Source organism: Bufo bufo, chromosome 7 (genome assembly GCF_905171765.1).
Source record: "Bufo bufo chromosome 7, aBufBuf1.1, whole genome shotgun sequence".
Classification (NCBI taxonomy): Eukaryota; Metazoa; Chordata; class Amphibia; order Anura; family Bufonidae; genus Bufo; species Bufo bufo.
This window is the reverse complement of record NC_053395.1, coordinates 84,525,556-84,669,734: the sequence shown is the minus strand read 5'-3', so window position 1 is coordinate 84,669,734 and position 144,179 is coordinate 84,525,556. Positions and strand designations below refer to the sequence as shown.

At 44.9% G+C, this 144,179-nt stretch overlaps 1 protein-coding gene across 2 annotated transcripts; it reads right to left on the bottom strand.

The window, feature by feature from the left end:
• Positions 1-77,380: 77,380 nt before the first annotated feature.
• Positions 77,381-140,544, bottom strand: FOXK1 (forkhead box K1). Of its 2 annotated transcripts, none has more exons than XM_040439259.1 (10): positions 140,110-140,544; positions 112,496-112,684; positions 111,351-111,504; positions 100,472-100,618; positions 97,855-98,048; positions 88,778-88,923; positions 84,708-84,974; positions 83,309-83,527; positions 80,829-80,966; positions 77,381-78,356 (listed from the first exon to the last, which is right to left on the bottom strand). In XM_040439259.1, the coding sequence occupies exons 1-10, from the start codon at positions 140,484-140,486 to the stop codon at positions 78,325-78,327; spliced, it is 1,863 nt and encodes a 620-aa protein (XP_040295193.1). In that variant the 5' UTR covers positions 140,487-140,544; the 3' UTR covers positions 77,381-78,324. The 2 variants fall into 2 exon arrangements, with proteins under 2 accessions (XP_040295193.1, XP_040295192.1); XM_040439258.1 differs by having other exon boundaries at positions 80,745-80,966; positions 140,110-140,543.
• Between the last annotated feature and the right edge of the window lie 3,635 nt (positions 140,545-144,179).

The window sequence follows — 144,179 nt, the reverse complement described above, 5'->3', positions numbered from 1 at the left end:
TTGTGTCTGTGTATCCTGAGTTGCTGCATATCTGTCCTGTGTCGCAGTCTTCCTTCTGGTCCACTAGGGGCGTGTCCACCAGATGGGGACCTGCATAAATACAGGCGGGTAGCCCTCAATAAAGGTGTTCCTGTTTTATACCTTCATGAAGTCTTGGCTCATGTTTGGGGGATGGAATAACTACACTCTTGGGGATTGCTATATCACAATACTCCCCTGAGTATAAGCTCTTGTAAGAGCTTGCTCCTGGTTCCTGTCTCTGGATTTAGGAGAGGGTCACCCACTGGAGCCTGGAGCCTTGTCGTAGGTCCAGGGTGGGTAGGAGACGGCGAAATATTTTTTACCCTGATTCTGCGGTTTACAGAAACACCCCACATGCAGTGGTGTATCTTGGTTTTGTGCTGCCCTAGGCGAGACTAAACTCGGACAACCCCCTAATATAAATTTGACCCACCCCTTCCTGTCAAGGCCAAACCCCTTCCTCTGTAAACCCCAGCCATTTTATTTAATACATTTGTGCTAATTTCTGTGTTGGTTGAAGGGGGGTTAGGGGCAGTATTACACAATCTGTATATGTATAAAAAAATATATAAAGATTGTGTAATACTTCCCCCCCCCCCTCCAACAGCACAGAAATTAGCACAAATACATTAAATAAAATGGCTGTATCATTATTCTAAAAATTAAAAAAGCACAACTTCTAACACAAATGTATTTTACACATTACTTTTTTTTTTTTTTAAACAATGTGCAGCTAGAGATAGTACAGTATTAACCTCTCCCTAATTCTCCCCCCTCTAACCACCCAACGTGTCCCAACCCCCTTACCCCATAAAACAACTAAGTAATAGATTTTTTGTGAATTACTGTAGTTTAAGTACTTACAGTTTTTGAAGACAGCAGGCTCAGGGATCAGTGCATTGGTGGCCGGGGCCTGGCCTCAGTGTTCACGGTGACTGTGTGCAGGATCCGTTCTGCACTTGGAGGAGATAAGGCTCACCCTAGCGTTGCCGGCCCGTGACCCCCACCTCCGTGTGACGTCACTACGGCAACGCGCAGACGCAAAAGGCAGGGGAGGTCGGGAGGAAGTCAGGAGGAGGAAGTAAGTCTTTCAACTCCTTCACTATGCGGCGCCAGCCATAGTGAAGGATCGGATCGGACAAGGGGCAAAAAAAATATTCAGCATATTGTGTAACTATCACTAAGCATACAAGGCATTTTGCCGCCCCATTGGCTAGGCAAATGCCTTGTTTGCCTCATGATAGATACACCCCTGCCCACATGTGGACGTAAACTGATGCAAGGGCACACGGCAGGGCGCAGAAGAAAAGTGTCGTATGATGTTTGGAAGGCAGATTTAGCTGAAATGGTTTTTAGATGCCATGTCCCATTTGAAGCCCCCCTGATGCACCCTTACAGTAGAAACTCCCAAAAAGTTACCCCATTTTGGAAACTAGGGGATAAGGTGCCAGTTTTATTGGTACTATTTTTGGGTACATATGATTTTTAATTGCTCTATATAACGTTTTTTGTGAGGCAAGGTAACCAAAAAATGTTTGTTTTGGCACTGTTTATTTTTTATAACATTCATCTGACAGGGTAAATAATGTGCTATTTTTATAGAACAGGTTGTTACGGACGCAATGATATTAAATATGTCTACTTTCTTTGTTTGTTTCAGTTTCACATAATAAAGCATTTTTGAAAAAAAAAATTGTGTCTACATTTTCTGAACACCATATTTTTTTTTATATTTCTGCCGATTGTCTTGTGCAGTGGTTCGTTTTTTGCAGGAAGAGTTGACTTTTTATTGGTACCATTTTTGGATACATATGATTTTTTGATCATTCATTTTTATTTATTTATTTTTACAGCGTTCACCTGAGGGGTTAGGTCATGTGAAATTTTTATAGAGCAGATCGTTACAGACGTGGCGATACTTAATATGTATATTTTTTCTTATTTATTTAAGTTTTACACAATAATAGCATTTTTGAAACCAAAAAAATTACGGTATGTTTTAGTGTCTCGATAGTCTGAGAGCCATAGTTTTATTATTTTTTGACCGATTGTCTTAGTTAGGGTCTAATTTTTTGCAGTATGAGATGACGGTTTGATTGGTACTATATTGGGGGGCATATGCCTTTTTGATCGCTTGGTGTTGCACTTTATGTGATGTTAGGTGACAAAAAAAAATTGGCACCTGCTCTGGGAAGCGCGATGACGTCAGCGCAGGTCCTTTTGCAGGTCCTGCAAGAAGAAGAAAGAAGGCGATAACGGCTGCGTGATCAAGTGGATGAGGTAAGTAATTTTTTTATTATTTTTTAACCCTTAATGGACATTTTACTTAGCATTCTGTATTAAAGAATGCTATTATTTTCAATTATAACCATGTTATAATGGAAAGTAATAAAGTAAATGGACTTTAATGGGGTCCCGGGGATCATCTCCTTAGCAACCATCCGTGAAAATCGCATTGCATCCGCACTTGCTTGCGGATGCAATGCGATTTTCATGCAGCCCATTCACTTCTATGGGGCCTGCGTTGCGTGAAAAACGCAGACTATAGAACATGCTGTGATTTTCAAGCAACGCACAAGTGATGCGTGAAAAACATCGCTCATGTACACACCCCCATTGAAATGAATGGGTCAGGATTCAGTGCGGGTGCAATGCATTCACGTCACGCATTGCACCCGCACGGAATACTCGCCGGTGTGAAAGGGGCCTTAGGCTTCATTCACACGTCAGTGTTTAGTCAATGATTTCCATCAGTGATTTGTGAGCTAAAACCAGAAGTGAAGCCTACACATAGATAAGGTATAATGGAGAGATCTGGATCTGTTTTGACCCGCACTGGTTTGGCAAATTACTGATGGAAATCACTGACCAAACACTAAAGTGTGAACAAGGCCTTAACCCTTTCACTACCGGAGGTTTTATCGTTTTTGCGTTTAATTTTTCTTCCCTATCTTCCTTGAGCCATAACTTTTTTATATTTCCATTAACATAACTGTATGAGGCTTATTTTTTGCGGGACAAGTTGTACTTTTTAATACTTTTTAATTAATTATGGCATAAAATGTAGTGGGAAGCAGTAAAAAAATTCCAAATGGGGTGGAATTTAAAAAAAAAAAAAAATTGCTCCACCATTTTACGGGTTTTGTTCCCACGGCGTTTCGGTTGCAGCAAAACTGACCCATGCCCTTCATTCTCTGGGTCAGTACGATTACAACGTTTCCCCATATGTATAGATTTTTTTATGTCTAAATAGTGTAAAAATTAATTTAAACTTTGATTAAAAATCATCATATTCTGACCCCCATAACTTTTTTATACTTATGTCTACTAAGCTGTTTAGGGGCTCATTTTTTGCAGGACAATCCGTAGTTTTTATTGATATAATTTTGGAGTGTGCGTGACTTTTTGATCACATTTTCTAAAAAAAATTAGGGTAAGGCTGGGTTCACACGAGCGGATGCCGTGCGTGGCATCCGCTCCGTGAAAGAGTGCCAAGACCCGATGCAGACTGCAGAGGCACGGAGCATTAACATGACTGATAATGCTCCGTGCCTCTCTGTGACCTCTTTACTACGAAATCACGGTGACAACTGTGATTTCGTAGTAAAGAGGTCACAGAGAGGCACGGAGCATTATCAGTCATGTTAATGCTCCGTGCCTCTGCAGTCTGCATCGGGTCTTGGCACTCTTTCACGGAGCGGATGCCACGCACGGCATCCGCTCGTGTGAACCCAGCCTAAGAGAAGCAATGAAAAAATGGCAAATCGGGCATTTTAACCCTTATTTCCATTACGCCATTCACCGTATTAGAATTTTTTTTTATATATTAATAGTATGGGCGTTTTCGGTCATGGTGATACCCATGATGTTTATATTTATTGTTATTTAGGTATTTATTTTTTAATTATACGGAAAGGGGGGTGATTTAAACTTTTACTTTTTTTATTTTTTAATATATTTTATAACTTTTGAAAAAGAAAATGGTGATGATTTTGAAGCTCATATATGAGCCTATAAATTATGTTTTTTAATTTTTTATTTTGTACTACAGTGATACCTCGGTTCACGAACGCTTCTGTTCATGAACAACTCGGTTCACGAACAGAAAAGTTCATAAAAATATGCTCCGGTTCACGAACTCCGCCTCGGTTCACGAACAGGAGCCGCGGCCATTTTAATGCTATTTCCAGGCTGTCACATGATCGTGACTTCCTGTAGGAAGACCATGGAGAGAAGAAGAGACACAGAAAGAAGTACTGTGAGTACTCTGCAAACATTGGTGTGCTTTTTAGCACATACAGTACTGTACAGTTCACTGGACACCCAATATGGCTCCCAAGAAGCATAGTGGAAAGAAGAAAGTGCGGAGCAGCAATGAAGGTGACAAGAACAGCAATGCAGGTGACAATGTGCAAAGTGGAAATGCAAGTGACAATGTGCAAAGTGGAAATGCAAGTGACAATGTGCAAAGTGGAAATGCAGGTGACAAGAATGTGCAGGGCAAGCATGGTGGCAAAAAGAAAGTGCAGAGCAGTAGTAAAGTTGACAGCAAGGTTGTGAAGAAAATAACCATTGAGCTGAAGAAGGAAATTATAGAAAAGCATGACCGTGGTATTCGTGTGACTGATCTGGCCTCGGAGTACAAGATGGCAAAGTCAACAATCTCGACTATTCTGAAAAACAAAGCCACCATCAAAGGAGCTTGCAGCGTACTCAAGTTAGGGTTAATAGTGTTCCTGGGTGTTGTAGTGCAATAGACACTAACCTGAGACGGCTGACTCTCTGCAAGGGCAGGTGATGATGAGAAATGTTCGTGACGCCAGTGCCAATTAAACGGTGGCACGCCGTTTGCTGATAGCAGGAATCACTGAGGAACCACGTGATGTTAAAGCAGAACTCAAACTTTAGTAGTCATCATATAGGGACATTGACGGAAACGCAGTTCCTTTGCAGACAGTTGATTTTCAATACAGTTGATGCAGGCAATATATGTATAGCAAGGTGACTTCAGAGTGTTAAACACAGGACTTGCAGTACAGGCAGCTTGCACTCTATTCCTGACTGATCCTGGAACATAGAAAATCTTCTCCAAGGCCCAATACCCTAGCTCTGGCGTATATCCTTGGTTTTATCTTTATCAAGTACCTCCTCTGTTGTCTTGAGTACCTCTTGCTTTTCTGAGCTTTGCCTCTGTCTCTCTCTCAGCTTCCTCAGGCTCTTTAACTGTGGTATTCCTGTTACTGCATATGGGAACTCAGGAGGGGAACCTTCTCCTTGAATCTGGAACCCGGTTACAGGGACTGCAATACCCTCTCCTGGTCTGCAGGCTTCCGGCCTGGACTTGACTCTGACATTGTCTAATCTCTGGTTAGACTAGACCATGAACCTCAGGCTCCTTAGACTGACCTTCGCTTCCCTGACTAGGCCTTATATAAACTAGGGCTCCCTAGCTCCCTCTAGTGACTAAGAGCTGGAATGACACCCCTAGCAGGCCTGTACATGCAAATTTCACAGTAACAGGGAAATACATAGCATTACAGTTTATAAAGATGACTTATACCAACTTCCCCATAAATAAGGGGACACGACAGCACAACAAGTGACCCTTTTGTAGTGACGGGCATTACAGTCCCCGTACACTACATACCCCACTGCTTTAAGCTGAGTACGACCTCGTACTCCATCAGGGCTCGCCCAACTGGAATCTCTCCCTGAAACAGAAAATACACATGCAGGCATACATATATGTAATTCATCTGCATTTACATTCATATCAGGTCCAATTGGCAAAAGTGAAGTGTGGTGACAAGGGGCGTCGTTCTCTTCTTCTCAGGATAGTGAATGGAACTGGGGCGCTGACCTGGCACAGCGTAACATTATAACCAGGATAGTCCATGACAATGAATAAGTCCATAATAGAACAGCAAAATAGATAAAACAGTATAAAAGTTCTTGGAGGCTCAAAGAACAAACATGAGTCCGTACCCAGGTTATTTTCCTATTAAATCACAGAGGCTCTCGTGCGGTGGAGTCCATCTCTGGGCACATTTCCTTTAAAAAGAGTAAGAATCTCAGAGGCTCAGGTTCTTTTGAGTCTGTCTCCGGGCACGGTTCCTTAGTATCAAGTTGCACAAAATAAAACAAGTGCTGTAATACCCCTGATCAACCTGAAAAGGGGGTTAAGGGTAAAAGGTGCAACTAAGGAACAGGCACAACTTGGCGTGGGGTAGCAAAAGCAGGCAGGAGATCCTGGAAACAAACTTGGCTTTGTTGACCTTGTGATTTCAGTGGTTAACACCTACCACTGAGCCGTGGATGAACTGGCAGCAGCAACAAAGGACCAGAAAACATAGGACTCCTGTCCTCATCCTTCTTAGGCGGCGTCCGGATCCTGGCGGTGGCAATCTGGCGCAGCTCCCGCAACTTTTCCTCCAGCCGGACGATCTGGTCACCAATGCTCTCTGTGTCGGAATCGCTGTCCTCTGCTGGCGCCGCCGGCGCAGGTACAGTCAACGATGCGTCGGACGCGGCCGCGTCAGGCTCCGGTGGCGCATCGGGTCTCCTACCCTTCCGGATATTCTCCAAAGTAACCCGAAGTCCTTTTAAGTTCTCCATGTCCTGTACGGTCTTCTCCCGACGAGGCAGCTCGGGGGAAGGATAAGGGCTCACCCATTTTTCCAACACGGTTGGCTGCCAGAAGACATTAGGCCCAATGAAGGAGCCCCGCTCTTGGAAGGCGTGATGGGCCGGCTCTGGAGAGCGTTCAGGTTCTCGCTCGCAGCCAGAGTAGTCTTCTTCTGCCTCCCAGTCCTCAGGTTCTCGCTTGGGACGGGTCACAGCAGTTGCATAAGGGCCTCTCAGGCTCTCGGCAGGGGTGAACTCCACTTCCTCTCCCTCGCGGAGGCTGTGCTGATAGGAAGGGAGGTAGTCTCTCTTGACAGATCTTCTGTTAACATATAAGTCTCTGCCAGTTAGATAATCTTGGATGAACCCGTAGCCACGGGTTTTGTCAAAGGACACCACCAACCCCTTTCTCCTTTCCAGGCGGGGTTGGGTGTTGGTGTGTCGTTCATGGATAGTCTTGGTCAATTCCTCATAATAGATTTTAGTCTTTGTATTCCGCTTTATAGCGGCCTCCCGGATCTCTGCCATTAGTGAAGACCACTTGAAAGAGGGCTGAAAGAAGTCTCTCCAGGAGCCATAGCAGGGCTCTGGTTCTTTCTCCCGTGGCGGGCAGGCGGGTTTCTCCGGTCCCGGAGAGTAGGCCGGTGGAGCCTCCTCTGGCTCTACACCAATATCAGTCATCTTTGGTATTTCAGGCGCGGACGTTGCAGCAAAGCGGTGCTCACTCTCCAACATGCTCGATCCTTCTCTGGAGAGCGATAGGGTGGCGCCAATAAGATCAGCCAGCTCCTCCCATTGCACTGGGAGGCCGCCCCCCAGGTATTCCAGTATATGGAAGGCGGAGTCCATGCTAGCCGACATGCAAATGTCCAGATAAGCAGTGGCGCCTGACCTTGAACTCCTTCCCGCTATTTCCTCAAAAAGGCGCCAATTTTTCCCGCCTTTTCGGGATGAAGATGACGCAGCAGCTATTTCAGTAGCCTCAGCGGCCATCTTTGGTAGAAGCGCTGTCTATTCACTGACAGCAAGCAGGATGATGAAAAGTCCACAAAACCACACTCCGATGTGGCGATTTTCTTCCTCTTGATAGCGCAACACTGCACAGCGCTTTTTGGAGGTTTTAGGCACACTTTGGGTATGTTTTTCAGTCCACAAAGTCCACTTTAATAAAACAGCCAATTTGTCACTTTGGTCACAGGGCAACTGTATAAGGCACAAAGTTCACGCTTCTTGCACTAGAAAGCGTGCGGATCCTGTTCGTGACGCCAAAAGAGAGGTGCAGCGTACTCAAGTTAGGGTTAATAGTGTTCCTGGGTGTTGTAGTGCAATAGACACTAACCTGAGACGGCTGACTCTCTGCAAGGGCAGGTGATGATGAGAAATGTTCGTGACGCCGGTGCCAATTAAACGGTGGCACGCCGTTTGCTGATAGCAGGAATCACTGAGGAACCACGTGATGTTAAAGCAGAACTCAAACTTTAGTAGTCATCATATAGGGACATTGACGGAAACGCAGTTCCTTTGCAGACAGTTGATTTTCAATACAGTTGATGCAGGCAATATATGTATAGCAAGGTGACTTCAGAGTGTTAAACACAGGACTTGCAGTACAGGCAGCTTGCACTCTATTCCTGACTGATCCTGGAACATAGAAAATCTTCTCCAAGGCCCAATACCCTAGCTCTGGCGTATATCCTTGGTTTTATCTTTATCAAGTACCTCCTCTGTTGTCTTGAGTACCTCTTGCTTTTCTGAGCTTTGCCTCTGTCTCTCTCTCAGCTTCCTCAGGCTCTTTAACTGCGGTATTCCTGTTACTGCATATGGGAACTCAGGAGGGGAACCTTCTCCTTGAATCTGGAACCCGGTTACAGGGACTGCAATACCCTCTCCTGGTCTGCAGGCTTCCGGCCTGGACTTGACTCTGACATTGTCTAATCTCTGGTTAGACTAGACCATGAACCTCAGGCTCCTTAGACTGACCTTCGCTTCCCTGACTGGGCCTTATATAAACTAGGGCTCCCCCGCTCCCTCTAGTGACTAAGAGCTGGAATGACACCCCTAGCAGGCCTGTACATGCAAGTTTCACAGTAACAGGGAAATACATAGCATTACAGTTTATAAAGATGACTTATACCAACTTCCCCATAAATAAGGGGACACGACAGCACAACAAGTGACCCTTTTGTAGTGACGGGCATTACAGTCCCCGTACACTACAAGCTGATGTTGCAAAAGGAGTAACAATGTTAACCAAGCAGAGGACGCAAGTGCTGGAAGAGGTGGAAAAACTTTTGTTGGTGTGGTTGAATGAGAAACAGCTGGCAGGTGATAGCGTTAGTGAAGCTATGATCTGTGAGAAAGCCAGGAAATTGCACAGTGATTTACTGCAAAGAAGCCCCTCTACAAGTGCAGCAAGTGACGAATTTAAAGCCAGTAGGGGGTGGTTTGAAAAATTCTGCAGGAGAAGTGGCATCCACAGTGTGATTAGACATGGTGAGGCTTCCAGTTCTGACAAGGCCGCAGCAGAAGCCTACAAGTTAGACTTTGCGGAATTCATGAAGACAGAAGGATACGTCCCTCAACAAGAGTTCAACTGTGATGAAACAGGGCTCTTCTGGAAAAAAATGACGAACAGAACCTATATCACGCAGGAGGAAAAGGCATTACCAGGGCACAAGCCCATGAAGGACAGATTGACCCTTTTGCTGTGTGCCAACGCAAGCGCCGATCTGAAAATTAAACCACTACTGGTGTACCATTCTCAGACCCCTCGTGCATTTAGGCAACAAAATGTGAACAAGGCCAGACTGCCCGTCATGTGGAGAGCCAATGCCAAAGCTTGGGTCACAAGGCAATTGTTTATGGAATGGCTGCACGAGGTGTTTGCACCCATCGTCAGAAAATAGCTTTCTGATAACCAGCTGCCTGAAAGGTGCCTTCTTCTGATGGACAATGCCCCGGCACCCCCTCCAGCCTTGGTGGATGATATGGATGCTGAGTATGACTTCATCAAGGTAAAGTTCCTCCCCCCTAACACAACACCACTTTTGCAGCCCATGGACCAGCAAGTCATCTGCAACTTCAAGAAGCTGTACACAAAGGCGCTCTTCACTTGGTGTTTTAATGTCACTGAAGAGACGTCCTTGACTTTGAAAGACTTCTGGAAGAAACATTTCAATGTTGTCCACTGCATTAACCTCATTGACAAAGCCTGGGAAGAGGTCACTCCCCGAACCCTAAATTCGGCCTGGAGGAAACTGTGGCCAGAATGTGTCGCTGAACGTGAACATGACTTTGAAGGGTCTGATGCAGAGGTAGTGGAGGAAATTGTGTCCATGGGCAAGAGTATGGGTCTGGACGTTGATGGTGCTGATGTGGAAGAGCTTGTTGAGGAACATAGGGAGGAGCTGACCACGGAAGAACTTTCTGAACTCCACAGTGAGCAGCCGAAGGCACTTCTTGAGGAGCATTCCACTGAGGAAGAGGAAGAAAGGGAGGAGGTTAGCAGTGACGCCATAAAATCCATTATGCAAAAATGGAATGAGTGCCATGATTTTTTTGAAAAGCACCACCCCAACATAACTGTCGTGAACAGAGTGCTAAATCTCATGAATGATAATGTGGTCTCTCATTTCCGGAGGGTTATGCAGCGCAGGAAGAGACAAGTGACATTGGACAGATTTTTCAGAAAAACTGAGCCTGCATCTAGGAGACAAAGGAGAGAGGAAACCCCTGAAGGAGATCCCCCTGATGTCCTTATGGAGGGGGACTCTCCCTCCAAACAATAACTGCCTCCCACCTGCCTTCCTCCATGCCAGAAGTCATCTCAAGCAAGGTTAGTGTCCTCTCTTTATACTTTACTATACTGTACTAATGTGTATTGTAATTTGTTTCATATTTTTGTGCTTCAAAAACCCCCAAAAAAAGGTCAGCACGGATTAACCGGATTTACATTGAACCCTATGGGAAAATGTGCCTCGGTTCGCGACCAATTCGGTTCGCGACCAGAGTCAGTTCACGAATTAAGTTCGTGAACCGAGGTATCACTGTATTAGGGATTTTTGAAATGGGGTTTGGACAAAAAATTGCTCATTTTTTATCCTGGCCTACCATCTATGCATTCTGTATTCAGAATGCTATTATTTTCCCTTATAACCATGTTATAAGGAAAAATAATAATGATCGGGTCTCCATCCCGATCGTCTCCTAGCAACCGTGCGTGAAAATCGCACCGCATCCGCACTTGCTTGCGGATGCTTGCGATTTTCACGCAACCCCATTCATTTCTATGGGGCCTGCGTTACGTGAAAAACGCACAAAGAGGAGCATGCTGCGATTTTCACGCAACGCAAAAGTGATGCGTGAAAATCACCGCTCGTGTGCACAGCCCCATAGAAATGAATGGGTCGGTATTAAGTGCGGGTGCAATGCGTTCACCTCCCGCATCGCATCCGCGCGGAATACTTGCTCGTGTGAAAGGGGCCTAACTCTCCTGGCTTGTCTATGGCCTCTTTCAAGTAAAATAGGGCTGGAGGGGTTAAAAAAAAAGAAAAAATATTTACCTCACCTTAATCCACTTGTTCGTGCAGCCGGCATCTCTTCTGTCTTCATCTGTGAGGAAAAGGACCTTTGATGACGTCACTGCGTTCATCACATGGTCCATCACATGATCCAACCGTGCGTGAAAACCGCACCACATCCGCACTTGCTTATGCTTGCGATTTTCACGCAGCCCCATTCACTTCTATGGGGCCTGCGTTGCGTGAAAAACACCACTCATGTGCACAGCCCCATAGAAATGAATAGGTCGAGATTCAGTGCGAGTGCAACGCGTTCACCTCACACATTGCACCCGCGCGGAAATCTCGCCCGCGTGAAAGGGGCCTATCAGTAAATACATGCATTATACATGAAAAAGCAATTATGGAGCATTCTGAAGTGTAGTCCCATCTTCTGTTTCCTCCTAAAAAATTCTGAATTGTCTTAACAGTTTCTCTTGTCAAAGAGGTGTATCCTTATATAGTGTGACAGCACTGATTGGACACATTCCAACAATAAATTTCCTCTTTGATACTATGTAGTATAGTTTACATACTATAACTGTAGTTACTGCATTAGTAACCAGCAGTACAGAAATGATCCTTCTTGGGCTTGTTTTATTTTGTCCAAGTATTATAGAAACACGTGGAAAAAAGCTGTGAGAAATGAAGTTGTTGGGTGGGAACAAATATTCATGAAGTCAGATACTTGTTTGGTTAGAAGGGGGCTTCATTAAAGAGGTTTTCTGGCTAGGTCATCAATATCTGATCTTTGAGAGCCTGACACACAGGACCCCCATCAAATAGCTGTTTGAGAACGCAGTGGTGCTTGCCGTAGCGCTGTGGCCTACTCTATTCTCACCATGCACAGCGCTTTACCTTGTATACAACCTGTGCTTAGTAAGCAGCTCAGCCCCACTCACTTCTATGGGGTTGAGCTGCGCCTAGGCCATGTGACCGATGAACGTGATATCTTTAGCCTAGGCAAAGTTGCGAGAAGGCCACAGCGCTACTGTCAGCACAGATGCGTTCACAAATGGCTTATCAGCAGGGGTCGCTATCTAGAGGATAGGTCATCAATGAAAAAAATCTCTGAAAGGCCTCATGCACACAACCGTAGTTATGGTCCGCATCCGAGCCGCAGTTTTTGCAGCTCGGATGCAGACCCATTCACTTCAATGGGGCCGCAAAAGATGCGGACAGCACTCCGTGTGCTGGCCGCATCCGTTGCTCCAATCCGAAGCCCTGCAAAAAAAATATAGCATGTCCTATTCTTGTCCGTTTTGCAGACAGGAATAGGCATGTCTACAATGGGCCGCCCATTCCGTTCCGCAAATTGCGGTCTGAGGTTTGCGGACCGCAAAAAACGGCACGGTCGTGTGCAGGAGGCCAAAATCATGGCATTAGGAGCTGTAGTATAGAGATATTGATGCAAGGGGGAATAATATCTTCATAAGGCCTCATGCACACGACTATATTTTTTTCTGCATCCGATCAGCATTTTTTTCAGATCGGATGCAGAACCATTAATTTCAATGGGGTTGTCCACATCCGCATGTCCATTCCTCAGCCTCACCAAAAAAAAAAAGATTAAATGTGTCCCATTCTTGTCCATTTTGCAAACAAGGAAAATACATTTCTATTAAAATGGTGGCATGCACACAGTGGGGTTCCGTGTTTTCTGGATCCACAGTTTGCGGACCACATGACAAACACAGTCATGTGGCCTTAAAGCGGTTCTTTGCTTTAATTATATTGTTGACCTATCTTTAAGATAGGTCATCAATATCAGACCAGGCACCTCCGCCGATCAGAGTGGCCTTCTCTTCATTGTTTACCTGCTCACAGTGGCAAGCAGGTGTAATTAGAAGTAAGCCATCCCATTCACTTTTAACCCCTTCCCGACACATGACGCACTGTTACATCATAGGAGCCACTGCGTTCCCGGAATTTGACGTAATAGTACGTCATGGTGATAGGGCAGGCACCGGAGCGGTGCACGTGCGATCACTGCAGGGGCCCAGCAGTCCCTGGTAGCCGGGACCCTGCTGTTTACAGCAATGCCGGCGGATTAACCCTTTCTATACCACGGTCCGCGCTGACCAACATAGAAGAGGTTTGTGTCGGGTGAGGGAGCGCATCGAGTCCCCGCTCTGCTGTGGCGGGGACTCGATGTGTCAGAAGGCAGCCTGATGCATCGGGACCTGCCTTCTACGGGTGCCGAGGAGATCCAGCCTCATGCTGGGTGTCCTAGGCAACCTATTAGTGTACTACTCACTGTAGTACACGAACAGGCAATGCATTACAATACAGATGTATTGTAATACATTGTAGAGGGGATCAGACCCCCAAAAGTGAACATCAGAAATAAAGTAAAGAAAAAAAAAAGTTAAGAAAAAGTGTTTTTAATAAAATTAATAAAGTAATAAAATTAATAAAGTAAAAAAAGAAAAAAAACGCCCCTTTCCCCATATTTTATAATAAAAAACAGAAAGAAAATAAAACACACATATTAGGTATCGCCGCGTCCGTAATGACCGGCTATATAAATATATCACATGATCCACTGTCCGATAAACACCATAAAAAAATCAATTTTTGTCACCTTACAACACAAAAAGTGCAACACCAAGCGATGCAAAAGGCGTATGTCCCTCAAAATGGTATTAATAAAACCGTCACCTCATCCTGCAAAAAATGAGCCCCTACCTAAGACAATCACCTAAAAAATAAAAAAAACTATAGCTCTCAGAACATGGAGACGCTAAAACATACTTTTTTTGTTTCAAAACTGCTATTATTGTGCTAAAGTGAAATACATTGAAAAATATACATATTAGGTATCGCCACGTCTGTAACAACATGCTCTATAAAAATATCACATGACCTAACCCCTCAGGTGAACACGGTAAAAAAATAAAATAAAAAAATGTAAAAAAAAAAGCCATTTTTGTTACCTTACATCACAAAAATTGCAACACCAAGCAATCAAAAAGGCATATACCCCCCAAAATAGTAGCAATCAAACCGTCACCTCATCCGGCAAAAAATTTGTTCTTACCTAAGACAATTGGTCAAAAAATAAAAAAGCAAAGGCTCTCAGACTATGGATAAACTAAAATATCATTATTTCTGTTTCAAAAATGCTATTATTGTGTAAAACTTAAATAAAGTGTAATAATGAGTGATCAAAAAATCATATGTCCCCAAAAATGGTACCAATAAAACTAGCCCCTGCACAAGATGATCGGAAGAAAAATAAAAAAATAGGGCGTTCGGAAAATGGAGATACAAAAAACAAATTTTTGTTTTAAAAAATGCTTTAGGCCTCCTGCACACGACCGTTGTGTGCATCCATGGCCGTTGTGCCGTTTTCCGTTTTTTTTTTCGCGGACCCATTGACTTTCAATGGGTCCGTGGAAAAATCGGAAAATGCACCGTTTTGCAGCCGAGACCGTGATCCGTGTATCCTATTTTTTTGACGGACAACGGTTCACGGACCCATTCAAGTCAATGGGTCCGTGAAAGAACACGGATGCACACAAGATTGGCATCCGTGTCCGTGATCCGTGGCCGTAGGTTAGTTTTTATACAGACGGATCCGAAGATCCGTCTGCATAAAAGCTTTTTCATAGCTGAGCTTTCACTTCGTGAAAACTCAGAACCGACAGTATATTCTAACACAGAGGCGTTCCCATGGTGATGGGGACGCTTCAGGTTAGAATATACTAAAATAACTGTGTACATGACTGCCCCCTGCTGCCTGGCAGGTGCTGCCAGGCAGCAGGGGGCAGCCCCCCCCCCTGTAGTTAACACATTGGTGGCCAGTGCGGCCGCCCCCCCCCCCCTCCCTCCCCTGTAGTTAACTCATTGGTGGCCAGTGGGCCCCCCTCCCTCCCCTGTAGTTAACTCATTGGTGGCCAGTGGGCCCCCCTCCCTCCCCTGTAGTTAACTCGTTGGTGGCCAGTGGGCCCCCCCCTCCCTCCCCTGTAGTTAACTCGTTGGTGGCCAGTGGGCCTTCTCCCCTCCCTCCCCCTCCTAATTAAAATCTCCCCCCTATCATTGGTGGCAGCGGAGTGTACCGATCGGAGTCCCAGTTTAATCGCTGGGGCTCCGATCGGTAACCATGGCAACCAGGACGCTACTGCAGTCCCTGTTGCCATGGTTACTTAGCAATTTGTAGAACCATTATACTTACTTGCGAGCTGTGATGTCTGCGATGTCTGCGTCCGGCCGGGAGCTCCTCCTACTGGTAAGTGACAGGTCAAGGGAAATTCTGAAATTTCATCTCCATTTTCCATTAATTCTTGTGAAACACCTAAACGGTTAACAAAGTTTGTAAAATCAGTTTTGAATACCTTGAGGGGTGGAATTTCTAAAACGGGGTCATTTTTGGGTGGATTTTATTATGTAAGCCTCAAAAAGTGGGTTTTGGAAATGTTCCAAAAAATGTCAAGTAAGGCCAGACTGGAGGCAAAGCCTTTGGGGTAGGCCGGCATGACGGGGGGTGGTTAAGGGAAGCATGCCGGATAGTGAGTGGTGGATTTAAATGGGGAGGTGGGGCAGGCTGAAGGGGGGTGGGTGTTAGGGTTAAAAAGTGAGGCAAGGGGAGAGTGAGGTGCCATTTTGGGTAATGAAAGGGACAATCCACACCTGCCCTGTAACACTTGCCCATCCCATTACCTTTTATCCATGGCTGACTTGGAAGCTTTGTTTCAGCAGCTGCGGTCAGCAGCTGAATCCCGGGGTCCTGAGTGGCTTCTGAGGCAGATGGAGAGTGTGCTGGGGGCTGCTGTGGTGGAAGCCTCCCCACAGCAGGTACCGAGACGGCCGCATAGGGCACGGCCTCCGGAGCGCCTGAGCCCTGATGTGACCCCAAGGGTCCGGCACCAGATTAGGAGCCCCTCCGGGGACCCTCCGCTCCGGGCGGCTAGGGGCCAACCTTCTTCTAGGCCTCCCCAGGGTGGGAGGAATCCTTTTGTGCGGCGGGACCCAGGGAGGGGGGTGGCTTCCCCTTCCCCCTCCAGAGCAGCAGGCATCGATGGTGCAGGAGCTGGAGCGGCAGGTTTTCCACCCTCTGTGGGGCCTGCCCGGCGTGGGAGTGACATTGGCACCACTCCTGCAAGGATCCAAGCAGGAGGTGGTGAGGAGGCTTCTGGCCAAGCAGTCGGGACTGGGCAGCACGGGGTTAGCCTGGCTCAGCCTGCACTGATAGACGTGCATTCCTTTGGTAACAGCGCCACCTGCTGTTCAGAAGCAGGAGGGCAGCCTTCTCAAATTCATCTTCATGGAGCCCATTCCTTCAGCGTAGGACATTCATCCCCAGAGACGACTTTGCAATGTCAAGTCCACGGAAGTTCAAGATCATCTGACGACCGTTCCGCTGTGGGTGCAGAAGTCGGCGGCCCGTCGCGTCCGGATTCTGGAGTTGCGGCTGCAGGGTTCACAGCGCCCCGGCAGCTTGGTGAGTACTCAATGTGTCAATTTTCGCAGTTGGCGGCCGGTCCGGGAGGTAGTGGGACGGGAATGCTATCTAGGGAATTAAGGAGAGGGATAGCTCAGTTGTTGGGGGGTTTATTGGGTTTGTTAACAGGGGCTGGGGTTGCTCAGCCATCGCCCAGTCAGGCATGGCTGAGCTGGAGGGTCTGGCAGGACCGGATTGGCGGCTGGGGGTACTGGAGTGTCCGTGGGGTCAGCTTTGCGGGATGCTGTGGCAACTACAGTGAGTGAGGCTATGTCTGTGCAGACGCAAGTGGGGGGTACCGCGGATGAGAGTCCGCGCTTGGATGATGCGGCAAGGGGTGAAAGTCTATGTCTGTTTCGAGGGGCCGTTAGGGGCGCACGTGAAACAAGAAGTGAGGGAGCGGGTTTGGAAAGGGGGCTATGTGGCTATATTTTCCCTGCTCCCGCTGGAACGGTTTAATTTGGATAGGGTAAAGAAGGATGAGAGCAAGAGGGATGAGGAGAAGAGGCAATATTGTTTGATTCCTCACACCTTCTCGAACTGGCTTCAGGCGTTCGCTATTTTTGCTAGCGTGGTCGGGGAGAAAGCGCCAGAAAATTGTTCGGCTCTGTTTTGTTATTTGGATTTATTGTACAAATAAAGCCTAAATAGTAACTTCATCCGGTGTGCTGTCTCCGCCATCTTTTGTGGAAAATTATATACAAGACTCCTTGGGTCGAAGGAATTGATTGGAGGCGTGCACCCACAAAAGCCTTATACACGAGTGCTGTGGTCACCCTTGATTGGAATTTTGTTATTTGGATGTTATCGGGGAGGCTTATATGGTTTATGGGGGGCACGCCTGGTTGCGTTATGATGAGCAATTCAGGCAGCGGAAGGCGGTGCGCCCAAGTATTAGGTGGGACCACAAGGATATTGCTTTGTGGCTGAAGGTGACCGCTTTGAGTTTTTTTTTTTTTTATTGTTTTTATGCTTTTACAATACCAAAAAAAGGACATACATATCTTAGCTGCATGTAAAATCAGTATTAAAAAATTGTATATCACCACATCACAATTTATAATTGTATAATTTTTCCACCCCCCCTCCCCATCCCCCCCAAAAAAAGAAAAAGGAAAACTCTCTCATCTCTCTCCATCCCCAACCCCTCCCCCACACCCCAGTCCAGCCTCCATCTTAATCAGTTTTTCAGCCATTCTGCGCACATACTCTCAAACCTCCACCTTTTAGGGTTTGTAACTATATGTAATCTCTCAAGCCAGCGAACATTTGACCAGACTGAGCCACATACTTATTGTTGGTGCGGTTTTTTCTATCCATTTTCTTACAATACATCTCCTAGCCTGAAATAACAATTTAGTTATTATTAAGAATTTCCCGGAATCCCCTATGTCCTCCACCAAACCCAGCACACATGCCCTAAAGGTTAGGGGGATATCCACCTTATGAAGTACCTTAATATAACCAAGCACTTCATTCCAAAAATTTTGGAGAGAATGGCACTCCCACAATAGATGCTCATCCTCAACTCCAATCTCCCCACATTTTAAACATCTAAATACCTTGTTCTTATAATATTTCATAAGTTTGGCAGGGGAGTAATATAAATGATGCACAACAAAGAATTGAATAAGCCTATGTGCTGGGTTCTGGGAGGTCTTGTTTATTACTTGAAATATTTTGCTCCACCCTTCGGAATTTATCTGTTCCACTCTCCCATTCCATTTTCCCATATTAATCTTCACACCTTGTTTTTCCCTCATTTTTTTTTTTGACAAGATATTATACATATTTGATATTCTCCGCCTACCAGTAATCATTTTTTAAATTACCTTGACTGGTGAAGGGCCTGAGGTAGCGAGTCTTTTCCCCAGCAATGCTTGTTTAAGAGCCGCTCTGAGTTGAAAATAATGGAGCTAATCTTTATCTACGAGACTATTTGTACGTTTAAGATCTTCAAAACCCAATATTTCTCCATTTCCCTATATCTGGCCAAGAGTACTGATTCCATGTGTCTGCCAGAACCTCTCATCAATACCTAATAGTTCGGAGAGTTTACATCTGTTGGGGTGTTACTGGGAGGGGGGGTATTTTGTGGACCGGTGCCTTCCTATGGGGTGTTCATTGTCCTGCGCGTACTTGGAAATGTTTAGCACGTTCCTAGAATGGGTAGTGTCCGATGTTTCGGGTTGTTCATCCATTATCCATTACTTGGATGATTTTTTGTGTTTGGGCCCTCCGGATTCTGGGGTGTGTTCCTTATTGTTGCATTCGTTGGAGTCGGTGTTTAAAAGTTTTGGTGTTCCATTGGCGCGGGAAAAAACGGTTGGCTCTACCACTGAGCTCAGTTTTTTGGGGATTGTTATCAACACAGAAAGAATGGAGTGTCGTTTACCGGAGGACAAATTGTGTGGGTTGCGGCAAGAAGTGGTAGGGGCAGTTCTGAGGAGGAAGATTCGGTTACGGGAGTTACAGTCTCTTCTGGGTAAGCTAAATTTCTCCTGTCGTATTATGCCGGTGGGGAGAATTTTCTGCAGGATATTGGCGGCTACTGCTGGGGTAGCTTCCCCCCCATCATTTTATTCGGTTAGGTACGGAGTTGAGAGAGGATTTGCGGGTTTGGGCTTCATTTTTGGAGACTTTTAATGGGCGGGCGTTGGTCATGGCTGGAGTTGTGGATGCATTTGATTTTGAGTTGTATTCAGATGCAGCTGGTGGGGTGCGGTTTGGAGTGTTTTGTCAGGGTCAATGGTGTGCGGACCGCTGGCCCGACCAGTGGGTCTCAAGAGGTTGGATGTGTAATTTGGCGTTGCTTGAGCTGTTCAAGATTGGCGTGGCGGTTGTTCTTTGGGGTGAACTTTTTCGGGATCGGAAGGTCCATTACCACAGTGACAATTTGGGTGTTGTTCAGGCAATTAACCAGTTATCTGCCTCATCTCCACTGGTGGTAAGATTGTTACAGCATTTAGTTTTGTCTTGTTTATCTATCAATGCGTGGGTGGTTGCGGTGCATGTATCGGGAGTTCAAAATTGCATTGCTGACGCGCTTTCTCGTTTGCAGTGGGAGCGGTTCAGGCAGTTGGCACCAGAGGCGGACGACGTGGGTTTGGTATGTCCGAATTATCTGTGGGATCTGCTGGAAGAACTGTAGCCACTCTTATTAGATCGTTCTTAGCGCCGGGCACGTGGGCTGCGTATTCATTGGCTTGGAGGTATTGGGAAGGTTGGTGTGATGCATTGGATGTGTCTGGGGGAGATTTAGAGATTCCTTTGCTGCTGTTTTCGGGCCATTGCAGGGACCAAGGGTGGTCGGTTTCAAAATTGAACAGGTGTATGGCGGGTTTGGTGTTTGAATTTCAGTTACGGCGGTTCCCGGACATCACAAAATAGTTTTTGGAGTCATAGGCTATGAAAGGGTGGAGGCGTTTGCGTTCAGGAGAAGATCATCGCAGGCTGGTTTCTTTTCAGCTGTTGATTGATCTGGGGGTTAGGTTGGGAGAGGTTTGTTTTTCAGATTTTGAGAGTTAGTTGTTCCGTTTGGCGTTTGTGCTGGCTTTTTTTGGGGCCCTTAGATTGGGAGAGTTAGTTAGTGATAGGGTGAATCGTCTGGAGGTTTGTTTGGGGAGGATGTGGATTTGTACGGGTGGAGCTTCAGATTCGGAAGTCGAAGACCGATAAAATGTTTAATGGACTATTGGGCAGTGGAGCGTAGGGATACTCTTCCCTTATTGGTTCACATGGATGGGACATGTTTATCCCGTTTCCAGTTTATTGCTGTCTTCCGGCAGTGTTTGCGGTTGCTGGGGATCGATCCGAAGTATTACACACAGTGGTGTATCTTGGTTTTGTGCTGCCCTAGGCGGGACTAAACTCGGACACCCCCCTAATATAAATTTGGCCCACCCCTTCCTGTCAAGGCCAAACCCCTTCCTCTGTAAACCCCAGCCCTTTTATTTAATACATTTGTGCTAATTTCTGTGTTGGTTGGAGAGGGGTGAGGGGCAGTATTACACAATCTGTGTATGTATAAAAAAATATATGAAGATTGTGTAATACTGCACCTCACCCCCCCCCCCCCCCCCACAGCACAGAAATTAGCACAAATACATTAAATAAAATGGCTGTATCATTATTCTAAAAATTTTAAAAGCACAACTTCTAACACAAATGTATTTTACAAATTACTTTTTATTTTTTTTAAAAAGCAATGTGCAGCTAGAGATAGTACAGTATTAACCTCTCCCTAATTCTCCCCCCTCTAACCACCCAACGTGTCCCAACTCCCTTACCCCATAAAACAACTAAGTAATTGATTTTTTGTGAATTACTGTAATTTAAGTACTTACAGTTTTTGAAGACAGCAGGCTCAAGGATCAGTGCATTGGTGGCCGGAGCCTGGCCTCAGTGTTCACAGTGCCCGTGTGCAGGATCCGTTCTGCACTTGGAGGAGATAAGGCTCACCCTAGCGGCGCCGGCCCGTGACCCCACCTCCATGTGACGTCACAACGACAACGCGCGGACGCAAAAGGCATGGGAGGTCGGGAGGAAGTCAGGAGAAGGAAGTAAGTCTTTCAACTCCTTCACTATGCGGCGCCGGATGCCGCTCGCATAGTGAAGGATCGGATCGGACAAGGGGCAAAAAAAATTTCAGCATATTGTGTAACTATCACTAAGCAAACAAGGCATTTTGCCTCCCCATTGGCAAGTGCCGCCCTAGCCAATTGCCTTGTTTGCCTTGTGACAGATACACCCCTGCTTCTACCTCACAGGTTTTTTTTTGCCTTCCACTGGATCAACTTGCAGGATGACAGGCCAAACTGGATGGACAGATGTCCTTTTTCAGCCTCATAAACTGTTACTATGATCTCCTGCTGCTCCTGTTCTTACACTTCCCGGATCCCTCGCCAGTCTCTACTTTCTAGCACCTGTCAATATGGACATGTGACGGCAGCAGTAACCCGCTGGATCCAGCATATACCAAACGCTGCCAGTGCCCAAAGGATCTCATTCACAATAATGTGGTCCGCCAGGTTTCAGGCAAGGGCAAACTACAGCTGCATGCTCGTATTTACGCTTACAGAGAGGGGGCTAGTGCAAGGTGGCTGGAATCTAATGGTCCAATCCTTTTAGGTGGCTGGAATCGAATGGTCCAATCCTTTTAGGTGGCTGGGGCACTGATCGGCACCACCCACTGAACAGTAATGTAGCAGAGCTGAGGTTGTTGTCTGAGGTAACGCTGAGACATATGCCGTGTGCTGTGGACATATATACACCAGGTACACTGTGCAATCACTGCACAGTATAATAACGGCTGGCACCTGAATAGAGTAAACAGGTGTCTGCCAAGTCAAGGACAAGTGAGGTGTCAAAAACATAAACTTATTATAAAACTATTTACCTCTCCAGTCGCCATAGTATTAGATGTCAGGTGAAGTGAACGCTCCCTTCCCCAGACTGCCGGGCAACACAGAGCTAAAAGCTAGCGTCTCCTCCCTGCTGTGCGCTCCACGCCTTGGTCTGACACTTCCCTGAGTTCCATGCCGCCCAGCCCACAGTACAGTGATTTCCCTATTCACAAAAGTGACATTAGATGACTGAGCGAGAGGACATTCTGCAGCTGCGCTATAACAGTAAGTCTTTCAACTCCTTCACTAAGCTATAGTGAAGTATCGGACAAGGGGCAAAAAAATATTTAGCATATTGTGTAACTATCAGTAAGCAAACAAGGCATTTTGCTGCTCCCATTGGCAAGTGCCGCCCTAGGCAAATGCCTTGTTTGCCTCGTGATAGATACATCTCTGATTACACGGGGCACTCATTTACGATAGGGGCAGCTACCGAAGCTGCACGCCTGGGCCTTGGGGAGGATGTGATTCGGAGAATAGGGCGTTGGGAGTCAGTAAGGTTCCGGTCCTATGTTCAAAATGCTTGTTTAAGAGCCGCTCTGAGTTGAAAATAATGGAGCTAATCTTTATCTACGAGACTATTTGTACGTTTAAGATCTTCAAAACCCAATATTTCTCCATTTCCCTATATCTGGCCAAGAGTACTGATTCCATGTGTCTGCCAGAACCTCTCATCAATACCTAATAGTTCGGAGAGTTTACATCTGTTGGGGTGTTACTGGGAGGGGGGGTATTTTGTGGACCGGTGCCTTCCTATGGGGTGTTCATTGTCCTGCGCGTACTTGGAAATGTTTAGCACGTTTCTAGAATGGGTAGTGTCCGATGTTTCGGGTTGTTCATCCATTATCCATTACTTGGATGATTTTTTGTGTTTGGGCCCTCCGGATTCTGGGGTGTGTTCCTTATTGTTGCATTCGTTGGAGTCGGTGTTTAAAAGTTTTGGTGTTCCATTGGCGCGGGAAAAAACGGTTGGCTCTACCACTGAGCTCAGTTTTTTGGGGATTGTTATCAACACAGAAAGAATGGAGTGTCGTTTACCGGAGGACAAATTGTGTGGGTTGCGGCAAGAAGTGGTAGGGGCAGTTCTGAGGAGGAAGATTCGGTTACGGGAGTTACAGTCTCTTCTGGGTAAGCTAAATTTCTCCTGTCGTATTATGCCGGTGGGGAGAATTTTCTGCAGGATATTGGCGGCTACTGCTGGGGTAGCTTCCCCCCCATCATTTTATTCGGTTAGGTACGGAGTTGAGAGAGGATTTGCGGGTTTGGGCTTCATTTTTGGAGACTTTTAATGGGCGGGCGTTGGTCATGGCTGGAGTTGTGGATGCATTTGATTTTGAGTTGTATTCAGATGCAGCTGGTGGGGTGCGGTTTGGAGTGTTTTGTCAGGGTCAATGGTGTGCGGACCGCTGGCCCGACCAGTGGGTCTCAAGAGGTTGGATGTGTAATTTGGCGTTGCTTGAGCTGTTCAAGATTGGCGTGGCGGTTGTTCTTTGGGGTGAACTTTTTCGGGATCGGAAGGTCCATTACCACAGTGACAATTTGGGTGTTGTTCAGGCAATTAACCAGTTATCTGCCTCATCTCCACTGGTGGTAAGATTGTTACAGCATTTAGTTTTGTCTTGTTTATCTATCAATGCGTGGGTGGTTGCGGTGCATGTATCGGGAGTTCAAAATTGCATTGCTGACGCGCTTTCTCGTTTGCAGTGGGAGCGGTTCAGGCAGTTGGCACCAGAGGCGGACGACGTGGGTTTGGTATGTCCGAATTATCTGTGGGATCTGCTGGAAGAACTGTAGCCACTCTTATTAGATCGTTCTTAGCGCCGGGCACGTGGGCTGCGTATTCATTGGCTTGGAGGTATTGGGAAGGTTGGTGTGATGCATTGGATGTGTCTGGGGGAGATTTAGAGATTCCTTTGCTGCTGTTTTCGGGCCATTGCAGGGACCAAGGGTGGTCGGTTTCAAAATTGAACAGGTGTATGGCGGGTTTGGTGTTTGAATTTCAGTTACGGCGGTTCCCGGACATCACAAAATAGTTTTTGGAGTCATAGGCTATGAAAGGGTGGAGGCGTTTGCGTTCAGGAGAAGATCATCGCAGGCTGGTTTCTTTTCAGCTGTTGATTGATCTGGGGGTTAGGTTGGGAGAGGTTTGTTTTTCAGATTTTGAGAGTTAGTTGTTCCGTTTGGCGTTTGTGCTGGCTTTTTTTGGGGCCCTTAGATTGGGAGAGTTAGTTAGTGATAGGGTGAATCGTCTGGGAGGTTTGTTTGGGGAGGATGTGGATTTGTACGGGTGGAGCTTCAGATTCGGAAGTCGAAGACCGATAAAATGTTTAATGGACTATTGGGCAGTGGAGCGTAGGGATACTCTTCCCTTATTGGTTCACATGGATGGGACATGTTTATCCCGTTTCCAGTTTATTGCTGTCTTCCGGCAGTGTTTGCGGTTGCTGGGGATCGATCCGAAGTATTACACACAGTGGTGTATCTTGGTTTTGTGCTGCCCTAGGCGGGACTAAACTCGGACACCCCCCTAATATAAATTTGGCCCACCCCTTCCTGTCAAGGCCAAACCCCTTCCTCTGTAAACCCCAGCCATTTTATTTAATACATTTGTGCTAATTTCTGTGTTGGTTGGAGAGGGGTGAGGGGCAGTATTACACAATCTGTGTATGTATAAAAAAATATATGAAGATTGTGTAATACTGCACCTCACCCCCCCCCCCCCTCCAACAGCACAGAAATTAGCACAAATACATTAAATAAAATGGCTGTATCATTATTCTAAAAATTTTAAAAGCACAACTTCTAACACAAATGTATTTTACAAATTACTTTTTATTTTTTTTAAAAAGCAATGTGCAGCTAGAGATAGTACAGTATTAACCTCTCCCTAATTCTCCCCCCTCTAACCACCCAACGTGTCCCAACTCCCTTACCCCATAAAACAACTAAGTAATTGATTTTTTGTGAATTACTGTAATTTAAGTACTTACAGTTTTTGAAGACAGCAGGCTCAAGGATCAGTGCATTGGTGGCCGGAGCCTGGCCTCAGTGTTCACAGTGCCCGTGTGCAGGATCCGTTCTGCACTTGGAGGAGATAAGGCTCACCCTAGCGGCGCCGGCCCGTGACCCCACCTCCATGTGACGTCACAACGACAACGCGCGGACGCAAAAGGCATGGGAGGTCGGGAGGAAGTCAGGAGAAGGAAGTAAGTCTTTCAACTCCTTCACTATGCGGCGCCGGATGCCGCTCGCATAGTGAAGGATCGGATCGGACAAGGGGCAAAAAAAATTTCAGCATATTGTGTAACTATCACTAAGCAAACAAGGCATTTTGCCTCCCCATTGGCAAGTGCCGCCCTAGCCAATTGCCTTGTTTGCCTTGTGACAGATACACCCCTGCTTCTACCTCACAGGTTTTTTTTTGCCTTCCACTGGATCAACTTGCAGGATGACAGGCCAAACTGGATGGACAGATGTCCTTTTTCAGCCTCATAAACTGTTACTATGATCTCCTGCTGCTCCTGTTCTTACACTTCCCGGATCCCTCGCCAGTCTCTACTTTCTAGCACCTGTCAATATGGACATGTGACGGCAGCAGTAACCCGCTGGATCCAGCATATACCAAACGCTGCCAGTGCCCAAAGGATCTCATTCACAATAATGTGGTCCGCCAGGTTTCAGGCAAGGGCAAACTACAGCTGCATGCTCGTATTTACGCTTACAGAGAGGGGGCTAGTGCAAGGTGGCTGGAATCTAATGGTCCAATCCTTTTAGGTGGCTGGAATCGAATGGTCCAATCCTTTTAGGTGGCTGGGGCACTGATCGGCACCACCCACTGAACAGTAATGTAGCAGAGCTGAGGTTGTTGTCTGAGGTAACGCTGAGACATATGCCGTGTGCTGTGGACATATATACACCAGGTACACTGTGCAATCACTGCACAGTATAATAACGGCTGGCACCTGAATAGAGTAAACAGGTGTCTGCCAAGTCAAAAGTGAGGTGTCAAAAACATAAACTTATTATAAAACTATTTACCTCTCCAGTCGCCATAGTATTAGATGTCAGGTGAAGTGAACGCTCCCTTCCCCAGACTGCCGGGCAACACAGAGCTAAAAGCTAGCGTCTCCTCCCTGCTGTGCGCTCCACGCCTTGGTCTGACACTTCCCTGAGTTCCATGCCGCCCAGCCCACAGTACAGTGATTTCCCTATTCACAAAAGTGACATTAGATGACTGAGCGAGAGGACATTCTGCAGCTGCGCTATAACAGTAAGTCTTTCAACTCCTTCACTAAGCTATAGTGAAGTATCGGACAAGGGGCAAAAAAATATTTAGCATATTGTGTAACTATCAGTAAGCAAATAAGGCATTTTGCCGCTCCCATTGGCAAGTGCCGCCCTAGGCAAATGCCTTGTTTGCCTCGTGATAGATACATCTCTGATTACACGGGGCACTCATTTACGATAGGGGCAGCTACCGAAGCTGCACGCCTGGGCCTTGGGGAGGATGTGATTCGGAGAATAGGGCGTTGGGAGTCAGTAAGGTTCCGGTCCTATGTTCGACTGGGCAGGTCGCAGAATGTGGGTGCAGTTTAGGATGCTTGTTGGCAGTGCGTTTTCAGTGGTTAGTGTGTTTTATTTTCTTGTTTGCTTTCTCTTTTCAGGTTTTTCTCCGGCCCTTGTATGGATTTTAGGTCATTCTTTCGTGTTCTGGGAAGCTTAGAGGGCAAAATTGCGACCAGAGGGACGTCAGTTGGGGTTTTCCAGGGAGGAAGCGAGGCTGCATTGGTTGTGTCGGAGAGGTATGTTATGGAGTGCAGTTTTGCCAGAGGTGCATAGATTTGTTAGGCTGGATCGCCCCCCAGACATATTGGTGCTGCATGTTGGGGAGAATGACATGGGATCGAGGCCGTGTCGTGAATTGATCAGGGACGTGAAGTTCGACTTGTTGCATTTGTGGTCACTGTTTCCGGGGATGGTGACGGTATGGTCCAACATAGTGCCTCGGAAGGTATGGAGGGACGCTAGGTCAGTGGAGAGCATAAATAAAGCCAGAATTAAAGTAAATCAAGCGGTGGGCCGTTTTTTGGCTAGGAATAGCGCTGTGGCAGTGCGGCATCGTGAGTTGGAGCAAGGGGTCGGTGAGTTTTGGAGGCGGGATTGGGTTCATCTGAATGCGGTAGGGACGGATTTATGGAGCTTGGGGTTGCAAGGTGGAATTGAGACAGCGTTGTCTATGTGGAGGGACACTCAGGCTTAAAGGGATTCTGTCACCAGGTTTCACCCCTGTCAGCTAAACATATGCTGATGTTCAGGGCCTCATCAGGATTCCTAATGTGGGCTTCTAAATGTGATCCGTAGCCTTATTTTGTAAAAAAACAGGTTTTACTAACCTGTCACTCAAAGAAATAAGGTGCCCAAGGGGATGTCAGGGGATGTCAAGGGATGCAAGGTGCCCGCCGCACCCACCGCCGTTCGTGCCCAGCGCCGCCTTTCCAGACTTCTGCACCGCCTCCTAATCCTCTGTGCCGCCTCTCGCTCTCCCTCCCTCCCCCCTCCTCCTGCTGTAAGATATCGCGCGTGCGCACAGGGCTCTGAGAGGCTGGCGCCAGAGTGCAGGTCATACCTGGGTTGAGCGAAGTGCCGGCGCATGCGCACTTCGCTTCAAAAAAGAGAAGTCCGCACGGGCGCATCAGGCAGAGCCCTGTGCACACGCGCGAGATCTTACAGCAGGAGGAGGGAGGAGGGGGGATGGAGGGAGAGCGAGAGGCGGCACAGAGGATTAGGAGGCGGTGCAGAAGTCTGGAAAGGCGGCGCTGGGCACGAACGGCGGTGGGTGCGGCGGGCACCTTGCATCCCTTGACATCCCCTGACATCCCCTTGGGCACCTTATTTCTTTGAGTGACAGGTTAGTAAAACCTGTTTTTTAGCAAAATAAGGCTAAGGAGCACATTTAGAAGCCCACGTTAGGAATCCTGATGAGGCCCTGAACATCAGCATATGTTTAGCTGACAGGGGAGAAACAGAATCCCTTTAAGGTGTCAAGCCTGTGTGTTGGTGGCGGTGGGAGGTCCTCGGAGTTGCCTGGTTGCTGAGTAGGGGAGGGCTCCACTGTTGGGGCTGGACTCCCTTGGTTGGTGGTTGGTGGCAGATTTGTGGAGGCCATCAGTTGGTGTCTCAGAGCTGGTGATCAACGGCTGGAGGCAAGGTGGAGTTCCCCGCATGGGAATTTAAGTTAATTAATTATGTAGGCTCCGAGGACCTTACTTCGTCGGTTGTGTTATTTATATTTTTGTAAGTTTGAATAAAACGGCTGCTGTGTCCGATAAAATCCACTATAGTGTCAGAGTTTTATTTAAGAGTGGGTAGTGGAAGGTAACAATTGGTGTGGTAAGACGACGGACCAGTAACCATTACCAACGTCAAGATTTGCTTCCAAACTTCTAAGCCTTCTAACGTCCCCAAAAAATAAAATGTCATTTTCAAAATGATCCAAACATGAAGTAGACATATGGCAAATGTGAAGTAATAACTATTATATGAGATATCACTATCTATTATAAAAGTAGAGAAACCGCTCTGGTTGCAATGGTGAGCAGGTAAACAATGAAGAGGCAGCACAAACAGCTGATTGGCGGGGGTGCTTGGAGTCAGATCCCTGCTGATCTTATATTGATAACCTATCCTGAGCATAGGTCATCAATATAAATAAGGGCTCTTTCACACAAGCGGATGCCGTGCGGGTAATCCGCTGCGTGAAAGAGAGCCAAGCCCTGTTCCGAACACCAGAGACACAGAGCATTAACATGATTAATAATGCTCCGTGCCTCTCTGTGATCTTTTTACTACAAAATCACAGTGACAACTTTACCTCACTGTGATTTTGTAGTAAAAAGGTCACAGAGAGGCATGGAGCATTATCAATCATGTTAATGCTCCGTGTCTCTGCTGTCCGGAACGGGGCTTGGCTCTCTTTCACACAGTGCATTACCCGCACGGCATACGCTCGTGTAAAAAAGAGCCCTAAAGCAAATAATCCATTTAACCCCTTCAGGACCCTGCCATTTTTCACCTTAAGGACCAGGCCATTTTTTGGAAATTTGACATGTGTCACTTTATGTGGTAATAACTTTGGAACGCTTTTACTTATCCAAGCCATTCTGAGATTTTCTCGTGACACATTTTACTTCTTGATAGTGGTAAATTTCAGTCAATATTTTACATTTTTATTTTAAAAAATACAAAATTTACAAAAAAATTTGAATAATTTGCAACTTTCCAAATTTAATTTTTATTTTATTTTAAAACAGATAGTGATACCTCATATAATAGTTATTACTTTACATTTCCCATATGTCTTCTTTATGTTTGGATCCTTTTGTGAATGCCATTTTATTTTTTGGGGACATTAGAAGGCTTAGAAGTTTAGAAGCAAATCTTGAAATTTTTCAGAAAATTTCCAAAAACCACTGTTTAAGGACCAGTTCAGGTCTGAAGTCACTTTGTGAGGCTTACATAATAGAAACCACCCAAAAATGGCCCCATTTTAGAAACTACACCCCTCAAGGTGTTAAAAACTGATTTTACAAACTTTGTTAACTCTTTAGGTGTTCCACAAGAATTAAAGGAAAATGTAGATTAAATTTAAAAATGTCACTTTTTCAGCAGATTTTCCATTTTGATAAATTTTTTCCAGCAACAAAGCAAAACAATACTCAATATATATTGCCCTGATTTTGTAGTTTACAGAAACACCCCATCTGTGGTTGTAAACTGCTGTACGGGCACACGGCAGGGCGCAGAAGGAAAGGAACGTCATATGGTTTTTGGAGGGCAGATTTCACTGGGATAATTTTAAGTTGCCATGTCACATTAGAAGACCCCCTGATGCACCCCTAGAGTAGAAACTAAAAAAAAATGACTCCGTTTTGGAAACTACGGGATAAGGTGGCAGTTTTATTGGTACTATCTTAGGGTACATATGATTTTTAGTTGCTCTATATTACACTTTTTGTGAGGCAAGGTAACAAAAAATAGCTGTTTTGGCACAGTTTTTATTTTTTGTTATTTACAGTGTTCATCTGACAGGTTAGATCATGTGGTATTTTTATAGAGCAGGTTGTTACGGACACGACAATACCAAATATTACTTTTTTTGTTTGTTTCAGTTTTACATAATAAAGCATTTTTGAAAAAAAAAAATTTTGTGTCTCCATATTCTGAAATCCAAATTTTTTTTTTTTTTTGGGCGACTGCCTTATGTAGAGGCTCATTTTTTTCAGTATGAGATGACGGTTTGGCTTCTCCTCTGTGTGGTCCTGGTATCTTCTCTCTGCTTCAGACAATCGCTGGTTTGAGGACCGTATTTTTTGCCCTATAAGATGCACCGGCCCATAAGACGCACCTAGGTTTTAGAGGAGGATAATAAGAAAAAAATATTTTCCATTACACCTCAGGTCAGACAAGCAATCAGACCCCTAATGTTAATCAGACCTCAGATCAGACCCCCAATGCCTCAGATCAGACCCCCATGTCAGCCATTATCCCCCCATGTCAGTCATTATCCCCCCATGTCAGCCATTATGCCTCATGTCACATTTCTCCCCCCATGTCAAATCACCCCCCTTTGTCACATTTCTCCCCCTCAATATCAAAATTTTTCCCCCTCCAAAGCATGTCACATCACCCCCTTCGTGTCACATCATGATCACATCATTACCCCCTATTGTGTCACATTTCAGTCCCCCCCCCCCAATGGCACATCATCCGATTCCCCCCCGGGCGCGCCTGGCCCCGGCCCCATCCCCATGTCACAGACTACAGACATTGTCCCCCCTCCCATCATGTCACGGTCACCCCCCCACCCCCCTCCATTTATGACTGTTGTGTAATATTTTTTTTAAAACACATTTATGCCGTGCGCTCTGGCGCTAGTGCGCTTATCACCTACCCACCTGTCCTGCTGCTACTGCAATCTGGCTGTGTGTGAGTCAGACTCACAGACACACTGAGCTCCAGTCCCTGCTGCCGCCCGCCGCCACTGCGCTACTCGCCAGTCACACCCCCCTGGCCTGAACCCATGACCATGTTGCCGTGCTGCTGGGCCTGTGCCGCTCTGTGAGTGAGGGCCAGGGCCGCACGGCGCACGCAGGCTGGGGCGCCGACGCAACTCACAAGTAAGTGATTTAAAAAAAAAAAGAAGGTACATTTTTCTGGCCTCCCCCAGGGTGCGCCCTAAGGCAGCCGCTTGTTCTGCCTTATGGTAGAGCCGGCCTTGCGCACGTGACCCTGTTTCAAAAAATGGCCAAAGATATGTGTATACTTCACATATCATAACTTTTTTGGAAAACAAAGGCCTAACATCAATAATCTTGTCCTTACTGGATAGATAGACAAATAGGATAGTCACAGCTGCCCTAGTGTACCATGTGCTGTGTATTTGGCCCTTGTTTTATTGTTTATTTGCCATTTGTTTTGCTATTCATTTAGTTTTTTTGGTTTTAAAACATGTTTTATGGTATTGTGTGCAATGACTGTTCTTCTTGTTTGCTGCTTTCACAGTAAAAAAAATGAAGACCCCTTGGAATAGTTGCCGCGACCAATTCCGGCGGGAGTGCAACGAAAGGGGCTGGAGTGGTGAGGGCTCATCCCGAAAAAAATGCCATACCTATATTCCTCACAGCTTCTATTTCTGAGGCCGGTGATGGACTTGAGGCCGTAAGTTTTTATTTTAAACATTAAAACTTTAGGTAACTGTTATATATGTGATTGCTCACTGTCAGAATATATATATATATTTATTTATTTTTTACAGTTTTTGTGTGGATTTTTTTTTTCTTTTTTATGTTTCAATGGTATTTATTAGGTTTTCACAACAATAAAGTGTACAGAATAATGTACTTAATACAAAGGACTTGGAGTCCAATTATTTGGACATTCCAAACAAATAAAATAAAGAACAAAAAGACATACATAAAATAAGACTTAAATAAAAAAGAAAGCATCAGGAAATCAGGGGTAATAGACATATCGCTACAGGGTACATAGGTCTGGTGTCAGGAGGCGATCAGGAATAAGAGGGTTTATAACTGCACAACCACCCCTCAGTGCACAATACATCCATGATGATTATCAGAGCCCACGATAGAGGGAAAGATCAATAGAGTGCGAAGAGGACGACCAGGGCTCCCAGACTCTTTCAAACAAAGCAAATGTATCTGAGCGGATAGCCGACAGCCTTTCAGATTGGTAAATCTTGTTGACTCTATCAATCACTGCTTGATAGCTCAATGACAAGGATCGCCACTGAGAGGCAATGTGGATTCTAGCTGCAAGCAGGACAAATTGGGCCAATTTGAATTTGGCATTTGTTAATTTCGGCGGTTTGTCGCCAAGTAGCAAGACCGAGGGTGCGGGGAGGAGGACGCACCCCAGCAAAGATGAGAGCAAGTCACAGATGCGACCCCACAACCCGGAAGCCACAGGGCAAGTCCACCAGGTATGGAGCATCGTGCCCTCCTCATCACACCCTCGAAAGCAAGTAGAGGGGACCTCTGGATAAAAGTGATGTAATTTGGCCGGCACTAAATATGTCCGGTGGAGTATTTTAATACAGGTCTCTGCCAAAGTAGTTTGCCATGACCCTTTGGTTAATGTCTGGGAGCGCTGATGCCATCTAGATACGCTTGATTCTTCCGACAGATCCGCCTCCCACTCCAACATATAGCGGAGTTTAGTGTCCTCTGGAGGCGCAGTGAGGATAGAATATATCCGGGATAGTAGACCCTGTTTATATAGAGAGAAGGACATTAGTCTTTCAAAAGGTGTATATTCAATTTTGTGGAGGCTAGTCTTCAGGGAATGAAGGAGGAGAATACTCTCCGGACATTGAATTGTTCACAAGCTGGGGGGGTGAATTTCTCAATAAAGGCTGGCATAGTCAGTAATTTACCCCGTACGAGGAAATCCCGGAGGGAGCACAATTTTTTTTCAACCCACCATGAGAAGGCCCTAGATTGAAGCCCAGGAGGAAAGGTAGGATTGCCCCAAAGGCATTCCAAGGGGGATGGTTTGGATTGGAGAGCACGTTTGAATCTGATGGATCTCCATAGGAGCAAAGCATAGTATGAGAGCTGGGATTTGGAGCGGAGAGAAGAGGGTAGAGTGGATGCGGTCCAAATGAGGGCTCTCCAGGAGAACGGGCCAATCAGCGACTGTTCAAGGGTGACCCTTTTTTTTCTTTTTTAATATAGGTTATCTTTGTAAAAATGTTTGCCTCACATAAATTACACTTTGAAACCACTATTGCACCTTTTCACAGGGATTGAAATTCAATTTGGGTACAATGCGTGCAGGGTGAGCATTGCACCCGCATTGTATATGTACCTATTAAAAAAAATGACGCTGTGCAGCTATGCAGTGATTTTGACGCACCACTTGTTGGGTGTGTGAAAATGTCAGCCTGCTGTAATATAGTGCAATTTTATTGCTACACAGGCCCCATAGAAATGATTGCTTCTGTGTTAAATCAGAACGCATAACCAGGAAAGTGCATATATATTTTGTGTAAATGTAATGCATGGTTGCTAGGAGATGATAGTGATGAGCAACGTCGGACCCCATTAAAATAGGCAACAGCCCGTTGCAGATGAGCGTTTATCCCGCTGCGAGTCTACTACGGAGCTTCTGCGCTGACCTTCCAGCACTGCCGGGGTCACATTCATTTTTATACATTTATGATGCTCTGTTAACCCTTTAAACTTTTGTAATTTCTAGTAGAACCCTGGCATAATAATGCTGCCAGTCAAATCCCATACATTCAAGAACTGTTAAGGGTTACCTACCATCATAAATTAATAGAATGATATGTGACCATGGCAGTGCTGGTAGGTCATGGCAGAAGCTCAGTTGTGGATTTGCTGCGTCAGAAACACTCCTTTGCAAAGGAGATTATCTATTTTTTTTTATAAATATCCCTCTCAAAATGGTTAGCGTAGAAACTCTGAGCTTTTGAAATATTTAAATTTTTTAATGTAATGAGTATTGCAGTTTTATGTAACTATATATTTATAATCCAACACTTTCACTTGATTGCGTAGCCAGTCTATTCTTCCAGCTTTTTCTTGGAGAACTTTGCAATGGACATTTATTGACATAATTGTGCTCTCCACCTGGCGCACGCTGTGGAAATATTATGACCGGCCTCACAGCTTGACAAAGGGCACCGAACTGGACCCGAAACGTTGCTATAAGCAATAAATGTTATGAGATTATACCACTGGTAAAATAAAGATTGAATACAAAGCTACTTGCTGTCTTTGGTGTGCTGTCTCCGAACTACTAATACAAGCACCTGGTGAGTGGAACTATGTCAACAAAGATTTTTTGTCAGCTTTTTCGAAAAAAGAAGTATGATGACGATGTTGTCTGGCTCATCAAGTGGTTGTTTTTTTATGTATCCCCTCACTTCACATTGTTGTAAGCAGTCTTTTTTAAGAATTCAATTATTGAACCCTATAACCATGTTATAAGGTGAAAATAATGAAATAGAACCAACATAGAAACCAAACACCAACTCCATCAGTGAAGAAGTCGTTATTTTTGTGTCTGGCGCAAACATATAGTTTCTTAACAACGCAACACAATCGAAGTCCAAACAAACCTAAATTGCGTGGCCACTCACACGACTTACCATCACTGCACCCGGCAATCATCTGGCCCCAATCCACCAAACCAGTGTGAATCCCGCCAATCTTTAAATGACAGGTTAAAAAAAAAATCTAATTATGAAAATTAACTTTTGCCTTTTGTGAGATAGCACAGGGGTGCTCAACGTGCGTCCTTCCAGCTGTTGCAAACATGCAGCTCCCACCATGCACTTGTGTAGGCTGATAGATGTAGCTTGTCTGGGAATGATGTGAGTAGGACTTTAGCAACAGCTTGATTGGCGCAGGTTGAGCTGGCTAGATCTACATTGGACTTGAAATCAGAACTTGGTTAGCTCCACGATGTGTCAAGGCCCAGCAGGCTTTGTTTTTTTCCATTGGATATTTGCACAGTGTCCCAAACAACAGTCCTAAAATGGTTGATTCATGCTAGGTGTACTTACTGTTTAATAAAGGTGTAACTTTACGATTAGGCTCCCGTTTAATAGTAATGATGCCTCACCTTATATAATAGACGTACAGCACTATGTTTGCAGTAAGGATTTTGTGTGTTTGTTTAGTAAATTTGACCAATACATTAATATATTTTTTATTTAAATTCATCTATATACAGTACTGTGGACAGCCTGGCAGAACCAGAGGATGTTGGTGGAGACGAAACTCCACTTGTTTTTTCTCCGGAGTCAAGTCACGCACCTACGCCAGCTGAACAGCCCACTCAACCGGCCATGCCAAATACAGTGTTGACAGAAGGGAGTCCTCAGACATCCCCACAGCGTCGACCCAGGACAAGGAGGAGTGGCCGCCAGTCTTCCTCTGGGCTAGTAACTCGGGAAATGATTGATGCCCGGGTTATTGAGTTCCTAGCCCAGAGGAGGAGTTAGGGCCAGGAGTAAGCATTGCTGAGGGGTCTCACACACTTATTGCGGGGGGTCCCCAGAGCAAGACACAATTTATGTGTAGCCGGGGTGGCTATAGTGTTTGAACTATTTTCACAAGAAAACCCAGACGATGTTCTATCGCAATTAAATAATTTAAGGGTGCAAAACATGCCCCAACAATCCCACCATGCCACAGCTACCCCCCACAACCACCCCATGCCCAACCTACTTATGGCCATAATACTTTTCGCTGGTCCACGGTTCAAAATCCACTAGCAGGCCATTCATCTTCTGTTGGCCCTTTGCCATCAGAGGCCCAACGACCTCAGGCACAACAGGCCGTGTCATTTGCAAACCCCAGCCCGTTCAGTCGGGATTTGTTTGATTTGTAAAAAAAAGTGTAGTGTACTGCAATGAGTAATTATGTTCTTTATTAAGTTCAATTGTGGAATACAAGATTCTGGTGTGTTTTTTTTTTTTGGATGGGCTTTGTTTGCACTAGAATTTACGTTAACAAAAAACAGTTCGTCTGAGTTTATTTGTCAACTTTATGTATAGTGGGTCTACCAAAAAATGCATAACAATAAACAGCCCTCTACACACCAATCAACCTTTTTGGTTGAGAAGAATAAATAAAGGTTATATAGTAAACACCAATGGGGGCCAATACAAAGATGTGAAAAACCAACACTGTTTCCCTATACTTACTGCGTAAGCAATCCAGTATCACCTTTAGCGAAACCAATATTAAGATCATAGATCAATTTCAAAATAACAAATTATAACTCCATAGTCAGTTGTAATTCAAATAATACTCAATTTTATTAATACTCACAGAGTTATAACCATTTCTGGCCACACAGAAAATTTAAGAACATTTAAAAATCCTAATCAGACTGCGGGTATATGGCGATTACTGATACAATCATATAAAGTGCAAGTGCAACAATATACATGGGAAAATATAATCAGTGCATACAAGTACTGTTATTCTGTCCACATGATGTGGTCACAAAATCAGAGTTCCGATCCTGGATCCACGGGACATTAACATACATACTGCCATAATAGAATAACATCTATCTAGCAGATAATCTAGCATACTGACCCAAAAGATCTGCCACAACCCGTCAGACTGTGCCCCGACGTGCGTTTCGCCGTCAGCTTTTTCAAGGGGTGTGTTTGTACCTGGATCAATATAATCCAGTATAACTACTATAAATAACCGACTGGTCTTTACATTATCCATCAACTTTGTAAGGAATAATATGTTTGCAACAAACAATATGATGTTGTAAGGATCCATAAGGAAGCCAACATTTTCAATTTGTGATGTTCTTGCTTATGAGACACATTATAAATAAAAAAAATTAGTTTGACGTCATAAAGACACACACACCATAATTAAAGTAATAATTTATTTTTAAACATATCATAGTCGAAAAAATATTCTGTTCTTGAGGTATTAGAAGGATTTTGGAACCATATACCAAAAATAAAAAATATGTTTATCAAAGAGTACTTTCATAAACATATTTTTCCATTATATTTGCCTTTAATAATTTCTTGGTCCCGAAATCCTAAGCCCGCAAGCCCACGTCAAGGGTCCTCATTCTCTTGTGAGTCCCTACACTCAACTACAACATAAATTCAATTAGCTATCTGAAAAAAATAAAAAACAACTAGCGAGCACAGAAGAAATTAAACACTGCCACGAATAGCCATGGCAAGGACCCCTCTGGGCTGAAAAAGTAGTCTGCATAGAGTTCACAAACTGCAATGCCTGCAGTCCCTGGTCGTCTATGCAGGGTCCTATCCAATCCCAAAACTGTTGACGACGGAAATTCATCCATGTCAACAGAAGAGGAAGCCTCGTGAATCCTGGTGAAGTTATGTAGAACAACACAAGCTTGAATCACCAGGGTAGCATTCTCCGGATCCATCTGTATAAATGACAAAAACACCCTCCATTTGCTAGAGAGCATTCCGAAAGCGCACTCAACAAACCGATGTGCACGAGTCAACCGGTAGTTGAAAATACGCCTTCTGACATCCAAACCACGCTTTGGGAAGGGCCGCATAACATGGTTAGTCAATGCAAACCCTTCATCCGCCACAATGACAAATGGAGCCGGCAGACCAGCATATCCGGGCAGTCTTCTGGACTCGGGCAGGGCAAGCTGGTTGGCACGAAGCCGCTCACCCATTCTAGAAGCACTAAAGATGCGAGCATCATTAGTGCTTCCATAGGACCCGATATCAACCATTATAAACTGGTAGTTACTGTCAGCAACAGCCTTAAGTGCTACCAAAAAATATTGTTTATAATTGAGTAAACGGGTCCCTGAGTGTGGCGGCTTCTTCACACGGATGTGCTTGCCATCCATTGCCCCGATGCAGTTTGGAAACTGGGCCGAAATATTGAAGCCCTCAGCAATCCGGACCCAATCATCCACCTTGGGCTGTGGCATCACCGTCTCTCGGAGTTAATGCCAGATGACATGGCAAGCGTGACGCACAATCCGAGAAATTGTTGAGGTTCCCAAAAGAAACTCAAAATACAGGGATGCAAAAAAGTTCCCAGTTGCAAGGAATCTGTAGAGGAAAGAAAAAAATAAAACAGTAAACAGCTTAAAAAAGGGAACATACAATACATGTTTCCTCTAATGCTTTATAAGACACGTGTTTCAACAATGTGCATTCATAAATAACAACATTCACAATCGGATTTGTTGTGTTTGAAAAAAACACTAGTAGCAATTGGGGTGTGGGCACTACTTCCACAAGCTATGTTACCCCAACTGTGCTAACGCCATTTCCAAGCAGAATGTATGGCCAAATAAAGGAAGAATTAAACAGTCTGCATGATGATTTAGTTAAGCAAATCCAAAAGGAAAACCTGTTTTAAATACACGACTTACCTTTGATCTTGGCATCTTAGGTCTCTGGGATTTATCAAATTAAAAAATAAAAACATCACTGATACATACAAATTATGGACTAAGAAAGGTAACGTCCAAAAACATTAGCACATGTGTAAGACCAGGCTTTATTGCTAACATGGTCCTCATGCCAGAAGGAGTGCACATTACTGTTTGAACTATAAAAGTACTATACTGCTTACCTCAACGTAACGATGAGCCTTTCCTCCGGAGAAATGCTGCGCCTCATATTGGTGTCCATAAAGGTAAGGACAGTACGTAGAGACGACAGCAGGCTATCAAATGTAGACACTGACATCCAACAGAACGCAAAGAACTTCTCTGGATGCTGGCGAAGATCTTGGTAGAGGGAATGAAAGTGTCCTTTCCGGTAGCGTTGGGAAACAATGGGATGCACCCAAAATCGCCACCTTCTAATCGGTTCCTCGTCCAACAAAAGGGAGCACTGTCCCCATCGACGAGAAATAAGCCAGTGCAGTACGACCTCTTCCTCAGAGTCATCCGCCATGGTGAACCCAAGACGTAAACTGAGAAGCAAAGATCAGCAAAGCCAACAACACTTTGTACCCTGTGAAGACTACAGAAAATTGCCGCAAAGCACTCAGGTGAATAGCATTATATACCTATATCCTGGGTGGGGATATGAAAATGACATATTTTTTCCTTCCTTTTAAAAATGCGGATCGCAGTCAGCAGTCCGCAAAAAAAAACGGAAAACACACGGAAGCACAACGAAAAAAAAAACGGCAACGGACAATGGAACAACTGATTATCAATTTGCGGAACAGAAACAAACAACGGTCGTGTGCATGAGGCCTAAGTTTTACACAATAAAAGCATTTTTTAAACCAGAAAAATTCATGTTTTAGTGTCTCCATAGTCTGAGACCCATTTTTTTTGGGGGCAATTGTCTTAGGTATGGGCTCATTTTTTGCGGGATGAGGTGACGGTTAGATTAGTACTATTTTGGGGGGCATATGCCTTTTTGATTGCTTGGTGTTGCACTTTTAGTGATGTAAGGTGACAAAAAATGTTTTTTTAGCACAGTTTTTTTATTTATTTTTTGACGGTGTTCAACTGAGGGGTTGGATCATGTGATATTTTTGTAGAGCCGGTCATTACTGATGTGGCGATATCAAATATGTCTGTTTTTCTATATTTTTTTTACAATTTTATGTTTTATTTTGGGAAAAGGGGTGTTTTTTTGTTTTTTTTTCTACTTGAAACAAAAAATTATTATGAGGAAAACAGTTTTTTTACTTTTTATTTTTGTCCCACTTTGGGACTTCAACTTCTGGGGGTTTGATCCCCTTTACAATGCATTACAATACTTCTGTATTGTAATGCATTGGCTGTAAGTGTATGGCCTCATGCACACGGCCGTTGTTTTAGTCCACATCCGAGCCGCAGTTTTGGCGGCTCGGATGCGGACCCATTCACTTCAATGGGGCCGCAAAAGATGTGGACAGCACTCCGTGTGCTGTCCGCATCCGTTAATCCGTTCCGTGGTCCGCAAAAAATATATAACCTGTCCTATTCTTGTCTGCGTTTTGCGGACAAGAATAGGCAGTTATATTAAAGGCTGTCCGTGCCATTCCGCAAATTGCAGAATGCACACGGACGCCGTCCGTGTTTTGCGGATCCGCGATTTACGGATCGCAAAACACACAACGTTCGTGTGCATGTAGCCTATTACTCACTGTAATACACTTCAGCCTGCTTGCCTGTGAGATCCAGGGGGATGGATCTCACAGGCTGTCACGGAAGGCAGCCACGATGCCTAAGGAAGGCATCTGGCTGCCTTCCCTGCCATCGGGTCCCCGTGGCACGTGCGGTATCCTGCCGGGTGCGGTCAGCGCTGACTGCGGCAGTGCAAGGGTTAATGCGCCAGCATCTGTGTTTTCACCGATGCCGGCGCATACAGCATGGGTCAGCACCTGCACCTGCCCGATCAGCCCGCCGTACATGTACAGGGCTGGTCCTTAAGTCACGTCCACCAGCGCCGTACATGTACGGTGAGGGTCCTTAAGGGGTTAAACAGTTTTTCTTTGTTTTTTTTTTTATTAAATTCATATCTTGACAAAGCATTGTTACCATCGAGCAATCTTTGGCTGCTGCACACCCAGGATGGAAGGATTAACATTCCAGTTCCTTTATTAATATTTAACAGTAGATGTGAGCAGTAAAGCACTTGGCTTAAATGGTCATGCTGTATTGGCTTTGTAATAATGGCTTATTTTCAAGCTCTACTATTTGTTCAGGAGGAATAAAAAAAAATAGATTTTAAAGTCACCCTAATGAAAGGAATTTAGAATGAACATTCTACACTCATTGACAAAAAAAAAAAAAAAATGTCGGTTTGCTGCAAAACTCAGCACGTAGTTAGTTAAGTCTCAGCGTAAATTACTCTACGTGTGGTCTAGTTAGACACCGGATCTTGCCACAAGATAGCATAAAAGTGCTTCCCCGGTGAGAGATCTTTGATCCGTCAACAAACACATGCAATTCCCACAGTTTTGTGGTCCACCATTCCAGAGACAGGTGACACCTTCATTACACACCCCTGTCACTACCCAGACCATTTCCAGGCACATAGCTAAAGGAAATTTGGTGTCATGGTTCCCATTATTTACCTGCCATCGACAGCCAGCCACGTTCACCTTTGTTCACCAGTGATATTTTGAACGGGAAACCAGGACTGCTATGGAGTGGAACCGTATCGTCTTTAGGCCTCTTTCACACGGGCGTTGCGGGAAAATGTGCGAGTGCGTTGCGGGAACACCCGCGATTTTTCCGCGCGAGTGCAAAACATTGTAATGCGTTTTGCACTCGTGTGAGAAAAATCGTGCATGTTTGGTACCCAAACCCGAACTTCTTCACAGAAGTTCGGGCTTGGGTTAGGTGTTGTGTAGATTGTATTATTTCTCCTAGCAACCATGCGTGAAAATCGCACCGCATCCGCACTTGCTTGCAGGTGCTTGTGATTTTCACGCAACCCCATTCACTTCTATGGGGCCTGCGTTGCGTGAAAAACGCAGAATATAGAGCATGCTGCGATTTTCACGCAATGCACAAGTGATGCGTGAAAATCACCGCTCATGTGAACAGCCCCATAGAAATGAATGGGTCGGTATTCAGTGCGGGTGCAATGCGTTCAACTCACGCATGGCATCCGCGCTGAATACTCGCCCGTGTGAAAGGGGCCTTAGAGACAAATTGAGGTTCTGATTGGGGTCTGCCAACTGTCAGGTTAGCCTATGGAGGCCTGGTAATAAGCACTTCAATCCTGCCTTTGCTGTGGAGAGACACATTGCGCCAACTGCTGGTGTGATGATCTGGGAGCCATCACATAAGACTGTCGGTCATCCCTAGTACTGATATGAGGGACAAGGTCAGCGATATGTCTAGGACATCCTGCAGCCACATTTGTTGCCTCTCATGACAGGTCTTCCAAGTGAAATTTTAGCAGGATAATGCTTGCTCACACACAGCAAGGGTTTCCCAGGAATGTCTCTACCAGATTGCAACACTTCCTTGGTTGCACGGTCACAAGATTTATTGCCAATCAATCATTTATGGGACCAGCTGGGACAAAGAGCTTTGGCAACCTACCAGTGTGCAGGATCTACAGGCCCAGCTGCAACACGTGGGCAAATGTGCTGCAGTTTATCATATGGAATCTGTATGCCTCCATGCCCAACCATATCTCATTGTCACGTTCCAGACGCCAGGGCAGACCTCCGGAACGTCATGCAAACAAGAAACAGGCAAGATTCAGACCAGGGACCAACAGAGTACTTTATTACACATGTAATAAAAGAACATGACAGTAATGATATGCGGGTTAGGCAATAGTGGTAGAACTACCACAGAACCTAGTGCGCCAGCGAACCAGAGGAAAAACCCAGGAGGGCGAAGAGACAGGTTCTTCACAGAGCCCCTGGTGGTGTGGATGAACTGGGCCGAATGTGCACTGGTCGCACCTCCAGGAAAGTCCTGGTACACTTGGCTCCTACCTGCAAAGAACCACGCTGGTGCAAGCACCAGCGGAACAGACAACAGGGCTGGAACCCAAGCAACCACAGGACATGGAACCATGGGCGTAGGAAGCGGGGGGGCGGATCCCCCCCAGGCAATAATGCCCGGGGGAAATGTATGGTCAAATCCCCCCCAGCGGCAGCGGGGCAATGTGTGCGGCGGCAGCGGGGCAGGCACTGAGATGAGCGCTTCCATTGTGGAAGCGAAGCGCTCATCTCCATAGTGATCTATTTGTATCACCGTCCTCAGGACAGCAATACAAACAGAAGGCTGCAGAGGAGCAGGGCAGGGAGGCGTGTCCCTTTCCTGTTCCTCTGATAGGCTGCCGGCCTATCAGAGGCTGGCGTGGGCGGCGCGATGACGTTATCGCACCGCCTGAGCCGGGACACAGTGCTGGAGTCGGGACACAGTGACAGGCCGGAAGAGGCCTGCATCGCATCGCTCCAAAGAGGTAAGTATAAGTGTTAATTTTTTTTTTTTTTTTATATATACAATACTTTGTTCTACTGGCACATGATTGGGGGGGGCTATTACTGGCACTTGATTGGGGGGGCTATTACTGGCACTTGATTGGGGGGGCTATTACTGGCACTTGATTGGGGGGGCTATTACTGGCACTTGATGGGGGGGCTATTACTGGCACTTGATTGGGGGCTATTACTGGCACTTGATTGGGGGGCTATTACTGGCACTTGATTGGGGGGGCTATTACTGGCACTTGATTGGGGGGGCTATTACTGGCACTTGATTGGGGGGGCTATTACTGGCACTTGATTGCGGGGGGCTATTACTGGCACTTGATTGCGGGGGGCTATTACTAGCACTTGATTGGGGGGGCTATTACTGGCACTTGATTGGGGGGCTATTACTGCACTTGATTGGGGGGCTATTACTGGCACATGATTGGGGGGGCTGTTATTACTGGCTGATGAGAGGCACTGGGGGGCTGATGAGAGGCACTGGGGGGCTGATGAGAGGCTCTGGGGCTCTTATCTGAGGTCTGATTGGGGGTCATTCATATTGGGGTCTGAGCTGAGGTGTGATCTGAGGTCTTATTAACATTGGGGATCTTATTGGGGCTGTTAGCTGAGGTCTGATTAACATTGGGGGTCTGATTGGTGGTCTGACCTGAGGTGTAATGAAAAAAATTATTATTGTGCCCACTTCCAGCCCGGAGCCCAGCTGCCCAGAGCACTGATCGGGAGCATCTTGGAGAAAAAGGCCTCACAGTCTCCCACACTCCTTCTGCACGGCCAAGCCAGCCAGCACCCCTGAGGCCAAGCCAGCCAGCACCCCTGAGTCTTCAGAACTGTAAGTGTGGGGGGGGGGGGGGGTTCACACACACACACACACTTAAAATTTAACGATATAAACAACTCGCAGTTTTCTGAATAAGAATATACCCGGCGAGCAAAAATGCTGTCCCCCCCAGAATTTTTGGGGTTCCTACACCCATGCATGGAACAGACAACAAACGGCAACCAGCACACAAGCAGATGCCTGGACCTCATGCAAAACGGAAGCATGGCGGTTTCAGACAGAGCTGCACACAAACTAGAGATCCTCCCTCTGGAGAACCTAGGAACCCTCTCACGAAGGCAGGACATACACAGGACAGGAACAGAAGCAGTAAGGCACTGCAGGCAAGACATGGAACAGACTGGATCAGAAGCAGTTTAGCACTGCCAAGCTATCAGACGCAGTAAGAACACTGCTAGGCTACACATGGAACATAGTGGACCCAGACACAGAACATGTACAGAAGATCAGGCAAGGCATAGATAAGGATATCAACACCACAGAACAGGTACAGAAGATCAGACTAGGATATAATATCAACAACACCAATGCTGCTTTACCAGGCAACACCACATAGAGGGGTAGATGGCAAAATCCCCTGGATTAGCAGCAAGGGGCTACACCCAGCAAGACACAAGATGGACTGACCCCAAGTCCCACAGCTCACAGATAGAAATAGCTGCATAATGAGGGCACCTGATAAGCCAAACCAAGGAACAGACCAGGGGAATGTTAACCCCATCAGAACCAGGAGTACCAGAAGCAGAGAACACACAGTCACAAGTGTCAGTTCACACCAGACACAGAATGCTGCAGCCAGCACGCCCCAAACGACAACAAGCATACACAGGATAACTGTAGCCAGTACGAGGTAATAGGCAGCCAGTCTACACAACAACAAGGAGTGACAGAACTGCACTGTGATACAAACAGAAATGCATCCATACTCAGACCCTGTTCACACACAAGGTCGCAACCAGCACGCATCGCGAACCAGCATACATGGGAACACCCACAAAGTGCATGCAGCCAGCCTGCACGGCACCGGTGACAGGAGCCACAGAGATATGGACATGGGGAGACACAAACACAGACAACAGTTCAAACACAAAACCGCCAACAGCACGCAGCCCCAAGAAACCAGTATACACAGATAACCTGCAGCCAGTACACCAGAGGGCATGCAGCCAGCCTAAAAGGCCACAACTGTCACAGTGAACCGCACCGCAACACTCATCTTGTATCCAGGCGAGAGGTGGCCCAACAGAGTACTAGAGCTTCCTTTCAATTGTGCAGTTTTCCCCAATAAACACATTTTCACTCCAATATTGTAATCATTTTACATACACCATCATTGCATTCACACAAACTTTCATTTGATTTTAATTCTTCCTCCTTGTTTTTTTTTTTGTCAATAAGTGTATATATCAATGCTGTGTGTCCTTCTAATGATATCTGAATGATGCAACAGCAGTAAAGAAGATGGTAAAACAATAGGCTAATTACTATAGCCTTTCCAAAGGTTATCAACCAAAAGCATTCTAGAAACAAGGCTTACAAGGACATACTGTACGACTGAAACAGACATATAAAGGCCATATAAAAGACTGCCCTCTACAGGGGGTATTGTGTAATATGATCAGTTTTTTTTAAAGGGGACCTGTCACATGGTGTTTGAGCTGCAGGCATAATGTTATAGAGGAGAAAGAGCTGAGCAGATTCATATATATAGATGCATCTCAATAAATTTGAATATCATTAAAAAGTTAATTTATTATTCATTACACACAAAGTGATCTTTTTCAAGCATTTATTTATTTTAATGTTGATGATTATGGCTTACATGTAATGAAAACACAAAAGTCAGTATCTCATAAAATTATAATATTGTGAAAAACTTCAATATTGTAGATTCATAGGGGGAATTTATCATGAGGGGAAAATTTGAAGTTAGTTTTGCTTGAGTCTGCTTTGGAGTACTTTATGCCACATTTATCAATTATGTAACTTTATAAATTTGTCTTATCCTTAAACCTAACATTTTGTCTAGAGAAGCTACTCCTGCTTTCCTACTCTACCCTCCTCCTGGAGTGAGATTGCGACTTAAAAAAAAAATCTCAATGGTAAACCTGGAGAAAAACTCATTAACCACTTCACATCCCCCCATAGGATATAAACGTCCTATGGGTGGATGTTTATTTCTGAATGGGCGTTCTGGACGTCAGTGACAGCAGGGCAACCCAGAGAGAAGGCAGGGACAGTTCCCAGGTGTCCCTGCCTTCCAGGGGTGGCAGAAAATCGCAAAAAAAAAAAAAAAAAAAACTATAGCTCTCAGAACATGGAGACATTAACCACTTCAGCCCCCAGTGCTTAAACACCCTGAAAGACCAGGCCACTTTTTACACTTCTGACCTACACTACTTTCACCATTTATTGCTCGGTCATGCAACTTACCACCCAAATGAATTTTACCTCCTTTTCTTCTCACTAATAGAGCTTTCATTTGGTGGTATTTCTTTGCTGCTGACATTTTTACTTTTTTTGTTATTAATCGAAATTTAACGATTTTTTTGCAAAAAAATGACATTTTTCACTTTCAGTTGTCAAATTTTGCAAAAAAAACTACATCCATATATAAATTTTGCTCTAAATTTATTGTTCTACATGTCTTTGATAAAAAAAAAATGTTTGGGTAAAAAAAAAATGGTTTGGGTAAAAGTTATAGCGTTTACAAACTATGGTACAAAAATGTGAATTTCCGCTTTTTGAAGCAGCTCTGACTTTCTGAGCACCTGTCATGTTTCCTGAGGTTCTACAATGCCCAGACAGTACAAACACCCCACAAATGACCCCATTTCGGAAAGTACACACCCTAAGGTATTCGCTGATTGGCATAGTGAGTTCATAGAACTTTTTATTTTTTGTCACAAGTTAGCGGAAAATGATGATTTTTTTTTTTAATTTTTTTTTTCTTACAAAGTCTCATATTCCACTAACTTGTGACAAAAAATAAAAAGTTCTATGAACTCACTATGCCCATCAGCGAATACCTTGGGGTCTCTTCTTTCCAAAATGGGGTCACTTGTGGGGTAGTTATACTGCCCTGGCATTCTAGGGGCCCAAATGTGTGGTAAGGAGTTTGAAATCAAATTCTGTAAAAAATGACCTGTGAAATCCGAAAGGTGCTCTTTGGAATATGGGCCCCTTTGCCCACCTAGGCTGCAAAAAAGTGTCACACATCTGGTATCTCCGTACTCAGGAGAAGGTGGGGAATGTGTTTTGGGGTGTCTTTTTACATATACCCATGCTGGGTGAGATAATTATCTTAGTCAAATGCCAACTTTGTATAAAAAAATGGGAAAAGTTGTCTTTTCCAAGATATTTCTCTCACCCAGCATGGGTATATGTAAAATTACACCCCAAAACACATTCCCCACCTTCTCCTGAGTACGGCAATACCAGATGTGTGACACTTTTTTGCAGCCTAGGTGGGCAAAGGGGCCCATATTCCAAAGAGCACCTTTCGGATTTCACAGGTCATTTTTTACAGAATTTGATTTCAAACTCCTTACCACACATTTGGGCCCCTAGAATGCCAGGGCAGTATAACTACCCCACAAGTGACCCCATTTTGGAAAGAAGACACCCCAAGGTATTCCGTGAGGGGCATGGCAAGTTCCTAGAATTTTTTATTTTTTGTCACAAGTTAGTGGAAAATTATGATTTTTTTTTTTTTTTCATACAAAGTCTCATATTCCACTAACTTGTGACAAAAAATAAAAACTTCCATGAACTCACTATGCCCATCAGCGAATACCTTGGGGTCTCTTCTTTCCAAAATGGGGTCACTTGTGGGGTAGTTATACTTCCCTGGCATTCTAGGGGCCCAAATGTGTGGTAAGGAGTTTGAAATCAAATTCTGTAAAAAATGACCTGTGAAATCCGAAAGGTGCTCTTTGGAATATGGGCCCCTTTGCCCACCTAGGCTGCAAAAAAGTGTCACACATCTGGTATCTCCGTACTCAGGAGAAGGTGGGGAATGTGTTTTGGGGTGTCTTTTTACATATACCCATGCTGGGTGAGATAAATATCTTGGTCAAATGCCAACTTTGTATAAAAAAATGGGAAAAGTTGTCTTTTGCCAAGATATTTCTCTCACCCAGCAGGGGTATATGTAAAATGACACCCCAAAACACATTCCCCACCTTCTCCTGAGTACGGAGATACCAGATGTGTGACACTTTTTTGCAGCCTAGGTGGGCAAAGGGGCCCATATTCCAAAGAGCACCTTTCGGATTTCACAGGTCATTTTTTACAGAATTTGATTTCAAACTCCTTACCACACATTTGGGCCCCTAGAATGCCAGGGCAGTATAACTACCCCACAAGTGACCCCATTTTGGAAAGAAGAGACCCCAAGGTATTCGCTGATGGGCATAGTGAGTTCATGGAAGTTTTTATTTTTTGTCACAAGTTAGTGGAATATGAGACTTTGTATGAAAAAAATAAAAATAAATAAAATCAGCATTTTCCACTAACTTGTGACAAAAAATAAAAAATTCTAGGAACTCGCCATGCCCCTCACGGAATACCTTGGGGTGTCTTCTTTCCAAAATGGGGTCACTTGTGGGGTAGTTATACTGCCCTGGCATTTTCCAGGGGCCCTAATGTGTGGTAAGTAGGTAAATGACCTGTGAAATCCTAAAGGTGCTCTTTGGAATATGGGCCCCTTTGCCCACCTAGGCTGCAAAAAAGTGTCACACATGTGGTATCGCCGTATTCAGGAGAAGTTGGGGAATGTGTTTTGGGGTGTCATTTTACATATACCCTTGCTGGGTGAGAGAAATATCTTGGCAAAAGACAACTTTTCCCATTTTTTTATACAAAGTTGGCATTTGACCAAGATATTTATCTCACCCAGCATGGGTATATGTAAAATGACACCCCAAAACACATTCCCCAACTTCTCCTGAGTACGGCGATACCAGATGTGTGACACTTTTTTGCATCCTAGATGCGCAAAGGTGCCCAAATTCCTTTTAGGAGGGCATTTTTAGATATTTGGATACCAGACTTCTTCTCACGCTTTGGGGCCCCTAGAATGCCAGGGCAGTATAAATACCCCACATGTGACCCCATTTTGGAAAGAAGACACCCCAAGGTATTCAATGAGGGGCATGGCGAGTTCATAGAAATTTTTTTTTTTTGGCACAAGTTAGCGGAAATTGATATTTTTAATTTTTTTCTCACAAAGTCTCCCGTTCCGCTAACTTGGGACAAAAATTTCAATCTTTCATGGACTCAATATGCCCCTCACGGAATACCTGGGGGTGTCTTCTTTCCGAAATGGGGTCACATGTGGGGTATTTATACTACCCTGGCATTCTAGGGGCCCTAAAGCGTGAGAAGAAGTCTGGAATATAAATGTCTAAAAAATTTTACGCATTTGGTTTCCGTGAGGGGTATGGTGAGTTCATTTGAGATTTTATTTTTTGACACAAGTTAGTGGAATATGAGACTTTGTAAGAAAAAAAAATAATAATTCCGCTAACTTGGGCCAAAAAAATGTCTGAATGGAGCCTTACAGGGGGGTGATCAATGACAGGGGGGGTGATCAATGACAGGGGGGTGATCAATGACAGGGGGTTGATCAATGACAGGGGGGTGATCAGGGAGTCTATATGGGGTGATCACCACAGTCATTGATCACGCCCCTGTAAGGCTTCATTCAGACGTCCGGATGCGTTTTGCGGATCCGATCCATCTATCAGTGGATCCGTAAAAATCATGCGGACGTCTGAATGGAGCTTTACAGGGGGGTAATCAATGACAGGGGGGTAATCAATGACAGGGGGGTGATCAGGGAGTCTATATGGGGTGATCACCACAGTCATTGATCACGCCCCTGTAAGGCTTCATTCAGACGTCCGGATGCGTTTTGCGGATCCGATCCATCTATCAGTGCATCCGTAAAAATCATGCGGACATCTGAATGGAGCTTTACAGGGGGGTAATCAATGACAGGGGGGTGATCAGGGAGTCTATATGGGGTGATCACCACAGTCATTGATCATGCCCCTGTAAGGCTTCATTCAGACGTCCGGATGCGTTTTGCGGATCGGATCCATCTATCAGTGCATCCGTAAAAATCATGCGGACATCTGAATGGAGCTTTACAGGGGGGTGATCAGGGAGTCTATATGGGGTGATCACCACAGTCATTGATCATGCCCCTGTAAGGCTTCATTCAGACGTCCGGATGCGTTTTGCGGATCGGATCCATCTATCAGTGCATCCGTAAAAATCATGCGGACATCTGAATGGAGCTTTACAGGGGGGTAATCAATGACAGGGGGGGTGATCACCACAGTCATTGATCATGCCCCTGTAAGGCTTCATTCAGACGTCCGGATGCGTTTTGCGGATCGGATCCATCTATCAGTGCATCCGTAAAAATCATGCGGACATCTGAATGGAGCTTTACAGGGGGGTGATCAGGGAGTCTATATGGGGTGATCACCACAGTCATTGATCATGCCCCTGTAAGGCTTCATTCAGACGTCCGGATGCGTTTTGCGGATCGGATCCATCTATCAGTGCATCCGTAAAAATCATGCGGACATCTGAATGGAGCTTTACAGGGGGGTGATCAGGGAGTCTATATGGGGTGATCACCACAGTCATTGATCATGCCCCTGTAAGGCTTCATTCAGACGTCCGGATGCGTTTTGCGGATCGGATCCATCTATCAGTGCATCCGTAAAAATCATGCGGACATCTGAATGGAGCTTTACAGGGGGGTGATCAGGGAGTCTATATGGGGTGATCACCACAGTCATTGATCATGCCCCTGTAAGGCTTCATTCAGACGTCCGGATGCGTTTTGCGGATCCGATCCATCTATCAGTGGATCCGTAAAAATCATGCGGACATCTGAATGGAGCTTTACAGGGGGGTGATCAGGGAGTCTATATGGGGTGATCACCACAGTCATTGATCACGCCCCTGTAAGGCTTCATTCAGACGTCCGGATGCGTTTTGCGGATCCGATCCATCTATCAGTGGATCCGTAAAAATCATGCGGACGTCTGAATGGAGCTTTACAGGGGGTTGATCAATGACAGGGGTGTAATCAATGACAGGGGGGGTGATCAGGGAGTCTATATGGGGTGATAACCACAGTCATTGATCACGCCCCTGTAAGGCTTCATTCAGACGTCCGGATGCGTTTTGCGGATCCGATCCATCTATCAGTGGATCCGTAAAAATCATGCGGACATCTGAATGGAGCTTTACAGGGGGGTGATCAATGACAGGGGGGTAATCAATGACAGGGGGGTGATCAGGGAGTCTATATGGGGTGATCAGGGGTGATCAGGGGCTAATAAGGGGTTAATAAGTGACGGGGGGGGGGTGTAGTGTAGTGTAGTGGTGCTTGGTGGGACTTTACTGAGCTGCCTGTGTCCTCTGGTGGTCGATCCAAACAAATGGGACCACCAGAGGACCAGGTAGCAGGTATATTAGACGCTGTTATCAAAACAGCGTCTAATATACCTGTTAGGGGTTAAAAAAAACACATCTCCAGCCTGCCAGCGAACGATCGCCGCTGGCAGGCTGGAGATCAACTCTCTTACCTTCCGTTCCTGTGAGCGCGCGCGCCTGTGTGCGCGCGTTCACAGGAAATCTCGGCCATCGCGAGATGACGCATATATGCGTGACTCTGCGCAGGGCTGCCACCTCCGGAACGCGATCCTGCGTTAGGCGGTCCGGAGGTGGTTAAAACATATTTTTTTTGTTTCAAAATGGTATTATTGTGTTAAAGTGAAATAAATATACGTATCAGGTATCGCCATGTCCGTAACAACCAGATATATAAAAATATCACATGACCTAACCTCTCAGGTGAACACCGTAAAAAAAAAAAAAAAAGGGCCAAAAAAGCCATTTTTTGTCACCTTACATCACAAAAATTGCAACACCAAGCGATCAAAAAGGCGTATACCCCCAAAATAGTACCAATCAAACTGTCACCTCATCTGGCAAATGAGACCCAAACTAAAACAATAGGTCAAAAAATAAAAAAGCTAGGGCTCTCAGACTATGGAGACACTAAAGCATAATTTTTTTGGTTTCAAAAATGCAATTATAGTGTAAAACTTTAATAAATAAGAAAAAGTATACATATTAGGTATTGCCACGTCTGTAACGATCTGCTCTATAAAAATGTCACATGACCTAACCCCTCAGGTGAACGCTGTAAAAATAAATAAATAAAAACTGTGCTAAAACAACCAATTTTTTGGTCACCTTGCCCCATAAAGTGTAATAATGAATGATCAAAAAATCATATGTACCCAAAAATGGTACAAAATGGTACAAAAAAAAAGTCCTTAAAAAAATGAGCCCCTGCACAAGACAATCAGCAGTAAAATTTAAAAAAATATGGCGTTCAGAAAATGGAGGAAAAAAAGAGACAATGCAGCAGCACCCTGCAAATCAGATAAAGATTTAATGCCAAAAATTATAGTGCTAATGCTACGCTTATTTATAAAGTGAGATGCTTGGCCAATGCATTTTGTACAAAACCATCTGAGCCCGTCTGCTGTACGTCAAGGCGATCTCTGTTAGACGGGTCCTAACACTAAATACTACCTGTTATGCGCCATAATGGCCGCCATAAAGTTCAGGGAGTGTCGGATCCACATGTATGCTGGATCCACTCTGCTTTTCACCATTTTTGGTGCCATAATGGCCTCCATTACAAGGAATGCAGGTACCAACATGCATGCCGAGCCCACTCTATACCTTTCCTTGTTCCAGACAGCTTCCAATGAATGTAGTGAGAGCAGGCTACAGCCTATGGCCTGCTCTCACTACATTCATTGGAAGCTGTCTGGCACAAGGAAAGGTATAGAGTGGGCTCGGCATGCATGTTGGTACCTGCATCCCTTGTGAAGAATAATGCAAACGGATCTGTTCTAAACGGATACAAGCGTTTGCATTATCGGTGCGGATCCGTCTGTGCAGATACAAGACGGATCCGCACCAAACGTAGGTGTGAAAGTAGCTTTATACTGAATCTTTTCCCACAAAACTATGTATGAATCTGCTCAGCTCCTCCTGCTCTGTAACATGCTGCTTGAAGATTACACTGCATTTTCGCTCTCTTTATTATTTCCAGTGGAAGTGCCATGCCTTCCATAGCAGCCCCAAGTCCCCTGATTTGCTCCAGAGTTTGCAAATAAATCCCATGTCCCTTCAGACAAAGTATTGTACTGAAAACAAACCTATTATATATCGTTAACAAATCAGTCTGGAGAATGAGACCAGTAAAATCAGTAAGAGCAGGAGCTTCAGATACAAATGACATGACCTTGGGGAATTTGTGTCCATCTTGTACAATACTGGAATAATAATTCTTTAGTGCCTTGTATCTTTCCAATTATACATCTGGTGACTGTAACAAGTCCTCCATGAGCACCGAACAACAGTGTGTGAGATGTTTTATTGTTCTCTGGCCTTCATTATTTAAAGACGACCTCAATTTTAACCCTTTCTGACCACAGGCATTTTCACCTTTCTTACAGAGGCTATTTTTGCAAATCTGACATATGTCACCTTATGCGGTAATAACTTTGGAATGCTTTTACCTATCCAATTGATTCTGAGATTGTTTTTTTGTGAGATTTCATACTTCATGCTAATGGTAAATTTTTGTCAATGTTTTACATTTATAAAACAAACAAACAGCGGCATCTGAGGGGTTAAATGTCTGCAATCGGCATTACTGTCAATCACGGACATTAGCTGCGGGTGTCTGCTGAATGAAACAGGAGGCACTTGCTAGCTATGGCGCTTGCACCACTCCGGAGGGGGCACCTTTAAAGACCCGAAATCCACTGTTTATGTACAGTAGATGTTGGGAAGGGGTTAATATGGATAGTAACATTTCATAAAATATTTATTAACATTCACCACATGTCTGCTTTATGTTGGCATCATTTTGCAACTGTTATTTTATTTTTTCAGGATGTTTGAAGGCTTAGAATTTTGGAAACAATTTGTAAAATTTTCGAGAAAACTTCCAAAACCGACTTTATCCTCTTCAGGACACATGACATACCGGTACGTCATGTTGTCCTGGTACTTAAGGACACATGACGTACCGGTACGTCATGTATGGTTCCGATCACCGCCGCCCGGCGGGCGGTGATCAGAACCCGGTGCCTGCTCAAATCATTGAGCAGGCACCTTGGCTAGATGCGCCGGGGGGTCCTGTGACCCCCCCATGTTGGCGATCGCAGCAAACCGCAGGTCAATTCAGATTCAATCCAATCTCAGGATGGCCGAGCAGTTTGCAGAGTGTCAGCACATTGCTGACGCTCTGCTCGAAACGCATGACATCTGTGCTGGCACAGATGCCATGCGTTTAACCCCTTCCATGCCGCGGTCCGTAGGGACCGCTGTATGGAAAAGGTTAAGAGGGAGGGAGCTCCCTCCCTCTCCCATCGGGGGCTGCTGTGCCTTTTCAGCCCCCGATGGGAGAGGGAGGGGGCCCCCCTCCCTCCCCATCACCCACTGCTCTGCTGTGGCAGCGAGTGATGGGTACCATGGCAACTGATCAGAGGCTGTCCATGGTGCTGATTAGACTTCTGCTAAAGGCAGAAGTCTAATCAGACTTTGTAAAGTGAAAATAAAGTACAGTACACTATATAGTGTACTGTACTGTATTATACAGACATCAGACCCACTGGATCTTCAAGAGCCAAGTGGGTCTGGGTCAAAAAAAAGTAAAAAAAAGTGAAAAAAATGTAAAAATCAAAAAACACATTTATCACTGATTAAAAATGAAAAAATTTTAATTCCCTACACATGTTTGATATCACCGCGTCTGAAACGACCTGATCTATAAAACGGTCATGTTACTTTACCCGAACGGTGAACGCCATAAAAATAAAAAATAAAAAACTATGATTAAATTGAAATTTTTCCCACCTTACTTCACAAAAAGTTAATAAAAGTGATCAAAAAAGTCATATGTACGCCAAAATAGCACCAATCAAACCGTCACCTCATCCTGCAAAAAATGAGACCCTACCTAAGATAATCTCCCAAAAACTGAAAAAACTATGGCTCTCAGAATATGGAGACACTAAAACATGATTTTTTGTTTTTTGTTTCAAAAATGAAATCATTGTGTAAAACTTACATAAATAAAAGAATTGTATACATATTAGTTATCGCCGCGTCCGGACAACCTGCTCTATAAAAATATTACATGATCTAACCCCTCAGATGAATACCGTAAAAATAAACAAAAATAAACGGTGTAAAAAAAAGCCATTTTTTGTCACCTTACATCGCAAAAAGTGTAAAAGCAAGTGATCAAAAAGTCATACGCACCCCAAAATAGTGCCAATCAAACCGTCATCTCATCCCGCAAAAATCATACCATACCCAAGATATTTGCCCAAAAACTGAAAAAACTATGGCTCTCAGACTATGGAGACACTAAAACATGATTTGTTTTTGTTTAAAAAATGAAATCATTGTGTAAAACTTACATAAATAAAAAAAAGTATACATATTAGGTATCGCCGCATCCGTGACAACCTGGTCTATAAAAATATCACATGATCTAACCTGTCAGATGAATGTTGTAAATAACAAAAAATAAAAACGGTGCCAAAACAGCTATTTCTTGTTACCTTGCCTCACAAAAAGTGTAATATAGAGCAAACAAAAATCATATGTACCCTAAACTAGTACCAACAATACTGCCACCCTATCCCGTAGTTTCTAAAATGGGGTCACTTTTTTGGAGTTTCTACTCTAGGGGTGCATCAGGGGGGCTTCAAATGGGACATGGTGTCAAAAAAAACAGTCCAGCAAAATCTGCCTTCCAAAAACCATACGGTGCACCTTTCCCTCTACTCCCTACTGTATGCCCGTACAGTAGTTCATGGCCACATATGAGGTGTTTCTGCAAACTACAGAATCGGGGCAATAAATATAGCATTTTGTTTGGCTGTTAACCCTTGCTTTGTTACTGGAAAAAATTGATTAAAATGGAAAAAATGCCCAAAAATTGAAATTCTCAAATTTCATCTCCATTTGCCAATAACTCTTGTGCAACACCTAAAGGGTTAACAAAGTTTGTAAAATCAGTTTTGAATACCTTGAGGGTTGTAGTTTCTTAGATGGGGTCACTTTTATGGAGTTTCTACTCTAGGGGTGCATCAGGGGGGCTTCAAATGGGACATGGTGTAAAAAGAAAACAGTCCAGCAAAATCTGCCTTCCAAAAACCATACGGCGCACCTTTCACTCTATGCCCTACTGTGTGCCCGTACAGTAGTTTATGGCCACATATGAGGTGTTTCTGCAAACTACAGAATCGGGGCAATAAATATAGCATTTTGTTTGGCTGTTAACCCTTGCTTTGTTACTGGAAAAAATTGATTAAAATGGAAAATTTGCCCAAAAATCTAAATTCTGAAATTTTATCACCATTTGCCATTAACTCTTGTGGAACACCTAAAGGGTTAACAACGTTTGTAAAATCAGTTTTGAATACCTTGAGGGGTGTAGTTTCTAGAATGGGGTCATTTTTGGGTGGTTTCAATTATGTAAGCCTCACAAAGTGACTTCAGACCTGAACTGGTCCCTAAAAAGTGGGTTTTTGAAAATTTCAAGATTTGCTTCTAAACTTCTCAGCCTTGTAACATCCCCCAAAAATAAAATATCATTCCTAAATTGATCCAAACATGAAGTAGACATATGGGAATGTAAAGTAATAACTATTTTTGTAGGTATTACTATGTATTATAGAAGTAGAGAAATTGAAACTTGGAAATTTGCATTTTTTTTTACAAATGTTTGGTAAATTTTGTATTTTTTTATAAATAAAAATGAATTTTTTTACTTCATTTTACCAGTGTCATGAAGTACAATATGTGACGAAAAAACAATCTCAGAATAGCCTAGATAAGTCAAAGCGTTTTAAAGTTATCACCACTTAAAGTGACACTGGTCAGATTTGCAAAAAATGGCCTGGTCCTTAAGGTGAAATAAGGCTGTGTCCCTAAGGGGTTAAGGACCAATTCAGTTTTTGAATTCACTTTGAGTGTCTTCCATAATAGAAACCACCCATAAATAGAAAACACATCCTCAAATTACCGGTATTCAAAACTGATTTTGCAAGTGTTGTTAACCCTTGTGGTTAACCCTCTGTGGTGTTCCACAAGAATTAATGGAAAATGAAGGTAAAATTTAAAAATTCCACTTTTTCTTTAAAACAGCAAGGGTTAACACACTGGGCACACTGCAGGGCTCAGAAAGGAAATAGCACCATATAGTTTTTGGAGAGCAGATTTTGGTGGAATGGTTTTTGGGTGCCATGTAACATTTGAAGAGACCCGAAAGTACCCCTATAGTGGAAACGTCCAAGAAGTGACCACTTTTGGAAGCCACACCTCTCAAGGGTTTACTGAGCATTTAGTGAGTGCTTTGACCCCACAGGCATTTCCTATAATTTAGAAACACTTGGCTATGAAAATGAAACTTTTTTTTTTTTGCTTTAGCCCCAGACTTAGGGTCCATTCACACGTCCGTTGTTTCTTTCCTGATCTGTTCCGTTTTTTGCGGAACAGATCTGGACCCATTCATTTTCAATGGGTCCTGAAAAAAATCGGACAGCTCAATGTCTGATTTTTTTTCAGGACCCATTGAAAATGAATGGGTCCAGATCTGTGCCGCAAAAAACGGAACAGATCAGGAAAGAAACAACGGACGTGTGAATGGACCCTTACAGTTACAGTAAAAAAGTACACCACAATTTGTTACCCATTTTTGCCTGAAAATGGGAACATGCCATATGTGGTCAAAGACTGATGTTTGGGCACAATGCAGGGTTCAGAAAAGAAAGAGCACCATGTGCATTTGAGGTCTACTTTATTTATAGATTTATAGAGAACTGGCTGACAACTGCAGAGGCTCTGATGATTTACCAAGTGGTGTAGCAACCATTCTGACCCAACAGGTGTTTTGTAAAAATTAATTCCCAGCAGTGCAAATTGAAAATAGCAATTTTTACAGATATGCCATTACAGTGCCCATTGTGTGCCAGTGTGAAAAGTAAACTCTCTTATTATTATGCTGTGCTTCCTGGTTTAATAAACACCCTGAATGTGGCCCTAATCTTTTGCTTGGATTAACAGGTGAAACTCAAAAAATTAGAATATCATGCAAAGTTCATTTATTTCAGTAATGCAACTTAAAAGGTGAAACTAACATATGAGATAGACTCATTACATGCACAGCGAGATATTTCAAGCCTTTATTTGTTATAATTTGGATGATTATGGCTTACAGCTTCTGAAACCCCAAAGTCACAATTTTGAGGTACCCTTTGTTCAGGGGATATGGATTAGGCTACTTTCACACTAGCGTTCTGCTGTCCGCTCGTGAGCTCCGTTTGAAGGGGCTCACGAGCGGAGCAGAACGCTTCCGTCCAGCCCTGATGCAGTCTGAATGGATGCGGATCCGCTCAGACTGCATCAGTCTGGCGGCGTTCAGCCTCCGCTCCGCTCGCCTCCGCACGGCCAGGCGGACAGCTGAACGCTGCTTGCAGCGTTCGGGTGTCCGCCTGGCCGTGCGGAGGCGTGCGGATCCGTCCAGACTTAGAATGTAAGTCAATGGGAACGGATCCGCTTGAAGATGACACCATATGGCTCAATCTTCAAGCGGATCCGTCCCCCATTGACTTTACATTGAAAGTCTGAACGGATCCGCTCAGGCTACTTTCACACTTAGAAATTTTTCTAAGTTATTAATGCAGACGGATCCGTACTGAACGGAGCCTCCATCTGCATTAATATGATCGGATCCGTTCAGAACGGATCCGATCAAGCGCAAGTGTGAAAGTAGCCTTAATTAGCTGACTAGAGTGTGACACTTTGAGCCTAGAATATTGAACCTTTTCACAAAATTCTAATTTTAAGCTGCAGTAATGTAATTCCTTTCATTTGCATTACTGAAATAAATGGACTTTTGCACGATATTCGAATTTTTTGAGTTTCACCTGCACAACATGGCTCAGGAATAAAAGAGCACTATACACATTTGAGGCCCAATTTAGTGATTTATGCATCTTGTGCTGAGAACTGCAGAAGCTCTGAGATGAAAAAAATAAATAGTACCCCCGAAAAGTGACCCCCATTTTGCAAACTACACCCCTCAAGGTATTTATTAAGGGGTGGAGTGAGCACTTTGAAGCCACAGGTATTTTGAAAAGCTTAATGCGCAGTGGACCGTGCAAAGTGAAAATTGCAAGTTTTCCACAGTACGGTAGTTCAGTGCTGTGCCCAGATGGTGCTACAATACTTAATATGCCATTTTTTTTATTTATTTTTTGTTTTACACATTAAAAGCATTTTGGGGGGAAAAATGTTTGTGTGTCACCATTTTCTGACAGCCCAATTTTTTTATTTTTCTGCCAATTGTCTCATGTGGGGGCAAATTTTTTGTGGGATTTTCATTGGTACCATTTTGGGGTACATAGTACTTTTGATCACTCGATATGCTTTTTGTGAGACTAGATGAACAAAAAATGGCTATTCTGGCACTGTTTTTATTTTTTTGGTTTTCACCTAGATCATGTGATATTTTTATACAGCTGGTCATTATGGACATGGCGATACCTAATTAGGTATATCTATTTAAAAAATATATATATATATTCTTTAATTGTGAATGATTTTTTATTTTTATAAAACACTTTTTTCACTTTTATTTTTGTCCCAGTATGGGATGTCAACATTTCAAGGTTTGTTCCTTGTTTCATTGCATTACGATACATGCTGTATTGTAATGTATCGAACTGTCAGTATTACCACGACAGTTCACCTATCTGACGCAGACTGGGGGCTGGGCCCTATAGGCCACAGTAGCCGGGGGGCCCCAAGACCTGGAGTTGCCATAGCAGCCATCGGCCCCCCATAATGCAGGGCAGGGAGCCGATGGGGTCAGAGAGTATGGCCCCCTCCCTCTGCAAACCACATAGATGCAGTGGTCAATGCTGAGGGATTAATGAGGCATATGCATTTTCAGTGATGCCGGCGGATACAGCTAGGCGCCTGTATTGATCAGAAGCACATAGATTCTGTGTCTGCCTGATCAGAGCGCCGAATATGTATGGTTCTTTATGGGGAGTCACGTCCCACTGCGCCATACATTTATGTGGATGTCGGGAGGAGGTTATGCCTAGGACTTTGTCATCATGGAAGTCATAAAATGCTATAAAGTACAGGTGTATGTATAGAGGTATCTAGGCAATTTGAAGAATAAACATAGGTAACAATATGACTATGCACGCCTTCATCTTTGGTAACAAGAAGCACCCTAAATGTTCTATTATTGCTATAACATTTACGCTGATGTACAAAAAAAAAAAAGACTCCACAGGTTATCCCACTGAATACAAAAACCAGACCACCACTTTCCTCTTCATTGACAAAGCCAAATGAGAGGAATAGATGGAGAGGAAAGGGCTGACAGAGGAAGCCAGAAGCTAGGGCTTTCCCTTGGTGCACTTAACTGCTCATTTGTGTATGGATTAAAAATACTTTTTCTGTAAAATGAAGCAATGGGCTGAGCTAGCCCTACAAGGCATCGTGGTTTAACAGTTAATTTTCCGGCGATAGAATCCTTTTAAGCCAAGTGTATGAGCTACATGTGGTTTAAAAACAAAACAACAAAAAAATACATTTAACATAATATTCTTCTGTGACCACAAGTTTGTTTCAATAGGAAATAGTATTTACTTACTGTATATGTTCAAACTTTAGATCTTCACATTTATTAAATGGTTGTGGCTAGAGTTGAGCGGACACCTGGATGTTCGGGTTCGGCTGAACTTCACACAAAAAGTTTGAGTTCGGAACCCGAACTTGACCCCAAACCCCATTGAAGTCAATGGGGACCCAAACTTTTGAGCACTAAAATGGCTGTCAAAAAGTAATGGAAAGGGCTAGAGGGCTGCAAATGGCAGAAAAATGTGGTTAAGAGCATGGCAAGTGCTCTGCAAACAAATGTGGATAGGGAAATGACTTCAAATAACATAAAATACGTAAAAAAAATAATTAAAATAAATCTTGATCTAGGAGGACGAGGTCCATATGGAGTAGGAGGTTGAGGAGGCGGTGGATGTGGTGGTGTAGGTGGAAGAGGCGGTGGAGGAGGAGGAGGTAGCCTACACTGCTTTTTGGTTTTATTTTTTATTGTTTAAATTAGGGTACACCCCAAAACATTGGGAAATATAACTTGTTATAACCCCCTCCAGCCGTGCTAAACAAACGTTCAGACAATACACTGGCTACAGGGAAGGCCAGCACCTCCAAGGCGTAAAGGGCAAGCTCAGGCCATATGCCCAATTTGTAGACCCAGAAGTTGAAGGGGGCATACCCGCCATTCAGTACGTGTAGGCGTGTGCACACATACTGCTCCACCATGTTGCTGAAATTCTGCCTCCTGCTAAGACGTTCGATATCAGCTGGTGGTGCTGGTTGCTGTGGCGTGCTGACAAAGCTTTTCCACATTTCGGCCATGCTAACCCTGCCTTCTGAGGTGCTGGTGGTGCCCCAGCTGCGTTGGTGACCTCTTCCTCTGCCTTCACCTTGTGCTTCCACTGTGCCCCCGCTGTCAGATGGGAATGCCACCAGCAGCGCGTCTACCAGCGTGCGCTTGTATTCGCGCATCTACATGATCACGCTCCAGTGACGGAATTTAAGACGGTACGTTGTCCTTGTAACGGGAATCCAGCAATGTGGCCACCCAGTAATCAGCACAAGTTAGAATGTGGGCAACTCGGCGGTCATTGTGGAAACACTGCAGCATGTAATCGGTCATGTGTGCCAGGCTGTCCAGGGGCAACGACAAGCTGTCCTCGGTGGGAGGTGTATTGTCTGTGTCCTCTGTATCCCCCCAGCCACGCACCAGTGATGGCCATGAGCTGGTTTGGGTGCCACCCTGCTGTGAACACAGTTCCTCCTCCTCCATCTCCACCTCATCATCCTCCAGAACTGTGCCCTGGCTGGACAATTGTGTACCTGGCGTTTGTGGGTGCAGGAACCCACCCTCAGAGCCACTTGTGAATAACTGTCCGGAAACCCTATGAAATGATCCCTCTTCATCCTCCTCCTGTGCCACACCCTCTTCCATCATCGCCAGAAGTATTTTTTTTAAGGAGGCATAGAAGTGGGAAAGTAACGCTGAGAACGGCGTTATCGGCACTGGCCATGTTGGTGGAGTACTCGAAACAGCGCAACAAGGAACACAGGTCTCGCATGGAGGCCCAGTCATTGGTGGTGAAGTGGTGCTGTTCCGCAGAGCGACTCATCCGTGTGTGCTGCAGCTGAAACTCCACTATCGCCTGCTGCTGATCGCACAGTCTGGCCAGCATGTGCAAGGTGGAGTTCCACTTTGTGGGCACGTCGCGTATGAGGCAGTGAGCGGGAAGGCCAAAGTTACGCTGCAGCGCTGACAGGCGAGCAGCAGCAGGGTGAGAACACCAAAAGCGCGCACAGATGGCCCGCACTTTCTGTAGCACCTCTGACATATCGGAGTAATTTTTAAGGAACCTCTGAATAACCAAATTCAGCACATGCGCCAGGCAAGCTGCTACGAGATTTCGCCCATTATCACACACCACCAGGCCGGGCTTGAGGCTCACTGGCACCAACCACTCATCGGTCTGTTGTTCAAGGCCCGTCCACAGCTACTGCGCGGTGTGGGGTTTGTTCCCCAAACAGATAAGTTTTAAAACTGCCTGCTGTTGTTTACCCCTGGCTGTGCTAAAGTTGGTGGTGAAGGTGTTACGCTGACTGGATGAGGAGGCAGTAGAGGATGAGGAAGCGGAGTAGGAGGAGGACGCAACAGGAGGCAAACTGAAGCGCCCTGCAATCCTCGGTGGTGGAAGGACATGCGCCAAACTGCTATCCGTACCAGGCCCAGCCGCCACTGCATTTACCCAGTGTGCTGTTAGGGAGATATAATGTCCTTGACCGTGCTTACTCGTCCACGTATCCGTAGTTAGGTGGACCTTGCCACAAATGGCGTTGCGCAGTGCACACCTGGAAAAGTAGTGGCGGCTGGGCACGACGTACTGTGGGACAGCCACCGCCATAAGGCTTTTAAAACTCTCTGTCTCCACCAGACGGAATGACAGAATTTCAAAGGCCAGTAATTTTGAAATGCTGGGCCAGGGATCGCAGGTGGGTAGGGGGGTACTTCCTCTTCCACTCCAGTGTTTGGGAGATGGAGAGCTTCCGTGGGACAATGTGGAGATGCTTGGTGACCCAGCTGGTGGTGTTGCTGGCAGATCCTCCTTTTGCGGGGTGACAGGTGCCACTGTCACTCCAGAGGTGGATGAAGAGGCCGAGACTGCAGCAGAAGAGGAAGCAGGAGGAGCCAGAGACCTTTCTTGGTTTTTGAGGTGTCTACTCCACTGCAGCTCGTGCTTTGCACTTAGATGCCTGGTCATGCAGGTTGTGCTCAGGTTGAGAACGTTTATGCCTCGCTTCAGGCTCTGATTGCACAGTGTGCAAACCACTCGTGTCTTGAAGTCAGCACATTGTCTGAAGAACTGCCACGCCAGGTAACTCCTTGGAGCTGGCTTTAGTGTGCTCGGTCCCTTGCTGCATTGGGCAGTAACAGGCATACTGTCTAGCGGACGGCCTCTCCGCTTTTGCACCCTGCTCCCTCTTCTGCTGTATTGGTGGCTCTGTGTGACCACTGCCTCTTCCTCCAAACCACACAGGTTACTCGCATGACCTTGATTCCATTTGGGGTCGAGGACCTCATCGTCCTCCACATCATCTTCCACCCAGTCTTCACCCATGCCCTCCTTGTCGGTCTGCACACTGCAGAAAGCCACAGCAGTTGGCACCTGTGTTTCGTCATCATCCGAGACATGCTGCGGTGGTCCTCCCATGTACTCATCTTGAAACATAAGTGGTTGGCATCGGTGCACTCAATCTCGTCCACTTCTGGGGCAGGGCTATGTGGATGGCCCTGGGAAACCCTGCTAACAGAGTCATCAAAAAGCAGAAGAGTGTAATGACCGACGTCACGCACAGGGAGGAAAACAGGGAAAGCCCTGCCCAAGGGAGAGGGAAAGGTGGTGACCCCTAACTCACCTTGCGGCTGGCACCTGACTGCCCTGACGTCCCTAGACGGGTTCCTCACCTGTGCGGCGATCACGTGCCTAAACCCTGGCTTTCCCTAATATGAGCCCTGGATAGTGAACAGGCCGGTGGGATCGCTAGTCCACACCACTATCACTAAGAGGGAAACACCAGGGAGAGGACAGACAAAACATACAAACACATACACCCAGGTGGGCGACCACAATAAACCAAAAAGGTCCAACAGGGATCTGGAGGGTAGCGTACTGGACCAACTACCAGCGAACGCAGCAACACAGCTCCAGAAGGTCAGAATAGATGTCCAGGCAGGAAGCTCTATCTCTGGCAACCAGAGAAGTGTGAGAGAGAAATATAAGGAGGTCTGGGAGTGCTGGACAAGGAACAGCTGAGGAGAAGGAGCTACGGATCCCTGAGTGAGCCAAAAGGGTTTGCTAAGCAAACCCAGAAAGCTACCATAAGGAAAACAGCCCTATCTTAAATAGAGCGTGCAGCCAACCGCTGCGACTTCCTGACCCCGGGTATAACGGAGTCAGGCGTGGTCCTCGACACCCTCGTGACAAAGAGACTGCTGCATGACTTGGGGCTCAGACTGCTTGGCTGATTTGCAAGGGGGTGAGGTGAAAGACTGATGGACATCGGCTCAGGTGCTAACTCTGATCTTTCAGCAGGAGACTTGGTGGGAGACAATGTGAAGGAACTGGAGGCACTGTCAGCCACCCAATCTACTATCGCCTGTACTTGTTCAGGCCTCACCATTCGTAGAGCCGCATTAGGCCCGACCAAATAATGCTGAAGGTTCTGTCGCCTAATCGCACCTGAGGAAGGTGTTTCACTTGTGTGTGTAGCTGGCACAGATTGACCACATCCTCTCCCTGGAACAGGAGCTCCACCAGCAGCACCACGACCCTTATTCGACGCTCTCCTCATTCTCGAACAAATTTAGTATTTTTCCCAAAATGGGTGTTTTTTTTAATAACAGAAGATAGCAGCAGTATCTAAGGCATGTATTTCACACTGACAGATGCAGCAAACACTGCAAAATTAGGATTTTGCCATAAATGGGTGTTTTTTTAATGACAGAAATATGACAGCAGTATCTAACTCTTGTATTTCACACTGACAGATGCAGCAAGGGTTGTACAATTTAGTATTTTGCCCAAAAAGGGTATTTTTTAAAACCCAGAAAATTATTGCAGTATTTTAAGCTTAAATTGCACACTGACAAATGCTGCATAGGCCCCAGATGGAGGGTATTGCTAAAAATGGGTGCTTTTTTAAACCCAGAAAATCATTGCTGTATTTCAAGCTTGTGTTCAACAATGACAGATGCAGAAAACGCTGCAAAATTTGGATTTTGCCCTAAATGGGTCCTTTTTTTAAACCCAGAATATAATTGCAGTATTTCAAGCTTCTATTTGACTGTCACAAATGCACATATGCTGTGCCGCTGCCCACCTAACTGACGGATAAAAGTTATTTTTCTGTGTCACTGGGCTCATGGCAGGGTAAAAAGATTGTGCACTGCACCCACAAAACAAAATCTAGGTAGATCGCTGAATTAACAAGCACTTCAGATTAAAGATTCTGTCCTATTCTCTCTCTCACAGCAGCAGCATCCTATCCCTACACTAATCAGAGCAGAGTGACGGGCGGCGCTACGTGACTCCAGCTTATATAGAGGCTGGGTCACATGCTGCACTGGCCAATCACAGCCATGCTATTAGTAGGCATGGCTGTGATGGCTTCTAAGGGCACACAAGTTAAACGCTTGTCGATTGGCTGCTCTGCAGCCTTTCAAAAAGCGCCATTAAATCACCGAACACCGAACTTTTACTGAAAAGTTCGGGGTCCAAAAATCCTAAAGTTTGGTATGAACCCGAACTTTACAGTTCAGGTTCGCTCAACCCTAGTTGTGGCTGCATAGTTCTTCACCAACCAATTTTGTTGCACTTTTAACCCTTTCATGACCGGGTCTAAAAAAGGCCTGAATGTCTAGGCAATTGTTTGTGATTTTGTGCACTAGGTGATTTAGTGACCCTAACTTTTTTATTTGTTTGACTACCAAAATAATTTTTGCGATTTTTTTTTTTTACTTGCCACTTAGGACATATTATTAGCATTTTTACAGCATTTTCCCTCTATTTTTAGGTTTAATTTGGGGGAAAACTGCTAATTCTTATTAAAAAGTTTTTTTTTTTATTATAGCTTTTTATTTCTTAAATATTAAAACTGACACAAAAATTTATTATTGCAATGGTTTCCCTATTTTGTGATTATTGTTTTGATATACAGGTGAAACTCGAAATATTAGAATATTGTGCAAAAGTTCATTTATTTCAGTAATGCAACTTAAAAGGTGAAACTAATATATGAGATAGACTCATTACATGCAAAGTGAGATATTTCAAGTCTTTATTTGTTATAATTTGGATGATTATGGTTTACAGTTTATGAAAACCCCAAATTCACAATCTCAGAAAATTTTTATATTGTGAAAAGGTTCAATATTCTAGGCTCAAAGTGTCACACTCTAGTCAGCTTATTAATCCATAACACCTGCAAAGGGTTACTGAGTCTTTAAATTGTCTCTCAGTCTGGTTCAGTAGGAATCACAATCATGGGAAAGACTGCTGACCTGACAGTTGTGCAGAAAGCCATCATTGAGGGAAAGCCTCAAAAGGTAATTGCAAAAGAAGTTGGATGTTCTCAAAGTGCTGTATCAAAGCACATTAATAGAAAGTTACGTAGAAGGGACAAGTGTGGAAGAAAGAGGTGCACAAGCAGCAGGGATGACCACAGCCTGGAGAGGATTGTCAGGAAAAGGCCATTAAAAAGTGTTGGGGACATTCACAAGGAGTGGACAGAGGATGGAGTTAGTGCATCACGAGCCACCACACACAGACGGATTCTGGACATGGTCTTCAAATGTCGTATTCCTCTTGTCAAGCCTCTCCTGAACAACAAACGTCAGAAGCGTCTTACCTGGGCTAAAGAAAACAAAAAACTGGTCTGTTGCTCAGTGGTCCAAAGCAGGGCTGTTTATAATATTGATTGGACCCGGGGCAAGAGGGAGAACACAAGTGCCACTGCTGCATTCATGGGTCCATACTTTATTAACTAAGTAGCAGGACATGTAAGGCATACATGGGGGATGTCCATGCACTTACTATTATTTCTGGGGGCCGCTCCATTGCGCCGCTGTGGCCCCCGTTACATTCTCCCGCGCTGTATGCTAAGTAACAGCATCGGAACACCAGAGTGAAGACATCCGCTTTTCTCCCTGGGTGTTCCTTCTCCCAGGGAGAAGGCGAGTTGTTTTTTTTCTCCCTAGAAGGAACGACCAGGGAGAAAATCTGATGTCTCCTCCTTGGTGTTCCGATGCGGTTACTTAGCATACAGCACGGGAGAATGTAACGGGGGCCACAGCGGTGCAACGGAGCGGCACCCAGAAATAATAGTAAGTGCAGGGACATCCCCCCATGTATGCCCTACATGTCCTGCTACTGAGTTAATAAAGTATGGACCCATGGAAGGTCCACCAGTGGCCAGCGGGGCTCAAGAGGCAGTTGCCTTGGGCCCCCCAGGAGCAACTGGGCCCGGGACAGCTGCCCCTTTTACCCCGTGTTAAAGACGGCCCTGGTCCAAAGTCCTCTTTTCTGATGAGAGCAACTTTTGCATCTCATTTGGAAACCAAGATGCTTGAAGTCCAGTGTGAAGTTTCCACAGTCTGTGTTGATTTGGGGAGCCATGTCATCTGCTGGTGTTGGTCCACTGTGCTTCATTAAGTCCAGAGTCAACACAGCCATCTACCAGGAGATTTTGGAGCACTTCATGCTTCCTTCCGCAGACAAACTTTATGGGGATGGTGACTTCATTTTCCAGCAGGACTTGGCCCCTGCCCACACTGCCAAAAGTAGCAAAACCTGGTTCAATGACCATGGGATTACCGTGCTTGATTGGCCAGCAAACTCGCCTGACCTGAACCCCATAGAGAATCTATGGGGCATTGCCAAGAGAAAGATGAGAGACATGAGACCGAACAATGCAGAAGAGCTGAAGGCTGCTATTGAAGCATCCTGGTCGTCCATAACACCTCAGCAGTGCCATAGGCTGATAGCATCCATGCCACGCCGCAAATGGGCGTGATGTAAATGGGGCCCAAACCAAGTACTGAGTACATATGCATGATTATACTTTTCAGAGGCCCTACATTTTTCTATTCAACATCCATTTTTTATTGATTTCATGTAATATTCTAATTTTTCTGAGATTGCGAATTTGGGGTTTTCATAAGCTGTAAGCTATAATCATCCAAATTATAATAAATAAAGGCTTCAACTATCTCGCTTTGCATGTAATGAGTCTATCTCGTATATTAGTTTCACCTTTTAAGTTGCATTACTGAAATAAATGAACTTTTGCACAATATTCAAATTTTTCGAGTTTCACCTGTATAACATGTATACGTTTGAGTGAAAAAAAAAAGCTGTTGCTAACCGGAACCATCACCATAGTCGCCCCGACTATGGTGATGGTTTCAGTTAGCAACAGCTTTTTTTTTATTTTCATTTATTTTTGCCACATAATATGTCCCCCAGGAAGTCATTAAAAGACCTCTGGAGGACACTGTAACTGGGGCATTCACAGGAGCCCCAGTTATAGGGAAAACAGCTCCCTGTGTGGGCATTAGACACGGGCAGAGCTGATCAGGATCTTCTTAGACCCTGCATCTCCTCCTGCCCCGAGACCCGGGGGTCACATGACCGGTGGAACTAATAGAGGACGCTTCCCACTCTCCCTCCCTGCGCTCGTGCAGCACTCTCCTGCCCGCACAGGAGAAGGCAGAAGCAGTAATAAACTGCTCCTGTCTTCTCCTCAGGGTCCCCACTGTGTGTGACAGCTGGGACCCTACCTGCTCCTGCTAGAGCGCTGGGATTAAAGGGCTGCCTGACCGTTTATATACATGCTATCTGCATGGGGTATGCACAGATAGGACTTATATAGCACATGGGCAGTCAGGAAGCGGTTAATCAGGGTTTCAGAAGATAGCTTCCACAGAAAACTTCATACAATTGATAAAAACACCATGCAAAACTGCCAATCTGTGTCATGCCTAGGGCAGGGCCTGATAAGGTAGGTGTGTGTGTGTGTGTGTGTGTGTGGGGGGGGGGGGGGTCAAGACACAGAGATTGAAGGGACACCACAGAGAATCCCTCTCTTATTCACACGACTGTTTTGTCTTCCATGTGCTGTTTGTTTTAAAAACAAAACTAACAGTACATGAACTCATGCAAGTGAATGGGGAAAGTCACACAAACATAAGCCTCCACCTAGTAGTGTTGAAAACATAATAAAAAAAGAGGGCAAGGGAGAGCATCGGAGAAAGCTCTGAACCTGGACAACCCCTTTAATTGAGTTTGTTTACCTCTAATATATACAGTCATAGCACGTTTTGAGACTGACACCAATTTTGGTTTTCATCACGTTTGCTGCTTGGTGAACCAGTATAAAATTGCTGTTTAGCACCTGCAGATTCCCTTGTTAGGGACTCTATTGATTGAAAGATGCTGTCTGAATGTATTCAATATTTCACAAACCCTCGGCGCTTCATGTGGGTTCAGTACACTTGTGAAAAATAAAATCACCTTTCATGTCCTGCCTGCCTCCGCTAGTGCTGTACTTCTGAGTTTGCCCTTAGTTGTGTCTGCATTGTCCCATTCTGGACAGGGATAATGGACTAATTCTTCACTGGGGACCTGCTTGCCGATGCCTGACACCTATTATACATGCCCGGGCTCCACCTGTCAAAAAACCTCTGCATGGGCTACCAGTTGCTTACTTCAGTTATGCAGATGTTTTTGATAAGGAGGTTGAAATCTTGCCCCCTCATCGTTCACATGATTGTCCAGTTGATTTTCACTGAACTTGATCTACACGGTGGGTGTATTCTTATCTGGATCAGGGAGAAAGACATGGAAAACTGCTTTCAATACCCATGATGGCCCCTGAGTACTTGGTTATGCCATTTGGACTCCGTAATGCCCCAGCAGTATTTCAAGAATTTGTAAACAATATCTTCTGGAATCTCCTCTATTCCCGTATGGTGGTGTATTGGAGTACTGTATTCCAGTGCCTTCAAGAAAATAAACTATATGCAAAACTCAGAAAGTGTATGTTAGAGAAAACTTCCCTTCCCAGGTTATATAATCTCTGATCAAAGACGACAGATGGATCCAGAGAAGTTGTCACTTGTATTGAATTTGCCTTGTCCCACTGGCTTGCATGCAATACGATTCTTAGGCTTTGCCAACTACTATTGGCAGTTTATATCCCACTTCTACTATCTCTACCTTGACCCGCAAGGGGGCAAATGCCAAGGAATGGACACTGGAGGCAAACTCTGCTTTCCAGACCTTGAAACCAGCCTGCTCCTCTACACCTGCCCTTTATCACCCAGATGTTACAAAACAATTCTTCCTAGAGGTAGACACATCCTCTGCAGTTGCCAGTGGTGTACTACTGCATAAAGGGGATCCTGTGTTTTTTGTTAATAAGTCCTTTTACTCTGCCAAATAAAATTATTCCATTGAGGACCGCAAGCTACTAGCAATTAAGGCTACTTTCACACTGGTGTTTTGGCTTTCCGTTTGCGAGATCCGTTCAGGGCTCTCACAAGCGGTCCAAAACGGATCAGTTTTGCCCTAATGCATTCTGAATGGAAAAGGATCCGCTCAGAATGCATCAGTTTGCCTCTGTTCAGTCACCATTCCGCTTTGGAGGCAGATAACAAAAGCTGCTTGCAGCGTTTTGGTGTCTGACGAAACTGAGCCAAACTGATCCGTTCTGACACACAATGTATGTCAATGGGGACGTATCAGTTTTCTAGGACACAATAGAAAACGGATCCGTCCTCCATTGACTTTCAATGGTGTTCAAGACAAATCAGTCTTGGCTATGTAAAAGATAATACAAAGGGTTCTGAACGGATGCAGACGGTTGTATTAACTGAACGGATCCGTCTGTGCAGATCCATGACGGATCCGCACCAAAGGCGAGTGTGAAAGTAGCCTAAGTTGGCATTGGAGAAGTGGCAGCATCTGTTAGAGGAAGCTAATCACATGGCAGTTATCTACACACATCCCAAAATACTAGCTTACTTCCAATCCGCAAAGTGAGTTAACCTCCACCAGGCCTGATGTGGTGGCTATTTTTTAAATATTTTCATATTTTGTTGAGTTTCTGTCCAGCAGACAAAGAACATTAAAGGGGTTATCCAACCTCTATAAAGACCCCTCATATAGGTTATACGTACCCCTTTCCCCAGCTCTCATGGTGCTTCTGCTCCCCAAACGGCCGCAGCTGCAATCTCCCCGTCTCGCGGCTCAAAACATCCAGAGATGGGGTAGGGCTTGATGGGGCAGGCCGTGATAGTGACGAGCCTCCCTAGCATTGCGTGTGACGCTAGGGAGGGTCGTCCCCGTCGCGGACTGCTATTGTCTGACACCTCCCTGTTTTGGATCTGGCAAGAGACCAAGGCTTTCCAGACCTAGGCTTCTTCATCCATAAAATAGGTGTGTAGACAGGAAACAAAGTATTCCTCCACTATTTTCTCCTGGTGACAGGGTTTGGTTGTTCTCCAGGAATATCTGTCTGAAAGACTGGTGCTGAACCGCTGCTCCAATCCTTCAGTTTCTATTCTTGTCAGTACTGAGGATGAATCTGAGGTCAGCAGTATATGACATATGAAGAAATACAGAGGCAAAACTTTTTATCTTCTAAGTTGGAAAGGTTTTGTCCCATAGGAGAAATCTTAGGAACCCAAGGAAAATATCAATTCTTCGGTTCGCCTGAAAAAAATCCTGGTACAGTCCCCTACTACATTGGTGGCACAGGAACGAGCACAGCGTCTCTTACTTGGCCCTGCGTCCGGTGGTCCAGACCCACATGCTCTTTTCTGACACCTGTGCTCCATGTGGTTGCTTCTGTCCCTCTTCCTGATGCAGGCCCAGGTCTGCTCTCTGCTTCTAAAGCTGTCACTTAGGACCATCCATAAAAAGCCTTCTCTTGACCTGTCCTCTTTGTCTAGCTATCACCCCATATCACTTCTCCCACTTGCCTCAAAGCCACCTGAACATGTCCATCCACTTCTCTTCCTACTCTCTCCTCGAACTACAATCTGGCTTCCAACCTCACCACTCAACTGAAACTATCCTAACCAAAGTCACCAATGATCTGCTAAGTGCCAAATTACATTACTCTGTCTTCCTACTGGACCTGTCCTCTGCCTTTGACACAGTTGACAACTCCCTTTTGTTACAAATGTTTTCTCTTGACATCACAGACTATCTTCTGGATCACCTTATAGTCTGGACATTTACTGTCTCCCACTTACACACCACCTCCTTGTCTCTTCTCCCTCTGCTGGTGTACCTAAAGGATCTTTCCTCGGACCCTTGCTCTTCTTAGTCTCGACCTTCCATTTGGGACAGCTGATAGAGCCCCATCGCTTTCAGTATGACCTCTATGCCAACGACACAAATTTACCTCTCTGGTCCAGATGTCACCTTACTATCCAGAATTCCACAATGTCTATCTACAGGGTGGGCCATTTATATGGATACACCTTAATAAAATGGGAATGGTTGGTGATATTAACTTCCTGTTTGTGGCACATTAGTATATGTGAGGGGGGAAACTTTTCAAGATGGGTGGTGACCATGGCGGCCATTTTGAATCCAATTTCTGTTTTTTCAACAGGAAGAGGGTCATGTGACACATCAAACTTATTGGGAATTTCACATGAAAAACAATGGTGTGCTTGGTTTTAACGTAACTTTATTCTTTCATGAGTTATTTACAAGTTTCTCTTTGTTTACAGCCATTGACATGTCACCGAGGTTAACACGTGAGGAGCGGATAGAAATTGTGTTGATGTCTGGTGAATGCAGTAACCGGGTCATTGCAGCAGATTTCAATACAAGACACCCTATGAGACCACCCATCTCCCATGCTACAGTTAGCAAACTGCTTGCTAAGTTTCGTGAAACTGGTTCAGTGTTGGATTTGCCAAAATGTGGACGCATGAAATCTGTCTCTAATGAAGAAACATCAGTGGCTGTCCTAGCTTCATTCAGCAAGAGCCCACAGCATAGCACTCGCCGCATGTCACTGGAGAGTGGCATTAGTCGAACATCCCTTCGGCAGATATTAGCTACTCACAAATGGCACCCTTACAAACTCCAGCTACTGCAGCATCTCAACGAGGATGACCCAGATCAGCGCACTGAATTTGCAGAATGAGCAAAACAAAAATTGGAACAGGACCCTCAGTTTACGCAGAAGATTTTGTTCAGTGATGAGGCAAACTTTTATGTGAATGTTGAAGTTAACAAACAAAACCACCGCTATTGGTCTGACACTTACCCACATTGGATAGATCCCTCCAAGACTGTTGGAACAAAAAAATTTATGGTATGGTGTGGTATATGGGGTACAAAGATAGTGGGGCCATTCTTCATCAATGGAAACCTCAAGGCCACTGGATATGCGAAATTGCTACATGATGATGTGTTTCCCTCTTTATGCACTGAAGCTGGCACGTTCCCTCAGTTTTTCCAGCAAGATGGTGCACCACCACATTATGGGTGTCAGATCCAAACATTCCTAGATGAACAGTTTCCTGGAAAGTGGATTGGTCGTCGTGGGCCAGTTGAATGGCCCCCAAGGTCTCCCGATCTGACCCCTTAGACTTTTATCTTTGGGGTCATCTGAAGGCACTTGTCTATGCTGTGAAGATACGAGATGTGCAGCACCTGAAACTACGGATACTGGAAGCCTGTGCTAGCATTTCTCCTGCGGTGTTGCCATTAGTGTCTGAAGAGTGGGATAAGAGGGTTGCATTGACAATCCAACACAATGGGCAGCACATTGAACACATTTTATAAGTGGTCAGAAACTTGTAAATAACTCATGAAAGAATAAAGTTACGTTAAAACCAAGCACACCATTGTTTTTCTTGTGAAATTCCCAATAAGTTTGATGTGTCACATGACCCTCTTCCTATTGAAAAAACAAAAGTTGGATTCAAAATGACCACCATGGTCACCACCCATCTTGAAAAGTTTCCCCCCTCACATATACTAATGTGCCACAAACAGGAAGTTAATATCACCAACCATTCCCATTTTATTAAGGTGTAACCATATAAATGGCCCACCCTGTACTACATCCTCATTATAATCCTTTTGGTTTCTAAAACAACTCTATGGTGAAAAAAAATATTTATTATCTCTCCCCCATCACACTTAGCGCCCCCCCCCCCCCCCCACAGACCTATCACAGTCAATGGCTGCATGCTCTCTTTGGTCCCACAAGTCCACTGCCTTGGGTTAACCTGATTTTGCCATATTAGCAGCTTCTACCATCACCTAATGTACTCTTTCCCCATCTGTTGTAGATTTTTATATTCTAATACTGTACAGAGTGCTCGCTCCGTACAGTATTGAAACAAAGTTTTGTGTGAAACTACTTCAGATGTTTCATCCAAAGTCGATTCGCTCATCCCTAATGTACACCCATGTTCATATGTATGGTGCAATAATAATAATAAATAATCTGGCAAATTTCTTGCCCATGGTCACAACATTTCAATGTTTTAATCACCAAACCACTTTGTTATCACTTTTGTCTTGTGACGTGGTGCTCCAACATACTGAAAAAGGCATTGTTCATCACCAAGTTGCTGGAGGAGTTTTTGATATTTTTTATTCATGGCAGTGTTTTTAAGTAAAGTGCACAGCGGTGGGACCCACACCTATAAGACAATGGGGGCATATCCTAGCGATATGCCCCCATTGTCCATGATGAGACAACCCCTTTAAGATACTCCATTTTGTACAAACATTTTGGCACAAAAATTCTACCCAGCAAAAAGGTGGCATGAAGTTAGACAAAAGTGTCTTGCCACACACCAAATTTATCAAATGAGTCACTGTGATAAATCTTGCACATCTTTAGACAGTCTATGTTTACACAGTCTGTATTTAAAGGGGACTGACAGCTAATCTGGAGGACCCTCTTCCCTTTGCCTTGTTGGGCAGCAGCTCACATGAGCCAATCACCTGAATCTCCCAGAAAGCACTACACTGTTTAGTGAGAAATATAGCTATATACTTCTATGAATTTGGAAGTAGGGATAAATGACTGAAAGGTGTCTGGACCGCTTGACCTGCTTCACTCTGGGGGGAGTAGGGAAACTACTGAGCATTTCAGTCCACCACTAAATGCAGAAGGTGGACCAGAAGGATAAATGATTCGGGGGGGGGGGGGCTACCAGAGAGAAAATAATGTACATAAAAAAGTGAACATTTTTATCGCTGTATTAATATTACACCAGTCCTTATAAATCCCAATTAGAAAAATACTGCAGATAAGAAATGGCAAGTCCGACAAGCAACTGAAACATGAGAGATTTCTGAAAAAGCCATGTGTATTTTATATTCAGCTTTTCATTTTAAAAAAAACCCACAAACATAAAGCATCAGTAATGCATGTCAGTGGCAGGATCCCTAAAATGAGTCCTTTCATTTCTGGGAGCTAAATCTATAATGATGGAGCACCCAGTAATGTGAGTACAATCATTTTAACCTACTGAAAGAGAAATAAAAATAAACGGCATACTTTTTCCCATTAAAGAATCCTAACATTTAAATTAAATACATTTTCTTATACTTTATTATATTAAAAAGTAATCTAGAATCAAGACTGTATAGCTACATAAGGCACAAAGTGACCACATGTCCACTAGCAACTTGACCTAGTTCTGCCCCTCTGAGAACTTTTCTAAATGTGTACTTAGGCCTCGTGCTGACAGACTATGCAGTTTGGTGAACGTTTTCAGCAGAATCGTTTCTAGGAGTCTAGGATGATTTGAAGTAACCGAATACATGAAAGCTGCTCGTCAGACTACAACTTGGAGTGTGTTACATTATCCCAGACTTACGGACAATGACCTGACATATGCAAAAGTGGTCTAAAATATGAGTATTTTCGATGACAATAAAAAAATAAATAAAGATTATATGTATAATTATTGACTTTAATTTGCTTTAGAGTGCAGGATATTTATGGAAAAGTATTGATAAAGTGTTTTATCACATAAAAAATGCAGATAGAAATATACAGGTTGGGCCACAGAAAACAGACCCCCTACTCCCCTTGTGTTTTTTGTACAGGATAATGCTTACCGGGCCTCAATCATCATAGCTGTCTTACAGTAAAACTGGCGTTGATGCAGACATTGGTCCAGGCTTCATTTTGCCAAAGCATTTTAAGAAATGAATGCGGCCCATCATTTCCTTCCCTGCCAATCAAGTGGGGCTCTTTTTGGAGGACTGTAGTGTTGGGCGTGAGTGTGTTGTATTAAATAAAATAAAATAAAATTTGATAATGGAGGCCTATGCATTCACAAGCTCATTCAAAAGAACACACAGGAGTGTCTTGCTGGTCAATTTCTGGACATTTCTGTTCCACCAAAAAGCAGTAGAGAGGATTTGGTGCAGAGGTGGCATAACACATCTCCATGGCCAATTCCCATTAAAAATAAATAGACAGCCATGCGTTGGGACACCCATTATATGTTATTATAAAAAGCCTGAGGAAATCACACAAAAATTATCCCATCAAGCACATGTCAACGTGTGTTGAAATCACTTCAACGGAAGCCAGAATGTCAGGTCTGAGGAGATAAAAGGGAGGATAAGTAGACGTGTGTGGCGTATTGCAATTGAACGGACATTTGGGCCCATTGCAACACGTCCTGTCCGATGAAGCGTGGTTCCATCTACCTGGAAGTGTTAATTCACAGAACAACAGGTACTGGCACACCGAAAATTCAAATGAGCTGCACGAAAAGCCACTTCATGATCCAAAAATATGTTTGATGCACAGCTATGGGTAGGCAGACTATTTCTTGGTGAAAATATGAACACAGCCTTGTACATGGACATCTTCCTGGTGCAATTCGATAAGAGTGTTAAGTGATCACAGGTGTGAGTGCTGATTCTTTCAGCAAGACGGGCAACTTGCCTTACGTTGCATGTGTTCCTGTGCAAAGGTCATGCAGTACAACATACGGTGAGCAAAATATTGTGGTCTCCACTGTTACAAGGTCTAATAGTGTGCACCTTTTATCTGCGGGGTTACTTGAAGGTTAATCCTAGGAGAACCTTGCATAGCTGCTGGTGGAAACCACTTCCAGCTTCTCCTGGAACAGTTAAGTACTACATCCTTCCATTATCCTGTACAAACCACACAAGTTAAACAAAGTTCTGTTGTTCATGGCCCACCCGGTATATCTAACCTGGCATAACCAAATGTGTCCGTGGTGCCCGAGGACCAATGGGTCCACTGGCTGTCTAAATACACTATCAAGAAAAAAAACAGGTCCTTACAATGAGATCATTAAAGAACTGTGGTAAGGATTCATTGGCACATATTAAGTCCATAAAAGTGCTAATGTGATAGAGAATCCAAGAAAACATCAGTCCTACGACTACATTCATGAGCAGCTCCCATAGATAGGATCTTTCCCACCCATCTTACAAACACTGCAGTTTCCTGTCCATCTATTGAGATTAACAAATAATGCGTAAAATGAAAAGTGGCCAGCGAAGAGAGAAAAATCTGCAATATATTTTTGTATTTTAAAACAGGTATCCAAGATTAGCGGAACCATTCAAATTCTAAAAAAGTGCCCTAGAAACTATGGAAGAGAAACCTCCCCGAATGAGCGGCCATCAGTTATGATGCTGAGATGTGGAGGGACAGGCAGTGTTTCACAGCTGAAATGGTCTGTTAAGCTCACCTGAAATAACCCACTTCTCTCTGTACTCTCTTACAATCCTCTTTAAGTCCTGTTAGACTATGTAATTCTGCACAAAATTGCCTGCAATCTTGTACCCAGCACTCCAGGCCCACACATACCCTGTACACTTTTTATCCCAGGACTAACTTTACCCTATACACTACAATCGCAATCACATGATCTCACAAGCAGCGTCCTGAAGAACTCTGGATCCTGCACACTAATCTAGGTGCCAAATTATCTTGTACTGTGTTAAAAAGAGTCTTGAAAAAGCTGCACCATTTTGTATATAGCTTATTTGAATACATCCGGCTACAGATCATCTTTATGTTGTGGCGGGTGATGCATTTTCTACATATCCATCTGGGGAAAGGCACTTGATTACTGAGATTTCGCCTCCAGTGCACCAAGACCTGCAAGATGATATTGCAAAAATTAATGTGACACAAAGCGACACAAAATGAAAAAGTTCTGCTGCAAGCTATTGGATATTAGAAGCCCTATGGGAGTTGGAAAGGCAAAGGATGATAAACCTGACACAGAGCCAGTTACAATATGGAGATTTCTTTTTTTTTTTAAGGTCCTATTCACATGCTAGCACACTGAGGCCTGCGCTCTTTAAGTACCCACCAATCACAAGAACAGGGGTACAATGTTCCCCGTTTAAATGGAGCAGTGGTTATACAAGCTTACTTTGACGAAAATGGCAGCTCACATTCATGACTGCCACTGCATTCAAATGGGGACACAAGGCTCCCATTCTCGTCGCTGAAAATAAATAGAAGCCAGTTGTCTCTGACTTCTTTCGGTCAGCTCTTAGTTGTATAGGGCACTGAAAGACAAGTGTAGCATTACTTAAAGGGGTTATCCAAGACCTATAATGCACCCCCCCTCCCAAAGAGGTTGCACTTACCTTGCTCCCCGACACCCGCGTCGCTTCTGATGCTGGCACGGCCGCCGCTGCATCTCCCCGGTTGCCGGATGTTTTCACCTGCACGACTGGGAGATGCAGCAGTGGCAACGTGGGTGACGGAAGGCAAGGTAAGTACAACCTCTGTAAGGGGAACATGGGGGGGGGATGCATTATAGGTCTTGGATAACCCTTTTAAGGTGAATGTGTCATCAGAAAATCACCTATTGTTTAAATCATGTTAGGTTTAACATATTCTTAAATAATTTGTTGACGTTATGATATTTTTCATTTTCCACGTCAATATCTATATTTAAAGAAAAAACATAAAATTCTGCAGTTTTTATACTAAACACTAATCCAAATAATAGGCGCCACTTCTCTGTCTGTACATATCTCATTAATGCAGTTATCTGCTTATCTGTTGTTCTAATTCTGCCTGTAAAGATATCACCTCTGTGTATAGATAAGACAGGATCCACCATTCACAATAGGTGATCGTCAAAGCTCATCTATTCTTTCCTTGTACAATAACCTCTGCACAGGTCACAGAGCATGCCTAGAATCCCTTCCCTAGAAGTCAATGAGGTTCGCCCTGACCATTGTGTCTATGGATTATGGGACTGCTGTAAAACAATTTTCCTACAGCTTTCTAAATGCTGTAAAAAACAGCTCAGGCAAGATAATAATGTTCAGGAAATAGAATAAATAAATCTGCAATCAAAAAATAAAACCATTAGAAAAAACGACATGTCACTATCTGGTTTTACCTGACAGATAAAATTCATGGTGACACATTTCCTTTAAAGGGGCTGTCCTACGAAAAATATTCTACAGTTTTCAAACCAGCACCTGGATCTCAATACTTTTGCAATTGTATGTAATTAAAAATTTTGCATAGCCACCGAGTTATTCAATAAAATGTATCTGTATAGCGCCACCTGCTGTTTTTTTCTTCTGATTTCTTTGACCTGCTCACTGAGATGGTCGCACATGCTCAATTTCATCCTTCAACTGCCTCCTGACTTTTGATAGGGAGAGCTGAGACACACCCCCTTAGCTGCAGCAGAAAAGACACTCCCCTTGAGCTGTCAGCTTGATATAAATCTAGCAGAACAATGAATGGAGAGATCTCTGGATCCATGTGAGGTACAGGGCTGGTTCTAGCTTTGTAAGAAAGAGATTGTCATGTACTATATGATGTCTGATTTTCATTTTTACATTAGTCATGGGATAACTCCTTTAAGGCCATTTAAATAAATGTCCAACTAGGGATGGACATGCTGAATTTCCAGAGCAATAGCTGCTCTTCAGGGTAGTCCTCCATTATTGCTCATAGAAGGGGTATTGAGGAGGGAACTTCTTTATCATGTCTTAATAAGGTATACAGAGGTTGTCTTTATGGGACAACCCCATATAGCTAGAGAGTAGACAACCCCATATAGCTAGTATATGAGAGAGTAGTGGATGCATGGAATAGCCTTCCTGCAGAAGTGGTAGCTGCAAATACAGTGGAGGAGTTTAAGCATGCATGGGATAGGCATAAGGCCATCCTTCATATAAGATAGGGCCAAGGGCTATTCATAGTATTTAGTATATTGGGCAGACTAGATGGGCCAAATGGTTCTTATCTGCCGACACATTCTATGTTTCTATGTTTCTATGATAGGGGAGCTTATTATAAGTGACAGATCAACCTTAATTATAACAACGAACCTCAATCTAAAATATAGAGGGGAAACAACACACACCACATAGAAAGTACACAGCCCCAGATTGTGTAGTGCTGGTTGTGTGTGGCATATCTTTACACTGGGCTTTTAATGTCACAGATAAAATGTTTAGCAAAGATGATTTTTCATATTTATTGTGGAACTCTTGCTTGAATCACCTGAACATTCATCTTTACACATATCATTCTTGTCTCATTATCCGGTCCCTTCTACTTGTGTTGACACGGATGTGATCACTTCACCTTGGGGTACATAGCTCTCATCCAGGCGGACTCTCTTCGCCTCTGGTTCTTTTTGGGTCTCTCGATCAACAGCACTGGACACAGCCACAGGGAGCGAGGTGCTTGCCTGAGCCAGGAGCTGCAGCGGGTTGGTAAGAGCTGGCGGACAGCAGGATTAGGTACAGGATTATTGTGTTATTCAGCGGTAACAAGCTTTTCACTTAAGTCATACAGGACATTAGAATTTTTTGGGGTAATTCATAAATCAAGTGGCAAAGTTATCATAAAACATACTGTAAATGTACTCTAAAGGTAATCTAGACACACAATAAAAGCCGTCCAATCTGCTTGATAACAAATACAATCAGCCGCAACACAATGTCGAGATGCAGAACTCTATATTGTCACCTTTATTTGGCCATTTTAACCACTTCCCATCTGGGCCATTTGCCCCCTTCCTGACCAGGCCTAATTTTGCAAATCTGACATATCTCACTTTATGTGGTAATAACTTTGGACTTATCCAAGTCATTCAGAGATTGTTTTCTCGTGACACATTGTTCTTCATGATAGTCATAAATTTGAGTCAATATATTTCACCTTTATTTATGAAAAAATCCCAAATTTACCAAAGATTTTGAAAAATTTGCAATTTAGTAAATTTCAATTTCTCTGCTTTTAAAACAGAAAGTGATACCTCATAAAATATTTATTACTTAACATTCCCCATATGTCTACTTTATGTTGGCATCATTTTGGAAATGTAATTTTATTTTTTTTGGACGTTAGAAGGCTTAGAAGTTTAGAAGCAATTCTTCAAATTTTTAAGAAAATTGCCAAAACCCACTTTTTAAGGACCAGTTCAGGTCTGAAGTCACTTTGTGGGGCCTACATAGTGGATACCCCCATAAATGACCCCATTATAGAAACTACACCCCTCAAGTTACTTAAAACAGATTTTACAAACTTTGTTAACCCTTTAGGCGTTCCACAAGAATTAAAGGAAAATGGAGATCAAATTTTAAAATTTCACTTTTTTGGCAGATTTTCCATTTTAATCCAATTTTTTCTTTAACACATCGATGGTTAACAGCCAAACAAAACTCAATATTTATTACCCAGATTCTACGGTTTACAGAAACACCCCACATGTGGTCATAAACTGCTGTATGGGCACACGGCAGGGCGCAGAAGAAAAGGAACTCCACATGGTTTTTAGATGCCATGTCCCATTTGAAGCCCCCCTGATGCACCCTTACAGTAGAAACTCCCAAGAAGTGACCCTATTTTGGAAACTAGGGGATAAGGTGCCAATTTTATTGGTACTATTTTTGGGTACATATGATTTTTTGATCATTCATTATAACACTTTATGGGGCAAGGTGACCAAAAAATTGGTTGTTTTAGCACAGTTTTCTATTTATTTTAATTTCTTTATTTTTACAGTGGTCACCTGAGGGAATCGGTCAAGTGACATTTTTATAGAGCAGATAGTTACGGATGTGGTGATACCTAATATGTATACTTTTTCTTATTTATTTAAGTTTTACACATATAGCATTTTTGCTATTGCTATGCTATTTTACACAAAATAGCATTTTTGAAACAAAAAAAATTATGTTTTAATGTATCCATGTTCTGAGAGCTATAGTTTTATTTTTTGAGAGATTTTCTTATGTAGGGGCTAATTTTTTGCGGGATGAGGTGACGGTTTTATTGGTACCATTTTGTGGGACATACGCCTTTTTGATCACTTGGTGTTGCACTTTTTGTGATGTAAGGTGACAAAAATGGCTTTTTTTTTTGACAGTTATTATTATTATTTTTTTATGGTGTTTATCGGACTGGGTCAATTATGTGATATATTTATAGAGCCGACCGTCACGGACGCGGCAATACCAAATATGTCTATTTTTTTTGTATTCCTTACTTGGGGAATTTTTTTGTGAAACCTTTTTTTTTTTTTTTCAATTGTAACACTTTATTTTACACTTTTCGTCCCCCATAAGGTCATACAAGACCTCTCGGGGACATTTACTTCACTTTTTTTTCACTGTTGATTTCTCCTGTAACTGTGCTGACATAGTAGCCCCAGGTACAGGAGAAATACACCCCCCCAGAGAGGCTGTACAGCGCAATACAGCTCCTGCACTCTCCGGTCCCGGCGATCACATGACCGCCGGGCCGGAACAGGAAGTGCATAGCGCTTCCTGCTCTGCATACACAGCGCTCGGTGCTGCTGTGTATGCAGCGATCCAGAAGGCAGGGACACCTGGGAACTGTCCCTGCCTTCTCTCTGGGTTGCCCTGCTGTCACTGACAGCGGGCAACCCGATCAGCAGCTGCACGATTAGCGTGCAGCTGCAGTTTCTGAATGGACGTTCTGGAACGTCCATTCAGAAATAGAGAACCACCTCCCGGACGTTTTTAGTCTATGGGCGGACGTGAGGTGTTTAATGTTATATTTTACAGTCTTTAGTATTAAACAAGTAGTCTACATACCATAGATATTTCCAGGAAGACTGGCAGTTGTCACAACCTCTTTTGTCACCACTGGAGAGTGCTGGGCTATACTGACGGGGGCAGTTGGCTGTAGAAGGGTAACTTTCTGCCCCTGAACAGTCTGGGGCAATGCACTAGCTACAGTCTGAATAACTCTGCTGGCAGTTGGAAGAGTAGGAATCGTAGCGAAGGTGATAGTATTAACCTCATCCTTCATGCCTGCGAAATGACACAGAATATTTTCATACAGGAATCCATTACTGATTAACATCCTATGAAATAAACATACAAGAGGATACTGGACAATAAAGCAATAAATGCTTCAGCTCTATGCGGTTATCACAAAGTCTGCACATTTACGGCAGACGTTCTGTACCTCTAAAGCTGGATGACACTCATGAAATATTCTTTCTATCCACTGTAACCGTATGAGAGTGAATATAATCATATGCTACAACATACAGCAAATACTCAGTTATATACATGATGTTCATTTCTTGAGAATGTTCACAGTCATAAGCTGCCCTTGATGACTACATCTCTACTTTCATGAAATATCCAATTACATTGCAGAGGTATATCTGATCGGCAGACATAAGCAATTCTCACTGACTTCAGCAGGACTGCATTAAAAAGGATGTTCTGTGCACCACATTGTCTCATTACGCTGCCCATAAAGTGCATTCTATTGCAGCTTCAGTCATGCACCTAGGGGTATTCCTATATCAGAAGTTGGGGGGCATATCACTAGGATATGCCCCCAATGTCTGATAGGTGCAGGTCTTAGAATGGAGCCCGCAAAGTGCCGGAGGGTGCACCATGCATGCATGGCCGCCCTCCATTCCTATGGAAGCAATGAAAATAGGCTAGTGCTGGCTTGGCTATTTCAGTCAGCCACATAGAAGTGAATGGAGAAGTGGCCGCACTTGTGCAGTGCACTTCCCATTCATTTCAATGGGACCTCAAAAAACAGCTGAGCATGCCACTGAGCTATTTTCGGTGCTCCCATAGGAAAGAAAAGAGGGCGGTCGTGCATGCACGGTGTGCGGGCTCCGTTCTAACTATAGCGCTATGCCCCCAATGTCCGAGATGGGAATACCCCTTTAAATGTGTTTTCCACTTTTTGGATATTGATGACCTACCCAGAAGTCCAGGGGTGTACCAGTGTGTACCTAGCAATAGGTCTGTCTCAGACCTTCAGCTAAAGGAAGATATCCCTAAACTGAGAATACAGAAGGAGCGAGGAGGCTCAGGAGGACTTTCAAACCTTTCTCTGGCTGCTGCATTATCATAGTATATAGCCTAAACAGAAAAGGTACAGCTAAGACTAAAAGTCGATGGAAATTGTGTGTAGAACAAAACAAACCGTATCTTGTCAACAAGAGCAATATATTCTGACCTCTGGCATCCATAACTGTTCCTCGTATTTCATCTCTGGTACAAGGTGGCCTCTGGTTTGCAATTATGTATCCATTTGCTGAGTTGGTAGGTGTGGTCAGCACCTGCACCATGGTGACGGTAGGTGCTTGCTGCACCACATGGATGGCATGACTTGTTGGCTGTGAGGTCATGATGGAAGCAGGCATGTAGGCCAAAGGTTTGGCCACAAAATTTGGTTGGGGTACAGGCTTTGTCATGATAACTGGCTGAGAGCTCACCGGGGAACCTGTCACAGAATATAAATACTGGTTTATGAAGAATAAATACATACATTATCTAAATATACGTATAGATAAATAAGTCATACATATGCAAGAACAATTATGGAAAAAGCTATTCGAATTTTACTGATCAGCTCTAAAGCTTCCGTTCAGCAACCCTATTTATTCCTTAATACTGTTAGTGCAAGGGCAGGGACTCTCTAAATAATAAAGCTGCATTAAAACTGGAATTTATGCTGGAAAGCTGCCGGATTCCCAGTTGGATCCAATTATAGTCAGTGAGGATCTGGCAGTGTGGGGCAGTATCGGGTTTTGCCGGATACAGTAACTCTGGTTGTCTGTTCCTCTGACAGAGTTGGTTGCTGCATATGTGCACATTTGCCCCACCTAACTAATAGGCGACCTTGATTAAGGTGGTACATATAGGTGTGCGTGCTCCTCCTCTCATCGGTTGCTGGGTGCACACAGAGGTAACTAGGAGCAACACACTATATGCGCAGGGTCTGCTGTCCTGAATATAGATGCCCATATGGCATAGGTAGGTTTAGAGCAGGACCTGCCTGACCGAGACCACCGTGGCGCTGGGTAGGTGGGCACAGATGTGTTTTGATCAAAATATATTGGCTAAGAGTCTCAGATTTTATCATTAGAGTGAGGACTTAGTCCATATGTTATGTTTGAATCAATTGTTCTAGTGCAGGGGTGGACAACCTTACAAACACAAAGAACCAGGAAAAAAAACAAAAAAAATCGTATGACTGCCAGGAGCCACAAGCTTACACAGATATGCGTGCACACGACAGTATTACTGCAATTGAGTTTTCAAACATTTAAAAGTGTATTTAAACCACCTCTCCTACCTGTAATGTAGACAGCTTTAGTGAGACTTCTGGCAATCTTTGTTTTTCACAATGTGTTTCAAATCTGGCTTGTACTCAGTCCGCCTCATGCTTAGATGATCGCCCCATGCTCAGATGGCCGCCCCACGCACAGATGACCGCCCCACGCACAGATGGCACCCTCATGCTCGAATGACCCTCTCACCCCCATTCTGAGATCATGTGTGTGGGGGTGATTTGACATAGCGGAGATGTGAGCATGGGGTGTCTGATTTTAGGTGTCTTATGTGGGCACTGGGGGGGCTTATTTTGTGGGTCTGATGAGGATTTGGGGACCTTATCTGAGCTGGCAACCCCAATCCCCCCCCCCCCCCCCCCCCACCCCACCAATACTTTAAAAAAAAAATTGTACCCCCTCACAGTAGTATTGCCCTTATTGTACAACCTTCAGAGTAGTTTTGTGCAGATATGTGCCCCCTCACAGTAATTATGCCCACATTGTGCCCTCTCACAGTAGTTATGCCCTCTGTGCCCCTTTCACAGTTGTAATGCCCTCTTTGTGCCCCCTTCACAGTAATAATGCCCATTATGCCCCCTTCACAGCAATGCCCATTGTGCCCCCTTAATAGTTGTAATGCACACTGTGCTAGTAAGGCCCTCTGTGCCCCCTCCATAGTAGAAATCCCCATTGTGCCCCCTTCACAGTAATAATGCCCTCTGTGCCCCCTTCACAGCAATAATGCCCTTCATTGTACTAATGCCCTCTGTGCCCCCTCTATAGTAATAAAGCCCCCTGTGCCCCCTCCATAGTAATAAAGCCCCCTGTGCCCCTTCCATAGTAATAAAGCCCCCTGTGCCCCCTCCATAGTAATAAAGCCCCCTGTGCCCCCTCCATAGTAATAAAGCCCCCTGTGCCCCCTCCATAGTAATAAAGCCCCCTGTGCCCCCTCCATAGTAATAAAGCCCCCTGTGCCCCCTCCATAGTAATAAAGCCCCCTGTGCCCCCTCCAAAGTAATAAAGCCCCCTGTGCCCCCTCCATAGTAATAAAGCCCCCTGTGCCCCCTCCATAGTAATAAAGCCCCCTGTGCCCCCTCCATAGTAATAAAGCCCCCTGTGCCCCCTCCATAGTAATAAAGCCCCCTGTGCCCCCTCCATACCGAAGTAATAAAGTAATAAAGTCCTCTGTGCCCCCTCCATAGTAATAAAGTCCCCTGTGCCCCCTCCATAGTAATAAAGCCCCCTGTGCCCCCTCCATAGTAATAAAGCCCCCTGTGCCCCCTCCATAGTAATAAAGCCCCCTGTGCCCCCTCCATAGTAATAAAGCCCCCTGTGCCCCCTCCATTGTAATAAAGCCCCCTGTGCCCCCTCCATAGTAATAAAGCCCCCTGTGCCCCCTTCATAGTAATAAAGCCCCCTGTGCCCCCTCCATACCGAAGTAATAAAGTCCTCTGTGCCCCCTCCATAGTAATAAAGTCCCCTGTGCCCCCTCCATAGTAATAAAGTCCCCTGTGCCCCCTCCATAGTAATAAAGTCCCCTGTGCCCCCTCCATAGTAATAAAGTCCCCTGTGCCCCCTCCATAGTAATAAAGTCCCCTGTGCCCCCTCTGTATTAAAAAAAAAAAAAAAAAACACAGTAACTACTCAGCTTGTCCCGCTCCTGAAGCTCACAGTCCTCTCTCCCCTGCAGGCACAGATCGCGATGCAGCAATGTGTGGGCGGAGCTTATGCAGATCACCGGACTGCAGGCTCCGCCCACACATGCCAGCAGCACGATCTGTGTCTGCAGGCTTAATGGTGGAGCGGGGAGAAGTCTTCCTGCTCCACAATTCACAGCGCCGCCGGCCTGAAGGAGGGGAGGAGCGCAGGGAGCAGAGCGGTGAGTGACAGGACTACAGCTCCCTGCGCTCCAGCAATGAGCGCTTCCATCTGTATTGATGAAAGCGCTCATTGCTTCTGTGTTTGGGCACCTCCTGAGAGCGGAACCCAGGGCGGACCTCCCCCACCCAGCACACCACTGGAGAGCGCTGCTGAGACAAGTGCAAAGTAGAGGAATATCTGGCCCGCTCCCCTGCGAGCTGCATATGTAGACAGAGGAGAGTAAGAGCTGGCCGGACCGCTCCCCTTCGAGCCGCATTCAAAGATGCAAGGAGCCGCGGGATGGCCACCCCTGTTCTAGTGCATTATTTTCCGTGACTTTATAAATGTAGCCATGCACATCCGCATATTTACCATCATATCATGTAGGATGTTTTGTATCTTTTTTTCCATGATTTATTTCATATGTGAACCTACCCTAATCATTTGATGCAGTATAGCCCTTCCTTAATATTTTCCATTCCTTTCAAATTCACTTCTGGCTTAGATTTTTTTTTAAAACTGCACAAAAAACTGAACTAATTGCATGTGTGATTCTAGCCTTAAAGGCTATGTATATCTTTGGGGACAATTTTCTTTTTTATTAGTGCATTGTACTCATTATGAGCTAAAATCATTATTTTTAAATTGGTCTTTTTGAAAATTATGGAGTCCTTTTCTCTGTACAGAGCAGAGATGCTCTAATGGAGGGATCTGAATTTTCTCTGCTCCGTCAGACAGCTAGCTGACGGGCTCGTTATCTCTGCTCTCTGACATTATCAACACTCAAAGTTCAATCCATATCTTACTGATAAGAATGTGGCTTAAATAAGTGTTTATGCCCTCTTAATAATTTAGTGATCAGAGTTATTAGATCACCATCACAGAGTGAAAGTACCAGTCACACAGCTAGAAAAACAGTTAACCCTTTGTGACAGAACGGCTCAATATTTTTAAGACCAATTGAAAAAAATGATTTTTAGCCCCAAATGAGTATAATGCAACCATAAAAAAAAATTGCCCCAGAAGGTGTACATAAACTTTAAGTCTGAAGGATTTTGTCACAAAGTCAATTCTGCTTCAAGGAATTCTGTTATGTCAAATTACTACTAACCTGGTGCACTCTGGGAGTATCGATACTCTGGAACAGAGGCCATCTTAAAACCAAAATCATGTGGAACGGGGGATCCTTCTCGAGACATGCTATCAGGAGTCTGCAGGCCACAGGAATCTGGATAAGTTGGGGAAGCCGGTGCACTCCTAAAGCAAGGACACTAATTATTATTTCAGAAAATAAAATAGCTAAAATAGGGTTGGGTAGTAAACTGCCATTTTACTGAATATCAATTTTAATTTTATAAAAATTATGAAATCAACTGTGCCCCGTAGAAGCTGCAGTCAATAGCAACCACAGCATCTAGGCAGTTAGATAGAGGGAGGGGGATCCCTCTGTCAACATCGCCCCCCACAAATGCAATCACAGGATGTTGATGCTTTGTCATGGCAACTAGGGGCTTAACAAATGCCCCCATACCGGCCATGACTGTATGTCTATTAGACTGTGCCACAGACTAAGGTCTCATGCACACCACTATGTCAGTTTTGCGGTTGGCAAATCATGGATCCGCACAACATGGATAACGACCATGTGCATCCTACATTTTCCTCTTCTGCATGTCCCACCCTATTCTTGTCTGTTTTGTAGACGTTCTATTTATTTTTATTTTTTTTGCGGGGCCGCAGAACGGATATACAGATGTAGACAGCACATCTTTACATCTTTTGTGGCTACATTGAAATGAATGGGTCCACATCGAAACTGCAAAAAAACTATGGTCGTGTCACTGTTACAGTGTTATAGTGCTATAATGCCTTGGAATACAAGGTATAGCGATGTCCACTAGCGGGACTAGAAAATTTAATAATTAAAAAGGTTAATAAAGTTTATTACAACAAAAACAAAAAATTTGATTTTTTTTGTACTCACTGTAAAATCCTTTTCTCGTAGTAGGCATTGGGGGACACAGCACCATGGGTATACGTCCAACTACCACTAGGAGGCACTAGACACAAAAAGTGTTGGCTCCTCCCAGGTGGGCTATACCCTCTCCACAGGCACGAGGCTATTCAGTTTGTACCAAAAGCAGTAGGAGAGAGAAGAAAAGCAAGGAACCAACAACTCCCGAACCGGGAAAGATTAAGAGACCAGCCCGGAGAAGCGGTAGTAAAAACATAGGGTGGGATCTGTGTCCCCCAATGCCTACTACGAGAAAAGGATTTTACGGTGAGTACAAAAAATAGAATTTTCTCGTGCATGGCATTGGGGGACACAGCACCATGGGACGTCCCAAAGCAGTTCCCGAGGGTGGAAAAAGAACAGCCATGCCACCGGTTGGGCATACAGGTGCAGGAGAACCATGTGACCCAACAGGACAAAACACGGAATGGGCAAGAGTTAACATAACAAGGAAGAAACCTCAAGGAAGAAGCAGTGAAGACTGCCAGCACTCCAGGACAAATGCCTGGAAGAAAATCCCAAATGCAAGAAGGCGGCAAAGGGGAACACCGAGCTCAGCCAAGGGCTGGAGAAAAAATTAGGACAGCACCGCGTGTTGGAACTACCTAACGCTCTAAATTGTCTCAGACCCAAAGAGCGAAAAAACCTGTGGCCAACCCCTGACAGGCCAGGGGAGCAAGGAAACAGGGAAGCACTGGAAGCCAAACAAGTGAGGGAAGCCATAGCAAGGCTCACATGTGAAGGGAGCAAGGCTCACATGTGAAAGGTGAAAACCCAAGGCTGCTAGAGGAAACCGCCAACCCTTGGAGAAAGAGGGGGTTGTAGGCAAAGGCCAGGAAAAGAGAATGATAAGACCTGCGTCCCAAAAACAGAAGACGAGGCTCGAGCCTCTGAAAACAAGATATCACTGTGAAGCGTAAGACCAGAGGAAACTCTGAGCATATAAAGTATCAGGGAAAAAAGGAACCAGATACAGGCCCAGGAAATCTCAGCAGGGACACACTGGACTGAGAGACATGGGAGTAGAAGGAGAGTACTCCAAACAGCCTAAGGAGGAAAGGTTCTACAACAGGAGGAGGTCCCTCCCGAAGGAGACCATACGGCGGAATTGCAAACCGTAGCACTAAACCACTCAATACCAGGTACTTGATGTGGGAGAATGGGAAAAGAGACACGAATCCCAAGAGGACCACAAGGCTATTGGAACCCATAAAGGGAACAATCAACCCAAGCCCCCCCCCCCCCAAAAAAAAACTATTGTCATGCAGAACCTGAGTGGTCAAATGAACGGGGACAGGGACTCCAGAAAGGAGTACCCGGAATGGGCTGACAAGGAACCAGGAGCTGAACCACCAGAAGACAACACAAGCCAGAATATCCAGGAAAGGTGAAATGAAACTACCATAGGGGAAGGGACATTGGCCATGGACAACTAGCCATTCCAAGAATAGTGACTAGCAAACTGTGTACATTGTCCCAGAGAGGGCAAGTACAGCAGCTCGGGATGTACCACTAAATCGACAGACATCCATATGCATAAGGAATGCAGAAGTCGCCAAGAAAAAACCGGGTGAGACTACACAGAAATGTAGAAACCAGCTGCGACCGGCATACTGAAAACTCCCAGGGGGGAGAAAGTACCTGACAGGTGCAGACGACGGCAAGGTCCAAGGGGACTGCCCCTCTGTCATGTAGTAAAACTAAGCAGAGAATATAAGGGAATACCGAGAACACCTGGACCCATCAGGAACTACGGGACCCTGTCCGATGCCAGAGCAATCAGCTGAAAATTCACCTACCAGGCAGGTGTGTGGCGCTCAGTGGTCCTGTCCCTGACCCGTCAGGGAGGGCGTCCAGCGACGATAAATGCCGTTGACCCCAGAAGGATTCCGTGTGGCGGAGGACATCCAGGGATGACCGAAAACTGCTGCAGCGGCCGGTGCTCACCAAGCTACGTGCCCCAACAAGGTAGAAGATCCAGTGGAGATCACTGTACTCCACCAGGAATGGGCCGCTCTGTAATAGGAAACAACGCGAGTACTCCTCTATAACATGGGGTAAAGCGGAGCGCAGCATACCGTAGTACCTTATAGCGATGGCAAGAGCAACCCTAGCACAAAGGCCAACAACCACCTGGCCATGGTGTAGAGAGCGTGGTTGTATGTGGACCACCTGCCGGATCAGCCATATACTGGAGCTACCGAAAGTAGCACTAGACCGACAAGGTGGGGGTTGGGCTGGCCCACCCCTGCCAGATATGGTAACCATGCACATGCTGAACCAGGATGGCCTGTTGTAGACAGTGCCTTGAGAAGTACAAGGAGACCATTGAGCACGACAGTAACGGAGTGGCAGATGTATGGAAGAACCAAAAGGATGAAACCAACATCCGCAGCACAGATTAGAACCCGGGGGCAGAAAGCACCCAGGAATACAGAAACTGTATGGGCCACAGATTGCACCATAGGGCCCAGCACTTGGGATACTACAAACACACGCCTAAAATATAGGTAAAGTGGCTGCATGTTGCACTCTAAGGAGAGTGGCCACAGCATCTGGGAACGCGACAGCATTTGGAGGGTACAGGTACTCAACCTGTAAAGTAGAAATACGGCTGTGTAGTGCAGAGATACGACCAGACAGGTATAATTGGTACAGCATCTGGAGATGGTAGAGGTACTACATTTAAGATCGGATCAATGTGGCCGCATGGTGCACCCTAGAACCAGAGAGGTGCAACAGCTACCGCGTTAGCAATGGTACCTATATTCCGCAGGGAAGGGGAAAATAGGGCCGCACGGAACCACAAAGAACAAGACAGGTGCACACTACAATCAGGTAGGTGCAATGGCCTGAAGGAGGCCCTCTATTTCGCCAGAAAAAAGGGAAACAGGGCCGCATAGTACACCATAGAGACAGACAGGTGTAACGGCTGCAGAATCAGAGACGGTGCAGGAAGTCTACCTATGAAGGGAGTAAGATGGCTGTTTGGTGCACACTATGATGAGGTAGGTGCAATAGCCACGGCAATTGGAGGAGGCCTCAATATCTCGTCCAGTAAGGGAGAGAAAATGCCACATGGTACACTATAAAGCCAGACAGGAGTAACGGCTACAGCATCCGGAGATGGTGCAGGTACTCTACATATGAAGGGATCAAGGTGGCAGCTTGGTGCCCACTAGAACCAGACAGGGGCAATTCTACGGCAAGTGAAAGTGGCCTCTATATCTCGCCCGTAGGGAGAAATGTTGCCGCATGGAACACAATAGAGCCCGCCAGGGGTATTGGCTACAGCATCTGGAGATGGTGTAGGTACTCTACCTATGAAGGGAGCAAAGTGGCTGGGAACAGACAGGTGTAATTGCTACGGCAATTGAAGGCGGCCTGTATATCTCGCCCGGAAGGGAGAAATAGGGAGCAAGGCGGCTGGAAACAGACAGATATAATTGCTTTTTCTTACCAACCTACAGGAGGCGTTTGCCTGAGCTATCAGCTTGCCTAGAACAGGGACCCCCTGCAATGAGGTAGAGTGGCGAACACCAGCACCAGGATGGGGACCCGGTGGAAACACTCAAATGTGTAGAGCATAGCCCCTGGTATAGGGGAACCAGGAAGGCTTGTCAGGTACAGCCTAAGGCAGTGGTGCAGGTACCCCCCTGTTAAGGAGAAGGCGTACGTACCAGAGACACCACGTAGGTGACTCAGTATGCTAAACACGGGGACTGCTGCCTTACCTGTGCGGTTGAATACCTGTGCAGTCAGGGGAGCGCCATCCGAAAATCCACTAGAGGGGATACCAACCCTGGATAGGAGAGGTTCCTCCGTGCACGTCAGTCTTGACCTCCCAGAGGGCTTCTGTATGGAGGAAGACCGCCTGATGCTCTGTTCCGAGGGAATCGGTGCAGAGGTGTCCCCAGAGGCAACGGATGGGGTGACAGGAAAGGATACGTCACCAGCCTCAGGCCTGTCCTGGGGAGGACCCAAGGATGCCGAGGAGGGGTGGGACCCTGTTGAGACCACCCGATGTTGTACTGTGAGCTACCCCTTGCCGGACCCGGTATCTGAGCGTGCCCCATCTGCAGGAGGACCCTGGAGGGCAGAGGTGGTCGCAATTTGGGTAGGTAGCGGTCCAGCGACTCCGCCAGGGATTGGGAGAGTCGGACCAGGTTCCCATGGCTTTGACAGGGAGGGAGCCCATTCAGGGGGGACCCACACAAAAGGATTGGTCAGGGGACACAAAGGGGTCTGGGAAGAGGTACTGCACACAAGCAGGGACAGGCTGACCGCATGGCAGCCTTCGTAGACAGCGGACGCACGTGAAACACGTGGCGATCCGAGGAGAGGAGACCCTCATAGAGCAGCCAGCAGAGGCTGTCTTATCTGGACCGGGATGCCATGTTCCCCTAAGAGGTGCTGCAGCAGCTATAGAGGTGGTCAGGAGGGCTGCAGGAGAAATGAAGCAATTGAGGGGGGGGGGGGGGGTAGCCACCCCCTCCAACAGAAAACCCACGTTAGACCAGGAAAGGGTGGAGGAGATAGCCCCTCCCGAGGGCCAGAAAAGCCCGGGAAGCAAGGAGGAGGGCGGGAAGATCGCGGCCTAGCAGGCCCAAAAGCCGGGGCCTCGATTTATGAGGAGGCCGGGAATGGAGCGAGGGGGCGGGGCGAATCGCGGCCAACGAGGGCCCTCCGGACCCACAAAACTAGGTGAGGAGAATAGGGGGAAAGAAGCGACGCCTGGGGATGGGCGGATCAGGGCAAACGGAGCACCTGGGAGCCGGGAACGGGCCATGGAAGATGAGGCCTAGTCCCGGCAGAAGCCGGGGACTAAAGTAGCGGGGAAGGCCGGGGAGAAGACTGTGTGGCCAAGGAGGAGAGAAAAACCAACCAAGGGGAAAAGAAAGGAGGAGAAACAAGAATATAACCCCCCAACCAAGAAAAAAAAAAAAGGGGGGGGGGGGTTGTCTTGGAGGAAGATGGAGGCTTCCCAGGACCCGCCTCCAAAGGTAGATCCCACCCCCCTGGCCACAGGAGGGAACCTAACCCTGGGGCAGGGACACAGGGACAGGGGAATATACTACCGTCCGATGTCTACGAGGGACAGTGGAATATACTCACCATCCGATGTCTTCGGGCGCTGCAGGGTCACCCCTTCGGCAGACTCAACACGGGAATGCCGGCAAGCCACTGCGGATGCAGTCTGTGGGGACTGGGTGACCGGCGATGGTACCGAAGTACGCGCCCGCAGGGGGGGGGGGGCAACTAAAGTGGAACACGATGGAGCCCCAGCCTGCAGCAGGTGTAACGGTGGAGATCACCGAGACTGCAGAAAGAGAGAAAAAAAGAATAAAAATAAAAAAATAAAAAAGCAGCAGGACCTGCAAAAAGAGCAGGACAGGTCTGCCTCCTACGGACACTAGACTAAAACTGAATAGCCTTGTGCCTGTGGAGAGGGTATAGCCCACCTGGGAGGAGCCAACACTTTTTGTGTCTAGTGCCTCCTAGTGGTAGTTGGACGTATACCCATGGTGCTGTGTCCCCCAATGCCATGCACGAGAAAAAACTTTTTTCCCATGGTTTTATTTTGCAAAAAAAAAAACACGCAAATGCATACATATATGGTATCACCATGTTCATTGCAACCAGTACAATACAAATAATGTTACTTAAACCAGAATGGTACCTATGAAAACGTTACATCACATTCCATAAATTTTAATTAACATAAAAATGGCAGTATTGCTTCACACCCCCACCCCCATTACAGCCCCCAAAAAGTTACCGTATTTTTCGCTCCATAAGACGCACTTTCCCCCCCAAAAAATGGGGGGAAAATGCCCCTGCGTCTTATGGGGCAAATGCTGACAGTTTAACATCGCAGTTTGCGATGTACGAGCGAGCGGGGGAGGGACTGGGAGGAGGAGCTGGGGGCCGGCAATTGCGGCGGGGCGGTGCAGTCACTGTACTATAGCCCCGCTCCACCGCTCCAGTGCTGCACAAATATAAAAGGTCTTATTCAATTAAGTTATTAAACATGCCCCCCAACTCCTAATAGTACCGTACATCCTAACCGCTTCTGTACAATGCAGGCAGGCCGGGCGGGCCGGCAGCGTATCTCCCTGATGTCACGTGCTGCGCCGCCTACTTTATGAATGAAGCAGGCGGCGCAGGCAAGTGACGTCAGTGAGTGACGCGCCGGCCGCCCGGCCTGCCTGCCTGCCGGCATTGTACAGAAGCTATTAGGATGTATGGTACTATTAGGAGTGAGGGGTCATGTGTCATCATTTTTAATTGAATAAGATTTTATATTTGTATACTGGGGGGGGATCTGTGGATAACATCCATGGATGGCACAGTTAAGGGGTGGGGGTCTGTGGATGGCACTGGTATGGGCTGGGGGGGGGGTCTATGGATGGCACTGTTATGGCGTAGGGGGTCTGTGGATGGCACATATATAACAGTGCCATCCACAGATCCCCCCCTGTAACAGTGCCAGCCAAAGATCCCCCCTGTAACAGTGCCAGCCACAGATCACCCCTGTAACAGTGTCCGTCATCCACAGATCCCCCCCATAACAGTGTCCGTCGTCCACAGATCCCCCCATAACAGTGTCCGTCATCCACAGATCCCCCCCATTACAGTGTCCGTCATCCACAGATCCCCCCCATAACAGTGTCCCGTCATCCACAGATCCCCCCCATAACAGTGTCCGTCATCCACAGATCCCCCCATAACAGTGTCCGTCATCCACAGATCCCCCATAACAGTGTCCGTCATCCACAGATCCCCCCATAACAGTGTCCGTCATCCACAGATCCCCCCCCCATAACAGTGTCCGTCATCCACAGATCCCCCCATAACAGTGTCCGTCATCCACAGATCCCCCCATAACAGTGTCCGTCATCCACAGATACCCAGTAATAGTGCCATCCACAGACTACCATTAGTTCCAAACCCACCAAAAGCACACCTTTTGGTTAAAAAAAAAAAATTCTTATTTTCCTCCCCAAAAACTTAAGTGCGTCTTATGGGCCGGTGCGTCTTATAGGGCGAAAAATACGGTAATACCGGTAAGTTATGCACACCCAAAATGGTGTCACTAAAAAAAACTGTTTTGTATACAAAAAAACAAGTCCTCATATGTCAATGGAATTTTTTTTTTTTTAATTACTGGTGATTGGTGGGGATCCAACCGCTGGGACACTACCAGTCCTAATGGAGTGGCAAGTCGAGCATATACACTGCCCCCATACATTCTCTACAGGACTACCAAAGAGAAGGGGGGAAAACAACAAAATGGAGATTAAAATCTATAATCCTCCCTAAGGCCTCTTTCACACTTGCGTTGTCCGGATCCGGCGTGTACTCCACTTGCCGGAATTACACGCCGGATCCGGAAAAACGCAAGTGTACTGAAAGCATTTGAAGACGGAACCGTCTTCCAAATGCGTTCAGTGTTACTATGGCACCCAGGACGCTATTAAAGTCCTGGTTGCCATAGTAGGAGCGGGGAGCGGTATACTTACAGTCCGTGCGGCTCCCGGGGCGCTCCAGAATGACGTCAGAGCGCCCCATGCGCATGGATTACGTGATCCATGTGATCACATGATCCATGCGCTTGGGGCGCCCTGACGTCACTCTGGAGCGCCCCGGGAGCCGCACGGACTGTAAGTATACCGCTCCCCCGCTCCCCGCTACACTTTACCATGGCTGCCAGGACTTTAGCGTCCCGGGCAGCCATGGTAACCACTCTGAAAAAAGCTAAATGTCGGCTCCGGCAATGCGCCGAAACGACGTTTAGCTTAAGGCCGGATCCGGATCAATGCCCTTTCAATGGGCATTAATTCCGGATCCGGCCTTGCGGCAAGTGTTCCGGATTTTTGGCCGGAGCAAAAAGCGCAGCATGCTGCGGTATTTTCTCCGGCCAAAAACGTTCCGTTCCGGAACTGAAGACATCCTGATGCATCCTGAACGGATTTCTCTCCATTCAGAATGCATTAGGATAATCCTGATCAGGATTCTTCGGCATAGAGCCCCGACGACGGAACTCTATGCCGGAAGACAAGAACGCAGGTGTGAAAGAGCCCTAACTTAGAAAATTATGAGATTTTAATTTTAGGCAATAAGTTAAAAAAAATAAAAAAGAATTATAAAGACAAAGATGCTAGAACCAGTACCTGGAAGAAAGTGGACCAAAAGGAGTACGAAAGGAGGAAACTCCCCTCTGCCTGCGTTTCCTAAATGCCTGTTCAACTAGCTTGGCTTCAGACGTAGGATCAATTCTCCAAAATGAACCTTTTCCAGGCTCCTCCTGAGAACGTGGTACTTTTATAAAATACCGATTCAGTGATAGATTGTGACGGATAGAGTTCTGGAGAGAAAAGTCATACAAACATTATAAAAATACCAAAGGGTTATTTTAACCCAGTAAGACTAGAATATTGTAAAAATATATCTGCAAACAAGCTATTAAAAGGGAGTCTGCCATCTTGTGTTTGCTAATTATCAAGCGGTGCCAGGAGAGACCTTTCTTATGGTAAACCTGCGCTTCAAATAGCAGGAAAAAAATCTATTCATTTTACTCACGTATATAGCGCTGACATAATCTGCAGCGCTTTACAGACATTATCACTTTTTTCTGTTTCCACTGAAGCTCACAATCTAAGCTGTGGTCTTCCTTCCCTCTCCCTCATCCCTTAAATTATGATATTAATGTCTTCAATATAAATCGGCCGGGGTCCGACAACCGGCAACCCCGTCCATCAGCTGTTAGAAGAGGCCGCTGTTCCATAAGCGTCATGGCCTCTTCTTAGGCCATGTGACGTCACCGTACATCAGTCACATGGCCATGTTACAGCACAGCCCCATTGAAGTGAAGGGGGCTGAGCTGCAAACCCATCAGCTGTTTGACAAGGCAGAGGCGCTCGCAGCTTTTCCTGGGAGAGTGACCACACGTTCAAAGGTCACATGGCCTAGGGCCCAGGCATAGCTCAGTCCCATAGTAGTGAATGGGATTGAGAGCGATACAAATCACAGCCGCTGCACTGTGTACGGCGCTGTGCTTGGTAAGCTGCGAGAAGGTCGCGGTGCTCACAGGAGCGCTGCTACCTTCTGAAACAGTTGATTGGCGGGGGTCCTGGGTGTCAGACCCCCACAGATCAGATAGTGATAACTTATCCTCAGCATAGGTCATCGGTTATCAAGTCTCTCCTATCCCATTGGTGATTAACAGGGCCTGGCCTGGTGTTCTCGTATGTTTGCCAGAACTTCAGTGCATGCGCAGTACACTTCTCTCCAGGGCAGTAACAAGATGAAATTCTGCTGCACAAGAGAGATAACAGTGACAGACTCCCTTTATATATTGTACATTGAATTACTTCTCATGTACTGAACCAACTTTTATCCCATATTAAAAATCTGGGCTGCATTCAGAATTCTACAGGCTTCTGAGCTGAAATCTCTCAGCTTTTTTTTCCCTGTGCACAGAGCTTTCTCGGAGGATTTAAATTCAGAGAATCGTAGTTCTTACACCTAGCAGTGTACACTAATTTGAAGCTCAGTAAGAGTTTCTATTAAAGTAGCACTCCCACCGAAATTTTTATCCTATGACCTGCACATGATGTAACCTGTAGTGAAGGTAATCTTATCAGTGACTGTATATGTGAGTCATGATCCCTTCTGATCCTCAGCTGTGTCATGTGACCAACACTCTGATCTCTAACAGGACAGGAAGTTAGTTACTTCTCTATTCATGGAAAGAACTTGATAGACAGGCACACTAATAAAATGTGGACAATCTCGGATATAGTTAAATACACAATATACACCTTTAATAATATAGCTAATAAAATGTGGATAAAAAATATATAGATAAAAATATGGATAAGAAATATATTGAGTCGATTGTAGGGAAGGTGATAAGAAAAAAGTTGATAAAAAGTTGTATAGATACAAATTCGGTCAGTATTGAGGTAGTTAGAAGAGTCTTTGTAGTAGAAGGGCCAGTAGGGAATCCTCTGTATTTAACTATACCCGAGATTGTCCACATTTTATAGTTTAAAATCCAGCTGTTTGAGTGCCTGTCTATCAAGTTCTTTCAGTCTTTCAAAACCCTATTTATTCTGGTTCGACAGCAGCACCTCATCCACTACACTAGTAAGGTGAGCCACCACGACAGTTTGTTACGTACCACTTCTCTATTCATTCCTATAGGAATACATAGAGAAACTGACTTCCTGTCCGCACATAACATGCTGTGTTATTTGGAAAGTTGATTGATGGTCACATGACACAGCCGAGAAACAGGTAAGTGTGGCCAGTGCAAACACTGCAGGATTTTTGGTTCTAGTTTAAATATAAAAAATGACTTGGAAAATGAAAGATAACACCATCAAAATTATCAAGATGTCAAAGTAGCCTAATGCTTTGAAGAACACCACATCAACAGAAATTTTTTTGTATGTTTCCCACAGTAATCCTGCCAGCAAGATTACAATTGTTACTCGATGGCGGTATATCTGTAAATTAATTATAATACCAAAACTAACATCTCCCCTGTGGATGGAGCCGTGTAGTTCTGGTGTCGGGAGTCAGACCATTTACCAATCTGATATTGATGTCCTATCCTAAAGAAAGATCATCCATAAGTAAATTGTGGAAAACCACTTTTAAAGAGAAAAAAAAAAAAACTAAAACCACCAAGGTGGACAGGAAAGTATCGGTTTCTGTGACCCATCAACACTCATTATATGAACTACTAGGCCACCCACCAAAACCATGTGGCCCCAGACGTACCTGCCAGCCTTTATCAGCAGACCGGTAGTAAGGATAATGCTTAGTGATATGGGCATAAATTCCACTCAATGTGAGTTGTCGATCTTTTGCACGGGAGATTGCTTGAACGATGAGCTGTGCATATGAATACGGGGGTTTGGATTCATCCTGAGGAAAAGAATCACAGGATATAACATTTACACCACAAATACATTCAACTAAGGACAAGTTAGTCAGTAAGGAAATAAGTAATGCTAATGATAACCAATGGACAGTATTTCCACCTCGAGGTCAGATGTTCTGAGATTACAGGTGGCTGACCAGGAGAATATTCTTTAAAGGAAATCTACCAGATGTAATATATATATATATATGTATATATATATATATATATATATATATATATATATATATATAATCTCTATCTATAAATAAAGGTCCTGTTAAAATGTGACAACCAATTTTACTATTCTGCCTTCCTGTCATATCAGTGCATGAAGTTACAGGCCGCCTGGAAGCTCCGAACATTTCCCCCAAGAAGCTGTCATAGAGGTAACAGGAGAGAAATGTCAAAACTACAGCCAATTAAAGCTGCCTATAGCAACCATGTAAAATGCCGTTTTAATGTCTGAAGACAACTGAAAAATACGCCTCCCCCCCCATTCTGGAGATCACCATGCACACACCACTGCCATTATTTGGGCTAGTTACGATGTTGTGGATGGTGATGTCTCTGCTGCGGTCGTCAGTCCTATATAGTTAAAGCAATTACACGGGCAGATGTACCTTCAGCTTTCGTTGGCTCTGCTCAGCTTTTCCAATAGAAACTATATGGGATCCATACTCCGCACGCTGGAAAAGCCTAGCAGAACCGATGAAACTTGATGGTGCAGAGCACGCTGAGTAGAGGTTTAGCTCCCCCTTCAGGTTACCTGCACAGGGGCGCAGGCTTTCTAGCAGAAATTCTGCACATATTTCCATGCACATTTCTGTGCTTTCCACCCCAAACTGTCACCAGAAACTGCATGTGTTACTTGCAGTTTTTGGTGAGGATTTGATGCGGTGTTGCCACAGATCTCATCCTTGCACTGAAAAGGTGAATCCGCACAAAAGAACCACAAAAAGATGTGTCTAATCTCATACACTTTGCTGCTGGCACGGTATTATACTGCATTTTTTCCCACACGAGAATCCAACAATGTGTGCAAGTAGCCTTAAAGGGGTTGTCATATTTATAGTATACTCGGCCAGTATATTCTATAAAGTTAAAAATAATCCTACTCACCCGTTTCTCCTTCCCTTCTCCGAGTGCACACCTCCAGTCCTCCTCCCATTCTGTGCATACAAGACTGCAGCGGTAAGGCTGAGGTGTACTGCAGCCTATCACTGCTATCACTCAGCAGTCTCCTGCCATATACAGCTGAGACCAGTGATAGGCTGCAGCTCAAACTCACCGCTGCAGGAGGACGGGAGGTGTGTGGAATTGAAAATGGTGCAGAACAGATAAATGTAGAATAATTTTTTTACTTTATAGAATGTACTGACATGGGGTAAAGTTTAATATACCCTGACAACCCCTATAAAAGGCAGCAGACCAAAAATCTTTTCCACCCGCAGGAATCTCAAAGCTAAGACATGAAGGTACGCCCGGGTATGTTAACCACCTCAGCCCCCATAGCTTAAACACCCTGAAAGACCAGGCCACTTTTTACACTTCTGACCTACACTACTTTCACCGTTTATTGCTCGGTCATGCAACTTACCACCCAAATGAATTTTACCTCCTTTTCTTCTCACTAATAGAGCTTTCATTTGGTGGTATTTCATTGCTGCTGAAATTTTTACTTTTTTTGTTATTAATCGAAATTTAACGATTTTTTTGCAAAAAAAAATGACATTTTTCACTTTCAGTTGTAAAATTTTGCAAAAAAAACGACATCCATATATAAATTTTGCTCTAAATTTATTGTTCTACATGTCTTTGATAAAAAAAAAATGTTTGGGTAAAAAAAAAATAGTTTGGGTAAAAGTTATAGTGTTTACAAACTATGGTACAAAAATGTGAATTTCCGCTTTTTGAAGCAGCTCTGACTTTCTGAGCACCTGTCATGTTTCCTGAGGTTCTACAATGCCCAGACAGTACAAACACCCGACAAATGACCCCATTTCGGAAAGTAGACACCCTAAGGTATTTGCTGATGGGCATAGTGAGTTCATAGAACTTTTTATTTTTTGTCACAAGTTAGTGGAAAATGATGATTTTTTTTTTTCTTACAAAGTCTCATATTCCACTAACTTGTGACAAAAAATAAAAACTTCTATGAACTCACTATGCCCATCAGCGAAAACCTTGGGGTGTCTTCTTTCCAAAATGGGGTCACTTGTGGGGTAGTTATAACTGCCCTGGCATTCTAGGGGCCCAAATGTGTGGTAAGTAGTTGAAATCAAAAATGTGTAAAAATTACCGGTGAAATCCGAAAGGTGCTCTTTAGAATGTGGGCCCCTTTGCCCACCTAGGCTGCAAAAAAGTGCCATACATGTGGTATCGCCGTACTCAGGAGAAGTTGGGGAATGTGTTTTGGGGTGTCATTTTACATATACCCATGCTGGGTGAGATAAATATCTTGGTCAAAATGCCAACTTTGTATAAAAAAATGGGAAAAGTTGTCTTTTGCCAAGATATTTCTCTCACCCAGCATGGGTAAATGTAAAATGACACCCCAAAAACACATTCCCCAACTTCTCCTGAGTACAGCGATACCACATGTGTGACACTTTTTTGCAGCCTAGGTGCGCAAAGAGGCCCACATTCCAAAGAGCACCTTTCGATTTCACCGGCCATTTTTTACAGATTTTGATTTCAAACCACTTCTCACGCATTTGGCCCCTAAAATGCCAGGGCAGTATAACTACCCACAAGTGACCCCATTTTGGAAAGAAGACACCCCAAGGTATTTCGGGATGGGCATAGTGAGTTCATGGAAGTTTTTATTTTTTGTCACAAGTTAGTGGAATATGAGACTTTGTAAGGAAAAAAAAATAAAAAAATAAATCATCATTTTCTGCTAACTTGTGACAAAAAATATAAAATTCTAGGAACTCACTATGCCCATCAGCGAATACCTTGGGGTCTCTTCTTTCCAAATGGGGTCACTTGTGGGGTAGTTATACTGCCCTGGCATTTTCCAGGGGCCCTAATGTGTGGTAAGTAGGTAAATGACCTGTGAAATCCTAAAGGTGCTCTTTGGAATGTGGGCCCCTTTGCCCACCTAGGCTGCAAAAAGTGTCACACATGTGGTATCGCCGTATTCAGGAGAAGTTGGGCAATGTGTTTTGGGGTGTCTTTTTACATATACTCATGCTGGGTGAGAGAAATATCTCGGCAAAATACAACTTTTCCCATTTTTTATACAAAGTTGGCATTTGACCAAGCTATTTATCTCACCCAGCATGGGTATATGTAAAATGACACCCCCAAAACACATTGCCCAACTTCTCCTGAGTACGGTGATACCAGATGTGTGACACTTTTTTGCAGCCTAGATGCGTAAAGGGGCCCCACATTCCTTTTATGAGGGCATTTTTAGACATTTGGATCCCAGACTTCTTCTCACGCTTTAGGGCCCCTAAAATGCCAGGGCAGTATAAATACCCCACATGTGACCCCATTTTGGAAAGAAGATGTGAGAGACAAGATTTGATTTCTCCATGTAGTACACATTTGTCTCCACTAGATGGCCAGAACCATATGTATGAGAAGGTCAATAATGGAGGGGGAAGAGGGGATTACATTACAGTCTTCAAATACACCTATAGACTCAGTGAAACCACTCCTATCAGGTTAAGGAGCCAATAGTCTCTTCTTAAGGAACACCCTTTTGTGATGTCATGTCTGCTATTTAAGTGAATGTACTGGGAATAAAGGTCTCGCCCTCTCTCTTCTACCAAGGCTCAGGGAAGATGAGAAGATGCTTTCATGAAACCACCTAGTTTGTCTGGTCTCATTATAAGGCAGCATGGTGTACACATACTTATTCTTCTAATTGATTTGGCACCACACAAAGAAGGAGAAGCGCATGAATTGCGCTAACAAAGACACCCCAAGGTATTCAATGAGGGGCATGGCGAGTTCATAGAAATTTTTTTTTTTGGGCACAAGTTAGCGGAAATTGATTTTATTTATTTTTTTCTCACAAAAGTCTCCCTTTCCGCTAACTTGGGACAAAAATTTCAATCTTTCATGGACTCAATATGCCACTCACAGAATACCTGGGGGTGTCTACTTTCCGAAATGGGGTCACTTGTGGGGTATTTATACTGCCCTGGCATTCTAGGGGCCCTAAAGCGTGAGAAGAAGTCTGGAATATAAATGTCTAAAAATTTTTACGCATTTGGATTCCGTGAGGGGTATGGTGAGTTCATGTGAGATTTTATTTTTTGACACAAGTTAGTGGAATATGAGACTTTGTAAGAAAAAAAATAAAAATTCCGCTAACTTCGGCCAAAAAATGTCTGAATGGAGCCTTACAGAGGAGTGATCAATGACAGGGGGGTGATCAGGGAGTCTATATGGGGTGATCACCCCCCTGTCATTGATCACCCCCTATAAGGCTCCATTCAGATGTCCCGTATGCGTTTTGCGGATCCGATCCATGTATCCGTGGATCCGTAAAAATCATACGGACATCTGAATGCAGCCTGACAGGGGGGTGATCAATGACGGGGGGGTGATCAATGACAGGGGGTGATCAGGGAGTCTATATGGGGTGATCACCACAGTCATTGATCACGCCCCTGTAAGGCTCCATTCAGACGTCCGTATGCGTTTTGCGATCCGATCCCATCTATCAGTGGATCCGTAAAAATCATGCGGACATCTGAATGGAGCTTTACAGGGGGGTGATCAATGACAGGGGTGTAATCAATGACAGGGGGGTAATCAGGGAGTCTATATGGGTGATCACCAAGTCATTGATCACGCCCCTGTAAGGCTCCATTCAGACGTCCGTATGCGTTTTGCGGATCCGATCCATCTATCAGTGGATCCGTTAAAAATCCTGCGGACATCTGAATGGAGCTTTACAGGGGGGTGATCAATGACAGGGGGGGTAATCAATGACAGGGGGGTGATCAGGAGTCTATATGGGGTGATCACCACAGTCATTGATCAACCCCTGTAAGGCTCCATTCAGACGTCCGTATGTGTTTTGCGGATCGATCCATCTATCAGTGAGATCCGTAAAAAACATGCGGACATCTGAATGGAGCTTACAGGGGGGTGATCAATGACAGGGGGGTAATCAATGACAGGGGGGTGATCAGGGAAGTCTATATGGGGTGAACTGGGGTGATCAGTGGTTTGATAAGGGGTTAATAAGTGACAGGGGGGGTTGTAGTGTAGTGTAGTGGTGTTTGGTGCTACTTTACTGAGCTACCTGTGTCCTCTGGTGGTCGACTCCAAACAAAGGGGACCACCAGTGACCAGGTAGCAGGTATATTAGACGCTGTTATCAAAACAGCGTCTAATATACCTGTTAGGGGTTAAAAAAAATCACATCTCCAGCCTGCCAGCGACACGATCGCCGCTGGCAGGCTGGAGATCCACTCGCTTACCTTCCGATCCTGTGATCGCGCGCGCCTGTGTGCGCGCGTTCACAGGAAATCTCGCGTCTCGCGTGATGACGCATATATGCGTGACTCTGCGCAGGGCTGCCGCCTCAGGAACGCGATCCTGCGTTAGGCGGTCCGGAGGCGGTTAAAGGGGCTTTCCTGTGACCTGGAACCCACTTTTGATACTGTTAGGCAGGGGGCATACCAAAAAAAAGAAAAAAACCCCAAAACCTCACCTGCCATTGGCACTCCAGTTCCTGCGCCAAGCTCCCTTCTCCTCCACTTCCAGTCCTGTGGTGTGAGGTGGTGAAAGACAAACCTGCCAGTGTATTATACCCACTCTAATAGATGGATGATATACTGTAACTTTGTACATCATTTCCATTGGATATAATACACTGGCAGGTTTGTCTCTTACACCACATGAGCAGACTGTAATTAGGGCAATTTCAAATAACTATACGAGATTAACCCCTTAGTGACCCGCCTAGTTTGGGTCTTACTAACAAGCGTTTTTCTTTCCCTTTTCATCGTTGCCTTCCAAGAGCTATAACTTTTTTTATTTTCCAGTCCTATATAGCTGTCTGAGGGCTTGGTTTTTGCAGGGCAAGCTGTAGATTTTAATAGTGCCATTTGGGGGACGCATAACTTTCTGATTAACTTTATATAATTTTTTTTTTTTAACTCTGTCTGGGAGGAAGACAGGGAAAAAAACAGCAATACTGCCACTGAGTTTTTACATTATAAATTTTGTAGCGTCATTTTTCAGCATAAATACATAATATCTTTCCTCTCTGAGTCAGTACGATACAGCAATACCAAATATATACAGGTCCTTCTAAAAAAAATTTGCATATTGTGATAAAGTTCATTATTTTCTGTAATGTACTGATAAACATTAGACTTTCATATATTTAGATTCATTACACACTACTGAAGTAGTTCATGCCTTTACTTGTTTAATATTGATGATTTTGGCATACAGCTCATGAAAACCCAAAATTCCAAAAATTAGCATACCATGAAAAGGTTCTCTAAACGAGCTATTAACTAATCATCTGAATCAACTAATTAACTCTAAACACCTGCAAAAGATTCCTGAGGCTTTAAAAACTCCCAGCCTGGTTCATTACTCAAAACCACAATCATGGGTAAGACTGCCGACCTGACTGCTGTCCAGAAGGCAATCATTGAAACCCTCAAGCAAGAGGGTAAGACACAGAAAGAAATTTCTGAACGAATAGGCTGTTCCCAGAGTGCTGTATCAAGGCACCTCAGTGGGAAGTCTGTGGGAAGGAAAAAGTGTGGCAGAAAACGCTGCACAACGAGAAGAAATGACCGGACCCTGAGGAAGATTGTGGAGAAGGACCGATTCCAGACCTTGGGGACCTGCGGAAGCAGTGGACTGAGTCTGGAGGAAGACTGGGGAGAAGGAAATGCCAAAAATGCCTGAAGTCCAGTGTCAAGTACCCACAGTCAGTGATGGTCTGGGGTGCCATGTCAGCTGCTGGTGTTGGTCCACTGTGTTTTATCAAGGGCAGGGACAACTGCAGCTAGCTATCAGGAGATTTTGGAGCACTTCATGCTTCAAATCTGCTGAAAAGCTTTATGGAGATGAAGATTTCATTTTTCAGCACGACCTGGCACCTGCTCACAGTGCCAAAACCACTGGTAAATGGTTTACTGACCATGGTATTACTGTGCTCAATTGGCCTGCCAACTCTCCTGACCTGAACCCCATAGGAATCTGTGGGATATTGGGAAGAGAAAGTTGAGAGAAGCAAGACCCAACACTCTGGATGAGCTTAAGGCCGCTATCGAAGCATCCTGGGCCTCCATAACACCTCAGCAGTGCCACAGGCTGATTGCCTCCATGCCCGCCGCATTGAAGCAGTCATTTCTGCAAAAGGATTCCCGACCAAGTATTGAGTGCATAACTGAACTTAATTATTTGAAGGCTGACTTTTTTTTGTATTAAAAACACTTTTCTTTTATTGGTCGGATGAAATATGCTAATTTTTGGAGATAGGAATTTTGGGTTTTCATGAGCTGTATGCCAAAATCATCATATTAAAACAAGAAAAGGCTTGAACTACTTCAGTTGTGTGTAATGAATCTAAAATATATGAAAGTCTAATGTTTATCAGTACATTACAGAAAATAATGAACTTTATCACAATATGCTAATTTTTTTAGAAGGACCTGTATAGTTTTTTTTAAGGCTACTTTCACACTCGGCGTTTTTTGCAGATCCGTCATGGATCTGCAAAAGCGCTTCCGTTACAATAATAAAACCGCATGCATCCGTCATGAACGGATCCGGTTGTATTATGTCTTCTATAGCCAAGACGGATCTGTCTTGAACACCATTGAAAAGTCAACGGGTGACGGATCCATTTTCTATTGTGCCAGATTGTGTTACAGAGTTTGGCTCAGTTTCGGCAGACGGACACCAAAATGCTGCAGGCAGCGTTTTGGTGTCTGCCTCCAGAGCGAATGGAGACTGAACTGATGTATTCTGAGCGGATCCTTTTCCATTCAGAATGCATTAGGGCAAAACTGATCGTTTTGGACCGCTTGTGAGAGCCCATGACGGATCTCAGAAACGGAAAGCCAAAACACTAGTGTAAAAGTAGCCTTACATTGTACTACTTTTGAGAAATAAACCCCCATTTTTTTTTTCTAAAAAAGAAGAAAATTTTTTGTATTGCCATCTCCCAAGACCCATAACTTTATATTTTTCTTTCTATGGAGTTGTGTGAGTGCTTGGTTTTTGCAGGACGACTGTAGTTCGCATTGGGATTGCACCCAACTGATACTTTTGTACACTGATCGATACGATACCGGGATATGCCATTTACAATACTAGGCTGCGCTCGCAGCACGCGCCATGTTCTTCTCAGCAGCATAGTGGAGAAGGAGAGGTAGATAACACTTCTTGATTGCTTGTTATTACGTTTTTTCCGTGTTCACCGCAGGGGATAATTTATATGATATTTGTGTATTGCGGGTCATTACGAACGCAATACCAAACATGTGGGGAAGATTTTATTTTTGCAGAAAAAAAAGCTTATTTTTTTCAATTTGAATTTTTTTTTTCTTTTTTTAACCACTTAGGCTACTTTCACACTAGCGTTTTTGCTGGATCCGGCAGGGTACAGCAAAAACTTTTCCGTTACTGATAATGCAACCATCTGCATCCGTCATGAACGGATCTGGTTGCATTATCTTTAACATGGCCAAGACGGACCCGTCATGAACTCCACTGAAAGTCAATGGGGGATGGATTTGTTTTCTATTGTGTCAGAGAAAACGGATCCGTCCCCACTGACTTGCATTGTGGGTCATGACGGATCCATTTTGCTCCTAATCCCAGGACGGAAAGCAAACCGCAGGATGCTGCGGTTTGCTCTCCACTATGAGAACGAGACGGAAGCATTTTGGAGCATTCCATTCTGTTTAGTTACGTTTTGTCCCCATTGACAATGAATGGGGAAAAAACGGAAGTGTTTTTTTTTCCGGTACAGAGACCCTATTACGGATCTCAATACCGGAAAATAGAAACGCTAGTGTGAAAGTAGCCTTAATAGCCCCACAAGGGGACTATAACAGGCAATCCCTTTGACCGCTTCTATAATGCAATGCACTATCCCTATTGTATATTGCATTTTAATGTTATTGCTCTACTGATATTGACCAGCAGGCTGCTAGAAAACACTCAAGGCAGGCTTGGGGCCTACAGCAAGTCCCAGCCTGACTTTACACACATCGGCAGCACGCGTTTGCATTTTCTTGCATATATTACACTGTTTATTAAATACAAATGTATTGACCGTAACTGTTTTTGCGGTCCACAAACAAGGATACCGGCTGTGTGTGTACTGCATTTGCGGAACCAAGCGGCAAGCCGTATGATAGAAATGCCCATTCTTGGCCGCAATTGTGAACAAGAATTGGACATGTTCTATCTGAAACAAATGGGTCCACATCTCTGCAGCAAAATTGCAGAACGGATGTGGACACAAACATACGGTCATTTGAATAAGCCCTAAGCCTGTTCTGCAGACGCTGAAAAAATTACCAATCAACTAAATTTACCACAATCGGATGCCAATCAAGGTGTAGAAACATCTCGAAGGTGATCAAGAGAAATAGGAGGCCCCAGAGCTAAATTCTAAGTGTCATGGGGTTATGAAATACCTGATGTCCATGCAAAATTCTTGTTTTTCCTTTTTAATATATTTGCAAAGATTCTATAATTCTGTTTTCATATTCTCATTTATGAGGTAGTGCATAATGATGGGGGAAAACGTATTATTTGTAGCACAAGGCCGCATCATAACAAAATATGCAAAAAGTGAAAGGGTCTGAAGAATTTTTGAATTCACAGATTAATTTTGCTGCTTTGATGAAGTTTACATAAACGAATATATGCCTGCCAGGGCTGTGTCGGAGGTTGCTGACCCCTGATATATGTGATTAATGAAATATATTAAAATAATTATAGTTTACAAAAAAAAAGCCACCAGTTTCCAGAAAGGAGTCTGAGCATGAGTGGTACAATCCTGAAGCTGTATGCAACTTTGAAGCTTTAAATACTACTCCAATGCTTTCATCTTGTGTTGCGCCCTTCTCACATTTCTGAATATTCATGGCAGCCCATTTAGCACATGCTGTCACTTCGGTGGCATTAGGCAAGTGCACAAGTCAGAAGCGAGATTGGGGGAAGTAAAAAGTCTGAATCATGGACACATTTTAACAAACTCTTCTACCTTCAATCAACATATCACCAGCAAATAGTTTAGGTATTCTTTTCCTTTTTATGCATTTCCTTTTCTGGTTCTTCTTCCAATGTTTTCCATCACTGGCAGCATTTCCCCTTTTCCATGCCAGCCTGCCACAGTTATTCTTCAGCACTGTATTGCTGTTCAGGAGAATATTAGCAATACAAGGGACTTTTTCCAATTTTAGCAAAAATGCTCCTTTTAGGTGGAAATTAGATATTAGGGCCAGGGGCAGGAAGTTCATATGTCCATACAGACAGGATACAATAAAGTGGAAGGGATTTCTGGAAAGAGTAGGATTAGGCTTACATCCATGTTCACAGAAGAATGACGACAGTGCCATCACATCGTGGATATACAACGGTGCCTGACCCACTCCTGGGACAATAACTGGGTCCGTCAAGCTCTTACCATACAACAACGCTATTCTGTCTGGAATTGGACAGAATATGCAACAGAGGCTCCTAAAGGAGTGACTTAGGATGTTACTAATGACTGGTACCTACCTTAGGACTGTCTCCTCCAGATGTTTCTGTCTGTTGGTCAGTTGCAGCTTTTGCACATTCTGCTACCAGCTTGAGCTCTGATGCTATGTTATGTATGAAATGTAAACCCGAAGATCCTGCCCCTCGAGGACTGGCAGGACAGGAATTGGGAACACTAGAAACGGAAAATGTGTTTCAAGAACAATAAGTGACACATTTAACCATAAGAACATTCAAAGCTTCATATCAAAGTGAAACATTTGCATTAGGACATTCTGGTACTCTGTTCCGGCAGAGGAGCAGAATATTGGCATTGAATGATGGACACCACCAGAGCCCACGATCCCTAAACATAACGCGACCCCTCGAGTTTCTGTCAAGAATGACGGCATTCTGCGCTTTCCAAAAAAAAAAAAAAAAAAAACACTGAATGCGTGTAACTAAGTAAGAATTTACAGTTATGTACTTCGCATTACCAGATGCAGCACTCACCATCCATAAAGTGCCATGATTTTATGGATGGCGAGTGCTGCATCTATTCAGTTTTCATGCAAAGTACATATTAAACTAGTATTTGTAGGCTGGGCACCACAGAAGTGATAAGTACCCAAGTTCATAGATCACAACTGAAAAGGGGCCGAAATCACTAACAATTGTTCAATTGTTCTGAAATGAAAAAAAAGCAACATTCCTTAAATTAAATCTGGTTGTTTTATGTCTACAGCACCTATACAGGCTTCTATGTTGCCATGGCAACAAAAACCCCAGCGTAACATAGCTCTGTTAGGTAAGCAAAAATATAAAGGACAATCATCATCAAATTCATTGGGTTTTCAAAGCATTATATTATAGCATCACAACGTCCATCTGTGGTCACGCTTTGGCTGCTTTCTGGTGCCCTGGTATTATCTGCTCTCAAAGAGTTAATGGGTTGCCCTACAGTACATATTAGAGGTACATATAGTGACATCTGTGTGGGGCATTGCATCTATATGTTCGGCATGTGTCCACAGCACTGTATACAATGAAGAGACTGATCGGTGGAGGAGCGGAGAGCTGGCCCCTCACCAATCTAGTACTGAACACCTTTCCCAAGGACAGGTCATCAATATTAAAATCCTGGACAACACCATTTAGAAAAAGACTATACGTAAAAGTAGCCTCACCTGATGGTTCCAGTCGGTGAGGGTAAGGGACTGGCAAAGCTTCTCATATCTGGTTCCGGTATGTGGATTTTCAAGGGTGAAATGTGACGATATATAGGTGAAGGCGGCATGGGAGGTTTCACCTCCTTTTCCTGATAAAGAGCGCAAAACTTTATCTTTATGACAGTGCTGGGGAACCGGAATGTACACCTGTCAGAAACAAAGCACTTGTAAGTCTAAAAGCAAGGAGTAAGGCTACTTTCACATCGGCGCTTTGGGTTCTGGTTTCAAGATCCGGCAGTTCTGTTTATGGCCAATGTATTGTGAATGAGGTATACTCCATTCAGGATGCATCAGTCTGCAAGCGGCGGTTCTGTATCCGGTCACTGAAATGGAACAAACTGGTTCAGTCACTAAAGTCAATGGTGCCAAATCAGTTAGTTTTTTTCCGGATCCTAAAAAAACTGATCCAAATTTTACGGTTTGTTCCATTTTGATTTAACACAACATCACCCTAATGGAACAGAAGCATCTTGAGGTGTTAAATCAATCGGAATCGATTTGGTCCGGTTTTTAAGATCCTCTACCAGATCTCAAAACCAGAAACCAAAGTAGTAGCCTAACACAATATCATTAGCTCTAGTACAACGGCTTCAGAAAACGAAACCATCCTGAATGCATGTCCATTTAGAGCATATGAACCAACACATTACAGAATCAACTACATGAACACTCAAAAGGTTGAAATGAAGAGTGGAAGTCTGAGTGGATGTGATTTGCAGACAATGCAAGGCCTACATTTGGGTTGGATCCAGCACTGTTCTCTTGCGATGAGCACAGCGCACCATGGACACATACCCACGTCATTGTCTTTATTTTTTTAATAAAGATTAGTCATTGAACACTTATATGGTGGATTATATTCCAGGTCTCAAAATTCAGCATCAGAAACACTGACAAATTTCATTCCAGTTTCTGTAGTTATGGTGTACAAATTATGCTCCACGATACTTTCTGAGCACAAGGAAGCAATCAGAATGAAAACATAGTGATCATATATTACAGGCTCCAAAATACTGGAAAAATATTCCCAATTCTAAAATAATTTATACGCAGACCTGCCGTGGATGTCCGCTAGGACCCCATGATCTAGTAAACGTGTCTCCATCACAGTGCATGAAAGCTAGGAACAGCTTAGGGCATGTTCATATCTGCATTGCAGGCTCCATTCGGGGCCCCGACTGCAGATTCTGCCAAAAAGAGCGCACAAAAAAGTCCAGCATGCAGAGCTTTTTTTTTTTTTCTGCCAAAAAGGCGAGCATCCAGATGGAAACGGAACAGATCCTATTAGGGTCCATTCACACGTCCGCAATTTCGTTACGCATTTTGCGGAACGGAATTGCGGACCCATTCATTCCTATGGGGCAGCACGATGTGCTTCCCAGACACGGAATTGCGGACCCGCACTTCCGGGTCCGCAATTCCGTTCCCGAAAAAAAATAGAACATGTCCTATTCTTGTCCACAATTGCGGACAAGAATATGCATATTCTATAGTGCCGGCAATGTGCGGTCCGCAAAATGCGGAACGTACATTGCCGCTGTCCGTGTTTTGCGGATCCGCAAAACACGTTGCGGACGTGTGAATGGACCCTTAGAGCTCAGTTTGTGTCAGGGAGAACACAGTAGGTGAGGGTATAGGCTGCTCGTGTGGAGGCAGCATGCTCATTGCAGATGGAAGGCTTTCAGGTTACTCTTGAAGCTTTGGATGTTGGGGTAGAGAGTTCCAGAGTAGGGAAGAGGCACGTGAGAAATCATGTAGTCGAGTGTGTGAAGAACAGAGGAGGAGGTCTTGTGAGGATCTGAGATTATGTGCGGGGACGTATCGAGAAAGTAGGTCAAAGACATAATGAGGGGACAGGTAGTAGTCGGCCTTATGTGTAGTTGTTAGTATTTGAGGGCATGCAGAAAAACACTGGATGGCCTAAAAGCCACACTGATCTTTTAGGCATGTGAATGGAAATGTGATAACCATGTGGAATCCGTGTCAAAATCTGCAACTGAATCCAGCCATGTTTACCTAGTTCTGTGTCAAGAAGAATTGACTTTAGATTTCCCCTCCTTGATAGTTCTGGCACTGCCCCGAATCCCAAGCTTTACTACCCAATTTATCAGGGGCTTCCCTCTTGGTAAGCACCCCCTCACACCACTTTTCTAATAGAAACAGAGGCCCAGGGTGCGTCTACAGTAGCCCACACACTTCCAAAGTAGTCATAGCAGGTCATCCCACAGGTTACAGAAGCCCATTGCCCAAGTGGTGTAAAGTTCCACTAGAGAGTCCATAGGTGCACCAGAGGTGTCCTCCAGCACCTGCCCCCATGCCATCATAAGTCTGTGCGCTAATGTTCTGCCCCATGTGGGAAAAAATTCGATAAAACTTCACGTCACAGTATTCAAGAAACAGTCCTGACCCACTTCCAATGAATGGAAGACATTTTAAGTAATCGTTATATTACCATAAACTTGCAGTGAGAACTGATGCGGCTAAATCATCACCCACTTGTGTTGTCCAATGACCACACGTTTTCAGAGGTAATACCTCAGTTCATGCTGCCATTAGTCTCTGCATTTGGCTGGGGTTTTGTGTCTGGACGCTCTTCCCACAAGGTTTACAATCAGCATTGATTACTGGACTGTTCATTATTGTCATGCTAATAGGGGGAGGGGGGCACAAGCCAACTGTCACCGGTAATTAAAAATGGCCATACAGGTCTTTCTCCCCTACAGTGAGTGGTAACCATGGAAACACACCAAAAATCACATTGATTGAAAGTGTGAAACCTTAGCTAACTTCTCTACTGATATTTTGCACCAGGCCATTCTTAAGGCCTGGTTCACACCTGAGCGTTTTACAGCGCGTTCCTACACGCTGTAAAACGCTCAACAGGCGAAAACCCATGTTTCCCTATGAGCATGGTTCTCAGCTGCGCGTTTTACAGCGCGTACGAACTCGCTGTAAAACGCCCTACGCCCAAAGAAGTACAGGAGCTTCTTTGGGGCGTATTGTCGCGTGTTCCCACCCATAGACTTCAACGGGAACATGGCAAAATTTCTCCTCGTGTGCACGTAGGTTATCACAAGGTTATCGTACATGGCCCAGAACTGTCCTCTGCTCAGTCTCCTTCTCCTCAAGCGCATTATATGCACTGCTGCAACTATTGCTGCAGTTCGTCGTCGTTTGCAGAGATCCATGGTTTAACAGACTGCAACCAACACACTCTCCTCTGTACATAAACACACAGGAAAGGGTGATGGTGCTCCGCAGGAAGTCTCTTTCATTGGACACCTCAGTGTAGACATGGCTGGTTTTCATTGGACGCCTCTGTGGTCAATCGCAAGAACGCACGTTTCCCATTTCCAAAAACGTGCTCTAATACGCCCCGAAAACGTCCGACAAAAACGCATGTAAAACCCACGTATCAAATACGCTCAAGTGTGAACCAGGCCTAAAGGGAACCTGTCATCAACTTTATGCTGCCCATACTAACGGCATTATAAAGTAGAGACAGGCGAGTTGATTTCAGCGGTCTGTCATTTATAAGAGACTAGCAGAAGGACCAGGCTTCGCACGGGTATATTTCATCTATTTCATCTAAAGTTTCTGTGTGTCGTTGAAGGATATCGACAGTATCCACTATAACAGTGACATCTACAGTACCACTGTCTGCCGAGCTGTGTATCTAATCCTATCCTGTGTGATACTGTCTGCTGAGCTGTGTAGCTAATCCTATCCTGTCTGCTGAGCTATGTATCTAATCTTATGTTGTGTGATACTGTCTGCCGAGCTGTGTATCTAATCCTATCCTGTGTGATACTGTCTGCTGAGCTGTGTATCTAATCCTATCCTGTGTGATACTGCCTGCTGAGCAGTGTATCTAATCCTATCCTGTGTGATACTGCCTGCTGAGCAGTGTATCTAATCCTATCCTGTGTGATACTGTCTGCTGAGCTGTGTAGCTAATCCTATCCTGTGTGATACTGTCTGCTGAGCTATGTATCTAATCTTATGTTGTGTGATACTGTCTGCCGAGCTGTGTATCTAATCCTATCCTGTGTTATACTGTCTGCTGAGCTGTGTATCTAATCCTATCCTGTGTGATACTGCTTGATGAGCAGTGTATTTAATCCGATCCTGTGTGATACTGCCTGCTGAGCTGTGTATCTAATCCTATCCTGTGTGATACTGTCTGCTGAGCTGTGTATCTAATTCTATCCTGTGTGATACTGCCTGCTGAGCTGTGTATCTAACCCTATCCTGTGCGATACTGCCTGCTGAGCTGTGTTTTTAATCCTATCCTGTGCGATACTGCCTGCTGAGCTGTGTATCTAATCCTATCCTGTGCGATACTGCCTGCTGAGCTGTGTATCTAATCCTATGAGATACTGTCTGCTGAGCTGTGTATCTAATCCTATCCTGTGTGATACTGTCTGCTGAACTATATATCTAATCCTATCCTATGTGATACTGCCTGCTGAGCTGTGTATCTAATCCTATCCTGTGCAATACTGCCTGCTGAGCTGTGTATCCAATCCTATCCTGTGCGATACTGCCTGCAGAGCTGTGTATCTAATCCTATCCTGTGTGATACTGCCTGCTGAGCTGTGTATCTAATCCTGTGTGACACTGTGAACAGCTGATCGGCGTGGGTGACTGGTGTTGGACCCCGCTGAGCAGATATTGATGGCCTGTCCTAAGGATAGGGTATCAATATTAAAGTACCATAAAATGCCTTTAAGGTCAGTGTGGGGCTCGGTGGCTGGTCCCCACCTATCAGACTTTTAGGCCTCTTTCACACAAACAATACGCATTGTGTCCGGATGCGTTCAGGATGCGCTCTGTGAAACTCGCACCATTTTGCAAGCAAGTTCAGTCAGTTTTGTCTGCATTTGCGTTCAGTGTTTCAGTTTTTTTCTGCGCCGGTGCAATCAGTTTTCTTGCGTTTTTCATGCACATGGACAAAAAAAAAACAGAAGGTTTTTCAAACATCTCCTAGCAACCATCAGTCAAAAACGCATTGCACCCGGATTTTGTGGGCTGTGTGAAAACGCAGAATATAAAACATGCTGTAATTCTCACGCAACGCAGAACTGATATGTGCACAGACCCATTGAAATGAATGGGGCGCAATCCGTTCACTTCACACATCGCACCTGTGAGGAAAACTCGCTTGTGTGAAAAAGGCCTTAGGGCTATATGTACATGTGTTGCGCCACTTCTTGACGCTGAAAAGTTGCATGAAATTTTTTATAATGATAGTCAATGGAGTTGTACAGCAACATGCTGCGACCGTGACACGACAGTCACAAAAATATCATCCAAGTTGGACTTTTGTGTGACGGCCGCGTCATAGTCGAAGTAAGCCACAGTGCGACACCACTGACTATCATTACAAAAAATGCTGCACGACATTCACATCGCAGTGTAGTTGTACCCTTACTGTCGCCATGTAGCCCTAGCCTTATTACAAACTAAATTTTAGGGGGAACCCAAAGAGTAGCAGTAAGGCATTATATATATACGTATACAGTATGTGCAGTCATTTCTAGATACGGTATTGAAGTAGCACAATTCTGCAAACCAGGGTGGAGGATTTTTTTTTAAACTTTATTACCACATCCAAACTTTTCAAAGCCATTAGTTGATAGGGTCACACTCTGAAAAGCTGGAGACTGATACATTTGTACATTACCTACAATTACACAAAAAGCCTGTAAGAAGGTTTCGTATTGAATTAGAGAAAAACTGGATCAGCAGGAACACATACATGGCCATTTTCTGAAAGACACATGCCTGGCCTCAGCAGCGGCTGGCTTCTCCAGCTAAAGCGCGGTGGTGTTTACACTGTAAACAGCTGAAGTGCGTTACAGCGTAACAGTCATCATGACAACAGAAAGATTCAGACTGACTGCCATGTTCACACCATTAGGATATGTTCACAAGAGTCGAATTTCCATACTACAAATCCAACACATACTTTACTATAAGATCAGCGGCAACGATCCAGGACTTACACACCGATCTCTGCTGAGATGTGCTGCTACAGGATTCCACATCTAACATCCTACTGATATTCCTCCTGCAATGCATGGGGCATTTCATACCCCATTCACATACCCAGATTTATTACTGCTTGAATTCTGCACAGAAAACCGCAGATTTCCTGGACAATCAGAGCAGAAATGAGTTTCCACGTCCAAATTCCCACCACGGATTTGTCTATGGCAGCATGTCCTCCATTCTCACTAGGACTGAGGCAATGACGGATAGCTGACTACTTTCCCAAATAGGATAGACAGCACAAAAATGAAAGTGATAAATATATACACTCATTGATAAAAAAAGAAAGAAAAAAAGAAAAATAATAATATTAATGCACCAAGAAGTTGATGGAACTGAATGAAACTTTCTATGTGTGAACGTAACAATGACATTTGTAAGTGATTACAATATTAGAGTGAAAGGATCATTTTATTGCTGAAATGCAGGCACAGATGAGGATGAGACCAACACAGATGCCTTCAGCTGCCAAGTGCACGTTACAGTTCAGCCTGCTTTTCTTCTATAAATCTAGGGGCAGAAGCTGTTTAACCCCTAAATGCATAAATGCAGTATATGTACACAATTGCATGGAGCAGGCTGCTGCGATCCGGCCGCAATGACGAGGAACAGCGATTCCACCCATCACTTAATCCTTCAGATACTGTGATGCATGCTGATCGCAGCATCTGTGGAGTTAAGCAGAGGGATGCCGCTTCCTCTGCCTTCCAATCGGAGCCTCCACAGTGAAATTGCAGGGCTTTGATCGGTTACCATGGCAACCTGAACACTTTTGAAGCCTACCATTGCTGCTATGTTCCCTGCTGCTCTGTGCACATCAGATCAGGCCCCTATATCAGGACATCACATATGAACCCCTTATCAGGACATCACATCAGCCCTTCATGTCAGAACCCCATCAAACCTTATATCAGCCCATAGTTAGACCCCATCAGACCTCAGATCAGATTAAAATAAAAACCATCTCTTACCTGTCCTGCACCGCGGCTCCTCTGAAGTCACGCTTCCCTGTCTTCCCGGCCGGAGCTGCTCTGTCACTTGACTGCACCTGTCAACTGACTACGTCCTGACGCTGTACGCGGTCAGGACAGTGCAGCGCCGCCGGGAAGACAGGAGAGGATTGACATGGGAGGAATAAAAGGAATAAAGACCGGGAGGGTGAGTATTACAAGCGCTTGCAGCGCTTCACTCCCTACTCCCGGCACCTGAAGCATACTAGTGAGCACTCGCTTTATAAGACGCATGGCCATTTTTCCCCCACTTTTTTAGCGAAAAATATGGTAGGTATCGCTGCGTACGAAAGTGTCTGAACTATTAAAATAATTGAAAAAATTGAATAAGCCCCCCCCCCAAAAAAAAAAAAAAAACTTGAATAAGGCAGAGTGCCAACTGTGCTTGTATTGTAGAATTTTTTTCCTGCTTTCCAAAACAAGACATGGTAAATTAAGTGGTGGCATTAACCCCTTCACGCATTTGGACTTTACTGTAGGTCCAAATTGCAAGTGATTTACGCATCTGGACATACAGTGACGTCCAAACTGCTTACCGGAATTTACCACAAGAGGAACCCCATAAAAAATAAAAATAAAAAACATTGACAGAATTACCATTTTTGCCCACTTCACCTCCACAAAAAATGGTATCAAAAGTGATCAAGAAGACATATGTAAACAAAAACTACAGCCCGTACCACAAAAAACAAGCCCTCACACAGCTACATTGGTGAAAAAATAAAAATGTTATGGGCCCTAAACTAATTTCAGCAAATTACATGTTCGAAAATTCAGATGCCGCTCCTTCCCTTCTGAGTGCTGCCGTGTCCCCAAACAGCGGTTTATGACCACATATAGGGTGTTCCCGTATTCTGGAAAAAATGCATAACAAATTGTGGGTGCATTTTCTCCTGTTACCCCTTGTGAAAATGAAAAATTTGGGGCTAAAGCAACTTTATATTGTAAATAAAAGTTAATGTTTCGTTTTACAGCCATGTGTTTCTAAATTTTATGAAACGCTTGTTGGGTCAAAGCATTCACTTCACCCCTAGATTTATTCCTTGAGGAGTGTAGTTTCCAAAATGTGGTCACTTTTTGGGGTTTTCTTTCTAGAGGTACCTCAGTGTCTCTTCAAATGTGACATGACACCTGCAAAATCTGCCCTTCGTTAACCATATGGCGCTCCTTTCCCTCTGCACCCTGCCATGCACCCATACTGCAGGTTACAACCACATATGGGAGGTTTCTGTAAGCTGCAGAATCAGGGTTATAAATATTGAGGTTTCTTTGACTGTTAACCCTTGCTGTGTCACAGGAAAATTGGATTTAACCACCTCCGGACCGCTGTACGCACAGACGCGTCCTGGAGGTGGTTGTTTAATTCCTCCTGGACGCGCCGGCGCGTCCTCTCGCGAGACGCGAGATTTCGGTCACAGCCGGCCCGCGCATGCGCATCGCGGGCCGGCAAAAGTTAAAGGACTATTGCATCAGCAACCTGCCAGCCAATGATCGTCGCTGGCAGGTTGCTGATTTTTAAAAAATCGAATCACAAGCCAGATAACAGATCATATTAGTAAATATGATCTGTTATATGGCTTCTCTGCTCCTCTGCTGGTCCTTTTCGTCGGTTGGATCCAGCAGAGAAGCAGACATCACTGTGAGTACACACCAAACACTGCCCTTAGCCCCTGATCACCATCCATCACCCCCATCATCCAAATTAACCCCTTGATCGCCCCCTGTCAATCACTTAGTGAAAGACAAAAAGTGATCAGTGTAAACTGACACTTTTTTTTTTCACTAGTATTGGCTGTTAGGTTTTAGGGATAGTTTAGGCCCCTTGGTTAGGTAGTTAGCGTCAGTTAGCGCCCACCCCACCGCACCGCAGTCACTTTTATTCGCTGTTTAGCGTATCGCTAATCAGCATTTGTACTTTTATAGTATCTGTAAGTGATCAAAACTGATCACGGTCAGATCTATAATAGTATTAGTGTCACTTTAGTTCGCCATCCACCCAAAACGCAGTGTTTGCCCGATCAGGCCTGATCGGTCGCCCACACGTGCGTTCACCCACGCCCGCCCCACCGCAGTGACAAAAAATTATTTTTTTTTGATCACTGCACATTCACTTTACACGCTCTGCGGCGATAAAAAAATCAGTTTTGATATTTTTTATCAACCGCAGCGGCCTCCGGTACTTCGCTAGCCTCCCCTTTGTAAGACAGGCTTGCTTTTTTTCTTGGGTAGTCTCAGGGAATACCCCTAAATTTAGTAGTCCAAATGTCAAACAGGGGGTATTCTTCTGAAGAGGCCTACAGGATTCTGACCCAGTCGGATGAGGAGTGGGAACCCTCATCTGACGAATCTAGCGGGTCAGAATATGAACCTGTAGAAAGCAGTGGCTCTCTGACCCAAAGTTCGGACGAGGAGGTTGAGGTCCCTGGCAGCACCAGGCGTACCCGGCCCCGTGTCGCTAGACCACAGGTTATGCAGGATCCGCTTCAAGAGCAGCAGAGTGGGGCTGTCGCTGCCGGATCACGTGGTGAGGCATACACCAGCAGCGCAGCCCTTCCTGGACCTAGTACCAGCACTGCCGTACAACATGGTGAAGTAGCGAGCACCAGAAGGGCAGTTGAAGCTGGTACGGTGGCACGTGCACTAGTTACCCCGTCGCAGCCACCGCACAGACAGGCCCGTAGAGCCCCTAGAATCCCTGAGGTGCTGGCAAACCCTGATTGGCAGTCACCAACTTCAGCCGCACCAGTAGTTCCCCCTTTCACCGCCCAGTCTGGAGTTCGGGTTGAGACGGCTCAGATCAGTACGGCCCTGGGATTTTTTGAGCTGTTCTTGACTGCGGAGCTCTTGGACTTAGTCGTGGCAGAGACCAACTAATATGCCACACAATTTATAACCGCAAACCCGGGAAGCTTTTATGCCCAGCCTTTCCGGTGGAAACCAGTCCAAGTTTCCGAACTTAAAATTTTTCTGGGCCTTCTCCTCAACATGGGCCTGACAAAAAAGCATGAATTGCGGTCATATTGGTCAACGCACCCAATTCATCACATGCCCATGTTCTCTGCTGCTATGTCCAGGACACGATTTGAGGCCATCCTGCGTTTCCTGCACTTTAGCGACAACACCACCTCCCGTCCCAGAGGCCACCCAGCTTTTGACCGGCTCCACAAAATTCGGCCCCTCATAGACCATTTCAACCAGAAATTTGCAGATTTGTATACCCCTGAGCAAAACATCTGCGTAGACGAGTCCCTAATACATTTTACCGGGCGCCTTGGCTTCAAACAATACATCCCAAGCAAGCGTGCCCGGTATGGGGTCAAATTGTATAAGCTCTGTGAAAGGGCCACAGGCTATACCCACAAATTTCGGATCTATGAGGGAAAAGATCAGACCCTGGAGCCGGTCGGTTGCCCTGACTACCTGGGGAGCAGTGGGAAGACAGTCTGGGACTTGGTGTCACCCTTATTCGGCAAGGGGTACCATCTTTATGTGGACAATTTTTACACAAGTGTGGCCCTCTTTAGGCATTTGTTTCTAGAACGGATTTGCGCCTGTGGCACCGCGCGAACTAGTCGCGTGGGCTTCCCCCAACGGCTTGTAACCACCCGTCTTGCAAGGGGGGAGAGGGCTGCCTTGTGTAACGAAGAATTGCTCGCGGTGAAATGGAGAGACAAGCGTGACGTTTACATGCTCTCCTCCATTCACGCAGACACGACAATACAAATTCAAAGGGCAACCCGTGTCATTGAAAAGCCCCTCTCAGTCCACGACTATAATTTGCTCATGGGAGGGGTGGACTTCAATGACCAGATGTTGGCTCCCTATTTAGTTTCCCGCAGAACCAGACGCTGGTATAAGAAGGTGTCTGTATATTTAATTCAATTGGCGCTCTACAATAGTTTTGTTCTCTACAGTAAGGCTGGGAGAACACGATCCTTCCTCAAATTCCAGGAAGAGATCATCGAGAACCTCCTTTACCCAGGAGGTTCCGTGGCCCCATCCACCAGTGTAGTTAGCCGTCTACACGAGCGACATTTCCCCAGTGTCGTTGCTGGTACCTCAACCCAACCGCCACCCCGAAAAAAATGTTGTGTCTGTAGCAGGAGTGGAATAAGGCGTGACACCCGCTATTTCTGTCCTGACTGTCCGGACCACCCTGCCCTATGCTTAGGAGAGTGTTTCCGGAAGTACCACACACAGGTACACCTAGCATAGGGATCACATCTCACCAGGACAGGCACACAGGGCTATTAGGGCCCTTTCTCTCACAGCTGCTGCAAACCTCTCCTTTCACCTGGGATAAAGTGCATAACGTACTTCGCCACATCTTTGGGCGATTTGCGCTTTGCACATTGTCCCATGGGGAAGGAGAGGTTTGTTCTATAAAGGTAAAAAAAAAAAAAAAAAAAATTACCGGTAAGTAAAAAAGTTTAAAAAAGTTAATATGTTCTGTTCTAAAGTTAATAAAGTTATTGCTTTGCGGCCTGGTTTTTTCTTTTTTGTTTTGTTTTTTTTACCTTCCAGGTGGACCAACCGATCGACCAGCTGCAGCACTGATGTGCATTCTGACAGAAGCATTGCGCTGCTGTCAGATTACACGCAAGTCGGTGTATGCGGCGCTGCAAGACGAGATTTCTCCTCTGCAGTAAAAGATACGTTTGCCGAGGCATATGAGCTGAGGAGGTGGCGGTGTTCATATACTTTGGCAAACACTTTGTATATATAAAAAAAAAAATCCCGGCAATGATTTATTCATCCACATCGATTGATGTGAATGGAGAAATCTGGTTTGCCAGGGCATACGAGCTGAAGTGGGTATGGATGTTGGGCGGAGCTCCTATGTCCTGGCAGACGCCTTTCCCCTCCTTTTTCTTTTTTTGGCAGAGATTTTTTCATCCACATTGATCGATGCGAATGAAGAAATCTGTGCTGTTCATTTTTTTCTTTCAGCCCAGAGGCTGAACGGAAAAAAAAAATCTCATTACCCGTATGCTCAATATAAGGAGAATAGCAGAAACTCCTAATGCTGGCCATACATGTAATGATTGCGGAGACCCTCAAATGCCAGGGCAGTACAAACACCCCACAAATAACACCATTTTGGAAAGAAGACAACCCAAGGTATTCGCTGAGGGGCATATTGAGTCCATGAAAGATTGAAATTTTTGTCCCAAGTTAGCGGAAAGGGAGACTTTGTGAGAACAAAATCAAAAAAAATCAATTTCCGCTAACTTGTGCCTAAAATTTTTTTTTTCAATGAACTCGCCATGCCCCTCATTGAATACCTTGGGGTGTCTTCTTTCCAAAATGGGGTCACATGTGGGGTATTTATACTGCCCTGGCATTTTAGGGGCCCCAAAGCGTGAGAAGAAGTCTGGTATCCAAATGTCTAAAAATGCCCTCCTAAAAGGAATTTGGGCCCCTTTGCCCACCTAGGCTGCAAAAAAGTGTCACACATCTGGTATCTCCGTACTCAGGAGAAGTTGAGGAATGTGTTTTGGGGTGTCTTTTTACATATACCCATGCTGGGTGAGATAAATATCTTGGTCAAATGCCAACTTTGTATAAATAAATGGGAAAAGTTGTCTTTTGCCAAGATATTTCTCTCACCCAGCATGGGTATATGTAAAATGACACCACAAAACACATTCCCCACCTTCTCCTGAGTACGGAGATACCAGATGTGTGACACTTTTTTGCAGCCTAGGTGGGCAAAGGGGCCCACATTCCAAAGAGCACCTTTCGGATTTCACAGGTCATTTACCTACTTACCACACATTAGGGCCCCTGTAAAATGCCAGGGCAGTATAACTACCCCACAAGTGACCCCATTTTGGAAAGAAGACACCCCAAGGTATTCCGTGAGGGGCATGGCAAGTTCCTAGAATTTTTAATTTTTAGTCACAAGTTAGTGGAAAATGATTATTTTTTTTTTTTTATTTTTTTTTTTTTCATACAAAGTCTCATATTCCACTAACTTGTGACAAAAAATAAAAACTTCCATGAACTCACTATGCCCATCAGCGAATACCTTGGGGTCTCTTCTTTCCAAAATGGGGTCACTTGTAGGTAGTTATACTGCCCTGGCATTCTAGGGGCCCAAATGTGTGGTAAGGAGTTTGAAATCAAATTCTGTAAAAAATGACCTGTGAAATCCGAAAGGTGCTCTTTGTAATATGGGCCCCTTTGCCCACCTAGGCTGCAAAAAAGTGTCACACATCTGGTATCTCCGTACTCAGGAGAAGGTGGGGAATGTGTTTTGGGGTGTCATTTTATATATACCCATGCTGGGTGAGAGAAATATCTTGGCAAAAGACAACTTTTCCCATTTCTTTATACAAAGTTGGCATTTGACCAAGATATTTATCTCACCCAGCATGGGTATATGTAAAAAGACACCCCAAAACACATTCCTCAACTTCTCCTGAGTACGGAGATACCAGATGTGTGACACTTTTTTGCAGCCTAGGTGGGCAAAGGGGCCCACATTCCAAAGAGCACCTTTCGCATTTCACAGGTCATTTTTTACAGAATTTGATTTCAAACTCCTTACCACACATTTGGGCCCCTAGAATGCCAGGGCAGTATAACTACCCCACAAGTGACCCCATTTTGGAAAGAAGAGACCCCAAGGTATTCGCTGATGGGCATAGTGAGTTCATGGAAGTTTTTATTTTTGGGTCATTTATGTGTGGTTTCTACTATGTAAGCCCCACAAAGTGACTCCATAACTGTACTGGTCCTTAAAAAAGTGGGTTTTGGAAATTTTCTGAACATTTTTAAAATTTGCTTCTAAGCCTTCTAAGTTCCTGAAAAAATAAAATGACAATTAAAAAAAATGATGTCAACATAAAGTAGACATATGTGGAATGTAAAGTAATGACTATTTTATGAAGTATGACTATCCATCTTAAAAGCAGAGAATTTCTCATTTTGAAAATAGCGAATTTTTCTGAATTTTCTGCAAATTTGGGATTTATTTATGCATAAAGGTAAAATGTATCAACTAAAATTCACCACTAACATAAAGTATGATGTCTAATGAGAAAACAAACTCAGAATGGCTTGGATAAGTAAAAGCGTTCCAAATGTCAGATTTGAAAAATGGGGCTCCGGCATTTGGTCCAAACTGGCTGTTGCTTGAAGGGGTTAAAAAATGCATCCTGTCCCGCAGAAAATAAGCTATGTGAACAGAAAAATAAAAAAGTTATGGCTATTGATAACGTGAGGAGGAAAAATCAAAAGTAGGATATGTAGGAGGGTTCAAGGGATGATCGTGGATGATAGATATGAGTCACCGAGGTTCCTGGCCTCGGTGAAGTAAGAGCCGGTTTCATGTGTTAGCAGCAGTTGCTGTTTGACACATTGCTATTTAGTATGGCTGTAAATAGCTGATCCAGGACGGCTCTTACTGGGAGTAGTCAAAGTGCTGGGTGGGTGACTACTCCCCACGTTCCAGGCCGGGTCTTGGTTTGGGCTATAAAACACAGGCAGCACTGTCAGGTGGTGTGGATGACTCCTCTCTGACAATGGAGCTCTGACAGTCTCTGTGTTGGGACCTGGGAGTTTGGGCCTGGATTAAGGCCTGCTACCTTGTTGGTGTGAAAGCAGGTGGATTCTGCTTTGTCCAAAAACTTCTTCTTTGCTGCATGGTGTGAATGAACACCAGAATCACAAGGTGATCGTTTTCCTTGAAACTGACTTTTTGTTTTGTCATTTAATTAATGTGTGAATAAACACTGAACTGTTTAATTCAGACTTTGTTGTTGCCTCTATAATGCGTCCGCTAACCTGCCTATCAGAGTGAATCCCCACAATAAATTAAAATAGGCTCTGTCTTTAAGGTGTTAAAACCTGTCTACACTCACAACCTCAATATATTGGTGTAGCTGCTGGTAACTAATGCCTGAAACTCATAAAAAAGCTTTTTGGTGGGACCATCATATTACCAACTACCTTGTTTTTTTTTGCATATGACTGTATTATGGATCTGTTATACAAACACCCACATAGTTATAGGGTCCGTGCTGTTTTTTCATGTGTCTACGATTTTATACAGTGCCTATACCTCTGTCAAAAAATTGCGGAAAGCTCCAATGCATGCTGTATACTGAGCTATAAGCCCTAGAGGCAATGTCATTCTATAGAGGCATACCCAGTGTCTACATATCTATAGTATAATGCATTCGTAAAGTTGCGACCTTGTGCGAAAAAAAATTCTAAAAATGTTACCCATCAATCTGCACTCAATACCCCATAATGACAAAGTGAAAACAGAATGTTGGAAGCCTTAGTAACATAGTATATAAGGTCGAAAAGACATTTGTCCATCCAGTTCGGCCTGTTATCCTGCAAGTTGATCCAGAGGAAGGCAAAAAAAAAAAAACTGTGAGGTAGAAGCCAATTTTCCTCACTTTAGGGGAAAAAAATTCATTCCCGACTCCAATCAGAATAACTCCCTGGATCCACGACCCCTCTCTAGTAGCCATAGCCTGTAATATTATTACACTCCAGAAATACATCCAGGCCCCTCTTGAATTCCTTTATTGTAGTCACCATCACCACCTCCTCAGGCAGAGAGTTCCATAGTCTCACTGCTCTTACCGTAAAGAACCCTTTTCTATGTTTGTGTACAAACCTTCTTTCCTCCAGACGCAGAGGATGTCCCCTCGTCACAGTCCTGGGGATAAACAGATAATGGGAGAGATCTCTGTACTGACCCCTGATATATTTATACATAGTTATTACATCTCCCCTCAGTCGTCTTTTTTCTAAAGTGAATAACCCTAATTTTGATAATCTTTCCGTGTTAATCACTTTACACAGTTTAATGTCATCTGCAAAAATTGATACTTTACTATGCAAGCTTTCTACAAGATCATTAATAAATATATTGAAGAGAATAGGGCCCAATACTGACCCCTGAGGTTCTCCACTAGTGACAGTGACCCAATCTGAGTATGTACCGTTAATAACCACCCTCTGTTTTCTATCATTGAGCCAGTTACTTACCCACATACAGACGTTTTCTCCCAGTCCGAGCCTTCTCATTTTATATACTAACCTTTTATGTGGTACAGTGGCAAATGCTTTGGAGAAGTCCAGATATACGACATCCATTGATTCGCCGCTGTCAAGTCTAGAACTTACCTCCTCATAGAAACTGATTAATGACCTCTTGGTTAGTTTATTGTAAGGGAAAATTGCTACATGGTTTCACATCTGGATTTGGAGATTTTCTGCCACAAACTAACTTTTCAAAAAGCTAGAGACATACCAAAATCTTAGATCGATAAGGGTCTGAGTGCCGAGACCCCCCAAGATCCCTATATCACACTCTTGATGTTGAGCATGGAATCAGGACAGGCCCACAAAGTGGGACAAAAAAATAAAGGAAAAAAAAAAAAGTTTTCCCCCCCAAAAAATGTAAGTTTCAAGTAAAAATAAACAAAAACGTCATTTTCCCCAAATAAACGTAAAAAAAAATTGGTAAAAAATAGGGGGAGGGGGAGTATACATATTAGGTATCGCCGTGGCCGTATCGACCGGCTTTATAAACATATCACATGACCTAACCCCTCAGATGAACACCGTAAAAAATTAAAAATAAAAACTGTGCTAAATAAACCATTTTTTGTCACCTTACATCACAAAAAGTGTAATAGCAAGCGATCAAAAAGTCACACGCACCCCAAAATAGTGCCAATAAAACAGTCATCTCATCCCGCAAAAATCAGAACCTACCCAGGGTAATCGCCCAAAAACTGAAAAAATGATGGCTCTCAGACTACGGAAACACTAAAACATGATATTTTTTTGTTTCAAAAATGAAATCATTGTGCAAAACTGACATAAAAAAAATAAAAAAGTATACATATTCGGTATCGCCGCATCCGTGACAACCTGGTCTATAAAAATACCACATGATCTAACCTGTCAGATGAATGTTGTAAATAACAAAAAATAAAAACGGTGCCAAAACAGCTATTTCTTGTTACCTTGCCTCACAAAAAGTGAAATATAGAGCAACCAAAAATCATATGTACCCTAAACTAGTACCAACAAAACTTCCACCCTATCCCGTAGTTTCTAAAATAGGGTCATTTTTTTGGAGTTTCTACTCTAGGCGTGCATCAGGGGGGCTTCAAATGGGACATGGTGTCAAAAAAACCAGTCCAGCAAAATCTGCATTCCAAAAACCGTATGGCATTCCTTTCCTTCTGCGTCCTGCCGTGTGCCCGTACAGCAGTTTACCACATATGGGGTGTTTCTGTAAACTACAGAATCAGGGCCATAAATATTGAGTTTGGTTTGGCTGTTAACCCTTGCTTTGTAACTGGAAAAAAATTATTAAAATGGAAAATCTGCCAGAAAAGTTAAATTGTATCTCTATTTTCCATTAATTCTTGTGGAACACCTAAAGGGTTAACAAAGTTTGTAAAATCAGTTTTGAATACCTTGAGGGGTGTAGTTTCTAGAATAGGGTCATTTTTGGGTGGTTTCTATTATGTAAGCCTCGCAAAGTGACTTCAGACCTGAACTGGTCCCTAAAATTTGGGTTTTTGAAAAGTTCTGAAAAATTTCAAGATTTGCTTCTAAACTTCTAAGCCTTGTATCATCCCCAAAAAATAAAATATCATTCCCAGAATGATCCAAACATGAAGTAGATATATGGGGAATGTAAAGTAATAACTATTTTTGGAGGTATTACTATGTATTATAGAAGAAATTGAAACTTGAAATGGTAAATTTTGTATTTTTTTTATAAATAAAAATGATTTTTTTTAACTTCATTTTACCAGTGTCATGAAGTACAATATGTGACGAAAAAACTATCTCAGAATGGCCTGGATAAGTCAAAGCGTTTTAAAGTTATCAGCACTTAAAGTGACACTGGTCAGATTTGCAAAAAATGGCTAAGTCCTTAAAGGGACACTGACAGGGCCAATAAGCATATTGAGGTATATATATGGCAGTACAGGTCTTATAATGGGTATTACAATCATCTAAGTATCCCCCCTGTCCACATTATACATACAGTAAACTTAAGTTTTATAACCTGCTCTTGCGCCCAGCCAGCCTCCCCCAACTGCCGCTTTGAAGCGCCGCCCAGCTCATGAATATTCAGTTTGCTGGGCGGCTTCTGCGGTCCCCGCTCTGAAGCGCTGCGCTTAACAGTGCCCTGCGCATGCGCCGGATCTTGTGAAGTCGGGGACAGTAAGCGCCGCCCAGCGAAGTGAATATTGATGAGCTGGGCGGTGCTTACTGTACCGGACTTAACAAGATCCGGCGCATGCGCCGGGCACTGTTAAGCGCAGCGCTTCAGAGCGGGGACCGCAGAAGCCGCCCAGCAAACTGAATATTCATGAGCTGGGCGGCGCTTCAAAGCGGCAGTTGGGGGAGGCTGGCTGGGCGCAAGAGAGGTGAAACGCCGCCCCTTGGGCAGATTGAAGACCGTTGGAGCAGGTTATAAAACTTAAGTTTACTGTATGTATAATGTGGACAGGGGGGATACTTAGATGATTGTAATACCCATAATAAGACCTGTACTGCCATATATATACCTCAATATGCTTATTGGCCCTGTCAGTGTCCCTTTAAGGTGAAATAGGGCTGAGTCCTTAAGGGGTTAATCCTAACTTCTACAAAGCTATGAATACAGAATCAACCTAATATGAAAAGTTGTTATTCTAAAAATCTTCATCTACTTGCATATTATAAGTTATACCAGCAAGAATTAGTCTTTATGTAGAAAACTATGATTTAAATCAAGCCTTACTGACTAGTGATTTAAATCGTGATTTAAATCAGTTTGATTTAAATCAAATCCACCCTGCTCACAACTGATGAAATAACTGATCAAATAACTGATGTGTGAACTGGGCCTTAGCTGTGGGCTTAGGGTCATTGTCTTTTGTTGGTTTCTTCAGACTAGATAATCTTGATTCTTAGGGCTCTTTCACACTTGCGTTCTTTTCTTCCGGCATACAGTTCCGTCGTCGGGGCTCTATGCCGGAAGAATCCTGATCAGTTTTATCCTAATGCATTCTGAATGGAGTGAAATCCGTTCAGGATGTCTTCAGTTCCGGAACGGAACGTTTTTTGGCCGGAGAAAATACCGCAGCATGCTGCGCTTTTTGCTCCGGCCAAAAATCCTGAAGACTTGCCGCAAGGCCGGATCCGGAATTAATGCCCATTGAAAGGCATTGATCCGGATCCGGCCTTAAGCTAAACGTCGTTTCGGCGCATTGCCGGAGCCGACATTTAGCTTTTTCTGAATGGTTACCATGGCTGCCGGGACGCTAAAGTCCTGGCAGCCATGGTAAAGTGTAGCGGGGAGCGGGGGAGCAGCATACTTACCGTCCGTGCGGCTCCTGGGGCGCTCCAGAGTGACGTCAGGGCGCCCCAAGTGCATGGATCACGTGATCACATGGACACGTCATCCATGCACATGGGGCGCTCTGACGTCATTCTGGAGCGCCCCGGGAGCCGCACGGACTGTAAGTATACCGCTCCCCGCTCCTACTATGGCAACCAGGACTTTAATAGTGTCCTGGCTTCCATAGTAACACTGAACGCAATTTGAAGACTGCTCCGTCTTCAAATGCTTTCAGTACACTTGCGTTTTTCCGGATCCGGCGTGTAATTCCGGCAAATGGAGTGCACGCCGGATCCGGACAACGCAAGTGTGAAAGAGCCCTTACAGTTTGAGAGTCCTTTGGTGCTTTTTTGCAAACCCCAAACAAGCTTTTCTGTATCTTTTACTTAGGAGAGGCTTCTTTCTGGCCACCTTGCCATAAAGTCCAGATTGGTGGGTTGGTGCAGTGATGTTTGACCTTAGGAAAATTTCTACCATCTGCACAAAGAATCTTTGGAGCTCAGCAAGAGTGACTACTGGGTTCTTGGTCACTTCTCTTACAAAGGGTCTTCTCCTGGATTAGTTAGTTTGGTAGGACAGCCATCTCTATATTTTTTCACCCGTCTCCAGATCTCAAGGTAGTTCTCTCCTCCGCATGGCTTGGTTTTTGGCTGATATGTATGGTCAGCTGAGTTATATATAGACAGGGGTGTGCCCTTCCAAATAATTTCCAAGCAGCTGAATGTACAACAGGTAGGCTCCAGTCAAGGTGTAGAAACATCTTAAAGATGACCGAGAAAATGGGAGGCCCCAAGAGCTAAATATCAATAGCAAAGGGTCTGAATATTTATGCCCATGCTGAATTTTTTTTTTTATAAATTTGCAAAAAAGAAAAACATTTCTTGCAAATTTATTTAAAAAAAAGATTCAGCATGGGCATAAATATTCAGATCCTTTGCTATTGATGGGGAGAAACTTTAAATTGTACTGATTTTAGCACAAGGCCACATACAAAATTTGAAAAAAGTGAAAGTCTGAAGACTTTCCAACAGCACTGTATATAGGCACTCCATGTGCCACTATGTGGTCTATACATACAGCATTGCTGCATTCATGAGCCCTCAGGTTTGTAGAAGGCCTTCTAAACACAAAAATTTAGTCTAGCATTTCCACACACTCTAAAAAAAACATCATAAAAACCACTCATGATTTTTTCATTTGAACTTTTTGCAAACAAATGTTTGAATGGCGTTTTATGCTGACATTTTTACCATATAGAAAAGGAAATGCTATAGAGATGAAAAACATCACTAGGCGAAAAAGACTGGTCTGCCATGCATTTCATATTTTCCACTACCATCTCAAGACTCATGCACACAATCGTTCTTTCAGTCTGATACACTGATCTTTTCTGGATCGGATGCAGACCAATTCATTTAAAATGGAGCTGAAATAGGGTTTACCATTGCAGTCTATGGGAGAATCAGTGCACTTCTATCAAGATCTGTCTGACAAACTTTGCTATGGCAGGCCACAAGGCCTTCAGAAAGTCCCAGGCTGGCATAGCAACTGAACAGACGTCACAGGGGAGCAGATGTTGTGGGTTGCAATTGACTACAGCAGGGAAGCTCAACCTGCGGTACTCCCATCATGCCCTGCTGGAGGCGGATAGCTGTAGGCTGTCTGGGCATGCTAGGAGTTGTAGTTTTCCAACAGCTGGAGGGTCGCAGGTTGGGCATCCCTAGACTACAGCATCGTCTGTGATCACACACACAACCAAGGGTGCCTGCTGTATAAAACCGTTGCCTGCTGTCAGAAGAAGCAAGAATGGGCAATGGTGCAAAGAAAGGCTTGGGCCCACCTTTAGTGCACTTAACAGCTTATTTGCATATGTATTAAAAGCACTTTTCTACAGAATGAATCAATGGATGGCTAAGTGAATAGTATCATTACATTGATTTCAGGGTACTTTCACACTAGCGGCGCGGACCTCCAGCAGGCTGTTCCGGCGGGTGAACAGCCTGTCCGATCCGTCCTGCCGCTAGTGCACGCGTGCCCACGGACTACCGCTCCGGCCCTAATGACTATAACGGGGGCTGGGTTCCGGCGTCAGCACGGCAGCGTACGCCGAGAGGCCGCCGGAATAAAAGTACAACATGTAGTACTTTTATTCCGGCGGACTCTCGGCGTGTACTGCCACCAGAACTCCGCCCCGCCCCAATTATAGTCAATGGGGCCGGAGCGGTAGTCCGGGGGCACGCATGCACTAGCGGCAGGACGGATAGGACAGGCTGTTCACCAGCCGGAACAGCCTGCCGGAGTCCCTTGCCGCTAGTGTGAAACTAGCCTTACATAGTCCTACAAGGCATTGTGCCTGGTTTATCAGTGTATTTCAAGGTTACAGACTCCCTTTATCTTCGTCCTGACCAGCGCCATAATAGTACGGTCTTTAAAGATGGCGCCCGCCCCTGAGCACTGCGGGCGCCATAGCCGCGGGTGGCCGCCTACTTTTTATATACCCGCGGGTCATGTCCGCAACCGGCAGTAATGCTGATCGCAGACATTTAACCACTCAGATGCCGTGGTCAATCCTGACCACGGCATCTGAGCGCGCTGAAAACCGAAAGCGCGTGTTTCTGGTGGTGCTCCGGCTCCTCCGGTGCGGCGATCGGAGGAGCCGGAGCTTGTGTGCAGCAGGCCCCTGTCTTTGTGAATGACAGGAGGCTGCTGCATAGTATTTCCTATGGAGCCCTTGCCTGTAATTGGGCTCCATAGGAAACAAGAAATTTTCTCATAGACTCCAATGCTAGTGCATTGGAGTCTGAGTATAGCAATCTAATGATTGCATATTATAGTTCCCTATAGGAACTGTAAAAAAAAAATAAAAAATTTTTAAAAAATATATAAAAATTCAAAATCACCCCCCTTTTTCCAAAATATATATATTTTTTTTAAAATACACATTATGGGTGTCGCGATGTGCGAAAACACCAATAGTATAAAAATATATTCCCCATACGGACAACGGTAAAATGGAAAAAAGCGTCCAAATGGCCAATTGGCCGTTTTTGGTCGCTTCATTTTCTACAAAAAAAATTCATAAAAAGTCATCAAAAAGTCATACACACCCCAGAATGGTATCAATTAAAAGTTTAGATCGTCCCGCAAAACATGAGCTCCTATACAGCTCCATATACATAATTACAAAAATTTTTATAGGGGGGCAAAATATGGCAACAAACACAAAAAATATATTTTTTTCCCACTTTTTCCATTTTTTTTTATCACTATTAAAACACAAGAAAAACTATACATATAAAGGTATCGCTGAATTCGTACTGACCTGTACAATAAAAGTAACCAGGCAGTTTTATCATACATCGTAAATAAAAAAAACTGTGGTGGAATTGCTTTTTTTTTTTTTTTTTTGCAATTTCACCCCATTTGGATTTTTTTTCCCCGCTTAACACTACATCATATGCAATATTAAATGGTGGCGTTGGAAAGTACAACTTGTCCCGCAAAAAACAAGCCCTCATATGGATATGTGAACAGACAAATAAGTTATGGCTCTGGGAAGGCAGGGAGCGCAAAACGAAAACGCAAAAAAAAAATTCAAACAGAATTTATGCCCACATTGTGCCCCCCTCAAGGAATTAAGCCCAGCTGTAACCCCAGTAATATGCCCAGCTATGTGACCCCAGTAATATGCCCAGTTATGTGCAGCCCAGTAATAGTAATATGTTCAGCTGTGCCCCCTGCACAGACAAGAGGTGTGGAGAGTCGGCGGGGGAAAGGAATGATGAAGCAGGGAGCCAATGCCAGCTCTCTGCTTCATCATAATACACAAGCAACTGTCTCTGCTTCCTATGGACAACTGCCAGAAAGCAGGACATACCTCCCTCATAGCGGGACAGCCACTGCAATCCGGGACTGTCCCGCCGGAATTGGGACGGTTGGGAGGTATGCTTTAAGTACAGGGACACAATAACATGTCCTGGTCTGTTGCAGAGCTATTTTACTACAATTAGCAAATTAATTCCTCCAAATGTGAAACTATGACCACAAGTCACTGTGTAATTCGGCCATAGATATTATGCAAGTTGGATAAATAGGAAGAGTCAGTCTTGGTGCATGTTCATATGCAGATTTTTTGTATAAATTCTTGCAACTGAAAATAAGTTCCATTCATTTGAACGGGGTTGTTTCTGCAGCAGCAAATGTAGAAATTTCTGCAACAAATCTGCATCATATGAATATACCAGGAGGTAGTCTCTCCTAGAAGCAGGTCTTCTACTGGGGAACTCCTCCAAAATGCGCCATGTCAGCATGTCATACTTGTTTTCTGTATGGGATCAGAAAAAAACCCTGTGCATGAAATCAGATGCACATGGAGGTACAGCAAGGCCACATGCACCTCCTGTATTTTGCTTTCCGTCCTCGGAAAAACGACCCCCAATGCAAGTCAATTTGGACGGATCCGTTTTCTCTGCCACAATGGAAAAGGGATCCGTCATTCATTGACTTTCAATGGATTTCAAAACGGATCCATTTTCTATTGTGGCAGATTGTTTCAGAGAAAACTGATCCGTTTTGCCAATGTTAGGCCTCTTTCACACTTGCGTTGTCCGGATCCGGCGTGTACTCCACTTGCCGGAATTACACTCCGGATCCGGAAAAACGCAAGTGTACTAAAAGCATTTGAAGACGGAACCGTCTTCCAAATGCGTTCAGTGTTACTATGGCACCCAGGACGCTATTAAAGTCCTGGCTGCCATAGTAGGAGCGGGGAGCGGGGGAGCAGCATACTTACCGTCCGTGCGGCTCCCCGGGCGCTCCAGAATGACGTCAGAGCGCCCCATGCGCATGGATGACGTGATCCATGTGATCACATGATCCATGCGCTTGGGGCGCCCTGACGTCACTCTGGAGCGCCCGGGGAGCCGCACGGACGGTAAGTACACTGCTCCCCGCTCCCCACTACACTTTACCATGGCTGCCAGGACTTTAGCGTCCCGGCAGCCATGGTAACCACTCTGAAAAAGCTAAATGTCGGATGCGGCAATGCGCCGAAACGACGTTTAGCTTAAGGCCGGATCCGGATCAATGCCTTTCAATGGGCATTAATTCCGGATCCGGCCTTGCGGCAAGTGTTCCGGATTTTTGGCCGGAGCAAAAAGCACAGCATGCTGCGGTATTTTCTCCGGCCAAAAAACGTTCCGTTCCGGAACTGAAGACATCCTGATGCATCCTGAACGGATTTCTCTCCATTCAGAATGCATTAGGATAATCCTGATCAGGATTCTTCCGGCATAGAGCCCCGACGACGGAACTCTATGCCGGAAGACAACAACGCAGGTGTGAAAGAGCCCTTAAAGATAATACAACCGGATCCGTTCATAACAGATGCAGACGGTTGTATTATCAGTAACGGAAGCGTTTTTGCTGGACCGTGCTAGTATGAAACTACCCTAAGACTCTGTTCACACTTTGACAGCAAGAATAGTGTAGTATACAGCACTATACTATCTAGTAGACAACATGTCATAACTAGTCAACCAATACTATTCTTTCACAGTCAAATGTATACAACGTCCAGCACAGTACAGAAAACTGGAGGAAAACTGATCCCAGCGGGAGGCATTCTGGCATCTGGCGGATAAGTTTTACACTGGATGTCTCCTAACACCAAAAAGTAAAATTAAAGGGATTGTCTGACTTCAGTAAGTGGCATTTATCATGTAGAGAAAGTTAATACAAGCCACTTACTAATGTATTGTTATTATCCATTTTGCCTCCTTTGCTGGCTGGATTCATTTTTCCATCACATTATACACTGCTCGTTTCCATGGTTACGACCAACCTACAATCCATCAGTGGTGGTCGTGCTTGCACACTATAGGAAAAAGTGCTGGCCTTTCTGGTGGCTGGGAATGGGGGAGCTCACAAAGGATGGTGCTTTTTCCTATAGTGTGCAAGCACGACCACCGCTGATGAATTGTAGGTCGGTCGTAACCATGAAAACGAGCAGTGTAGTGTATAATGTGATGGAAAAATGAATCCATCCAGCAAAGGAAGCAATATGGATAATCACAATACATTAGTAAGTGGCTTGTATTAACTTTCTCTACATAATAAATGCAACTTACTGAGACAACCCCTTTAAGGACCCACTGACAAGCATGCGAGTTTTTCTGCCCCGCACAGGACCCGCGCACAAACATTTCAGCAGTTGTGTCCAATTCTGGTATAAAACAACGGGCTGGACACCACAGATGTGAACACACACTTACTGAGTATGTCATAACTAGTAAGGCTACTTTCACACACGCGTTTGGTGCGGATCCATCGTGTATCTGCACAGACAGATCCGTTCACATAATACAATCACATGCATCCGTTCAGAACGGATCAGTTTGTATTATCTTTAACATAGCCAAAACGGATCCGTCTTGAACACCATTGAAAGTCAATGGAGGACGGATCCGTTTTCTATTGTGTCAGTGAAAACGGATCCGTCCCCATTGACTTAGGCTACTTTCACACTAGCGGCAGGACGGATCCGACAGGCTGTTCACCCTGTCGGATCCGTCCTGCCGCCGCTCCATCCACATTGACTATAATAGGGGCATACAGTGACATGTGTCATATGACATGAAGATCGCGATGTTACATTGTCAATGCGACTGTGACACAAAATCATACATTACCCATCTGTGATCTGGACGTGTGCTCACATGTCGCCTATAGACCCCACAATAAGCCGGATGGAAGTGTCCTCAGGGGTCACACTAACCAGTCCCAGGGAGAAGGAGAGACCGTCTCCTCCTCCCTGTACCGATGGTATGGATTTACATACCAGGCAAGAAACCAGAACTGGGGCACAGCGGGCGAACCGAGCGGCACATAGAGAAAATAGTAAGCCATCACGCATGCCATCAGTATGCCCTACCCTGCCAGCTAGTTACGAGATAATGTCAGGACCGCTGAAAGGTCCTGTTTAAATCTTTTCAGCTCCTCCTGCTCTACTAGGCCTCATAAAGACAACCGTCGTGTTTTGCATATCCGCAAAACACGGATGCCGACTGGTGAGCATTCCACAATTTGCGGATCCCACACGGCCGGCACTAACATAGAAAATGGCTATTCTTGTCTGCAATTGCGAACAAGAATAGGACATTTTCTATCTTTTTTTGTGGGGCCATGGAACGGATCTACGGATTCGGACAGCACACTGTGTGCTGTCCACATCTTTTGCGGCCCCATTGAAATGAATGGGTCTGCATCCGTTCCGCAAAATTGGGATTTCACAGTGAATAACAAGCTATTTTTCCTCCTCAGGATAACATGTAAAAATTCTTGCCCAAAAAAATTGCTTCCTAAAGGGGTTGTCCAACATACTGAAAAATTCGGTAAACCCCTATGTCATCTTAAAATAAGAAAACATGTTAAATTCACCCGTTTCTGCAGCGTCGTTCTGGTTCGTTACGCTTGCTGCTGTCTGTTGACCGCTGCAGCCAATCACCGTCCTCAGTGGGCAGTGATTGGCTGCGGCAGTCACATGCTGTATCCAGGTGCTGCTGAATGTAAACAAACAGCGGCTGGAGTACCGGACCAGACCCGCGGAGAGCGAGTATATGACGCTTTCTTATTTTACGACATTGCAGCGGTTTATGAGAGGTTTCGTTATCGCAGAAGACCCCTTTAACCTCTAGTGACTACATGGCTCCAGCGATTTTCAAACTGCTCAGTGCATCCCCTCTAGACAGCCATTACTGTGGACACCTGGGCATGGCGACTTCTACCCCATCTGTAGCAGCAGAGACCTGGCAGCCTCCCCAGAGTGGATGGCGCCCCTCTGCGGCACTGCCCATGTGCTGAGTACAGGTGGCTCCTTCCCAGAAGCCCCTGACCCTGTATTACTGCAGGGAAGTGACTCTGTACGGGCAGCCATGGCACACTCTAGGGGCAGCCATAGCACACATGGCACTGTAGGAGCAGCACGTTTTCCCTCAGTGTTGACATAATCGACCACAGAGAGCGCCAGGCGCCATAAAGCGAGCTGCCTGCACTGCCGAGGAGGTGTGCGACCCTCCCTCCATGTGTCACCCCCTTCCCCCCATACTGCAGGCCTCTCCCGTGCTACTCACTGGCTGGAGAGCTGCAAAGGGGGCGCCCCTCGTCGCTGGAAGGCCCCGTCCACAAACACCCCGTTCTTGCCCAGGCAGCGCAGGTAGAAGTGCGGCTCCACGAAGTTGATCTGGAGGTGGCGGCGGGAGATGAAGCTGGAGCGCCCCATGTTGACATCCACCGATCCCTGGCTGGAGTCACGTCCGATGATCACTTGAGAAGTTCGCATGAAGAACTCAAAGTCTCGCCCCTCCAGACGGGCCAGGGCTGGGGGGGCTTCATGTCCCGAGGAGGCTAGCACACAGGGTGCAGGGCGCCCCCCAGACTGCACTGGGCTGCAGGGTGCAGAGCGAAGCGCCAGCAGGGCCAGCACCCCCGAGTCTTCTCCAGGCTCCATGGCGGCCGCGGCGCGTTGCCAGCTAGGATTGTTTTGGTTGTTGAAACTGAGTAACTGCAGGCGGGTCCACGGGCGGAGCAGAGGGAGATGGACGGGTCACAGGGCGAGGGAGGGGGCTGAGACACAGGTACAGGACTGGGAGGACTGCACAAGAGGAGGACTGGCTCCCAGTGCCCTCCAGTATAGAGGACTAGCTCCCAGTGCCCTCCAGTAGAGGACTAGCTCCCAGTGCCCACCAGTTACATGAAGAGGACTAGCTCCCAGTGCCCACCAGTTACATGAAGAGGACTAGCTCCCAGTGCCCACCAGTATAGAGGACTAGCTCCCAGTGCCCACCAGTATAGAGGACTAGCTCCCAGTGCCCTCCAGTATAGAGGACTAGCTCCCAGTGCCCTCCAGTATAGAGGACTAGCTCCCAGTGCCCTCCAGTATAGAGGACTAGCTCCCAGTGCCCTCCAGTATAGAGGACTAGCTCCCAGTGCCCTCAGTATAGAGGACTAGCCCCCAGTGCCCTCCAGTATAGAGGACTAGCCCCCAGTGCCCTCCAGTATAGAGGACTAGCCCCCAGTGCCCTCCAGTATAGAGGACTAGCTCCCAGTGCCCTCCAGTATAGAGGACTAGCTCCCAGTGCCCTCCAGTATAGAGGACTAGCTCCCAGTGCCCTCCAGTATAGAGGACTAGCTCCCAGTGCCCTCCAGTTACATGAAGAGGACTAGCTCCCAGTGCCCTCCAGTATAGAGGACTAGCCCCCAGTGCCCGACAGTATAGAGGACTAGCTCCCAGTGCCCACCAGTTACATGAAGAGGACTAGCTCCCAGTGCCCTCCAGTATAGAGGACTAGCTCCCAGTGCCCTCCAGTATAGAGGACTAGCTCCCAGTGCCCTCCAGTATAGAGGACTAGCTCCCAGTGCCCACCAGTTACATGAAGAGGACTAGCTCCCAGTGCCCTCCAGTATAGAGGACTAGCTCCCAGTGCCCACCAGTTACACGAAGAGGACTACCCCCCATTGCCCTCCAGTATAGAGGACTAGCTCCCAGTGACTACCAGTTACACGAAGAGGACTAGCCCCCATTGCCCTCCAGTATAGAGGACTAGCTCCCAGTGCCCTCCAGTATTAAGAACTAGCTCCCAGTGCCCACCAGTTACATAAAGAGGACTAGCTCCCAGTGCCCACCAGTTACATGAAGAGGACTAGCTCCCAGTGCCCACCAGTTACATGAAGAGGACTAGCTCCCAGTGCCCTCCAGTATAAAGGACTAGCTCCCAGTGCCCACCAGTTACATGAAGAGGACTAGCTCCCAGTGCCCTCCAGTATAAAGGACTAGCTCCCAGTGCCCACCAGTTACATGAAGAGGACTAGCTCCCAGTGCCCTCCAGTATAGAGGACTAGCCCCCAGTTCCCCTTTCAGTAAAGAGGACTAGCTCCCAGTGCCCACCAGTTACACGAAGAGGACTAGCTCCCAGTGCCCGACAGTATAAAGGACTAGCTCCCAGTGCCCACCAGTTACATGAAGAGGACTAGCTCCCTGTGCCCTCCAGTAAAGAGGACTAGCTCCAAGTGGCCACCAGCTACATGAAGAGGACTAGCTCCAAGTGCCCACCAGTTACATGAAGAGGACTAGCTCCCAGTGCCCACCAGTTATATGAGGAGGACCATTCCGCAGTGCCCTCCAATATAGAAGACTAGCCCCCCAGTGCCCTCCAGTAAAGAGGACTAGCTCCCAGTGCCCACTAGTTACATGAAGAGGACTAGCTCCCAGTGCCCACCAGTTACATGAGGAGGACCAGCCCGCAGTGCCCTCCAATATAGAAGACGTGCCCTCCAGTATAGAGGACTAGCCCCCAGTGCCCTCCAGTATAGAGGACTAGCCCCAGTGCCCTCCAGTATAGAGGACTAGCCCCCAGTGCCCTCCAGTATAGAGGACTAGCTCCAAGTGCCCTCCAGTATAGAGGACTAACTCCCAGTGCCCACTAGTTAGGGTGGCTGCGGGAAATGAAGCTGGGGCGCCCCATGTTGACATCCACTGATCCCTGGCTGGAGTCACGTCCGATGATCACTTCAGAAGTTCACATGAACAACTAGGACTAGCTCCCAGTCACTACTACATGAAGAGGACTAGATCCCAGTGCCCACCAGTTACATGAGGAGGACTAGATCCCAATGCCCACTAGTATAGAGGACTAGCCCCCAGTTCCCCTTTCAGTAAAGAGGACTAGCTCCCAGTGCCCACCAGTTACACGAAGAGGACTAGCCCCCAGTGCCCTCCAGTATAGAGGACTAGCCCCCAGTGCCCTCCAGTATAGAGGACTAGCCCCCAGTGCCCTCCAGTATAGAGGACTAGCCCCCAGTGCCCTCCAGTATAGAGGACTAGCCCCAGTGCCCTCCAGTATAGAGGACTAGCCCCCAGTGCCCTCCAGTATAGAGGACTAACTCCCAGTGCCCACCAGTTAGGGTGGCTGCGGGAAATGAAGCTGAAGCTCCCCATGTTGACATCCACTGATCCCTGGCTGGAGTCACGTCCGATGATCACTTGAGAAGTTCACATGAAGAACTAGGACTAGCTCCCAGTCACCACTACATGAAGAGGACTAGATCCCAGTGCCCACCAGTTACATGAGGAGGACTAGATCCCAATGCCCACTAGTATAGAGGACTAGCTCCCAGTGCCCACCAGTAGAGATGGCCTTGCGGTTCGCCTGGCGGTTGTTTCGGGGCGTACTTTGCACGTTTGCGGTTCGCCGAACAGGTGAACATATGGTGATGTCCTCTGGCGCCATATTATTTTGCATTGTGCCGAACTTTGACCCATGACACATCCATCAGGTGGGACAGGACAGCCAATTGAGACGTTTGAACACATGGACACACCCCCTACCCTATAAATAAACCCGATCTGGCCGCCATTTTACATTCAGTCTTTTGCCAGTGTAGGGAGAGGTTGCTGTGTGGAGCAGGGACAGACTGTTAGAGACACCAAACGCTGGCTAATAGGGCCACAAAAGTCCTTTTAAGGACTGGTATTGCTTTGCTATCGATAGGTGTTACATACAAAGGGGTGTGATATACTTATAATATACAGTACTTTCTAACATAGAAAGTATATTAGAGTGCAATTGTATTGTGCAGCAGTTGTGTACGGTTCTGCTGCGATACCACAGCTATACAGAGGGACAAACGCGATTGGAACAACTAATTGCAAATGGTGTGATATACCAGTTGCCCCCCAAAAAACTGATTGAGACAGGGGTGTGATATACCTGTAATATAATTTCTATATAGTGCATTTGTATTGTGTGCGGTTCTGCTGAGATACCGCAGCTATACATTGGGACAAACGCTATTGGAAAAACTAATTGCAACTGTTGTGATATACCAGTTGCCCACCCAAAAAAATGATTAAGGGGTTTGATATACCTGCTTCCAGTAAATACTTATTAAGGGGTTCTATATACCTGCTTCCACAAATACTGCTCTTCTATAGGGACTTTGTCACAGGGTCATTTAGAAAATTACAGGCAGAGGAAGAGGCAGGCCATTCCGTAGGGGTCAGGGAGGTGCACCAGGCCAGAGCCTGTGGGAAGCTGGAGAAGGTGCGTGCAATTACGTCAAAGGACGCACCAGAGTTTGTTGACGAGGCTCACTCAGCCTTCCGCTTTTGCACCCTCCTCATCCTCTGTATCCTCACACTGCT

Bases quoted from the DNA above. Each gene is read 5' to 3' on its own strand.
- FOXK1 (XM_040439258.1), bottom strand. From the start codon at position 140,486: ATGGAGCCTGGAGAAGACTCGGGGGTGCTGGCCCTGCTGGCGCTTCGC. The intron at 111,505-112,495 runs GTGAGGCTACTT...TTCCGTTTCTAG, and splicing joins TCACCGACTGGAACCATCAG to TGTTCCCAATTCCTGTCCTG. The intron at 88,924-97,854 runs GTACTGGTTCTA...TCCTTGCTTTAG, and splicing joins TTTGGTCCACTTTCTTCCAG to GAGTGCACCGGCTTCCCCAA.